Raw genomic sequence first — 111539 nt, forward strand, 5'->3', positions numbered from 1 at the left:
TTAGAATTAATCATTAATAAAAGCAATTTCAATTAAATAATTAAAAAATTTGTCTATCTAAATTAAATAATTAAATTGATTATAATTAAGTGATTCAAATATTTTTATGGATGATTAAATTAAATATGTATTAGATAATTATATTATAATAATTAAATATTAGTATTAAATTAATTATTCATTAAAAATTTTAACTAAAATATTAACAATGAACGTTGATCATTAAAATTTATTGTTCTAGTTAATTCGCTAACTAAACGGAAAAGTCTTCATTATTTAGTCAATAAATAATTATCAAATAAATTTAGTTTAACTATAAATCAACTAATAAATAATTTAGTCAAACAATTACCAAATTAATTGGCTAATTAAACAATTCGATAAAAATGATTAATTAAAAAAAATAAATTGACAAAAAATTGATTTTTTGAAAAAGAAAAATTTACTCACTGACAATAGCACGAGAGGATTGTTGAGTAGCTTCAGCTTCTGCTTTACCATCTTTTGGACCATTAGTATTTGAACTCATGTACTGGGCTTGAGTCTGACCTCGGAAACGTCCACGAAAAGGATTTGTTTGTCGAGTCTTTCGTTTTTTATGGACTAAACGTTGTTTTCCAAATACATTTCTCTTCAAACGATTTTGAAATAATTCAGGATCATCCACATGCTTTTTCTCTTCAAATTCAATATTTTCTTCTTTTATTAAATTTGATCTTCGATCCACTAATAATATTATTGAAGCATCTTGGCAAAAATCTACTATCCGCTTTCCTGCAATTTTCTCAACCTATAAATTTAAAAGAATATTTATTTTTTTACAGACTCTTGTTAATTTTACTAATTAGTAAAATATATATTACCAATTCCCATCAGAAACAATTTTTGACCAATTTTTTACCAATTTTTATCAATAAAGTTGACAACTTTTATGATCAATGATTGAAAGAAAATAGAAAAAATATAATTAAAAAATTAAAAATAATATTTCTGTTTACAAATTTTTCTTTTTATATTTATTAAGAAATTGTGTAAAATATTACTTAACTTAAATATATAGAAAGTTTAAGTAAAAAATCAGTAAGTATTTTCTTAATTCACGGAGTATAAACGTTGTGAATTAATTTCACTTTTCTAAAAAAAAAACCAAAATATTTACCTCCGACTTGTCTAAAATTTGATTTGAAACGAATACAGTTCTCGGTTTACTTTTGTATATGTCTTTGAAGAAATTTTCACCAGGTGAAAAATCCCGCTTTGCTCTTTCGAGATAACACGTGTTTTGTATCTCATCTTTATAGGCAATGAAATTCTGCAATGACAATAAAAGCAAAAATCATTAAATAAAATTTTAAAATTTTGTTCAATTAATTTTTCAAACAAATAAAAAACAAACAATACTCACCGTGTGACGATCCGAGAAACTCAAAGAACTTGAATAATTAACATCGTCTGGCGAAATGTCATTACCATCTAATGATCTGTCAAACCTTGTTTTTTCCTAGAAAAAAAAATTAAATAGTTTTATTAATTAATTTAATTTATTTATCATTAAAAAAATGTTCAATAAAACAAAAACAATTTTTGGAGAATTTTGGCAAAATTCCCCCTGGAGTCGAAGAATAGAGTTAGAAGTAAATAAAAAAATAGAGAACTTTTTTTTCTGAATATTTTTTGGGGTTTTTTTTTTAAATGAGAAACAAAAAACAATTGGAATCTTTAAAAAAATTAGGTAACTTTTCTCTTTTTCTAAACAGACGCAAAAAAGCCGTTTCTTACATAAAACTTGGAAAAAACGGATCTCGCGAAAATGACGAGGACCACGAGAATTAGTCGCATGTCGAGCATCTGGAGGTCTTCGTCGACTGGAGCTTAATTCCCGAAGTTCCTTTTTGCACTCGAGACGAAAACTCCCACTCTTCGCGAAAATGAGATTTCTTCGTTGGATTACCCTCACTCTTTGATTCTACACATCGTTCTAAGGGACCTTTTCTCGTCGGGAGAAAAAAGGGACAATTAATAGAAAACCATTCCGCGAAACTCGAGTCTCATTACACTCGGCAAAAACAGAAATGGGCAAATTACCAAAATAATTTTCGCTAGAAATCAATTTTTAGCTGTGTGAATGCCACCGACAAATAATTAAAATGTCAATGATATTTTCTAATTATTTTCTATTTATTTCTAAAATTAATTTGTAATTTTAAATTGTTTATAAAAATTATTACAATTTTCCTAATTTATTAATTTATATTTACTCTCTATAAAATTCATTCATAATCAAATTAACTAATTACTTTCATTAAAAATAAAAATAAATTATTAATTCAAAATTTTATTAATTTATTAATTTAATAATCTTTAATTTAATTTACAATTAAATACGAAAACTGATTTTGGAAATTAATAAATAAAATAAAGTAAAAAAATTAATTCTTTTGCTTATAAGAAAGTTTCAATATTATAATGTGAAAATTAAAAATAATTTCCGAGTTTAAAATCATTACGACCGAAAAATGAGAATTAAATTCGCGATATTAATTTGTAAAATTAATCAGCGATTATATTATTCTATCTACATCCCTGATTTGAGAGATGCATCTCTAAGCTCTCACGCGAATTTTCTTACTTCTGTTTTTACTGTAGCTTGTCTCGCCTTGTGTAATATCCGTCTCGAGATCTAGTTACTAAAATGATTAGGCGAATTAAGCATTATACGAATGCACGTGAGGGAGAGAAATGCTATAATTATAAATTAATCTAATAATAACACCGATGAAATGTACACGAAACTTATTGTACAATCATTTAAAGAAATGTAAATGAAAACTAAAGTCTAAATAAGAGGACAAAAATTATATTAATTATAAATAATTTAAACAATGTGTAAACAATCTTTATGAAGATAATTATAGTTTACAACGATTATAAACTAATTGCAAATTTTATTAGCACTTATTATCAAAATTTATTAATTTTTTTTTATTTATTAATTAATAATTCTGTTACGAATTGATGACACCTGATAAAATCTACTATGTATCAGTTTTAATATTGATGTCATCAATTCTTTCAATGACACGGTTTCGTTAATCATAAGGCGCACGTCCCCCTTTAGATGCTCTAATTATGCATTCCAAATCATTTATAGAAAACAAGTCAGCTCTTCTCTTTGACTCGTAGTTATCAAATATTCCTCTTATTAACATTTATCAATTAAATAATTTCCTTATACTGCCTAATGTCACGCATCAGTTCAAGATCACACGTCTTGTGATCGAGAGAATATTATTGAAGGGCTCTTTCATTATTTACTTCTTTTTTTTTATTTTCAAAACATTTTTCGAGTTCCAATACCGATAATATTGTAAAAACTATGTAACATAAAAAAATTAATATTTCACAATTTACATTTAAATAAAATTTTCTAATAATACAAATTTATTACATTTTTTAATATTCTTTACTCTCTATTATTGAACATAAAAATAATTATTTAAATAAATTATTGAATTACATATTAAAAGCAAAATTCTCGTGGATTATTAAAAAAATGATAATAAATTATAATAAATTAGAATAAAATTATTCGAAAGAATTCAATTATTTGTTAAAATCTTAATAAATTTATAAAACAATTCAATTATTTTTATAAATAGTAAAATTCTTCGTAACAATATTAAATTATTTTTATAAGTAAAAAAACTCCTTCAGAAATTCAATTATTTCCAACACAATCTTAATAAAATTCAATAAACAAATTTTTAATTATAATTATTAACAGACACAATTATTTTAAAAAGTTGAAAAAAATTCTTTGTTTAATTCAAATATTTTTAATAATTTCAATTTAAATTATTAAGAAAACTACAATATTTTCAAAATATGTAACTGAAAGAAATTCTTCAAAAAATTTAATTATTTACAAAAATTCAAATAAAATTGCTTAAAAGAATTTAATTTTCTATCAATAATTTTAATAAAATTTAATAGTAAAATTAATACTTACAATTATATTAACAAAATCGATTATATCTAAAAAAATTTTTTAATTTTTTGAAAGAATTCAGTTATTTTGAATATTTTTAAAAATTCCTTGAATGAATTGAATTATTTTAAAAAATTGTAAAATTCTGAGAAGAATTTAATTATGTTCTAAAAATTTTAATAATATTCAATAATGAAACGTTTAATTTCAATTATTAAGAAACATGATTATTTAAAAAACTCGAAAGATATTCTTCATTAAATTCAATTACTTTAAAAATTTTAATTTTAATTTAATAAAAAAAATTCTTCGAAGGAATTTAATTATTTTCAAATTTTCTGATAAAATTTTTTGTAATAATGCAATGATTTTCAATACATTAATTTTAAAATTGAAAGCATTTAAAAAGAAAAATTATTAAATTATCAACATGAAAATTAAAAATTTTTCTAATATGCACTTGTTAGGTAGGTAATTAAAAATTTAAATTCCCGCTACAAGAAGTTATGTTTAAAAATAACAATTTGCACTGCGATATACTGAGTACTACACAACCCTGATAAAGTGATCTGCAGCGGGAAAATCTAAAATTAAACCCTCACTCTTTTCCCTTCGTTTAATTAAATATTTTCTAGTTTTTTAATTAACTTAAACTTCTTTATTTATTTGACTAAAAAAGAGTACTATATAAGCGGTTAAAATTCTATATAAATTTGCATTGAATATACACTCGCAATTTTAAAACATTTTTTTTCTCTTTTACTTTTCAAATGTAAAAAACTTAGATTTTTGTTGTTATAGACAGAAATTAATTTAAAAAAAAAATTCTAATCAAAAAGTTTTAGAAAAAAAGGTTTTTCCTTTGGAAATTTTTCTCTAAATTATATAAACTTGTTAAAATGCAATTTGTACAATTTTTCGAATAAAAGTTCTCTTAAACGACAAATATGTAAAAGGTTATTGACGCGTTTATCTTTTCTCTCTCTCTATATATATATAAAAGCTGCATAACATTAACCTTTCGCTGAGAGAAAAAAAGATTCACCTGTACAGGTACCGAGAGATTAATCTTTCATTTTACATGAAGTCTTCATATTATAGAATTTTCGACATAATATATATTTGATATTCCACTACAAAGAAAACTAATTTTTTCTACAAGAAAATTTTTTTTCAATTTAAAAATTATTAAATTATTATTCTTATTAATTATTATTCAATTATTATTATTAAACTAACAAATGATACGCGCGAAACTCTATTCCATTTATTAATATTTTATAAACTCAAAAATGTTATATTTTCAAGAATTTTAATATAAATTCAATTATTTTAAACAATTTTGAAGAAATTCTTTTAAAAAAATCATTATTTTCAAAATTTTTATTAAAATTCCTTCAAAAAAGTCAATTATTTTCAAAAATTCAGATAAAATTCTTCGAAACAATTCAATTATTTTTATAAATAAGAAAATTCTTCGCAAGAATTAAAATATTTTTATAAATAATAAAATCCTTCAAAGGAATTCAATTATTTTCATAAATAATAAAATGTTTCAGAGGATTTCAATTCTTTTCAATACAATTTTAATAAAATTTCTGGAATGAATACAATTATTTTTAAATAATATTATTTAAATTAAATTATTTTCAACAATTCTGATAAAAAATTCTTTGAAACAATTCAATTAAATTATAAATTGTAAAATTCTTGGCAAGAATTAAATTATTTTCAATTAGATACAATTTTAATTACATTTTCTCGAAAGAATTCAATTATTTGAAAAAATGTTGATAAAATTCTTGAAATGAATTCAATTATTATATTCAAATTTTTTTTATAAATACTTCACAAGAATTCAATGATTTTCAGAACAATCAAAATTTAATTATTTCTGAAAATAATTGAATTCTTGAATAGAATTTTATTAAAAATTTTTTAAATAATTGAATCCCTGCCAAAAAAATTTATTATTTCTCCAAGTAATTGATTTTGTGTAAAATTTTAAAAAATAAGTGAATTTTATGAAAATTGTATTTAAAATAATTGAATGCCTGATGGGAAAAATTGACTATTTATTGATATAATTGAAATTTTCGAAGGAATCATTTAAAAATGGAATTGAAAATAAGTGAAATTCTGATAAGAATTTTATTATTTATATAAAAATAATTGAATTTTTTACGAAAATTTTTACCTATTATTTATAAATTGACTTTTTGCTAAGAATTTTATTACAATTATTGAAAATAATTGAAGTCTTCATAAAATTCAATTACTTAAAAAATTTTCAGTAAAAATTATTAAAAAAAACTCCACTGTTTTCAAAAATATTGAAATAATTTCTTAAAAACAATTAAATTATTTTTAATAGGTACAATTTTAAATATATTTTTTTATTAAAGAATTCAATTATAGAAAAAAATGTTGATAAAATTCTTGAAATGAATTCAATGTTTAAATTTTTTTATAAATTCTTTACAAGAATTCAATAATTTTCAGTACATTAATTTTAAAATTTTAAACATTTAAAAAGAAAAAATATTTTTAAAAATTAGGAAACAAAAAGGCAAACAACAACTAACTTCAAACTGCAAACAGATTACCGGAATACAACGATTATTTAATATAAATTATTAATGAGTACTATAATTATGATGTATTACATATTTTTTCTTTTAAATAATTTTCTTTTCTTTTTCCATAAAAAAAATGTATTATTTTTTGATTAATCACAAAAATTAGGAAAAGTAATTAATGTAACTTCTATTGCCCTCGTGGGTTTTCTCAATATTTTGAGGCCTTGGGTGAACCTTTTTGAAGGAGGTGAAAGGGGATTCAAAGTTTGCTTGACGTCATTCAATAAATATAGAGAGGAAAAGAGTGAGAGCACGGAAGAACTAAAATCGGATTTATCAAGAGTGTGCACAAGAGAAGGATAAAAATAAGAAAGGTAAATCTGGTACACATATAATATATATGTGCGGCGAGATATGAGTCTGACAAAGAGAGTACGTGCATACTGTTCATAGTGGAGGCGCGCGATATCTTTTTCTCCTCATCGGTTCATGGAGTATTTTAACGGTAAAATTCACTCACAAGTCTACTTTAACTCACAAATTATCTACTTTATCTACTCTATCATTTTTTTTCGCAGTGATTACACTTTTTCCTAAAAAGGAACCAAATGTTATACTTCCCAATTTTCAACAGAAATCACACTGAGAATTGTTATTTATGTAATTACTAAGTTAATGAAATACTAAGCTATATAAATACTAAGCTATATAAATACTAAGCTATATAAATACTAAGTTAAATTAAATTACTAATCCCAAATAATTTCATAATTATATAAATAAATAATCATTATAGTTTAGAAATTGAAAAACATCGAATAATTAAATTTTTCCGAAAAATTAATTGAACAAATTATTTGTTATTAAATTATAACAAATTATTTTTAAAAGACAAAATCAATTAAAAAATTATTTTAAAAAACACTCACGTAATCCAAAATTTGATTATTACATCCTGATATAAAAACACACTCTGATGAAAAATGTTCCGATAAAAACTTCGTAATTAAATCTACAAAAATTTTAGCCAATTATTTACTAATTGTACAATTTTAAATTATGTATAATAAATTGGTTTAAAAAACCAAAAACAGTAAATGTTTCATTAAAAATTATTTTAGAAAACACTTACGTAATTAAAAATTATTTGATTGATATAATACATCCTGAAGTTACCACTCTGATGAAAAATTTTCCAATCAAAACTTCGTAGCTGAATCTAAAAAATTTCAAATAATTATTTACAAATTAAGATTTCATAGAAATAAAAAAATTATAAAGATTTTCCATTAAATTACACTATCATTTTTAATTATTATTATTATTATAAAAAAACTCACTCTTATTCTGAAGTAGCAATAATATCAGAATTTTCAGAAATAAATAGCCATTTTTAGCACGTGGCTCTGAAGAAAAACGAATTGAATTTCCGCTTCTTTTACCACAACATTTAACTGCTAAGTCAATATTGCGAAAAAGTAATGATAATTACTGTCATAATGAAACTCTAGATAGCTGTGGGAGTTCAAAATTGTTGCTATTGCTATTGGTAAAAGAAGAAAAAAAAATTGTTCCGTAAAGCCATTGTACTTCAATTGTGGCAAAGATACAGTGACTTTATCGCATCTTATGAAATTGACTCTGAAATGAGTTTAACGGAGTCTTAAATCCTCTTTTATTGAAATCGTGCTTCTCGATTTATCATTAAAAACGCGTTTTATTAATCAAAATATATTTTAAATCTCCATGGTAATGTTAAATCATAAAAAAATCAATTATATTTCTCAGTAATCATATATATATATTATGTAGGTGTATAATTTTACCTTCATTCAAAAGATTTAATATCGACAAATTAAAAAAAAAATTCAATTCATATATAAACGGATAGATTTTAAAACTAACAAAATTGAACAGATTACAAAATTAAAATAATAACGAATAAAGAAAATTATATTCGATAAATCAAATATTACAAAATTATAAAACAAAATTTAATGCAGGCTGTGCACTCGATAATTAATTTTAAAAAAGTATCAAACTAAAAAACTAAAAAAAATGAGTAAAAAAGTACCTGTCGAAATATTAAATTTGACGACCATTAACACAACTCGCCTCACTTGATTCACAAAAATCACAAAAACTTGATTAATGGAAAATAATTTTATTTGACAAAAATGAATAATTTTTGTTAAATAAATTTTTAAATATTCATTCTAATTTACTTTTCCCCAGGAATTAAAATTTGTAATTAATTTCAATGTAAAACAATTTTGAAATTTAATTATTTCGAAAAATTACAATTGTAATTCTTCCAAAATTTAATTTTTTTCAATTCCGTAATAAAATTATTCAATACATTAATAATATTTTTAAAAAATAATACAAATTAATAAATTTTCAAAATATTTTTAAATATTATTAGGTTTACAACAATTAAAATTTTCTAAGATTTTAATTTAAAAATCTTTTGAAATTTAATTATTTCTATATAAAAATCCATGCTTCTAATATTCAATTATTAACAAAAATTTCAATTAAAATTCATTTTTAAATCAATTCTTATTAGAAAGTTCTACAAGATTTCAATTGTTTAAATACAAAAATTTAATTAAAAAAGAAAAAAAATGCTTCTAATATTGAATTATTATCAAAAATCTCAATTAAAATTCATTTTTAAATCAATTCTTATTAGAAAGTTCAACGAGAATTCAACTGTTTAAATAAATAAGTAATTGATAGAATAATTGAATTCTAATAAAGAACTTTATCAAAATTTGTAAAAATAATTGAGGGGACGGCTTCTAAAAGGGGATACGCGTGGATTCTCACGTATAAGTATTGACCAATAGTGTAATTTTAAAACAGTTTCAATTTACAAATTAAATGACACAAATTTATACACAATGAAAATGCGCATCTTTTTTCTTTAAGAAATAAATTTATATCTTTTTTAGTTTATAAAATAATGAGCAAAAACTAAATTTTTGAAAACCCAAAAATTTAATTGTTTTACGCCTTTAACTCGTGCTGGCGTTTTTGATTTTTCATATTTTGTAATCAAACAAAAACGAAATTACAGATTAAGAATTCCTGAAACCAACTATATTTTTAAAACTTCAAAATCTTAATTAATAAAAAGTTTATTAATTTTTTCGAAAGAAATTGCAAAAAAAACATTTTTTCAACTTTCAACGCTCCGTTTATCGAGGAAATTTCAAGGTACAAAAAACTTCCAGTGAGAAAGTTTTTTATTACGATACGGACAAGTTTTTTCTAAAATTTTATTAAAATGATTTGGATATTTACAAAGTTATTAATGTTTAAAGCGTTTGGAGCGTCAGATTTCTCGCGCCTGGAACGCATTGAGTCCTGGATTGTTCGTTTTGCAACGCGTTAAAGATGTGTTTGTCAATATAAATATTCACAGTGAATAAAATTTAACGAAATTTATTTTGAACATATTTATTTTATTTTGTTAAATATACAATAGTCAACTACAATAATATTTCTTATTAACTTTCTTATTTCATTTATTTCAAGGTTTCCACTCTTCGTCAAAATGATCTCGTTTACTACATTTCATGTTTTTAAAATAATCATTAAAAAACTCCTGTCCGTTTGGAGAAAGATATCGAACTAAACTTTTTACATCATTCATTTTTGCCTTTGAAATGCCGACTTTTGGTGCGTGTAAGCTTCGCAAATTTTCCAGATTCATTTTTGATTCAATTTTGAAAGCGGAAGGATTTTGTAATCTATAGTTTTCAAAAGTATTTATACTTGAATCTGGTAAATACTGAATTGCGTAGCTTTCACTGATTTTAACATTTTTTGGGATTATTACTTCTTTCTGACATAATTTCTCAAAATTATAAACAATATCATTAGCAGATTCCACCATTGTAAATTGAGAATCGCGAGAATTTTTAATCAAATTGACATATTCTTGAGCCGTCTCTATTGTTTCTAATTTCTTTTTTTTCTTTGAATATAAACCAAAATTTCTGTCACATTGACAGTAAGAGTGACCACGTATAGGGAATATATGCCAAATATCAACGCCAAGTTTAGAGGACAATGTTGATAAAAACGCAAATACCGCATAATTTTTATTTTGACCAGGACATGAATCAGAAAAAAGAATAATCTTTTTATGAACAGTTTTTTGAAACACTTTTTCTATAGCATAGAGGAGAAAACTACATACGGTATTTGCACCTTTCTTAACAGTTCCTTCTAAAAATGAGAACATAAAACTAATATTCGATTTAAAAATATGCACGTTGAACAAATACAACCATAATAACCGTTTATAAAATTGATCAGACACAGGGATTTTTGGCAATTGTAGATTCTGAGCGTAATCAAATTCACAGCAAAGATTATTATTATCTGATAAAAGATGTTTTTTCAAATCATAATATTCTTGCACTTCTGTTTTGTGAAGAATGATATTTTCAGAATCTATTGGATGTGATTCGTTTTCAAAACATGTATTGCATACATCTGTTCGCGGCAATTTAAAACTGTAGTTTAAATTATAAGTAATAAATTTTCTGTACGTACTTTCATTAAAAGGAATTTTTACATCTTGCGTTACAGCGGAATAAAAGTTTAGAAATTCTGCATATAACGTAGAGAAATTAAGTTCGGAATTTAAAAAATAATTTAGTGTTGTTGATTCCCTTGAATAATGTGATTTCTGATGCGGTATGGATTGAAGGTGTATTTTAATTAGTTGTTTCATGTCTTCCGTCAGTTTTAAATTGTGAGATCCATATTTACCCCTCAAATCATGAAAATTATCATTTTCTAGTTTCTTCTTTTGCACGATTTCCAATCTTCTCTTGCCAATATTGAAAAGTTTACAAATAAAGGTTTTGCAAACAGGTACATTTACATTATAAAGAGGAAAAAAATAAACCCACTTTATTAATCGAAGTCGCCTTGTTCCTTTTCTTTTTTGAGTTTCTCTGCACTTCATTATAGTGCTTAAAAACACTGTTTGCCCACTATAATCTTTTAAATTCCAAAATGTTTTAAATAATTTTTTTTGTTCTTCTAGTAAGCACAACTCAAAGCACTTTTCTTTACAGCACAAACTTATTTCTTGAAAACATTTTTTGGGAATCATCACATTTTTTAATGTTACGTACTCTTCCCCCTGAAATACAAGATATCCCAATTATTTTTATCATAGAAATACACATTTATGGTTTCCTAAATTTATTTATATTTCTATATCAGCAAGTAGCAAAAATGTTTTACCTTGCTTTTATTAGTTTTACGAACGTTTTTTTCCCCACAAATGCTCATTTCTTTGACGTTTTCTACCTCTTGTAGGTTCCACTAATTTTTCCATAATTAAAACACTTTCCAGGCACAAAAACACTTAGAAATTAAGAAGGTAGCTTTGAAAAATCACTAGTTTTATAAACTACCGAAATTTGCAAGATTCGTCTTAAGGAGACAAACTCCTACTGACATCCGGTTCTTGACCAAGATGTCCAAAACATTTCCTCAATTGTGATAAAAAAATCTCAAAATCCTGGGAAAATTGTATTGGGTTTCACCGAACCCTTTTTTTTGCAGTCAATGGTCGCGGCAGCCGCGATCCATATGGACACCATATTTTTCCGAAAATAAATCACAACTTTGAGAAAAATAGCATATAAAAAAAGGGTTATTTCCTTGAAAAGTGCACATGATAGCAAAAAAAAAAATCTATTGTATGAAAATATCTGTCAAAATACAGATATAAATAAAATAAAAATTTGTTTTAACGTCAAGTATTCAATACAATATATTACAATATAATACAATTTATTTTTCGAATAATTCTGCAATATTTTTTTAAAAAATGTTTCTCATGTTTTTTACTTACAATACATGTTAAAATAAATAAACTAATGCTACTGTTATATAAAGCTAAACGAATCGTCATAATCCATAGTTAGATATTATTTAAAAATAATTACTTTAATAGCAAAAATTCAGTCAAAAATTAAAATAATAATATTTTTACTATTCTTAATAAACATTTATTAGTTAAATTAACATTAAATTTATGTCAAAATAACTATGAACTAATTATTTGTATGTCAGTAACTTTCAACTATTTTTAGCCGATTTTGGCTACTTATTAATGGGTACTTTTTAACAATAATTAATCGCTTTTAACTAAATTGCTATTGCAAATATTTATCAGTAACTTTACTAAAAATGGTATTTCTTTTAAGTAAACAAATGAATAAAGTAAAATAGTCTTAATCTGTTCCAAGCGAACAACTTGGGAATCAATGTATTTGAGGCGCTAGAAATCTGACGCTCCAAATGCTTTAAACATTAATAACTTTGTAAATATCCATATCATTTTAATAAAATTTTAGAGAAAACTTGTCCGTATCGTAATAAAAAACTTTCTCACTGGAAGTTTTTTGTACCTTGAAATTTCCTCGATAAACGGAGCGTTGAAAGTTGAAAAAATTTTTTTTTTGCAATTTCTTTCGAAAAAATTAATAAATTTTTTATTAATTAAGATTTTGAAGTTTTAAAAATATAGTTGGTTTCAGGAATTCTTAATCTGTAATTTCGTTTTTGTTTGATTACAAAATATGAAAAATCAAAAACGCCAGCACGAGTTAAAGGCGTAAAACAATTAAATTTTTGGGTTTTCAAAAATTTAGTTTTTGCTCAATATTTCATAAACTAAAAAAGATATAAATTTATTTCTCAAAGAAAAAAGATGCGCATTTCCATTCTCCACAAACTTCAGTAATTCAAATTGCAATTTGTAATATTTTCAAAAATTGACCTAGTGGACAAAACTTAAACGCCAGAATCCACGCGTATCCCCTTTTAGAAGCCGTCCCCTCAATTGAATTGTTGCGAAAAATTTTATTATAATTTTTGAAAATAATTAAATTTCTCTGAAGAATTATATTAAAATTTGTTGTATTGTAAAAATTTTATCAAGATTTTTTAGGCTAATTTTTTTATTTCAACTATTAGAGGATTTAAAGTATAGTGCAAATTAAAAAAAAATAGAAAAAAGTAGCTTTTAGTGTCACAAATCTAAAAAAAAAGTATCCAAATAGTAGCAAATCGTAAAAAAAGTAGTAAATAGTATTTTTAAATTAAAAAAACTGATAGTAATTATAAAAAATTATAAAAAAATAACATAAACAAAATCGAAAAATTAAAAAACTTGTACCTGGACGTAACTTCTTCTACAAATTTCAAGATTGATGTGCATTACACAAAGAAAGGTAAAAATAAATGCGACTAACTCCCCTCAAGACAAAAAGACAAGGACGAACGACTCATGCAGATGTTACTCCTGTACCGAGCAAGAGTTGATCCTCTACAGGTCCCCAGCAATAGTTGATCGTCATCCACTGAGTGTTACAATTATTACCATGTGTTTCTGAAAATAAAGAAAGTATTTTGAAAATGAAATAAATAATAATAAAACTAAATAAAAAATTATCAGAGGGGGTAAATTTTAGTCTATTAGTTGATGACTATAGCTTTTATTTTAAACCTTTTTAGCAGTAACAACAAAAAAGAAAAAGGTGCAAAAACAGGGCTCGAACGAGTGAAAGTATTTAAAAATGCGAACTTTACGGACCAAAAATGAAAAATTACGGACCATTTACGGACCAATTACTGACAAAAATATAACCAGTCCGAGTCAAATAAAAGAACTTTTACTTAAAACTATAAATTCATTTTTAAATCAATTTTTATTAGAAAATTCTACTGGAACTCAATTATTTAAATTCAAAAATAAATAATTAATTGAATAATTCAATGTTTCTTAAAATTGAATTCTCATGAAAGAATTTTATCAACAAATTTTTAAATAATTTAATTCTTTTGATAAATTTTAATAAAATTTTTAAAAATAATAAAATTTTTCGAGGAATTTGATTGAAATTGTTTTAAAAATAATTTAAATTCTGCAATAAGTTTTATTATTTATAAAAATAATTGAATTCTTAAAAAGAATTTCATTATTTTTGAACTAATTAAATTTCTGCAAACGATTTTATTACTCTTGAAAGCAATTGAATTTCTGCAATAATTTGTAACTTCTCCAAAATAAAAATATTTTTTAGTGTTTTCAACTAAAATTTTTCTATGAATCCATTGTTTTTAATAATTTTATGAAAAACTGCTTTAAGAATTTTCAAATTCATTTGTTTTTAACTGAAATTCTTTTTTAAATCAATTTTTATTAGATAATTCTACTAGAATTCAATTATTTAAAAACAAAAATAAATAGTTTATTGAATAATTCAATGTTTCTTAAAATACAATTCTCATAAAGAATTTTATCAACAAAATTTTTAAATAATTAAATTCTTATTACGATTTTTAAAAAAAATTTAAAGAATAATTACATTTTTCGAGGAATTTGATTAAAAATAATTGAAATTCTGCGGTGACTTTTATTATTTATAAAAAAAATTGAATTCCTAGAAAGAATTTTATTATATACGAAAATAATTGAATCCCTGTAAAAATTTTATTATTTATGAAAATAATTGAATTATTGCGAAGAAATTTTTAAAAAAATTTGTAAATAATTGAATTCCTTGTGAAATTTTTATTATTTTATGAAAATAATTATGTAAATGTTTCCGTAGAATTTTATTAAACATTTTTTTAAATAATTGAATTATTTCGGAAAATGTTATTAAAATAGTAGATATTGAAAATCATTGAATTGTGGAAAATTTTTGAAAATAATTGAAATTTTGACAAGAATTTTATTAAAATTGTTGGAAATAATTGAAATTTTTTGGCAAAATTTTATTACTTTTAAAAATAAATGAATTTCTGCAATGATTTGTAATTTCTCTAAAATTCTCCAAATTATATCGTACAATTTACGAACTTTTCGTCTTTTCTTAATAAAATTACGGACTTTACGGACCTTTTTTCAAAAAACTGACTTTTACGGATTTGAAGCAAATTTACGGACCTTTACGAGATTTACGGACCTAGTTCGAACCTTGTAAAAAAGACGGAGCAGTCCTCACTCTTTTTGCACACCTTTCCAACCAATTAATTTCAATAAACAATAGAAGCGACAAGAATACGTTATCTAGCTTAGTGAAAAATGAAATTTCATTATTATTTCTCCCTAAGCTGTGTATTACTTTTTTCTTTCTTTTCACTTACACGTATACGTGTAATATATCCGTGATTATTTCACACGTTTTGTTATATATGCTTTCCTTTGAGAAGACAGTTGAATTTACTTTTGAGAGTAAGTTGAAATTTTATCAGTGCTTCTTAATCTGTTTATAGCTCGTGGAACATACTGTAACTTAATGTTCTATACGATAACTCTGTTTTTTTTATTCCAAGAGAAGTTGCTATCATTTTTGTCGCGTGGGAGCAAGACTTTCTTAACAAAATAATACATAACTATTTTATTTTACAAATCAAATGTTATTTAATTTCTCTAATTATTATTTACCATGTTTCATTATTCTACTCTTTCACTGTGATTTTGCGGTAATTTTACTTATGCTCTTAAAAGGGCGTGAAATTTACTTTTTTGTTCGACTTTTATTTGATATGTGCATTTTAAAGTCCATGGAATAGAATTTAATTTAAATTAAAAAATTTAATTTAAATTTAATTAATTATATTAAATTTTATTTAAATAAATTTATTTAATGATTTTTTCCTTTAGATGTAGTTTACAAAAAAGTAAAGTAATAACATTTACAAGCTTCACACTGGGTAATTAATTTAAAAAAATTAGCAAAATGTTAAATTCTAAATATTTCTAAAATTCAATTATCCAAATTTTCAGTAAAAATTCTTTAAAAATACGATTATTAATTATTACATAATAATTTTTAAAAAGTGAAAAAATTAAATTCTTCAAAATATAAGATTTATTTCAATGAAATTAGACAAAATTCATAATTGCTTCAATTTTCTACAACTATTTTCAAAAAATTTTACTTACAATTTTCCTAAAACCAAATTTTCTCAGTTTATAAATTAAATTATTAGAGACTTCAATAGTTTTTGTTAAATAAATATTTAAATTCTTATTGAGATTTATTTTCCCACAGGAATTAAAATTTTAAATACATAATTTTAATGAAATACCTTTTGAAATTTAATTATTTCTAAAAATTACAACTGCGATTTTTTCAAAGTTCAATTTGTTTTTAGAATTTTTCATATGAAATTATTCAAAACTCCAATAATTTTTTAAGATGAATATTTAAATATTATTATACTTTCACAGTAATTAAAATTTTCAAAGATTTGTCTGACAAAGATTTGAATTTAAAAACCTTTTGAAATTTAATTATTTTTAAAATTATAACTGCGATTTTTCCAAACTTCAATAATATTTTTAGAATTTTCAAAATAAAATGATTCAAAACTCCAATAATTTTTTTAGAAAAATAATAATTTTTTCAATAAATATTTAAATATTATGCTTTTACAGCAATTAAAATTTTCAAAGATTTGGCTGCCTAAAATCTGAATATAAAAACCTTTTGAAATTTAATTATTTTCTAAAATTTTTAAATTCTCTTTAAATCAATTCCTGTCATAAAGTTCTACAAGAATAAAATTATTTAAATACAAAAGTAAATAAAATTGACAAAGTAACTAATTATTTTTCAAAATTGCAACTGTTCCTCTATTCGTTGTATTTTTAAAATGTTTAAAGTGAAAAATAAAATAAATATTAATTTTTTTATTTAAACTATTAGCGTGTTTAAAATAGTGGAAATTCTCAAAAAAAAGTAGCTTTTAGTGTCACAAATCTAAAAAAAAATATCCAAACAGTAGCAGATCGTAAAAAAATTAGTAAATACTTTAGTAGATGAGTGCAAAGCCTAAATTTAATACCTATTTATATAGAACTTCTTGAATAGAAAAATAATGTATGGAAAAAATATATGAATAAATTTTCGAACCCATGACCCCATTGAAGAAATTTATAGAAATACTTTAGTTATATTCTCACAAGAAGAGAGAAAAATTCAATTGATTACATTCGCATTTCCATATTATGCACTTAATGAAGTATATTTATAATCTTATTATACTTATTTTTCTCGTTCTAGAAATACAAATATATATTTATTTGTTCAATTTTATCATTTTATTAAATAAAAACAATGACTTACCCAAGCTTCTCCATGGGTGCGAGAAAGCGGAATTTTATAATTGCACTTTTGCAGCTCGATCAATTCGCATTATTATTTAATTGCTCCTTAGATCACATTGATCATATCATATAAAACATAACTGGACCAAGAGTCTGCAATCTGTAACAAAAATATCATAAACATAATCATGGGAAAATTGTTTTTCTAATACAAACTATAATAGACAGTAAATAATATTCTAAAAATCTTTCAGCCATTAATATTATATTACATCCACATTTATTTATTCAAATATATTTCAAGATTCGCACCATAAAATTACAATGATATATATTTAATTTTAAAAAATCCAATTCAATTCGATTTTGAATTATTAATTATATTTTAATTATTTTCAATTATTTAAATATATACAATATAAAGTTGGGGTTGCCATTTATATTTTGCCACAAGATGCTTGTACAGGTGAATGATTTATTAGCCCTATAAAGTTTATATTTAAAAAAATGAGAATAAAAGAGAGTTGCAAGTTAAGAACAAGGCTTATTATTATGCTAAAAGTGGATTTTTTTCAACTTTTATGGCAATTTGTACTACTTTTAAAAATGAATTGACCTTTTTCTTTATTTTATTGTTTGCTACTTTCTATTTTCTTTATTTAACAACAGTGCCTTCTTTCTCTTATATAAAATGTTATGTAGATGATATACTTTCTGCCTAAAAAATTTTCCGCATTTCCTTATCGGTTTGTAGTATAAAAAAATGAACGTTTTAAAATTTGCTATAAATAATATTATTCCACGAGCTCTTAATAATACGCGACTCTTATTTTTAAAGCATACAAAAGCTATCTTAACCAATTTAAAACCTGCGATGAATAAAAATATCAAGTTGACAGAAAGTGAAATTTTGTGAGAAAAAAAATGGTTCCTTGTAAAAATATTATTAATGATGATAAACACGATATAATTACGAAACAATTTATAGTTTTAGAAAAAAATTTTTACAAAAGATCCTTCTCTCTATTATGTTTATAAAAGTTTTTCCCTAACTTCTTCCTGTGTTTATTCAATTACCATAATTGAATTTTAATATTTCAGAGATTTCAGAATATTTTTTTGAAATTTTTCGTTGAGATTTGAAATCTTTAAACACTTCATTCAGAGAAACAGAAAAGTTAGAGAAGAGAGAGAGGAAGAGAAAAAAAAGAGAAATTATTCTAAATGATATTAAAGTGACGTCACAAGAGTACAATAAAAGAAGTTTGAAAATACAATAGAAAGATTGTCAATCACTTCTTATTCTCACGAAAATGACAACAATATTTTCTCACATTTTCATAGAAATTTAAAAAATTTTCTTAAAGATTTATTATCGTAAATAACAGAAATTGTGTAAATAAAGAATATTAATTTGATTTACATTTTTGATAAAATCGAAATAAACAAATAATTAAAAATACATATATTTTTGATGATAATTGAGCTATGAATCAAATTCGCACGAGTCTAATTAGTAAAAAAAAAAGAATTTTTAATGACGTCAGGCTTCGTACTCGATAATTAATTTTAAAAAAGTAGCAAAAAGTAGTTTTAAAACTGGAAAAAGTAGTAAAAAAGCAGCTATCAAAAAATTAAACTTGACAACTCAATTTTTTCATAACTTCTAAATTAAATTACATTCAAAAATAGAATAATTTTTTTAAAATAAATATTTAAATATCTATTTATTTCTCCACAGGAATTAAAATATTTTAAATGATTTTAATGCGTAAAGCCTTTTTGAAATTAAACTATTTCTAAAAATTACATTTGTAATTCTTCTAAAATTAAATCATTTTTGTTGTTGAAATTTTTTAAATAAAATTATTCAAAACTTTAATAATTTTATTTTAAAATAAAAATTTAAATATTATGTATTTCAGTTTTACAAGAATTAAAATTTTCAAAGATTTGAATTCAAAAATTTTTTTGTAATTTAATTATTTTTAAAAATTCACACTACAACGCATCTAATATTCAATTATTACTTAAAATTTTAACTGATGAAATTCAATTTCAAATCAATTCTTATTAAAAAGTTCTACCTATGAGAATTCAAATTACATATTTAAATATAAAAATAAATAATTGTCTTCTTTTACAGAACTTTATCAAATTCTAATAAACAAAATACATCAAATTTTTTTTAAATAATTGAATTCTCACGAAGAATTGTATCATATTTTTTGAAAATAATTCAATCTTTCCAAATTCTTGCGAAGAATTTTATTATTTTTGAAAATATTTGAATTTTTACAACAAATTTTTTTAAATTTGTAAAAAATAATTGAATTCCTGAGAACAATTTTATTATTTGTAAAAATAATTAAATTCTTGCTGAAGCGATACAATCTCATGAGAGATTTACTCCTGGCAGATGTGACCAGTTCAACTTCTGAGCAATTAATAAATTTTGTCTGATTTCCGTGTTCTCTTAAAATTAGGCAGAAGTGGGAGTTTGTGGGTTGAATCGCGGTGTCGATGAAAAGTGCGAATAATAATGTATTAATTGATTTTCGCAATTGGTCGACTACGGATTCAGCTGCGGCTACACTCTCACGTGCCGGCCGAGGACACGGAAAGGTAGTTTTTCTATTTAGTGAAAATATTGGTTTTAATTCATTTTTTTAAATATAATTTATTCTTTTATTTATTGAATTCCTTTTTTTTGTGTTTCATTTTTATAAAGTGTGGCCGTTTATTTTAATCGGATTATGACCATAAAACAAAAATGCTCGTTTGCACAATTTGGATCAATGAGGTTGCTCGGAGGTTGAACCACTCACCTTGCCAGGATCTTCATCGAAAGAATCATAGCGTGAGTTTCCGAGGACAATCTGTAAGTTGTTCCTAAATTATTAGAAAGATATTGTTTATGTTGAAGAATTTTATGTTTATTTTATTATGAAAATTGGTCTTATATTGTCTGATTAATTTTTAAGAGAGTGAATTTAGTCGTGAGACGAATTGTGAATAATTTATTATTTTAAATTGTTTTCGTTTTCTGTTTTCTTAAATGTATTATTGATAATTTTTAATATTGACTTTTATTTTGCAAATTCCGTTATATAATTTACTGTTTGAATGTGTGTATGTTTATAAAATTTATATCGATTATTTGTATAAATTAATTCCTGACGTCAGGTTCGTTTTTATTTAATAAGATTTGACAGAAATATAATCTTTATTTCTTTATATAATTTGTTTGTGTGTTTATTTATATTAATATTTTATATTTTTGAATTTATTTAATTGTTTTCTGAATTTAATTAAAATATTTTGTTGTGTAATTTTTATTATTCTTGTAAATTTATTGTCGCGGTTTTTATTTATTTTCTGAAATAAGAAAATCGTTACATTGCAAAGAATTTCATAAAAATCTTTTTTAAAAAAATTTATAAAAATTTTATTATTTACGAAAATAATTGAATTTTTAAAACGAATTTTAATAAAATTTATTTGAAAAATTTTATGAAAATTATGTTATTATTTATGAAAATAATTGAATGGTTGCGAATAAATTTCTAAACAAAATTTTAAATAATGAAATCCCTGTGAAATTTTTATTATTTTTAGAAAATAATTAAAAGTTTGCCTAGAATTTTATTAATTTTTCTTAAATAATTGAATGCTTTTGGAAATTTTTATTAAAGTAGTAGATATTAAAAATGATTGAATTGAGGAAAATTTTTGTAAATAATTGAAATTTTGCCAAGAATTTTATTAAAATTTTTTGAAAATAATTGAATTTCAGAGAAGAATTTAATTATTTTTCAAGATAATTGAAATATTGACGAGAATGGTAATATGACTTTATCACTCGTTCGTATTAGTTATTTTAATAATTAAAATTTAACGATCCTTACGAGTCAATAATTGACGAGAATTGTTAAAAATTTTTTATCATAATTGAATTTCTGCGAAGAATTAATACTAATAAGTTTTAAAAATAATTGAATTTCTGCAATCATTTGTAATTTCCCTAAAATTCTCCAAATTATATTGTACAGTTTATTATTTATGAAAATAATTGAATTCGTAAAAAGAATTTTATTATTTATGAAAATAATTGAATTCCCAAAAAGAATTTTATGACTTATAAAAATAATTGAAATTTTGCCAAGAATTTTATTAAAATTTTAGAAAATAATTGAAATTTTGTCAAGAATTTTATTAAAATTTTAGAAAATAATTGAATTTCAGAGAAGAATTTTATTGCTTGTAAAAATAATTGAAATTTTCCCAAGAATTTTATTAAAATTTTAGAAAATAATTGAAATTTTGCCAAGAATTTTATTAAAATTTTTTGAAAATAATTGAATTTCAGAGAAGAATTTTATTGCTTGTATAAAAATAATTGAAATTTTGCCAAGAATTTTATTAAAATTTTAGAAAATAATTGAATTTCCAAAAAAGAATTTTATTAATTACGAAAATAATTGAATCCCCGTAAAAATTTTATAATTTATGAAAATAATTGAATGATTGCAAAGAAATTGATAAAAAATTTGTAAATAATGAAATTCCTGTGAAATTTTTATTATTTTTTGAAAATAATTAAAAGTTTGTGTAGAGTTTTATGAGATTTTTTTTTAAACAATTGAATTCTTTTGGAAAATTTAATGAAAATAGTAGATATTGAAAATCATTGAATTGAGGAAAATTTTTGAAAATAATTGAATTTCGGAGAAGAATTGAATTATTTCTAAAGATAATTGAGATTTTGATGAGAATTTTTAAAAAAATTTGAACATAATTAAATTTCTACGCAAAATTTTATTACTTTTGAAAATTATTGAATTTCTGCAATTATTTTTAATTTCTCTAAAATTATCTAAATTATATCGTACAATTTACGAACTTTTCATCCTTTTTGAATCAAATTACGGACTTTACGTACGTTTTTTCAAAAAAACGGACTTTTACGGACTTTAAGCAAAGTTACGGACTTTTATATTTACGGACCTAGTTCGAGTCCTGCAATTGATGAAACAAATTTATACGATTTTTGAACTAAAGTCTAATTAATAAACAAAGGATTTTTACTGACGTAAAAAGAAATCTATAGAAATTTAAAGACTGAGTTCGAGTGAACCCTTTTCTACACTTCTTCCCTGCTCAACAATAAATCAAAAGAAATTAAAATTGTTAGCTTCCGACTTTTTAAGGGAGAGGAGAATTACGAATTTACAATATGCGTGGTTGCGTTCATCTCAACTGATGCAGATCAGTATGTTGTATTATTATAACAGCAGGTCGTTCAACGAAGTCAAGGAACATCGCTTCACATATATATACACACAGTACAGTCTGCGAGAAAAACGCCTACGTCTTTCCATTGAATCAAAAGAGCAACAAAGAGGTATATAAATAATAAAACGAGATAGACTTAAAAAGAGAGAGGCAAGGGGTTGATAGAGTGAGAGGAAAATAAAACTTCTGGTCAAACACGACACTCCGCGGACGGCCGGTGAAGGGAACAGTTGTCTGTGTTCCATTCTCTCTCGATTTTAAATCGAAACGTTAAATTTGAAAAAAAAATGTTTTCTCCATTTTTATCCTCAGTGAAACTTATTAATATGAAATAAAAAAATCTCTACTTGGAAAATTATTCCAAAACTACCAAAAATTATTCTATAAAAACTGATGTTTAAAAAAATAGAAACTCACACAAATAGAAAAATTTAATAAAACTAATATGATTCCTAATTATCGAAATTAGACGTAAAAGTGCTGTGAAAAGTGCGTGTTCGTGAAGAGGACAAAAGATTTTAAATATGCTTCCACTAAATCTGTCTCTGATTCATCCGAATGAATTTTAATCCGACTTATAATAAAAGTTCGGTGATCTCAATGCTTTGAAAAGTCGCGGAGACTTTAATGCTTCGATTCAAAAGAAAATTATTTCCATTTTCGAGTGAAATTCATAAAATACTCTAAAGGTAAATACAAGAATTTAGTGATTCATAAAAAAAATAGAAAATAGGTGAGAAAACTTTCACAATATAGAAAAATCATAGAACCAAGAAGAAATTAAACCAAATGAAGAAAAAGTCAAAAGACCTTTACAATTAATAATCGAAGTAAAAAAGAAAGTGAATGAAAGTAAAATAGACATAGAAAAATCAAGAAAATTCAAGAAGATCAAATAAAAAGCAAAGAAAAGACATTCAAAGGAAAATTTAAAAAAATAAAGAAAATAAAGAAAGTAAATAAACTCAATAAAAACTCAAATGAAATGAATACAGAAAAGGACAAAAAATAGAAAATAAAATTACACCAAAAAGAACAATTTTTAGAAAAAAAAAACCAGGAAGAGAAGTAAAAGTGCAAAACTCAGTGAAAAATAAAGAAAAAAAATAAGAATAAACGAAAAAAGTGGCAATTTTCGGTCAAGAGTAAATTGTTGTTCGCGAATTACTAGTTTAAAGGCCAAAACATTTCGACACTGAGTTTTCACAATTGGTCAACAATCCAGAAAGTGGCATTTTGTGAAAGTTTTTATTTTGTACCTGTTAATTTGAACTTCTTGCGGTCTCGATGAGCGACTGATTTTTCCTCCGTTTTTTGTGTTATTGTTGTTGTTGTTGTTATTATAGTGATAAAAAAAATTGCGTGCGTGAGCAATATTGAGCCGAAGGGAAACACAATTTTTTTTTTGTCAATGTGACAAAGCCTCAGGCATTTTCGAGGTCGTGGAGAATGATCTTGGTGTACGAGATCCTGCTGCCCCTCGTGGGATTCCTGACCGTTGTCGTCCATGGTATGTGTATTTGAAATTAACATATTGCAAGTCCTGACCTTCTGGCTCCGTTAAGAAAAAAAAAGAAACGGAAACACACACATGAGTTATACTCTCATGAAATGTATCAAACGATCCGTGACATTTCGATTATGCGCCTGCAAAAGAAAAATCCAATATAAGAAAAACCCAATCATTTTATAGGAATTTCGAGTGCAAAAAAAATCTTATAACGTACTGAAAAAAGAATGGTTTCATTTGCGTAATATATTACAGTGTTTTATCGATCAATCACGGGAGAACTTTTTTTTTCCTCTAATTGGACATTTACGCTTTTTTTTGCCATTTGTCAATGATATCAAGAGAAAAAAGTAATGAACGTTTATTAGAAATATAAATTTCTTCTCCAGGGTTGCCACAAAAAATTAATTTTGTTTTTCTCTGACTTTTCCCTGATTTCCAGACTTTTTCCTGACTGGTTTTGACTTTTTCCCTGACCCTAAAGAATATTTTGATTCACTCTGAAAATTATTAGAAACACAAAAAAATTCTATTACATTTACTTACGAATTTCTTTAATAGTAAAATTATTCCCAAACATCAATAACTTCATTTTTAAATAAGAATTTAATTATTATTTTCCCATAGGAATTAAAATTCTTCAAAACATTCAAATTCAAACATTTTTAAAATTCAACAACTTATAAGAATATTATTATAAAACATGAAGATATGAATCAAATATTGTAAATATGATAATTTACAAAAATTATACATAATAAAATTCGTGGCAAGAATTCAATTATTTTCATAAATAATAAAATTCTTCGCAGGATATAAATTATTTTTAATACAATTTTAAATAAATTTCTCCAAAAATGAAAATATCTTTCAAAAATTTTTTGCAAGAATTAAATTTCATTTATTCACAAATGATGAAATTCTTCGCTGAAATTCAAAAATTTTCAAAATTTATTATTTTAATAAAAGTTCTTAAATAATTTAGTTTTTTAAATAAAATCTAATAAAATTCGTTGCAGAAATTCAATTATTTTTACAAGTAATAAAATTTTTCACACGAATTCAATTATTTAAAAAAATTAAATAAAATTCGTTATTTTTAATTTTAATTTTAATTTTTATTTTTAATACAATTTAAAATAAAATCCTAGAAAAATGATATTATTTTCTTAAATTTTTTGCTAGAATTTAATTACATTTTTGACGAATATAATGAAATCCTTCGTTGAAATTTAAATATTTTTAAAATTTACTATTTTAATAAAAGTTTGCAAAAGAATTCAATTATCTAAAAAAATGTAATAAAATTCGTTGCAGGAATTCAATTATTTTCATAAATAATAAGATTCTTTACATTATTTCAATTATTTAAAAAAAAAAATTCATAAAATTTGTTGCAAGAATTTAATTAATTTCATAAATTAATAAATTTCTTCACAGGATTTTAATTATTTTTAATACAATTTTAAGTAAATTCTTCGAAAAATGTAATTATTTTCAAAAATTTTATTAAAATTCTTTGAAAGAATTCAATTATCATTTTTTTTTAAATTCATGCTGTAATGCTTTTAATATATTCATTAATATATATTTTTAAATCAATCTTTATTGCAAAATTCTACAAGAATTTAATTATTTAAAATACAAAAATAAATAATTTACTGAATAAATGAATGTTTCTCTAATTTTATCAACATAATTGAATTTCTTCGAGAAATTTTAATAAAATTTTCAAGAATGATTAAATTTTTCGAGGAATTTGATTAAAATTGTATTAAAAATAATTTAAATTCTATTATGAGTTTTATTATTCATGAAAATAATTGAACTTTTGTAAAAAATGTTACTATTTATAAAAATAACTGAATTATTGCTAAGAAATTTATAAAAAATTTGTAAATAATTGGATTTTTTGTTATATTTTTATTACTTATGAAAATAACTTAATGTTTGCTTAGAATTTTATCAACAATTTTTTTTAAATAATTGAATTCTTTTGAAAAATTTTATTAAAATAGTAGATATTAAAAATTATTGTATTGAGGAAAATTTTTTGAAAAGAATTGAAATTTTGCAAAGAATTTTATTAAAATTTTTATAAATAATTAAAATTCGGAGAAGAATTTTATTATTTATTAATGATAATTGAATTTTGACGAGAAGTTTTTTTAATTTTTGAACATAATTGAATTTCTGTGAAGAATTTTATTACTTTTGAAAAATAATTGAATTTCTGCAATCATTTGTAACTTCTCAAAAATTTCATTTTTTCCAGTACTTTGATAAAAATCCCTGACTTTTCCCTGATTTCCCTGACCAATTTTACTTTCCCTGATTTTTCCCTGACCTATGGCAACCCTGTTCTTTAATCTATATTATATTTACCGATCAAAAATTATTATAATCGAAATAAATAAACTTGTCTGTTCTGACAGTTAGCCAACCTAAAGTAATTTAAGAAAAAGAAAAACTTTTTAAAAATTTAATCCAATTAACTGCTAATGTAATTATTATTCGAACTTTTTTCACTGAATAATAAAATAATAAGATATTATTTACTCGGGTAACTAAATATCATTTATTGATACTGTCATATTAGATATTATTCTTATTCTTATTATTCAAATCCGGTATGAGAATTGAGATGAAAAATAAAAGGAATTTCCCTTCTCCTGAAAGTTGATTGGTGACAAATACTGTAATTAAGTAGAAAAAATAATAAGAACAGTATATTATATATTTTGTTATCGCCCACTCTCGCGATCTACGTCCTCGTAGAATTTCAGAGTGCCTCGAGGTCACCCGGTATATCCTGAGAGAGACATTTATAAGACTCTCACCTTCTCGAATTTACCTGCTTTTGTTATTATTCGCGTTTTATTTTATTCGCTCTACTTTTTTTCCAACATTTGTGACGTAAATTTGTTTTTTTACAGTAGAAAGTAAAATTAAAACAAGAAAAGGCAATTTGATTTTTCTCTTTATAAACAAATAATAAAGATTTTCAAACTAAAATAAGTGAAAAATAATTACAAAAATAATATATTTGCTCTACTTTTTTTAAAATTTGTGACGTAAATTTTATTTTTTGCCGTAGAAAGTGAAATTAAAATAAAAATAAGTAAATTTTTTATTTTTTCTTTATAAACAAGTAGTAAAAATTTTCGAACTAAAATAAGTAACAAAAAATTAATTATAACATTTAATAATTACAAAAATATTATATTTGCTCTACTTTTTTCAACATTTGTGACGTAAATTTGTTTTTTTTATGGTAGAGAAAGTGAAATTAAAATAAGACGTTAATTTTTGATTTTTTTCTTTATAAACAAATAATAAAGATTTTCAAACTAAAATAAATAAAAAATAATAATTATAAAAATTACATATTTTCTCTATTTTTCCCCAACATTTGTGACGTAAATTTTTTCGGTAGAAAGTAAAATTAAAATAAAAAGAAGTAAATTTTTGGTGTTTTTCTTTATAAACATCTTCAAACTTATATTAAATAAGTAAAAAAAATAATAACATTAAATAATTATAAAAAGGACCTATTTGCTCTAATACTTTTTTCAATATTTGTGACGGAAATTTGTTTTTTTACAGTAGAAAGTAAAATTAAAATAAAAGACGTTAATTTTTGATTCTTTTTCTTTATAAATAAACTAGCAAATGTTACGCGCGGAACGAGATATTCAATTTATTATTATGCAAATTATAAAATTTTCAATTTTCATTTATAAATTTTTGAATAATTTCATAATCAAAATTTAAAAAAATTCACTTATTAAGTACAAAATTAATTAGTACTGTTTATATTTTAAGAAATTTAAATATAATTCTTCGCAAGATTTCAATTATTTTTATAAATAATAACATTCTTTGGAAAAATTTATTTATTTTTATAAATAGTAAAATTTTATGCCAAAATTAAATTTTTTTAAAAAAATTTAATAAAGTTTCAATAAAGAATTCAATTATTTTAAAACATTTTAAAAATTCCTTCGAAATAATTCAATTATGTTTTTAAATAGTAAAATCTTTGCAAAAATTCAATTATTTTCTAAAATTTTAATAAATCCTTCGAAACAAATTCAATTTTTTTTATAAATTTTTAATAAAATCCTTGTCAAGAATTCAATTATTTCCATAAATAATAAAATTCTTTGAAAAAATTAAATTATTCGCTCAAATTTTTTGATAAAATTTTTTGCAAAAATTCAATTAATTTCATAAATAATAAAATTGAGGCCTTGGATCCAATAACTCGCCCGACGCTCGGAGACACGCGTTAATGCCAGTCGGGTAGCAGTGAGTGGCCCAGAGGCGCTCACTGCTCACTGACTGGCAGTTGCGCGTTCCTCCGAGCGTCGGGCGAGTTATTGGATCCAAGGCCTCAATTCCTCGAAGAAATCCAATTATTCTTAAATGTTTTGATAAAATGCTTTGCAAGAATTAAAGATTTTCAATATATTAATTTTAAAATTGAAAATATTTAAAAAGAAAAATTATTTAAAAAGTTCGGAAACAAAAAAGCAAACTGCGAACAGATTACCGAAATACAACGATTATTAATATAGAAGAAGATAGAAGATTGGCAATAATTAAGATTTTCAAACTAAAATAAGTAAAAAAATTATCATAACATTTAATAATCATAAAAATAATATAATATAAATAAATTGATATTTTCTTTTATTTTTATTATTTATTTACAAAGTCATTCTATTTATTTACAACCAAACGCCACGAATGTTTGGAAAAAAATTAGAGAGAATATAGAATTCTAATAATTATTAAATATTATAATTACTTTTGACTATAAAAACGTATTTTAAAAGAACGAACAAAAATTTAATTCTCATAGTGAGAAAAGTAAAAAAAAATCAATTATATAAAAAATGATAAATTAACAACTTTTAAAAGGTCTCTCAGCTTTAGAAACTGAGTGAAACCATAAGTCAAACCCCCTTTTCTACTTTCGATTGCTGACCGTTCTTAAAACCGGAAACAGGGGAGGATTGTCCACCTGTTTTCTTTCTTTTTTTTTTTTTTTTGAAATTGAATACAGGTGTAAATATATATTCAAAGAGTATGACCTAAATTTCAATGTACCGAACACTGTCGTTAAAGTGTAAATTTCAACTTTTTCTTTTGAGATTAAAACTAAGAGAAATAGTATCCACATATGACAAACCTGATCTAGAAAAAATCCAGGTAAAAGTGAGTTGGTGTCCCTATAGGCGCATTTTCTCCATAGGCGTCCTTGGTATTTTGCAATATAATGTGAAAATGAAATTTTTTTTCCGCAAAATGAAACGCATCGGTTACTTTCCTATCTCATGTCGTGTTTGAGACTCGACCTAGAAAATTGCAAATTATATTTCAGTCACTTAAAGAAATTACAATGGTCTTACATGTATTCAAAGATCAATATTATTATAATAATTTAAGACAATTATAGAAATTTATTTCAAAATCAAAACTAACTAAAGAAAATGTAAATAAGAAATAAAAAAATAATATAATGTAAATATAAATAAAAACTAAATAACCAAATAATCAACTAAATCAAATTAAACAAAATTATCAAACTTCAAAAAATCTAAATTCAAATTTTCTACATTTTCTAGGTTTGGAAAAAATTCTCTTTCCTTTACTTCTCATTTAAAATCTAACATTATGAAAGTCAACGCCAATTTTTTTTCTAAGTAAACAATTATTCTGGTATTTATTAATAGTAATAAAAATACTACGTCCAGAAAAAAAATACGTGCAATTTTTTCTGCTCTTTATAAAAATTATACACTTTTAGAAAACTTGTTTCGAGTTCAAGGAAATGCGAAACAAAATCTTTCGTACATATAATTATCCGAAACAAAATAACCGACTTTAAAAATAGAAATTTTTTTTCTAGTTTCCAAGAAATTTAAACACAGCTCCAAAAATCGTAAATTTATAAATAATAGTACATTTTTAACTATTTTTATTTTTTCAATAAAATAATATGTAGTTTGGGAGAAATTAAAAAAAAACTGTATATACTTCAAGTATAGACTATTAAAATAAGAACATAAGTATCAGTTGGAAAAATTTTTTTTTAGAAAATAAATTCCAACTTCTCGAGGGAAAAGTATAAGGAAAGAGATATAATATTAAAATATTCTACTTGTGAATTGTTGACCAATTCGTCGCGTTATTTCTGCATCGTTTACGACTAATTCTTATGCAGTTTAATAATCGTATTGCAAAGCAGTCCTGTCACGTTTTATTACGCTTTCTGTTTAGTCGTTCCTATATTTTCGATTGACATTTACTCAATTATCTCGACTCTTCTATATTAAGCTGCAATTTTCCTTTCTGAATTCTAATTCAAATTAATTTCAATAGTGAAATTAGAAATTACGAATAAAATTAATGTTTTTGTCAATATTGCCTCACCAGGTAAAATATTTCATCAAGTTGCTGATTTTAAATAAATATTCTGATACTTTGTTTTATTATTTAATGAAAAAGTAATAGTATTAAGAATTCACTTTAATTATAATTCTGTAAATTGAATTTATAATTAAAGTTTCAAAAAAAAATTACAAAATATAGTTGGCCACAAAAATTTAATTCCTTTTTTTCAGATTTTTCATGCTTTCCAAATAGAATTTTATCTTTTTCCCTGATCCCTATAAAGAAATGAAGAGGCGAACTTCTTTTTATTATTTTCAAAAATGCCCACAATTTTCATCTTTTTCCCAAAAAAGGGCCAAAATTGTGAAATAAGGCTATTTTTGACTGTCAAAAAAGCTGTTTTTGTTAAACTTCAAAGCCAAAGCTAAATTTCAAAATAATATATTAAAGAATTGTGTATTTAGTGATGCAGAATACGAAAAAAATTATTTCAATTTTTGGAAACGGCTACACTTTTGATCAATACAATTTTCATCTTTTTTCAAAAAACTGTCCAAAGCTGTGAAATACACTTTTTTGTGAATTGAAATTTTGTGAAATTGACTTGAAAATAATCAAACTTGTATAAGACTTTCATCAGAGATTTTAAAAATAAATAAATTCTTTCAAGAATTTTAATTTCATAATTGATATAAAATTTGTAATTTTAAGAATTCAATTTTTTATATTTTAAAATTCAATTAAAATTCAATTTTTTATATCTATTTTTAATAAAATTCCTTGATTTTGATGTTCTAACTTTTAAATCTTGAATAAAATTGCTTAACCAATTCAATTATTTTCAATATTCAATTTCACAAAATTTGAAGTTAATTCATAATTTATTAATAAAATATTTTTTTAAAAATTAACTTTCTGTAAAAAAAATAGAATTAAAATTTATCAAAAACCTAATTGAGGGTTCACGTGCAATAAGGGGACGCGCAGGCTATTCGTTGTCCTCTCGCGCAGCCGCAGAATCGCTATACGCGGGGACTTTCACTTCCATGCGTATCCCCTTATTGCACGTGAACCCTCAATTTATTAAAAGCTTTGGATAAAACCGGGTACGAACCACTGAGAGTATTTAAATATATACGGATTTACTTAAAACTATAAATTAAATTTTTTTCCTAACTATAATTATTTTTATCATTTAAATTCAATTATTATTTTCAAAAATTTTTAACTAAAATTCTTTTTTAAATAAATTATTTTTAATAATTCGTTGTAAGAATTCAATTACTTTCATAAATAATAAAATTTTTTACAGGATTTGAATTATTTTTAATACAATTTTAAATGAATTCCTCAAAAAATGTAATATTATTTTCAAAACATTTTTTGCAAGAGTTCAATTACATTTCACAAATAATGAAATTCTTCGCTGAAATTAAAATATTTTCAAAATCTACTATTTTAATAAAATTCTTCACAGGATTTCACTTATTTAACAAAAATTTAATATAATTCGTTGCAAGAATTCAATTATTTTCATAAATAATAAAATATTCTTCACAGGATTTCACTTATTTAAAAAAAATGTAATAAAAATTCGTTGCAAGAATTCAATTATTTTCATAAATAATAATTATATCTACTCATCGCAGAATTTCAATTATTTTTAATACGATTTTAAGTAAATTCCTTGAATAATGTAATTATTTCAAAAATTTTATTAAAATTCTCAGAAAGAATTTTATTAACAAATTTTTAAATAATTGAATTCTTTTGACGAATTTTAATAAAATTTTTAGGAATAATTACATTTTTCGAGGAATTTCATAAAGAATTTTATTAAAAATATTTGAAATTTTGCGATGAGTTTTATTATTTATGAAAATAATTAAATTATTGTGAAGAAATTTATAAAAAATTTGTAAATAATTGAATTCCTGTGAAATTTTGATTATTTATGAAAATAAATTAAATTTTTGCATAGAATTTTATTAAAAATTTTTCACGATCCCCAAGTTTTGAACGTTCAAATGAACGAAATATTTTTTATTAAAGATATTTTAATAATTACTAATCACAAACAAATTTAAAAACTGAAATATTTACGTTCAGAAACTCAGTAATTAATTTTTTGGATAGTAACGCAAAATAATTGCAATAAGAATTTAATTTGTATAAAAGGTATAAATAAATATCGTTCATTTGAACGTTCAGAACTTTAGGATCTTATTTTTTCGAAATAATTGAATTCTTTTATAAAATTTTATTAAGTTAATACATATTGAAATTTATTAAATTGAAGAAAATTTTTCCAAGAATGTTATTCAAATTTTTGAAAATAATTGAATTTCTAAAAATAATTTAAATTTTGACGAGAATTTAAAAAAAATTTGAAAATAATTGAATTTCTACAATCATTTGTAATTTCTCTAAAACTCTCCAAATTATGTCGTACAATTTAGGAACTTTTCGTCCTTTTTCAATCAAATTACGGAATTTACGGACGTTTTTTCAAAAAAACTGACTTTTACGGACTTGAACCAAATTTACGGGATTTACGGATCTAGTTCGAGCCCTGATAAAATTATTCAAATATTTAATAACACTTTAAAGTAAATTTTTAATTATCAATTTCTTTACAGTGAAATTTTCAAAAATTTTAGTTTAAAATCTTCTAAAATTTAGTTATTTCCGAAAATTAATTCTATTAATTATTTAATATTGTAATTACTGAAAATTGTCATTGGAACAAGTTTTTGAATCTAATAAAATAAAAAGCCAAACGTATTAAAAAGAGAATGTTAAAATAATTTTTGTAAATTAATAAAATATAAAAATAAAACAACCTTCTTTAAAAGTATCAGAATTTTCGTATAAAATAGACAATATTAATTATCCTGAAATATAAATAGAATGACCTAGATAAAATTTGGTTTATTGTCTCGAGTCAGTTTCTTTTAAATCCACGTGAGTTCTTAATAATAAAAAGAAACAAACAAAAAAAAAAGAAAAAAACACGTGGTACATGTTCTGCACGTATGGCCAGCAGCAATGGTACCGTATATATCTCCTCACGTCTATTTTACGTTTCAGAGAGCCTAAATGTTACGCCTATCCCACCGTGAGCGCGTTTATCAGTATTTCCTTATGAAGTCGAGAGTTAGCGTTCACTCTTATAAATGTGTCCGTTGATTTCTACAAACTACATTATCACACAAACACGAAGAAATATCTATAAATGGTATATATGTACCTGTAAAGCTCCTTTGCGCGACGTTCTAATTTCATGAAAGCAATATTCTTTGTGTAAAGGTGTTCACCATGTGCACACAGTCCAGTTTGACCGATTCCTTTTGATGTTGCTTTTATAAATTCAAAACCAGATAAACCGACAAAGCGTGCGAAGCTGCGATTTACAGGAGAGGCATTTCCCTTCGTTTACTACTTTAAATGTGTATTTTCGCATAGCGCGAAACTTCAACCTGCATATATGTACACACGTTGTTGAAAGGGAACTTGAAGAAAATAAGAAATCCAGATTTCTTATAGGAACTGCATATATATAAAATGTGTGTCTGGCACTCCTTTGACTCGCTGCGAATATTCGCAATCCGGTCCGGAATATGTAATCATATGGAGAAGTCCTGTAAATGATAAATGCGAACATTAGAAAATGCAAATGATTTCCATTTTTTTTAAAAAAGTGCAACATTTTTCATTTTTATACAGACAATTAATAATTTTTACAGTCTCAATCAATCTAATATTTTGAAAACTAATACAGCACAAAAAATAAAATATTTAGAATTTTTTTTACTTCTTTCATTATCGACTATATAAATCCAAATTTTTTCCATTTCTAAAATTACACTTTATCTGCTCCAAACTGGAAAATATTTTAGCTTTTTTTTTACTAACCAAAAAAAATTATTTAATATTTTTGTTTATTAAAAAAAGAAAAGTAAGAAAAAAGTCTGTTGACCAAAAGAAATTAATTAATAATTTCTTTCTCTGCAAAAGGAAGAAGTGAATTAAGAAAATTGTTAATTGTTGAGAAAAAAAAATTATCTAGTAAGAAAATAGTCTGTGGACCAAAATATATTAATTAATAATTTCTTTTTCTGCAAAAGGAATAATAAAATTAAGAAAATTAAGAAAATAGTTAAAACTGTTGACCAAAAGAAAGAAATTAACTTATTTTGTTGTAAAGGAAGCAGAAACTTAAAATTATTAACTGTTGGCCAAAAAAAATTAATTAATATTTTTTTTTTTTTGTATAAGAAGAAGAAAATTAAGAAAATAGTTGACTGTTGACCAAAAAAAATGATTAATTAATATTTTTTTGTAAAGAAAATAATTATTAGTAAGAAAATAGTTTATTGACCAAAAAAAATTAATTAATATTTTTTTTGTGTAAGAAGAAGAAAATTAACAAAATAGTTGACTGTTGACCAAAAGAAAGTAATTAATTAATTTTTTTGTAAAGGGAGAAGAAAATTATTAACTGTTGACCAAAAAAAAAATGATTAATTAATATTTTTTTGTAAAATAAGAAGAAAATTATCTGTTGACCAGAAAAAATTAATTAATAATTTCTTATTTTGTAAAGGAAAATTTTTAACTGTTGACCAAAGAAGATTATTAATTAATATTTTTGTTTTGTAAAAAAAGAAGAAAAGTAAGAAAATAGTTTGTGGACCAAAAACATCAATTAATATTTTTTCTTTGTAAAAAAAGATGAAAATTAAGAAAATAGTTGACTGTTGACCAAAAGAAAGTTATTAATTAATTTTTTTATAAAGGAAGCAGAAAATTAAGAAATTTATTAACTGTTGACCAAAAAAAAATTATTAATTAATATTTTTGTTTTTTAAAAAATGAAGAAAATTAAGAAATATTGTCTATTTACCAAAAGAAAATAATTAATTTCTTTTTTTGTGAAGGGAAATTGTTAACTATTGACAATAAAATTATTAATTCATAATTTTTTTCTTTTTTTCTAAGCTGACCAAATTTTCTTAAGCTGAAACTTAATAAAATAGTTGACTATTAAACGACTTCAACGTAAAGAGAGAAATAATAGAAAATCCGGTAAAATTATATAAATTGTCATAAATGAAAAAAAAACGTTTCATTACCGAATCCTGTCATAATAAACGAGACCAGTGCTTAGTAACATTATGAATGTTCTTTCTCAAGTTTAATCTCAAGGTTATTTTAAAATAGACACAGGAACTGATGGTGAAATAAATAATGTCTTAAATTCTAATTTCATTTTAATTCATTTGCATCAGAAAGAATCGATCAAATTTTAAATATATCTTTCTGACACGAACAAAAAAATTCCTTCTTAAATTTCGAACGGGAAGAAAATAATTAATTGAAGACGAGTCTTAATGCACTCCGAAATTCTTTTGTTATACATTTTTTCCCCCTCGGAACGTTAATTTTAAAACAATAGGAAAATTAATACCTTTTAAAATGTCGATTAAACTAAAAAAATGGTTTCATTTTATACATTTTATATGATCAGCATCATTTTCCACTTAGTAATTATTTGAAGGAAATTTCACGCTTTAATGACAAGTAATTATTGCTAATGGAAATTTTTCTAGACGCCAAAATTAGTATTCTAAATAAGTAGTTTCATTATTTTAATAATGATTCGTATATAGAGAGTATTCTATCATGATATATAAAGTATAGGGGGAAAAAAATCGATTATACATTTTCTCATGGAATTCCGTTAAAAGCAACTCGAACTAATTTGTTTCAAATGTATATACATATATGTGAGAGATGAGTTTCTTTCTTTTCACAATTTCATGAGAAAACTCTTTTTTTTTTATCTAAAGTGACATTTATACTTTCTACTTGATCATTTAACAATAATTAACAGATATATGGCAATAATTTTATATGAAGAAAAGAAAGTTAGTGGGTCAATAACCCATCGCGAAAGAGACGTTTATTAATTAATGAGAATATAATTAATTACAGTATATTAATTATTAAAAAATTAAAATAAATATTAAGTCTTTAAAGCTAATTATGCAAATTATTATTTATGTATTAAATAAAAATTCTTAAAACTTTTCGTGTTGAATTTCAATTTTACCCGTTTTATCCATTTTTTATTTCAATATTTTAAGGTTATGTTGATCTACTTTTTAATTTAATAAATTTAGTTTTTAACGTTTTTAATTTTCGCTATAGTAAAACTTTCGATATTACGAAAAAAATTAGTAAATATTTATATTTTTGGCTAAAGTAATAATTAACCGATTTAAGCGAAATTATTTCTCAATTGATGGACAAAAGCGACAAGTACAAATAAAATTCACGGGTTGGGTTCACTACGCAATGTGCGAACATAACCTAAAAATTGAAACCCTCTGCATATGAACAAAATTTCATGTTAAATCAACTAATAATTAAAAATTTCTGCTCAATACTTAGAATTAAGCAAAATACGAACATCAGTATTGATGTTAATTGAAGGATTCGATCGATAAATATCAAATATGCATAGGGACGCGTAGTGAAGGCGTCACAACTAGCTCATATTTCTGCTGAAATCTTATAAAAAAAACATGTTTTACTCACTTCTAATATGTAAATCATTTAGATAGGACATTGAAACACTCGATGCTTTACTAATTTGTAGAAAATTTAACTTAATTTACAAGATGTTTGTCGATTTTTGTCATTTTTGTCGATAAAACTGCTGGAGGCTGGACATCCATTCCAAGCAATCGTGATTCTTTGCAACTTTGCAATATGGCGGACGACAATGTGAAACGGCGGAACGCGGATTTGACCTGACAGGTCCGTCCAATCACGTATTGTGGCGGGAGTTTATTCCAAATTTAAAATTTTGATTAAATAAACTAAATTTTTTAAAAAGAAAATAAATAATATTATTTCTACTAAACATAAATGAAATATTTTTTACCATGAAAATAAATTTTTTTTAAATATTATTTACTCATATTATAAAATTTATTAAAATAAATTTCTTCAGTGCGGAAGTCTTGGAAAAATTTTGTGAAAATTTTCGGGACTCAAGTACATTAAACATCCGAACGAACTATATACTTCGCAACTTTACAAAATAGGGAACGAGGAACGACAATAAGAAAAGCGAAAGAGCGAAACTATACAGAACGGAAATGACAATTATTCAATTAATAATTGATTGACAAAAAACAAAAAGTTGACAATAATTGGAAAATTAATATAAATGAAAAATAGAGAAAAATCAAATAAAAAACTTTCTAGGTATACAAAATATTCATTCAAAATGAAGAATTTACAAACTTTCATTTCCACTTACAGTGCTTAAAAAAATTTTTACCGTCTATACAAAATGTTTTTTTTCCACAATTAATTATAGAAGGAAGTACTCAATGTCATCTATTCTTTTAATAAGAGAAAAAAGAAAATCAAATGAGATAAAAGAGATTTCACACACGAAAGTGATTGTGTATGGAAATTGAAATTCCTCAAGTAGTAAATAAATCTTGTCTTTTTATATATTTATAAGTGTTTTTATGCATTTATATTTTATATTGATCTATTGAATGTTGATCTTTCGAACTCGCGGAAACAAAAAGAAAAATGCGATCGATTCGCTCAACTCTCAAGACTTTTCACGCCCACGTAATTCTCTCCCTTTCAACACAAACTCGCCAATCTCGATTCGATTATTTCCGCGCGTAATTTTTCTCCTATCTCATGTTTTTGATTATCTTATTGATTAAATTATACAAGATAACAATAAAACTATAAATAGTCACAAATTTACATACTTTTTGGCTCAAATTTCATTATTTTTTTCCAATTTTTTTTCTATTGTATTTCCAATATTTAATTCGTTTTCTCATTTTTTTTTACTTTTAACAAGTAATAAATTATTTAATTGATATTAAATTTATTTTAATTAACTAATTAATTTCAAAATTAAAAATAATTAATTATCAATTAATTTACTTTCAATTTTTTATTTTATTAATTAAATTACCACAAATAATTAATTTTCTCTATTTTTTACTTTTGACAGGTTTTAAATCAACTAATTATTATCATAATTAGTATCAATCAATTAATTTAAAAACTAAAGAAATAATTCATGGTTGCTACGCAACCTGGAAACCTGGAAAACCTGTAAATGTCAGGGAATTTTTATCAAAATCCTGGAAAATTGTTGTTTTCTAAAGTTTATTCTTGAAATCTAATTTCAAAATTAATTCAATTATATTTTAAAAGAATTGCATTTACAATTTTCATAAATATATGAACTTCAAAATATTTTGATTTAAAATTTTTAAAATTTTCAATTTTAAATGAATTTAATTAAAAATATAAAGAATTTTTTTTAAACTAAAATTCTTCTGAAATTAGTTAAATTTTTTAATATATATTTAATTAATTATTGAAAATAATGACTTTATATAGAATTTTAGTTAAAAATACTAAAACAAATTGAATTTTGTAGCAATTACAAATGATTGCAGAAATTCAATTTTCATAAAATTCTTGACAAAATTTTAATTATTTTCAAAAACTTTTCTCAATTCAATGATTTTTAATATCTACAACTTTAATAAATATTTCTAAAAGAATTCAATTACTTAGAAAGAAATTTAATAAAATTCTACGCAAACATTTAGTTATTTTCATAAATAATGAAAATTTCACAGGAATTCAATTTATTTACAAAGTATTTTCATATCTAATTCAATTATTTTCATAAACAATAACATTTTTTTACAGGGATTCAATTATTTTTATAAATCACAAAACTCGATGATAAATTTCAATTATTTTTAATACAATTTTAATGGAATTCCTCGAAAAAAGTTATTATTCTTAAAAATTTTATTAAAATTTATCAAAGAAATTTAATTATTTTAATAACTTTTGCTACAATTTATTTATTAGAATTTAAGAATTATTTTCAATACATTTTTAATTAAATTTCTTAAAAGAATAAAATTATTTTCAAAAATTGTAATGAAATTCTTTGCGTAACAATTCAATTATTTTTAAAGTAATTTTAATAAAATTCTTCGTAGAAATCCAATTATGTTTAAAAATTTACAAAAATTCTCGTCAAAATTTCAATTATCTTTATAAATAATAAAAGTTTTCTCCGAAATTCAATTATTTTCAAAACTTTTAATAAAATTCTTGGCAGAATTTCAATTATTTTTAATACAATTTTCATCAAATTTCTCGAAAAATGCAATTATTCTTAAAAGTTTAATAAAATTTGTCAAGAGTATTTAATTATTTTAAAATTTGTTGATAAAATTCTTTATGAAAATTCATTTTTAAGAAACATTTAATTGTTTAATAAAATATTTATTTTTATATAGTTAAATAATTGAATTCTCGTAGAATTTTCTAATAAATATTGATTTAAAAATGAATTTCAAATTAAAATCTTTGAAAATTTGAACTTTTCATACTTTTAATTCAGAATTGTATAGAATTAATGTTTCTCAATAAGTTTAATGGAATTTTTTTTATTTATTTGAAGTTTATAATTTCTAATATATTTAATTGAAGAATGTCAGAATAATCAAAATTTCGTAAAATTAAATTGTAAACGAAAGAGTTTGAAAATTTACAAAGAACTTTTTCAAAAATTATTAAAAAAAATTGACTTAAAGAAGAATTTTAGTTGAAAATTCTAGAAATGAATAATCGTAATGATGAAAATAATTTTTGAAGAAGTTACAGTAACAAAGTAACAAGTTTTAATTTTTATAAAACATGAAGAAAGCGATCACTCCGAGTTATTGAATTTCAAATTTTTGAATATCTTAATTTCTATAAAAAAAAATCATTAAATATTTATTTAAAAATGAAGTTATTGATGTTTTCGAATAATTTTCATTTTAAAAATCTGGAAAAATTCTGTTTTTCAACCTGGAAAAGTCAGGGAATTTAAAAAGAGCAAAAGCGTGGCAACCCTGTAATTACAAATTAATTTTCTTTCAATTATTTAAAAAAAAAGAAAATGGCGCTTAAAAGAAAATTAATTTTTTCTGGTATGGAAATTAAAAAAAATTGTCATTGTCTACCATATAGAAGAATATTGCCAAACCATAATTTGGAGAATAGAAAAAAAGAATTGAAAGAAAATATAGAAAAATATTCAGAGGTCAATTCACCGTGACGAATCTGCGGTTGTCCTGCGGCGATGTGCGTTTACGGTTAGACAACAACAACAACAACAACATCAACACACAATTATAATACAACAATTACAACAACAGGTGGCAGATGCGTAAATTACACAAGAGAACCTTATTTTCTCGCGAGGATAAAAACGTGTCGCAATCTGGACAGGGCGGCACTGACTTTATACAAGCGATACGCTGTGTGGCACTTTAAACAATGGATTTTGCAAGCCAAACAATCATAAAAGGTTCCCTGCTACCACTTGTCCAACGTCGATAAAATCCAACAAGTTAACAAACATTATTCAATTAATATGCGCTCGATTTCGTTCAAATATTCCATTCAAACAATTATTTTACGCCTTATTTACTACACAATACAACTAAACTCTCTTTATATTAATTTGAAAAAGTAAATTAAATCGTTCTGGAAAAATTACTTGTTCATTCAATTAATAAAATTATTTCTTCATTCAGTTCATTCAGTTTATTCATCATCGATTTTATTCAACTCTTATTAATAATTAATTAACAAAATCGACTTTCAATTTTTTTTAACTATCTATTTTTATTAAGTAATTAAAAATTATTGCAACTATAACTTTAACTATTAATATTTAATTAATAATGAACGAATAAAATCGATTTTTAATTTTTGCTTAAAAATCTATTTTTATTAACTAATTAACAATTATTATAACTATAATTATATTATTAAAAATTAATTTCTAATTAATTAGTAAATCGATTTTCAATTCTTCCTAAAAATCTATTTTTATTAACTACATAATTAAAAATTGTTTTATAACAATTATTATCAATCAATTTCTAATGAATTAATAATAAATTATTATTACTGGCATAATTTGTTTAGAAATAACGATGATACAAAGTGACTTTGCTAGTAAAATATACAAATAAAATTAATAAAATATATAATAAATATTTAAACAGAATCATCCGAAAGATTTTTATTCCCAAAATTCTGGTGAAATAAAATACTAACCGGTTTTTCGTCTTTTTTTTTAAATGTATACCATAAAGTTCCCTCTCGGTAAATGCCTTTGTGCCTTTACGTGAAAGTTATTGCCTAAAGCCCATTTCGAAAAACGATACTTCTATTTTTATAAAAAAAACGGAACGCCGCATGTAATTTGAATTTTCCTCCACTGACACGAACCCATTAATGCAATTTTTTTTTCTTCTTCTCTTTTTTATATAAAAGGAATTTATTCAATTATCCATTACTGTAAAAATCAATTGCGTTAAATCAATTTCCAAATAACGGTAAAGACCAGACGGTTCGTTATATGCCATTAAATGAATCCGCGATATGGTCAAGGTTAATGTTATCCTTTTACGAAAACTACCATTTTTTATCCGACCTACAAGTCAATTTTAATAGAAAACAAATTCTATTTATATTCAACAAATAAAAAAAAAATACAGCAGAAAATTTAAAATACAAACAGAGAGAAAAATATCTATGAAAGTTGAAGAGAAAATACTTCATTAAAATCAAACGTTTTACCCTATTTCTATAAATATACGTATATAGGAAGATCAACAGTCAAGAACATGGAAAATTTATTTTCAATAAAATTAAATAAATAAATCGAGTAAAAGTGAATATAGCCTACTTTTGGGAATAGAAATCCATTTATAACGGATTTTCTCGATTTAAAGAAGTAAAATAGAAATTTCCCTAAATAAATAATTCATTGATCGAATATTCATTAATGAATAATTATAATAAGAATTCGGAATTGAAAATTCGGACGTTGAAGATTTCTTTCAAATTTAGTGCACAAACGAGAAAGAAAAGAATAGAGAAAAGAACTCAAAAGCGTGTAAAATTTACTTTCTAACATTAATTTAAGTACCAGCCAAATTATCTTTCGTTTTCGAAAAAAATGGATCTAAAGAGAAGAAAAGATAATGAGTCATTATGTTCAGGTATATAGAAAAATAATTCCCTTGAAATGATTATTTACCGAAAGAAATTTTTTCTATATGACCATATGACTATGATGAAACTGACATATTTAAAATGACCATTTTTTTTAGATCATCATTTCTTGAAATAAAATTATATTCATTGAAACCAGTTTTTAAAAAGAGTATAAACGGAAATCTCGATTGACACATAATTACAGTATAATAATATATAATAGAATCATCAGTTAATCAAAACATTTCTACACTAAATTCTCAAGTTCATCAAATTTTTCATTTTTAATAGAATTAATAGAATTTCTATAACGCAATTTTTATTTCCTCTAATTCTATGATTCATTATGATTTCGTCTCAATGATGAATAATAATAATTTTATTGAAACCACTAATTTAAAACTATATACGAGAAAGTTAAAATTAAATTAAAATTACTTTGTTTCGAGATGTCGAATATTTAAATTATTATTATGTATTGTGAAAATTTTAAATATTTTTTGCAACTAATTCCATTGTGACTAGGAAAATTATAAATCATTTTTTAAATGATAATTTTAATACCGAAAAATATTTCAATATTGCTGTTTCTAAATTTCTGAAAATTCAAAAGATAACGAAATTTATTTATTTCTCCTTAAAATTAAATTTTTATTAGAATAATTTTGTGCTACTATTAAAAAAAATTGATTATAAAATTTTTAAATCAAGTTTATCTTTAACAAATTGAATTATTTTTAATAAAATTTCTCCAAATTTCAATTAATTTGATAATTTTTAAATAAATTTCTTTTTAAATTCAAGTATATCTTTAAATTAAATTGAATTAAAATTGACTAAAATTGAATTAATTAATTCAATTAATAGTTAGTTAAAATTAATTAACTTTGAGGAAATTATTTTATAATTAAATTATTGAAAATAAATTTAATTATTCACAAAAATAAAAATTTAAGGCGTTTTAAAATTAATAGCTATTCAAAAGTTTTTAAGATGAAAAAAAAATTCAAGGAGAAATTACATTTTTTTGTTTTTTAAAAATATTTTTAAATACAGAAAAAAACAAGAATTTTTGGATAGTAATTCTAGAATTTTGTTATTTTTTCAGTACATTTGACTAAAATTTAATTAATTAATTTAATTAATAGGTATAGTTAAAATTATTTAACTTTAATAAAATTATTTTAGAATTAAATTAATGAAAATAAATTTAACTAGGTTACAAAAATGTAAATTTAAGGCGTTTTAAAATTATGTAATTTCGATTCAAAAGTTTTTAAGATGAAAAAAAAATTCAAGGAGAAATCAAATTTTTTGTTTTTTAAAAATATTTTTAAACACCGAAAAAAACAAGAATTTTTGTAGTAATTCTAGAATTTTGTTATTTTTGCAATACTTTCGGTAAAATTTCCTGACTTTTCCCTGAATTGTCTATTTTTTTTTTTTTTTTGACTTGTAGCAAGGGATTAATGTAAATTTTTTATTTTCACAGCAATCAATAATTTATAAAAATATTTGTAATAATAAATAATATTTCTAATCATTTGAACGTTCAAAACTGTTGATAGAAACATAAATAATCCATAAATTCTGAACGTTCAAATGAACGATATATGTTGCCATAAATATTTGTGAAAATTACTGACTATTATTATAAAAATAAAAAAAAAAACAAATTTAACATTCAGAATTACTATAATTAATTATTTTAATACTAGACTCAATATTATTGCAATAAAAACCTTGAATTTGAAGAAGAAATAAATAAATTTCGTTCACTTGATTGTTTAAAACTTTAGAGACATGATTATAATTATTGACAATTATTTATAAGAACTGTAATCTAATTATATGAAAGTTTCATCATATTCATTTCACTATAAATTAAACGAAAGTTTTCCATTCTTCAATTTCATATTAGAAATCGAAAACAAACTTTCCAGTATCGATTTCCGGCGGAAAAAATCTCATTTTCTCGATATATCAATTTTCAGCTTTTCGGTTTAAAAAATACCGGATTTTTCTATATTGAATCTCAAAATGAACCCAATCGGCCTAATCGAAATTTTCTAGTCGATTCAATATATTCCTGTGTATGAATAAAATATATTTTTATTTATATAAAATTATAAAATAAATCAGAGTTGCCACGTTTTTGCTCATTTGAAATTCCCTGACTTTTCCAGGTTTTCCAGGATTTTAATTTGAAACCTTTTCAAAATTCAATTATTATTTCTAAAAATTCACGTCATAATGCTTTTAATATTTATTTATTTCTACATTGGTATGCCCGCAATGAAATTCATTTTTAAATCAATTTTTATTTAAAAAATTCTACGAGAATTCAATTATTTAAACAGGTGGAAAAATAAATAATTTATTGAATAATTGAATATTCAGGGTTTATACAAATTTCTCCTTATAAAATTCCGTGCTTTTTCCATTTTTTCCAGGTGATAAATGATAAAATTTCCATGACACATTAAAACAAAATTTTTGTCAGTTAAGTCAGGTAAATATCATGAAAAAAAATTTTTGTCAGGGAAATTAAGAAAACTGAGACTTTTTCGACTTTTCTTTCAAACATTGCAACAAAATACCACAATTTTTAGTAGAAACATGCAACTTATTTTGATTTTTATAATGCGAAAAATAACTATAAACAAATCTTTCAAAAATTGTTTTTGAATAGTTAAAATTTAGAGCTGTGCAAAATAATTCGAACCGAACTGTTCGAATTTTTTCGCCTAGTTCGAATGTCGAAAATTTGACATTCGAGTTACTACAAAATTCGAACCGAACCGAGTTGTGTTCGGTTTTAGTACGCTAAAATGTCGAATTCTAAAATTCGACATTCGACATTTCGGCGCTCCAAAACCGAACAAAACTCGGTTCGGTTCGAATTTTGCACAGCTCTATTAAAATATTGTATAATTTAATTGAAAATAATTTATTCATTTCAAGTATTTTATTACAATTTTTGGAAATCAAAAATTTTAATGAAAAATCTTTAAAGATAAATTTAAAAATGAAAATTAGCTTCGAATTTTTTAAAATTCAATATTTTCAATATTTTCAATTACATATTTCCAAAAATAATAACATTTTGGAATTATTTTTAACATTTTGGAGAAAACAATAATGTTAAACATTTTTAATTAAAATCCATCAAAAAAATCATTAGTGTTTTTAACATTACACAAAAATTCTTTAAAGAAATACAATAAATTATTTTAAAAAAATTACATTAATAAAATATTTTTAAAAACTAATTATTAAAATTATTTTGTAATAATTTTTTAAAATTCAAAATTTACTTTTTGGACTTATTAAAATTTTTGAGAAGTCATGGTTCTGTTTATAATTAAAATTCTTCAAAAATTTGATCATTTTTATTTATATTTTTTAAAAATTCAATTTTACTTTTAAAAGATTTTACCAAATTGTAATTGTTTGAAAATTTTTCAAAATTGAAAAACTATTATCGTTCAAAAATTATTTTAAAATATTTAAAAAAAATTAATTGTAAGAATTTCTTTATTATAATTTTTTGAAAATTTTATTCTTTAATAACTTAAGAATGAAAAAAACATGGAGAGTCACAATTATTACAAAAAATTGAGTTTATGTATTTAAATAATTGAATTCTAGAAGAACTTTTGGAAAATTATTTAAATTAATTGATTCAGAGATGAAGTTTAGTTGGAAATTGTATTAAAAATAATTGAAATTCTGCCAAAATAATTAAATAATTGCGAAGCAATTTATAAAAAATTTGTAAATAATTGAATTTCTGGAAAATTTTTATTATTTATGAAAGTAATTAAATGTTTGTGTAGAATATTATCAAAAATTTTTTTTCTAATTGAATTCTTTTGGAAAATTATTGAAAATAATTGAAATTTTGCCAAGAATTGATAGAATTTTATTAAAATTTTTGGAAATAATTGAATTTCGGGGAGTATTTTTATTATTTATAAAGATAATTGAAATTATGAAGAGAATTTTTTTTAAATTTTGAACATAATCTAAAATTTAAACTGAAATAAATTTTTAAATAAATTTTTCTTAGAAAATTCTACGAGAATTTAATTATTTGAATTCAAAAATGAATAATTTGTTGAATAATTAAATGTTTCTTAAAATTGAATTCTGATTTCGATAAAAATTCCCTGACTTTTCCATGTTTTTTCAAGGTTTATAAAATTCCCTGACATTTCCAGGTCTTTCAGTTCTCCAGGTTGCGTGGCAACTCTATAAATATATAAACATCCATCCTATAGATTTCTCAGACGTATTTTCCAAAGTGATCCTATTAGATGAATTCCTGCCTCGCAATAATTTCCTATTTGTTCCTCATCGTTCGTATTATAAATCCTGGGATATATAAGGCATAAAATCAACTTGGCAGAACGCCCTCCACCTCCACCTCCTCCTCCTCCTGCTTTATAGTATATCCGACGATATCGAGTATCCTCGACAGTGTATCGACCTCGATCATACGATATATAACAGCCACACCTACTTTCTACCTTCCTGGACAATCGCTTCTCCGCACACGAATACAAAAACCTAACAAAAATACATCTGCATACACCTGAAGGAAGAAGAAAAAAAATTGTAAATATGTATTCAGAGTATATTTACAGTATTAAATGTACAGTTATTGTATATGAACTAGTAAATAGAATGTTTCACGTGTATTGTATATAGAAAATAATACAATCAAGGTGGAATCGTGAATCGCAGGTCACTGGATATGTACTTTAAAGTATATATACACTCAATTTTCCTTCGTGGAGATTATTGTTGCATAAAACTGGCGAAAGTAGTGAATGTTTCTTAAATGCATTTAGCACCGCGGTGTTTAAAACTTCGAAATAGACCATTTTTATTCTTCTATCATTTAATCGCAAAAGAGACTTTTGCGCTTTAGCACTTTTGATTTCATTTTTTTCCACGTGAAACTGATAATACTCTTTTTTCTCCAACTGTTCAGGAGAAAATTAATTAAGAGAAATTCGATATCTATTGTGATTCTCGTTTTGTTACTATTTCTTGGATCATAAATCAGCTATGAGGATAATTTTCCCCTAACTATCTTTTCACTTCTTTTGAATTTTCAATCATCTTTATTGTTTTTAAACAAATTTTTAAAAAATACAAAGAAAAAATATATTATTGTATTATTTATTATTATAAATAAAATATTATTAAAACAAAAAATATCTCTTTTTATAATTTCGAAAAATATTTTCAATAAATTCAAGTAACATCGATTGATAAAGCTATAATAATAAAAATAATAATGAAAGTAAAAAAATTATAAATATAAATAGTAAATAATAAATATGTCCTTTTTGTTAAAACCGTTTTTTAAATTATATTGTAATAATAATATAATTTTAATAATTGTGCTGAAGAGAAAAAATTGTATTTAACAGAGAAAAGTTTTTAATTAAAAAAAATTACTTTAAATCTAAGAAATTTTGTCAGTGATTAATAAGTCAGTGATTAATAATTTTAGATGAAAATTTGGAAAGTAATTAAATTCTATAAATAATTTTTTTCAAGTTATTTTAAAATTAACGTGATTTTTAATAATTGTAATTAAACATTTGATTCATGAATTTTATTAAAATTTTTTGGAAATAATTGAATTCTTCACAGAATTTTATTACAATTTTTTTAACTAATTGATTTCTTTCAAGAAATTTTAAAAAAAAAGGACTGATATTAATTAAATTCTTCTAAAGAAATGTATTATTTACAAAAATAATTAAATTTTTATAAAGCATCTTATCAAAACTTTTGAGAATAATTGAATTCTCTAGAAAAAATATTGTAATATAATTTTTAAAAATAATTAAATCCTTTCGAAAAATTTTATGAAAATTGTATTGAAAATAATTTAATTCCTGTGAAGAGTTGTATTAATTTTAAAAGTAATTGAATTCTTCGGAAGAATTTTATTATTTATGAAAATAATTGAATTTTTGCAAAAAATTATATTATTTATGAAAATAATTGAATCCTTATGAAGAATTTTATTTTTTATATTTTTAAGAAAAATTGAATTAATAACGATTAACAAAATCATTGGAATATTTGGGAAAAAATTAATGAAATTTAAATTCATTGAAAGGAACTAAAACCAACAAAAAGTGGAAAAGAGTCGAAAACAACAGAAAGTGAAATACTATCAATGAATTGAAAAAACCTAAAATTATTCCAAGAAATTAAATTTAATTAAATTGAAAAGAAACGAAAGCAACAAATATAATGGAACAGAAATTTCGTCAATGAATTGAAAATGCCTAAAACTATTCCAAGAAGCAAAATTCAAATAAATTGAGAAGAAAGGAGCAAACAATTGAAAAGAAATTTCGTCAATGAATTAAAAAAGCCTAAAACTACTCCAAGAAGCAAAATTCAAATAAATTGAGAAGAAAGGAAACAGACAATTGAAAAGAAATTTCGTCAATGAATTAAAAAAGCCTAAAATTACTCCAAGAAGTAAAATTCAAATAAATTGAAAAGAAAAGAAAAGAAAAATCTCTTCTTATTCTCATTTTTGACAAATAATTTCTATTGCTCGAAGATTGTATTTATCACTGAATTACCCGCTATTAGAATTTCTAAGCACGTTTCAAATAAATTCAAAGGAAAACAAAAAAAGATTTCGACTTATTCTCATTTCAGACAAATAATTTCTATTGTAAAGATTGTGTTTATCACTGAATTACCCGTTATTGGAATTTCAAAGCACGTTTGAAAAGACGAATGTGTAAAAACTGGTCGCCGACTTGTTTGCGCGCGTAACCCTTTGAGACTTTGGCATTCGTTCTTCGTCCCGCGGACATATACGAGTCTGGGTCACTCGGCTACAAAACGTCAAAGTCGAAATAACGGTGCTTCAAGAAAAGACGGTGTCTCGAATCAAGAGTACCGGTATATACAAGATGTATACTTTATATATATAGTGAATATCTTTGCTAGGACAAAATGTCCGCAAAAGAGCAAAAGTCTCCTGCTTTTTGCTTTTTTTTCCACGTGTTGCAACAAGAAAACGGGATCGATTTGTCCCCCTATTTTTTAGGTTACAAATCAGGACACTAAGTAAATTTACTACACGCTTATTACTCATTACATGTGTCACTTGAAAGCATAATGAGACCCACTTTTATGCATGTAATCGCACCTTTCAATAACTCGTCATTATTCTCCCAGCGTACAAGTTGTCATTTTCTACTGTAACAATTTATTACTTTAGTCATTATTAATATTCAAGCCTGCATTCATGAAAATCTCATTTTTTATACTTGTAAAATAAAATATTATAAATTTAAACAATCCAAAAAACATTTACATCTATTATAATAAAGTATTATTATTATCTACACCCAGGAAAAAGTTTAATCTAAATTATTATTTTATTAAATTATTATTAAGCAGCAAATGTTACGCGCGGAACGTAGTATTCGATTTATTATTATTATTATGCAAATTACACAATTTATTTTCAAATATGAATTTTTTAATACGTTCAAATTCAAACATTAAAAAAATTCAATTATTAACTAAGTTACTAATTAATTATTCTTGTTTATTAATTTCAAAGTTTTTAATAAAATTCTTCGTAAGAATTAAATTATTTTCATAAATAATGACATTCTTCGTAAGAATTTAATTATTTTTAAAAATAGTAAAATATTTTGTAAAAATTCAATTATTTTGAAACAAAATTTTAATAACATTTTACGAACGAATACAATTATTTTCTAAAATTTTAATAATCCTTCGAAACAATTCAATTATTCTTTAAATAGTAAAATCTTTGCAAAAATTCAATTATTTTCAAAAAATTAATTTCAAAAGAATTTAATTATTTTCTAAAATTTTTATAAATCCTGCAAAACATTCAATTTTATTTATAAATAGTAAAATTCTTTGCAAAAATTCAATTACTTTTTATACAATTTTAATAACATTTCATGAAAGAATTCATTGTGTTTTTTTTTAAGAATATTTTTCGAAATAATTCAATTATTTTCTAAAATTTTTATAAATTCTGTGAAAAAATTCAATTACATTTATAAATAGTAAAATTCTTTGCAAAAAATTAAATATTTTTCTAGAAATTTGACGAAAGAATTCAACTTTTTTTTAATTCGTTATAAAATTGTTCAAAATTCAATAATTAAATAATTTAAAATTCAATAATTAAATGTTCAATTTCAATTATTAACAAACACGATTATTTTAAAAACTTGAAAGAAATTGTTCATAAAATTCAAGAATTTAAAAAATTTTTGATTAAAATTATTAAATAAACTCCATTATTAAAAAAAAAAAATTAAAATAAATTCTTCAAAAAGAATTTAATTCGAATCTTCATAAATTTTAACAAAATTCTACACGAGAATTCAATTATTTTCCTGAATAATAAAATTCTTCGAAGGAATTCTATTATTCCTATCAAATTTTTTGGATAAAATTTATTATCTTATTTATTAGTTTTAAAATTGAATATATTTAAAAAGAAAATTTATTAAATAAGTTAAGAAATAAAAGTATATTTGTCTCGGAGTTTATTAATTATTTATTTGTTTTAAATAAAAGTTTCTTTCGACGCAAATAAAATGTTTGATTGAACCAAATAATATTTTTAATATAACTAAATAATATTTTTAATAGAACCAAATAATAATTTTAATAGAGCCAAATATTTATTTGAAACAAATAAAAGGTTTATTTGTCACTGAATCAAATATGCCTTTTTTCTGGGTGAAAAATTAATTATCCTAAAGTTCCGAACGATCAAATGAACGGAATTTATTTATTTCTTCTTAATTAAATTGTTATCCCAATAATTTTGCGTCCCTATAAAAAAAATTCATCAAAGTTTCTAAAAGTAAAATTAAAGTTTTTTTATTTTGATTGCAATCAGTAATTCATAAAAATAATTGTAATAAAAAATATTTCGTTCAGTTGAAAAGTTCAAAATATATGGATCATTATAATTAAATATTTAAAGTATCTCTAATATAAATATATTTAAATTAAATATGTAAATATTTGAAATATTTAATTATAATGATTTAAAAAAAGTAATTTATTAAAATTAAATACTAAGAACACTTTTAAAAATGAACAAACAATTTAACCAGAACGAAAAAACTAATTAAAAAATCAGAAAAAACAATCTGTCAAAAGATGTGGATGAGTTTTAAAAATGTCAAAGAAAAGATTTGTTATAACGGACAAAAGATAAAAGAATGGAATTTATCACGTCATGACAATTCATCAGGGAGAAGAAATTCTTTTCTTATCGAGCATCAAGAAAATGTAAATGTTGCGCTAAGAAAGTGGCTGAAGAAAGTTTTTTGATCGTTTAATTAATAAAAAAATAAATAAAGCCACGACACGAGGTGTGTTTGTATGTATACGAGAGAGAAAAAGAGAGAGAATTCATCGTGAGACTTTAATGTTAATTATGATCCGAGCTGAAAGTTCATCAACAGTAAACATTGTACTTATTTGATAACTTTTGTTTACCTGGTGTGTGTCCATTAATTAGCAGATTCACGTGAATAACAAAATGTACTTTTTCATCCTCTATATTTACAATGTACCATGTGAACTGAAACTTTACTTTCACTTTAAAGAATTCTAATTAATGTCTTGTGGAAATTTTATATTCCTAAACTTTTCTTCTTCTGAATATTAAATTTTTCTATATATTTATTTCTAAATTTAATAATTTATTTATATTCAGTATTGTAACAAAGTAATTTTTCTTGGAAAAAATTTGAAAAATTCACGAAATTGAAGAAAGTGAAAAATGAAAAAAAGTTAATTGAATCAAACGATATTTAAAAAAAACTAATTTCTCTTTTAGTTGAAAATTTCAGTAAATTGGGAAATTTACATTTAGTTTTAATTTTTTCTTTCAATATTCTTTCTGTTCGAAAAGACGGAAGGCAGAAAAATATAATTTCGGAAATATATAGTTGATTTTTTCTTCCGTTATTGAATTTTGTTGATATTCCGTAATTCCGATAATCGATTAAAAGAATATCAACATAATTTTGGAAAATTTGCATTCTTTATGATTTTTTTTCTAGCAAATCGACTTTTTTGAAGTCTTCGAATTGAGAGATTCGTTTCAAAGGTTCGATTTTATTTGCCTTAATAAGAAAGAAAAGAGCAAATATTGTGGTACTTACTCGAAAAAAAGACGACCACACCCCTTAAATGATATCCAAGGTAATCTACCTTCGTTCGTCCTTGACTGCAAGACCGGAAGACCATCCAGAAAGCGAAGCTTAAGTCTCGCGTCCTCGTTTAAGATAATCGTCGAGATCGCATCTCTATTCGCGATTCACATTCTAGAAGCAAAGTCGTAATTCTCTCTGTTAAATGCAAAGCGAGCGTCGAGTCTTCGTCTAAAGAAAGCTTCTTCATCTATTCGATCTACACGAGTCGGTCCTGCAAAAGAAAATCACTATTTTACTGTCAAGAGCTCTTTCGATTTAAAGTTTGTAACTTTCCATTACATTTAAAAAAACGTTCATCAAATATAAATACAAAAAAAAAACAAATAATAAATATAAATCAATGGTATAAAATAAATGGAATATTGAAACGCTTGATCCCAATTTATATTGTCGAAACAAATATTCGACATTTAGAAAAATGACATTAGAAAATTACCATTAATTATCATTTATTTTACATATTTAAATAACAGGGCACGAACCAGTGAAGTTATTTAAAAATACGGATTTTACGGACCAAAAATAAAAAATTACGGATTAATTACTGACAAAAATATAACCAGTCCGAGTCAAATAAAAGAACATTTTACTTAAAACTATAAATTAAATTTTTTTATAACTAAATACAATTTAAAAGTAAATAATTCATTGAATAATTGAACGTTTCTTAAATTTCAATTCTCATAAAAAATTTTATCAAGAAATTTTTAAATAATTCAATTCTTTCGATAAATTTTAATTAAATTTTCGAGAATAATTACATTTTTCGAGAAATTTGATTAAAATTTGTATTAAAAATAATTGAAATTCTGCGATAAGTTTTATTATTTGTAAAAATAATAAATTGAATCCCTCAGAAGAATTTAAAAATTTTTGAACAGAATTGAATTTTTGAGAAGAATTTTATTACTTTTGAAAATAATTGAATTTCTGCAATAATTTGTAACTTCTCCAAAATTCAATTTTTTTTATTGTTTTAACTAAAATTCTTTTATAAATCCATTATTTTTAATAATTTTCGAAAAAGTTCTTTGACAATTTTCAAATCTATTAATTTGTACAATATTCAATTTTACGAAATTTCAATTATTCGTAAATTCTTCAATTAAATATATATATTAGAAAATAGAGGTGTGCAAAAAGCTCGAATAGCCGAGCCGAGCCGAGGCGAGCCGAGCTCGATGTATCGGGTACCCGAAATTTTCGAGTACTCGATTTAATTCGAGCTTTTAAATTAAAAAAAAATTATTTAAAAAAAAAAATTTAATTAAAAATTAATGTAGAAAATTTTGGATTTTCTCAAGGGCTCGAATCAAATCGAGTACCCGAAAGTTTTGAGTACCCGAAAAATTCGAAGACCCGAAATTATTCGAGCTTTTTATAAAGCTCGGCCCGAGCTCGAACTGAATAGGCTAGGCTCGGCTCGAAAAATGAAAAGCTCGAAAATACCCGCTCGAGCTTCGAGCTTTTTGCACACCTCTATTAGAAAATAAAAACTAAATTATTTCTAAAAAAAATCACACTATAATGCTTTTAATATTCAATTATAATCGAAAATTCTAATTGACATTCATTTTTAAATCAATTTTTATTAGAAAATTCTACGAGAGTTCAATTATTTCAATACAAAAATATATTATTTGATGAATAATTAATTGTTTCTTAAAATTTAATTCTTATAAAGAATCGAATTTTATTAACAAATTTTTAAATAATTAAATTCCTGTGGAATTTTTTATTATTTATGAAATTAATTCAATGTTTGAGTACAATTTTATTAAAAATTTTTTTAAATAATTGATTTCTTTTGAGTAGATTTATTAAAATAGTAGAGATATTAATAATTATTGAAATGAGAAAAATTTTTGAAAATAATTGAAATTTTGATAACAATTTTATTAAAAATTTTGAAAATAATTGAATTTTGAAAAAGAATTTTACTATTTATTTAAAGATAATTGGGATTTTCACGAGATTCTTTTTCAATTTTGAACATAATTGAATTTTGTGATAAGAATTTTATTACCTTTGAATGTAATTGAAAATTGAATTTCTGCAATCATTTGTAACTTCTTCAAAATTCAATTTTTTATTGTTTTTAACTAAAATTCTTTCATAAATACAGTAATTTTTAATAATTTTTGAAAAAATTCAATTAATTTTGACAATTTTCAAATTCATTTGTTTATAATTCTGTGGAAGAAAGGCATAACAGCATAACTGCATTTGTCATGATTTTGAGATAAATTAATTTTAATGTTCTCTCACTTCTGTCAATTCAGAAAATCAACAGATTTGTTCGGTCTTTTGCATTTAGTATTATTATTTAATATATTTTCAAAATTCTTTTATAAAATTTAATAAAACACACGATTTGATATAAATTTTGATAATTTTTCATCGGAATCATGAGTTTTATTGCACTTATGCGGTTATGCAAGTTCAGATTGTATATGAGTCCAACTTCAGACACTTTTAATGTCACAATTTATTTTGGTTTGATTTGTCATAATTAAAAAAATTTTTCATACAAAGACAAATTAAACTATTAATTCGTTAGAAAAAATTATAAGAGTTTATTCAGTTATAAAATTTATTTTTTTATAAAATGTTTTTAATTTATTGAAACGAGAAAAAAATTTACTTTACTGTTCAACTTGAAGAATTTTTCAATTTATTTTTTTAAATACTTTCCAAAATTTTTTAGAATAGAAATACCCTTAAAAATAAGTACATAATTAAATGCACAATTTATGCTATAAAAAATTTGTTCCAGTTTTATTAAAATAAATATATTTAATCTAAAGTACGAAAAATGTATTTTACTAAAAACATTTTATTGCAAAATTCTTATTGTTTTTATTCATAAAGGTTATTTTCATTTTTAATTATGTCAATTGTTTTTTAAGCTGAATGCAGTTATGTTATTATGCTGGTCTCCTTTTGTCAAAAACGCAATTATGCGATTATGTTTTCCATTATTTTCTACATTAATAACCATTTTAATGATTTTTCAGCTATTAAACTTTGAAGAGCAATATTAAATATATACAAATCTGATGTTATCTCAAATTTGATAAAAATGTCAGTTATGCTGTTATGCCTTTCTTCCACAGAATTCAATTTTACAAAATTTCAAGTATTCTGAAATTCTTCAATTAAATATATATTATTAGAAAATAAAAACTAAATTATTTCTAAAAAATCACGCTATAATGCTTTTAATATTCAATAAAATCTAAAATTTTAATTAAAATTAATTTTTAAATCAATTTTTAATAGAAAACTCTACAAGAATTCAATTATTTTAGTACAAAATTAAATAATTTATTGAATAATTGAATGTTTCTTAAAATTAAATTCTCATTAAGAATTTTATCAATAAATTTTTAAATAATTGAATTCTTTTGACGAATTTTAATAGAATTGGTTAAAAATAATAACATTTTTCGAGGAATTCGATTAAAATTGTATTAAAAATAATTGAAATTCTGCAATGAGTATTTTGTTATTTATGAAAATAATTGAATTCATAAAAAGAATTTTATTATTTACAAGAATAATTGAATCTTGTAAAAATTTTATTATTTATGAAAATAATTGAATTATTGCGAAGAAATTTATAAAAAAACTTTGTAAATAGTTGAATTCCTATGAATTTTATTAAAATTTTTTTAACTAATTGAATTCTTTTGGAAAATTTCATTAAAAAAGTAGTAGATATTGAAAATGATTGAATTGAGGAAAATTTTTGAAAATAATTGAAATTTTGCCAAGAATTGTATTAAAATTTTTGAAAATAATTGAATTTCGGTAAAATATTTTCCATTCCCCGAAAGTTGCATAATTTTTAATCTTTATGTTTTAATTTCATTATTTATTAATTATTAATTTTTAATTTCATATTTTATCTATTTTGAATGTATTTAATTAAATTGAATTAAATGAAACAGTATTTTTAATTGAATTTAATTGAAAGAACAGTGTATTTTTAATTAACTAAAACTGTATTTTCAATTAATTACCTTCCTTAATGAATTATTTTTTTAAAACAAAGAATGTTCTCCTATATTGAACAATGTAACCTTTACTGATTCAATAAATAATTTTACCGCAATATCAGACCGTAAATTGCACCTCAATTTTACTGGCACGAAAGAGAGAAATTTTCATGTATAAGGAAAACATCTTCCTGAGTTTAATGTGATATTTTATCTCGGATATATCTCCTCGTCTGGTGCAGTATATCTTGTACAGTAACAATGTAGTTGTAAATAAATCCCTCTTTTCTTCACGTCGTGAGCGTAATACTTAGATTGCAACGAGAGGCGCGTGCCTCGATTTCCATCATCCTCCTCTGCAACTTGGTTTGACTTTCCTTTAAGTGAAAAAAGAAAAAAAAATTGACTTTACCACAAATGGCTGGCCACGATATTACATTTTAAACTCAAACAATCAACTTTTGCACACACGCACCTTTTCATATATACAAGTTTAGTTCAAGTCTCTCGTGTAAAATGTAAATTAGAAAAATAAGTGGGACGATTCATCAACTTCCGCATAAGTGCAATTGAAACTCACAAAAACGTATTTTTAGAATAAATCCAATAAATATCTATTGATTGAATTTATTTTCCGTAATTAATCTATTTTTTATTGATTAAAACATTATTTTGTTCTTTTTTTACTACCTTCACCTTTTTACCTTTTGAATTAAAATATTTTGCTTTCTTTGCCGATTTGACGACAAACTTTTTGAGGTTAGGATTTCACTATTTATAATTGTTCTGATTCTTCTTCGCTCTATATTAACATTTTTATCCCACACTGTAAAAAAAATTTTCTGTAGATTTACAGTTTTGTTTAGAATTTTATAGAAACTTGTAAAATAACTTCTTTAAAAGTAGTGAATTTAAAATCCCTTCTGTAAAATTAATACTTTTAATGTGTCAATTTTACAATTTTCTGTAAATTTACTACTCTGAATGTACTGTAATAAAAAGACAAAAATATTACCTACTTCAGAGTAGTAAATTTACAGAAAATTGTAAAATTGACACATTAAAAGTATTAATTTTACAGAAGGGATTTTAAATTCACTACTTTTAAAGAAGTTATTTTACAAGTTTCTATAAAATTCTAAACAAAACTGTAAATCTACAGAAAATTTTTTTTACAGTGCACAACTAAAATTCAATTCAAGAATTGACAACGACCTTGTTTTTATCAGAAAAACTAATTTAAATAATATAAAATAATTTACGCGCACAATTTCTTCATATTAGCAAGAAACGCAAGAAAGAACAAAGAAGATCTTTTTCGTTTTCCGCGCTTTTTTAACCGACTTTTTCTGAGGATAAGAAACAACTTCGTGGAATGTGGAAACAACAAAACGAAAATTGTCGATAATACCCGAAGTTAGAGTTCGATTACCTTCGTCAATTTTCGTCTCGTAGAATCCAGGAATACCAATTGCAAATACCCTGCTCTCATTGGTTGATTATTTTCCCTTAGTTTGTCTACCCTGATGTTTACATTTCGAACCGAACATAACCTATATAAATTGATCATAAATCTATTTCGTCTGTGAACCGTTTGAACTTTTGTATATACGTTCTGTAATAAATTTAATTTATATCGAAAGTTGTGTTCCCCAAAGTATTTACCATGGAAGATGATTAGAATGTGAAAATTTTCATTCAATTTAGAAGTTTTCGTCGAAAAAGTGTTTGAAAGGTGCGACAACCATAAAATTGCGTCTCAAAATGCACTGTAAAAAATTTTTCTTGTAACTTTACAACTTTCAACGTGGGTCCGAATATTACCTACTGCGGAAGAGACACAAGTACGACAAAATTTGTATATGACAATCGAAGAGGTTTTTAGAAAAACAACACGATACGAAAATGGTAAAGTAACAGGTACTACTTCATGGTAACAGGGTTGCCACAGGTCAGGGTGGGTCAGGGAAGTCAGGGATTTTTATTAAAGTACTGGGAAAAATTAAATTTTTAGAATTAATAAGAAAATTCTGAATTTTTGTGTCTTTTTTTAAAAAACTTTAATTTCAATTTTGTTGAAATTAGTTTCAATTTAAAAAATTTTAACGCAATTATTTAAAAGAATTCAATTATCTTAATAAATATTCAACTTCTTTCCTGAAATTCAATTATATTCAAAATTGTTTAAAAAATTCTCGTCAACATTTTAATTATCTTTATAAATAGCAAAATTCATTGTAAAATTCAATTATTTTCATAAATAACAATACCTATTCATCACAAGAATTCAATTATTTTCAAAATTAATAAAATTCTTCGACAAAATTCAATTGTTTTCAGGAATTTTGATAAAATTCATTGCAAAATTCAATTACTTTCATAAATAATAGTATTCGTCACAAGAATTCAATTATTTTCAAAAGTAATAAAATTCAATTATTCTGAAAATTTTTAATAAAATTCATGGCAAAAGATATCAATTATTTAAAAAAAATTTCATTCATTCAATGATTTTTCAATATTCTACTATTCTAATAAAGTTCCCCAAAAGAATTGAATTTTTAAACAAAAATGTTGACAATATTTAACACGTACATGCAATTATTTTTGAAGCAAATAAATAAAAATTTCACAGGAATTGAATTATTAAAAATAGAATTTGCATACATTATTTAAAAAAAAAAATAATTGTTTGAAACCTTTTTTTATAAAATTCTTCGCAATAATTTAATTATTTTCATAAATAATAAAATTCATTGGAGAATTTTAATGATTTTTAATAAAATTTCAATCGAATTCCTTAAAAACTGTAATTATTTTTAAAATGTTATTAAAATTCGTCGAAAAATTGAATTATTTAAAAATTTGTTGATAGAATTATGTATAAGAATTCAATTTTAAGAAACATTTAATTATTCAATAAATTATTTATTTTTGCATTTAAATAATTGAATTCTGGTAAAATTTTTTAATAAAAATTGATTCAAAAATGACTTTTAGTTCAGATTTTACATAATAATTGAATATTAAGAGACATTTAAACCTAAATTTTTAGAAATAATTAAATTTTGAAAAGCTTTTATTTTCAAAATTGGAAAAATTTTAATTTTTTTCAAAAATGTTCTCCAGTTCAATGATTTTCAATATCTACTATTTTAATAAAATTTTCTAAAAAAATGCAATTATTTACAATAAATTTTAATAAAATAAATTCAATTATATTCATAAATAATAAAAATTTCATAGGAATTCAATTATTATTTAGAATTTTTTTAAAAATTTCTTAGCAATAATTTAATTATTTTCATAAATAATACAATTTTTACAAGGATTCAATTATTATCTTAAATAAGAAAATTCTTTTTAGGAATTGAATTATTTTCATAAATAATAAAGCTCATTTCAGAATTTTAATTATTTTTAATAAAATTTCAATGAAATTCCTTGAAAACAGTAATTATTCTTAAAAATGTTATTAAAATTCGTCGAAAGAATTCAATTATTTAAAAATTTGTTGATAGAATTATGTATAAGAATTCAATTTGTAAGAAACATTTAATTATGCACTAAATTATCTATGTTTGTTTTTAAATAATTGAATTCTCATAGAATTTTCTAATAATAATTGATTTATAAATGAATTTCAGTTAGTTTTAGATAATAATTGAATTTTGGAGGAGTTAAAATAAATAAAAATAAATAATTGCAATTTTTAGAAATAATTGAATTTTGATCATGTTTTAAATTAAAATCTTTGAAAATTTGAATTTTTCATACTTTTAATAAAAAATTCTATGGAACTAATTTTATTTTCAAAAAGCTTAATTGCAAGTTTTTAAAATTATTTAATGTATTTATTTTTTAATGTATATTTAAAAAATTATTAAAACTTGATTTAAAGTAGAATTTTATTTTAAATTTTTAGAAAATAATAATTGAATTGAACATTTTTATACCTATTATTATATAAAACAATTCTTTCAAGGTATTGAATTTCAAAATGTTTGAATTTGAAAGTTGAATTTGAAGTTATTGATATTTTCGAATAATTTTACAATTAAAGAAATTCTTAAATAAATGTACCTAATAGAACTTTTTTTTTTGAGCATTTAATCATTTTTAGAGTGAATCAGAATATTCTTTAGGGTCAGGGAAAAAGACAAAATTTTGTCTGGAAATCAGGGAAAAGTCAGGGAAAAATACAATAAAATTTTTGTAGCAACCCTGAGTAACTGAAAATTCTATAATTAGTAATTGGTAATTAGTGGTAATTATTATTCCCATATAATTATTCCCAAGTTAATAAAAAACAATTTCCTTTTTTCAAAAACAGGGAACAATAAACTTTTCCGTCCTCGAATATCGTTTTAGGATCACACTTATAAGAAAGTAAAGTATTCTTCACGCAACGTGCAATCATAAAATAATGATATACACAATTATGGCAAACAGATAAGTAACGTTACCTGTTACATAATTACATACAGATGTTTATACGAGTGCATTTACATTTTCGTATAATAATAAATTTCAAAGGTGGTATAAACTTCATCGCATCCAGTTTATTATATACGAATGAAGAATAATGTGCACACGAGAAAGAACAATTCGAAAACGAGTGTCGCCAAGATAAGACAAATAAGCGACAAATATTCAGAGGGCAATTTTGGTGATGACTTTATTTGCGAACAACAATCGACTTTTCATCAAGAAAATAGATGTGTCCCATGGGAATAATGGAATTCGAATAATGCCATTCGCGCGTGGGATCTCGACCAAGGCTGAACGCCTTAGGTGTGCGATTGTATATTTATTATTACGAGAGTAAACGCGAATGTCGAGATTGGAGATTCCTTTCGGATATATGCATATATGTATAAGCAGTGAAAATGATAGATATGCCAACTTGGCAGAACGTCTATAATGATCGTCATAGAAATCTGTGACTAAATAGGCGATAGACAGAAAAAATTGCAGTCTATTTCCTTTGTGAAGAACTAAAAGGCAGAATCAATGCAAAATTTCTATTTAATGGGAATTTTATCCAAAAGAATTTCTACTTTTGTGGAAATTTTATTGAATAGAATTTCTACTTTGTGCAATTTTTATCCAACTGAATTTCTACTTCGTGAAATTTTTATTTAACCGAATTTCTACTTTTTTTCAATTATTTTCAAAAATTTTCCTCAATTCAATTATTTTCAATATCTACTAATTTAATAAAATTTCCCAAAAGAATTCAATTATTTAAAACTAATTTAATAAAATTCTACGCAAACCTTTATTTATTTTCATAAAATAATAAAAATTTCACAGGAATTCAATTGTTTACAAATTTTTTATAAATTTCTTCGCAATCATTCAATTATTTCCATAAATAACAAAATTTTTACAAGGATTCAATTATTTTCGTAAATAAAATTATTTTTTGGGAATTTAATTATTTTCAAATATAATAAAACTCATTGCAGAATTTCAATTTTTTTAAATACAATTGTAATCAAACTCCTCGCGAAAATATTCTTAAAAATTTTATTAAAATTCGTTGATAGAATTCAATTATTTTAAAATTTGTTGATAACAATTCTTTATGAGAATTCAATTTTAAGAAACATGAAATTATTCAATAAATTGGTTTTTTTGTATTTAAATAATTGAATTCTAGTAGAATTGTTTAATAAAAAATTCATTTAAAAATGAATTTCAGTTAAAATTTTAGATTTTAAATGAATTTTAAAAGCATTAGAGCGAGAATTTTTAGAAATAATTAAATTTTGAAAAGGTTTCAAATTAAATTCTTTGAAAAACTGAATTTTTCATATTTTTAACTAACAATTCTGTGGAATCAATTTTTTTTGAGAAATTAATGTAAGAATTTACGAATAATTGAAATTTTGTAAAATTGAATATTGTAAACATATGAACTTGAAAATTCTTAAAGATAAATATTATTAAATTCTTATTAAAATTTTTAAAAATATTTCACCTTAATATCTTTAAAAAGAAAATTGGACAGTTTCAATTCTTATAGAAACTTGAATTTTTGTATTGAAATAATTGAATTCTCGAAGAACTTTCGGAAAGTTATTAAAAATTAATATTGATAATAATTGATTTAGAGTTGAAGTTTAGTTCAAAATTGTAGGAAATAATTGAATTTTGGAAGGGTTATAGTTGTAATGTTTAGAAATTAATAAATTTCAAAAGTTGAAATTTTTTAAATTTTATTTCTCGTGTAAAGAGAAATAAGAAGTAAATAAATATTTATTTAGCAAATTATTCGAGTTTTGATTAATCGAATTTAGAAAGCAGTGAAGAATCAGGAAAATACAAAATAAATTTTTTTATGACAACACTGAATTAAATAAATGACTTTTTCGACTTTTTTCTATTTTTAATCGACTAAAGCGACTTTTTTGGCTCGTTAAAGTTGATCCGAGGCCTGAATTTTTATCCAAAAGAATTTCTGCTTTGTGGAGTTTTTATTCAACAGAATTTTTATAATACATTATGGAATTTTCATGCAATAGATTTTCTACTTTGTGGAATTGTTTAGTGACGATTTTTATTTTAATAAATTTTCGTCGGGAATTTTTATTTTATGGAAGTTTTAAAGAGAAAAAGTTTTATTTTTCCTATTTCTATTTCTTCGAATTTTAAACAAACTGTTCACTTGGAAAACTTATTAATTTGACGAAAATTTTACAGTGTTGACATTTTTTAAAAATCGAATTTTTATTTAAAAAATTATTCCTTTATTTTTTTCTATTCAGTTTAGAAAAAATTCTGTTAAATAAAAATTATGTCAAAATTTTTATTTAAGAAATTTTATTTAAAAACTAAAATTCCATTATTAATAAAAATTCATTAAATATAAAGTAAACATTTTAATATATCCTAATTATTCTAATTATTATTTGAAAGAAAATAAATAATTTCCTATTAAAGGAAATTATTTTATGTGTAAACAAATTTCTATAAAAAAGATAAAATCGAAATGATAAAATCGAACAGATAAAATCTAAAATATAAAAACCAGAATATAAAATCTCAAAGAAGAAAAGACTCTTAATAAATAGGAAGATTCTTTAATAAAATCATTTAATTATGAAATATATAATTTTATTCATTATTTCCGATGAAAAATGGAAATAAAAAGTTTGATTTGAAAGAGATTAGAGTTCATTGACTATATTTTCAAATGCAATAAAATTTCCACGGATGATTAATCATGACAATCGATTCATGATCATCAACTTCTCGAATCAGATAAAATCATTCATGCCGAACTATTCGCGAAAAAAAACTATTGAGGAATCGCTGATTTTATCTGATTATCGAATGTTTAACTTCTAATAAGCAAACATCCGGCTTAACTTGATTCCTTAATGTCAATGTTACCGATCTAATGAAATATTTTGCGAAACGATTTCAACAATAATTTAGACCTTGATTTAACAAAAAAATATTTTAAAATTAAAAAATAAAATTACTAAAAAGTATTAATTCTATTAAAAATTTATTTTTTCCAATCAAAATAATTTTCTAACTCTCAAAATAATTTTCTCTTCTAATTGGAAGCGAATTTTTCCTAATTTCGTCAATTTTCTTTTTGTGAAAGTAAATGAGAATTATTTAAGAAGAAAAAAATGAAACGAAAGGCTAGGAAGAAGCGTTTTTAGGAATGATAATGAGAATATCTCCTTATTAAACGAGGAGAATGATTAATGATTGAATAGAGTGATAAAAAGACAACTCCTTAATTTAATTAATGATAATCGCCAGGAAAACAAGGAACAATATAATATCAGGGGTATTGTCTTTAAACACTAACGACCGTAAATGTGTTTTCAAAGAAGTTACTATGAGATTGTCTGCAGTGACAAATATAAATATTTTCAAAAGCCCAAAGGCCGCACTTTCTTTTTTTTTTTCTTATTTAGAACTGGTTTATTCCTTCTATTGTTCTCAGTCGAGCGAGGTGTAATTTTCTCACTTTTAAAATTAAATCTTTAACCATTGCCACTGTCCAAAAGAAATATATTATACACTTATCAAGATGAGTTTTTAAATCCAAGAAAATATTTTATGCATTTCGTTCTTTACGCATTTTTGTTCAAAAAGTGAAAATAAGTACGGCTGAAGAAAAATTTTTTACGTATTTTTAAATTCCATAAAGAGTGTAAAATAATTTAAATAATAAATAACTTAAATAATTTAAATAACTTAAATAACTTGAATAATTTTAATAATTTAAAAAAATTCTAAATATAAATTTCAATTAATTGAAAAAATTGAATTTAATTCATAAAGGGCGTATTACTTTTTTTCTAATTTTCCAGGGGGATAATAAAAAATTAATTTTCTTTAATTACGATTCGAGGTCTTCGAATATTCAAATTAACATATAACGTTAACTGTTCCATATTTCCAGTAATATTTTTACACTTCACTAAACAGTAACTACCGTTTTCCTAACCGTCCTAATTTTTTTTCCTTTTTTCATTATAGGAACGAAATGCGGTCAGCCAGCAGTGCCGATGAACGCCAAGGTTTCTCTATCAGATGACACCTTAAAAGTAGGCACCCTCGCCACCTACACCTGCGATGCTGGTTACGAAATTTTCGGGTAAGCCAATTAAAAAATATCCGTTTTTTTTGTAACGAAAGCGTTAAACATAAAAAGGCACAGTTTTTATTTAAAGAAGTGAAATCAATTAATTTTTTCGAGAAATTTAATGTTTTGTTTTTTTTTTTTCATTAAATTTAACGTTTCGTTTAATTTAACGAATTTATTTTCATTTCCTTAAATTTAAATGAATGGGTACAAATAAAAAAGAAAAGAAATTGAGGAAAAATTAATCTACGACATAACTTCTGTAATAAGAAAATTAGATCACTTATCATATATTTTTCTCTACTTTTTCTTTTTCTTTTTTGTTTCGAAATCAATAACGATTTACTCGAAAAGCAAAATTCTTTCCAGGAAAGTTGCACTATATTGGCAATATAATCAGAAGAAATATAAAAAGGAGAAAAAAATCCAAAACTAGTTTCTACACCGGGAATTTCAATCTGGATATTAATCTAGAGCATCCAAGATTTTCTCGATTTTATACACGTTTTAGAGAAATTATTTGATAGAAAATACTCGAAAAAAGAAATTAAAATTTTTTGATAATTTATCGACGGTACAATAATTAATAATAAATAATAAAAAAAAAAATAAAAAAAATACAATAAAGTAAAAAAAAGAAATTATAATAAAACAAATAAAAATAAAATAATTATAATTATAAAATAATAAATAATAATAAGTAGAAAAGTAGAAAAGTAATAATCGTAAATAAAAAAATTATAACAAAAAAATAATTATTATAATTATAATTATTTATTATTTTACTATTTTCTTATTTACTATTATTATCTATTATTTTATTTTTTTTTTGTTATTTTATATTGTAAATATTGAAATTCAAATAAAATTTATGTTTTAATCAATTCTCTGCTTTTAGCATTTTAAAATGAAAAATTGAGATTTTAAATAATTTAAAATTCATCAAGTTCTAGAAAATGTGTAGGAGACATGTTAATGCGGTTTCTTGGCATTTAATTATAAAATTAAATTTACCTGTATTAATATGAAAACAAAACCACAACGACAAAACCTCTTTTGTAAATGAAAAAAAATTCTAAACTTTCTCTACCCTAAACGAACTTCCTTTATATTTTGCCTACCGCAAAAAAAAAGTTGCCTTTTATGCAATTTTGTTTTCACTTCTAAAACAATCATACCAAGATGATAATAATAACTATTTATTTCTAAAAAAAAAATTAGGAATTTTAAATCCTTTCAATTTAACTAACTGGATGTATAAATGTTACATTCTTTTATATTTTTCATATTTTTGCATTTTATTAATAAGATTTTCTATTTTACGATTTTTTTCAGTAAACTTTGAATTTTCAACTTATGTACTTTTGATATTTTTTAAATAATTTTTCCACATTCGTAATTTTTATTTTAGTATTTTTTTGTTTTTCATTAAATTTATTCTAATAAAATTTTATTTCAAATGTTTTTTCTATTTAACGATTTTATTTGAGTAAAATTTTTAATTTTTTAATTTTCTGCTTTTCTGTATATTTTTATAATTTTCCAACACTGTATTTTTTATTAATTTTTTTATTAACGGGACAAGTTTTGATAATATTTTACTGTTTTTTGTTTGTCATTAAATGTATTTTACTATATAAACGATTTTATTTCAAATATTCTTTCGATTCAGGTAAAAAGTAATTTTTACGTTTAGTCAAAAATTGTGTGAAGAGAGAAAGTAAATTAAATAATATTAAAAGTCGCTTTAAGAAAAAATTATTAGCAATTTACCGGAATTTTCAAAACGTTAATAAATTTTTTTCTTTTTGGTTTTATAATTTCAGAACAGGATCGCTAGTCTGTAATAATAAGGGGAAATGGCAGGGAGAACTTCCATTCTGTGGTAAGTGACTCAAGAGTATTTTTAATTAAAACAAAGACTATTATTAAGTTCATTAAACAGACAACCGTTAGAAAAAACAACTATATAAGAAATTGATACACGTCTGCCTTTAACTGCTTTTTAGTATTAAATATTCTTTTCCAAATTCCAATATATTTCATAAGTGACGAAAAATTATTTTTAAATTAAAGAAAAACTAATTAAATTATTAAATTAACTATATTAATCTCCGTAGTCTTTCATTCATTCTGTTTGTTATATTCTTTTTTCTATATATAACAAATTTCGTTTGACTGATCTAAATTATTATGCAAATTATTCTTCTTTTTATTTATAAAAAATACTAGAAAATTGTTAATTGTTAAACAATTTTGATTAAGAAGTAGGAAATATACCCACTTTATGCATAATTTTTATTTCTCAATAACAATATTCTTTAAAAACTCATTTTTTTCTTTTGTGAAGAAAAACATTAGGTATTCCAGTTTCTTAATATTTTTGTAGAAAATTCTCTATTTTCATAAAGAAATAATTTGCATCAACTCTATTTCTTAATTTCAATTAATTTAATAAAATTCAAAGTATTTTTAAAAATAAAGGAACAAAATGTTTATAAATTATATTTGTCAATTGGAAAATTTAATTGAAAATGAAACGGAAAATTTTTTAATTTTTAGAAAATAAAGGAAAAAATGTTATTGAAAAAAATGTTTTGTTAAATTTATTTACGAATATCTTCAATTGTAAAATTATTCGAAAACAATAATTTCTTTTTTAAATATTTTAAATATTTAATTATTATTATTATTAATTAAACTTCATTCAATTATTTAAATACAAAAGTAAATTATTTATTGAATAATTAAATGTTTCTTAGAATTTTATTAACAAATTTTTAAATAATTGAATTCTTTTGACGAATTTTAATAAAATTTTTTTAAAAAGTTACATTTTGCAAGGAATTTGATTAAAATTCTATTAAAAATAATTGAAATTCTGCGATGAGTTTTATTATTCATGAAAATAATTGAATTATTGAGAAGAAGCTTATATACAAAATTTGTAAATATTTGAATTCCTGTGGAATTTTTATTTTTTATGAAAATAATTAAATGTTTGCCTATACAATTTTATTAAAAGTGTTTTTAAATAATTGGATTCTTTTGGGTAATTTTATTAAAATAGTAGATATTGATAATCATTGAAATAAGGAAAATTTTTGAAAATACATAATTGAAATTAAGGGTAAGGAAAACCTGGAAATACAATAGAATTTAAAAAAATTTCTAGAATTTCGCCTGTTTTTAAAGATTTTTATCAAAATTTTAATTTAAAATTGAAAAAATTTTGTATGTCATCGCCATATAAAAATCTCTACATAAGAAAAAATGTTTGGCTCGTAATTATTATTAAGTTTCTGGTATTTGGAAATTTAAAAAAAACTTTTAAGAACCAAAACTATGTTATCAGGCCAGCAAATTTTTTAAATTTTTGACTAGAATTTCATAAGTGTTGACCTGGAAAAAGCCTGGAATTTCACTTTTATTATTTTGTGGCAACCATTATTATTTACAAATTATTTTCATAAATTATTATTCGATGATTTTCATAAATAATAACATTTTTTACAGGGATTCAATTATTTTCATAAATACATAATAAAACTCATCGCAGACTTTCAATTATTTTTAATTTTTAATACAATTTTAATGGAATTCCTCGAAAAATGTAATTATTCTTAAAAATTTTATTAAAATTCAGCAAAGAAATTCAATTATTTAAAAAACTTTTGCTACAATTTAAGTATTATTTTCAATACAATTTTTAATTAAATTTCTTCAAAAAATTGAATTACTTTCATAAATAATGAAATTCTTTGTAACAATAAAATTTTTTTCAAAATAATTTTCATAAAATTCTTTGTAGAAATTTAATTAATTTCAAAAATTTGTCAAAATTCAATTATTTTCAATGTCTACTATTTCAATAAAATTTCACAAAAGAATTAGAATTCAATTATTTAAAAAGAAATTTTTATAAGATTCGTCTCAAGAATTCAATTATTTTCAAAAGTATTATGGAAAAAAAGTTGTATGGAATTTTTTTTAATTATTTGAAGTTTTTAATTTTTAATATATTTAATTGAAGAATGTCAGAATAATCGAAATTTCGTAAAATTAAATTGCAAACAAAAGAATTTTCAAATTCACATAGAACTTTTTCAAAAATTATTTTAAAAAAATTGACCTAAAGAAGAATTCTTCTTTAGTTGAAAATTCTAAAAATGAATAATCGTAATGATGAAAATAATTTTTGAAGAAGTTACAGTAACAAAGTAGCAAGTTTTAATTATTATAAATATTATTGAATTTCAAATTTTTGAAAATTTTAATTTCTATATGAAAAAAAAATAATGATTAAATATTTATTTAAAAATGAAGTTATTGATATTTTCAAATAATTTTCGTATTTTGAATTAATTTTGAAATATTTAAGTAAAATTATTCATTAAATAATTTATTTATTTTATGATAGTTGTTCCAGATTTAAGTTATTTAAAAAGAAATTTTTGTCAGAAAATTGGAAAAAGTGAAGGTTTTGTATTAGAAATCGTGTCAATTTTATAGTTTATGAGTCAAACAAAAAAAGGCACAAAAATTCCGAATTTTCTTATGAATTCTAAAAATTTAATTTTTTTCAGTACTTTTAATAAAAATTCCTGACTTTTTCCTGAATTCCCTATCTCAGAATATATGATTATTATAATTATAATAATATTAAAACTATATGTTCCAATTCACATATTTTATTTTTATAAAAAGAAAATTTGAATTAAAAATTTTTACGTTCAATTTTTTTTAAACTGCTAATTTATTTTATTTTAAAAAAAGTGAGCGAAAAGTCAGCCGCACGCGAATTGTTGCTAGTTTATTATTAAATTTCCGAATTAAATTGTTTTTATTTTCAATGTTTCGTTTTTGTTTGTTTCCTTTTGTTAAAAAATTAAAAATGTCAATTTTTTATTCATCTGAAAAGACTAACGATTTAAACGTCAATTTATTGAGAGTTAATGGAGAACTGCGTGTATAAAAGTAAATTAAAAAAAATCCCTCCCCATTCCTGACGAACGTTATATTTACAATCAATTAACAACGTCACTTAAATCACGATTCAAAACCGCACGGAATTAAATGTATATGTATAACCGATACAAGTGCAAGGAGCTTGTAATTTTCTGAGTCGTGAGACTCCATTAGGAATATTGTATCACGAAGTAAACTACCGATGGGAAATCCTTTCTCCGTATATCCAGTTCTTTTATAAGAATCGTAGAAAACTCGCCATGGGAATTCGCTATTGCTACTGACTTTAAAAATAAATAAAAAAAAAAAATTAATCCAGATCGCGAGTAAAGGCGCCGTTGTTCTCTAATTAGAAAAGGTACGAAACGATTTAATGTTCGGAAATAAAATTGATTGAAGAACAAATCATTCAGAGGAAAAAAAACGAGAAAGAAAGGGAAAAAGAGTTTGAGAAACAAATACACATTGACCCGATAACTTTAGAGAAATTATCGATGTCAATCGATAAAATACGAACATTTGAAGAAAAGGGTGCGGAGAATAGAATTTCTTTCCAGTAAACAAAGCGCGCTCGCAATTATTTCATTAGTCTTGAATTAACAATCAATTGTTTATATCGGAATTATCTTGGCAAATAATTATTTTTAAAAAATATTCTCTCCATTCTATTCTGTTAATTTACAGAAATTCGAAATAATAATTTTTCGAATTAAATTTAAGAGAATAACAATTTTTAATTTTTTTTTTTTTTTAATTTTTCTAATTTCTAAATAAACTCAAAATGGAAAATATTCTTTTTCCATTATAGAAATTGTAAAATATTGACATTTTTTACGTCAGGATTTAAAACTCACCTCAACTATTTTCTATTTGTGAAGGAACAAACGTTGGTTTTCGAAAACCGGCAAATCAATCAACGACTGTGAGAGGAGGCGATGCAAATCATGGAAACGATGGAGATTTCGGTACAGAGCACGATGGAAAACGATGTACAGAAACTCAAAGTGAGCCTAGTCCATGGTGGAGAGTAGATCTTCTAAAGACATACGCTGTCAAGGTCGTAAGGGTGACGACCAGAGGCTGTTGCGGTAAGAAATAAATTACAAAAGAAAATAAATTATTGTTTTCGAATAATTTTACAATTAAAGATATTCGTAAATAAATTTAACAAAACCTTTTTTTCAATAACATTTTTTCCTTTATTATTTTTTATAAAATTTCAATGTTGACTGAATTTAATTAGAAATTTTAATGAAATTAGATTTTTGAAAAATTTTAATAATTCAAAATCTTCTAAAATTAGTTAAATTTGTCAATATATATTTAATTATTTATTAAAAATAATGGATTTATAGAAAAATTTTAGTTAAAAAAACTAAAAAAAATTTAATTTTCAAGAAGTTACAAATGATTGCAGAAATTCAATTACTTTCAAAAATAATAAAATTCTTATCACAAAATTCAATTACGTTCAAAATTTACAAGAAAATCTCGACAAAATCCCAATTATTATTTATTTATTTATTTACTCAATACACGGATTTATCTTTATAAATAAAAAAATTCTTCAAAATTCACTTATTTTCAAAACTTTTAATAAAATTCTTGTTAAAATTTCAATTATTTTCAAAAATTTTCCTTATTTCAATGATTTTTAATATCTACTATTTTAATAAAATTACCCAAAATAATTCAATTACTTAAAAACAATTTTAATAAAATTGTACGCAAACATTTAATTATTTTCATAAATAATAAATATTTCACAAGAATTCAAATATTTACAAATTTTGTATATAAGCTTCTTCTCAATAATTCAATTATTTTCATGAATAATAAAACTCATCGCAGAATTTCAATTATTTTTAATAGAATTTTAATCAAATTCCTTGCAAAATGTAACTTTTCTAAAAATTTTTATTAAAATTCGTCAAAAGAATTCAATTATTTAAAAATTTGTTAATAAAATTCTAAAAAAACATTCAATATTATTCAATAAATAATTTACTTTTGTATTTAAATAATTAAATTGAAAAAATTTAATTAATTTAATAAAACATGAAGAAATCGATGACTCCGAGTCTTTGACTCGGAGTGATCGATTTCTTCATGTTTTATAACAATTTTTTTAAAGTTTATTAATTTCAAAAAGGTTTGAATTTGAAATTTTTGAAAATCTTAATTCCTATGGAAAAATAATAATAATTAAATATTTAAAATATTTAAAAAAGAAATTATTGTTTTCGAATAATTTCATACAAATTAAAGGTATTCGTAAATATTTTTTTCAATAAAATATTTCCTTTATGTTCTAAAAGTTCAAAAATTCTCAGTTTCATTTTCAATTAAATTTTCTAATTGACAAATATAATTTATAAACATTTTTTCCTTTATTTTAAAAAAAAAACTTTGAATTTGATTAAAACAATTGAAATTAAGAAATAGAATTGAATTTTTCCAAAAATAAATAAACAAATAAATAAAATAATTAACAACGCAGTAAAATAATCTATATTAACAATCGTTGTATTTTTTGTTTCCTAACTTTTTAAATAATTTTTCTTTTTAAATGTTTAAAATTTTAAAATAATGTACTGAAAATCATTGAATTGCTGTAAAGTAGATATTTTTGTAAAAAAATTTGAAAATAATTGAATTCATTTTAAGAATTGTATCAACATTTTTTTCAATAATTGAATTCTTTCGAGAAAATGTAATTAAAATTGTATTGAAAATAATTTAAATCTTGAAAAAATTTTTATTAAACTTCTTTAAAATAATTGAATTGTTTTTAAGAATTTATTTCAATACTCTTGAAAATAGTGGAGTTTTTTTAAAATAATTTTTACTGAAAATTTAAAAAAAAATTTGAATTTTATGAAGAATTCAATTATTTTTTTCAATAATTGTAATAAAATTCTTTGCAAAAAGTCAATTTATAAATAATAAAAATCTTCTTAAAAAATTCTATTATTTTTATATAAATAATACAATAATTATCAGGATTTCACTTTTTTTCAATACCATTTTAATTGATTTTTCGAAAATTTCAATTATTTTTAAAAATCTTGTAATACTTCTCCGAGAAAATTCAATAATTTAAAAAAAAATTGAATTTTTCACAAACGATAAATTATTTAAACAACTTTTAATAAAATTCAATTCAAGAATTCAATTATTTTCATAAAAAATGAAATTTTTGCTGGAATTCAATTATTTTAAATGCAATTTTAATTGCATTCCAGGGAAAATTAAATTATTTTTAAACAATTTTTTTAAATTCTTCAAAAGAATTTAATAATATTAATAAATAGTAAATTTTTCAAAGGAATTAAATTATTTTAAATACAATTTTAATAGAATTCTTCTCAAAAATTCACTTATTTGTAGAAATATTAAATTTGTTTGCAGGGATTCAATTATTTTAAAAAGTTTTAATAAAATTCTATTCAAGAATTCAATTATTTTCAAAAATAATAAAATTGTCGATGTAGGTACTGAAAATCATTAAATTCTTGTAAAATATTTATAAAAAAAATTGGAAATAATTGAATTCATTTCAAGAATTTTATCAACATTTTTTTCAATAATTGAATTAATGATTGAATAATTGAATTAATGAATGAAAATAATTTAATTCTTGAAAAGATTTTTATTAAACTTCTTTAAAATAATTGAATTGTTTTAAAGAATTTATTTCAATTTCCTTGAAAATAATGGATTTTTTTAAAAAATAATTTTTACTTAAAATTTTGAAAGTAATTGAATTTTATCTACATTTTCTATTAAGTTTTTAAAAACAATCGTGTTTATTATTATGAATTTTAATTACCAATTTTCCTATATTATTAAATTATATTAAAATTATTTATAGCAAATTACATTCTTTTAAACAATTTTATTGAAGTTTTTGTAAATAATTACATTTTTTTTTGTGAAGAATTTCATTAAATAAATATCATAAATAAAAAATAGCAAATTTGAATTTTCTTTAAAGAAGCTGAAATTAAAGATGAAAATGAAAGACAAGGAGAAAAATTCCTCTCATTGTTAATAAATGGAATAAAAATTCGTTTTTTAAATTGCATTTACAAATTTACCTTTGTTGAGATAAATTTGGATAAAAAATTGTAACAAAATTGTCAATGTTATTTGTTTGGAAAGATTTCCATTTTTGTTACAAATTGAATTACCTCAAGAGGTCTTTAAATCAAGTCTCACGAAATTCCAGGTCACCAGCCACTTCAGGATATTGAGATTCGTGTTGGTAACAGTAGCGCTGAATTACAACGAAATCCACTTTGTGCCTGGTTTCCGGGTACAATTGGTAAGTGATGATGATTATTATTATTATAATCACAAGTACAACAATAGTGTTAAGAAAAATTTACTCCATCGGTATCTTCTCAAGTTTAAAGACCTTATTATGCGGAATGTATATTTTAGAGCCACTTATTTTTCCATTTTTCTTCATTTATTTTTTCTTCGCTTATTATTCCTTTTTTCTTCATTTATTTTTCCTTTTTTTTCTCTTATTTTGTACTTTTCCTTCCAAAAGAGTGTCTCTTTTGTCTTAAGAGAAAATTTTTTTCCAAATAACGATGTTACTTCAAATTACCTGTGGAAAATCAGAAATTATTGCTGCACTGTCATAACAATATTATTATTATTTCAGTTAATTTGTCTAAAGTGATTCTCTTTTCTAAATTGGACTTCGACAAAGTTTATTGTCGCTAATTACGAAAACCGTTTAGTTTACCGTTTTTACATACACACGCAGCATCATTTACTTTTTCAGAACGAAGATTAAAAAGTCCTTTTAGAAAATTTAACCCATTTTCTGAGTTATTTTTTAAAAATATAACTTATATACAAAACTAGCAAAAATTCTCTTTTCAATTTAGTCTCGCAATTGTCAATTTATCTAAGAAAATTTTATCTAAGAAAATAAATAAATAAATAAAAAGTACATTTTTTTCTAAAGAAAATTAATTTTATTTTCTGTTTTTTTTTTATTTATTTTTCTGACCGATCTTCTGATTTAATAACAATAAATTGATAATTTAAGAGAATAAACTGAAAAAAGTGTAATTTATTCCCTTTTTAATAATGAATAAAAAATTTAGAAATTTAGAAAAAAATTGTTCTTTCCTAGAGGGAAGGAAATAATTTGCAAATTGATGAAAAATGTGAAAAATTCTTATAATTAATAGAAAAAAAAATTTGTTACTTGCAGAAGAGGGGATCACGAAAACTTTCGTGTGTGCGAGGGCCTTGATTGGACAATACGTCTTTCTTCAATTGGTTGGAGTTGAAGGCAGTTTGAGTCTCTGTGAAGTCGAGGTCTTTGCTACCGATGGTGAGATAAATCTGTAAAACAAAGAAATTTAAGATATATGCACAAGATTAATTTAATTACGTTTTTTTGCCAAGCTCTAACATTTTGTATCATCAGTTAAATAATTTTTTTCAAGTATTCAAGTATTTTACTTTATTTATTTTTAATTATTTGACTTATTTATTTTTACTATTTTCATTTATTTTTCATGTTTTAATTTATTTTTTCTCTTTTTATTTATTATTCCTTTTTAAATTTATTTTGCCTTTTTAATTTAATTTTCCTTTTCTAATTCATATTTTTTCTCTTTTTATTTATTTCTCATTTTTTATTTATTTTTCCTATTTAATTTATTTTTCCTTCTTTATTTATTTTTCTCCATTTATTTATTTATTTTACTTGACTAATTTTATTATTTTACTCATTTTTTTCTATTTTTCTAAAATTTAAGAAATTGTACTCATTTTTTCCATTTTAGTTAAATTTAAGAATAGTTATTTCATTTGTTCTCTTTTTTTTGACAGAATTCTCGGTCGACAGATGCGCCCACGCAGGAACGCCAGCTGATGCCGATTTAGCGGCATTTAATTCAACTTGTTATGAATTTATTGTTAATAAAGGTGGCTCTTTCCACGAAGCAAGATCGCACTGTAAATCAAGGGGAGGCGATTTGATTCACGGATTTACCGTAAGAATATTGTGAAAAAACTAATTACAGGGTTGCCACAGGTCAGGGAATTCAGGGAAAAGTCAGGGATTTTTATTAAAAGTACTGGAAAAATTGAATTTTTAAAATTCATAAGAAAATTCTGAATTTTGGTGTCTTTTTTGTTTTTCAAAAAGGTTTTAATTTTAAATTTTATAAAATTTCAAACTTTGAATGAATTTAATTCAAAATTTTAAAGAACTTAGATTTTTGAAAAATTTTAATAATTCTAATTCTTCTGAAATTAGTTACATTTCTTAACAAATATTTAATTAATTATTAAAAATAATGGATTTATGGAAGAATTTTAGTTAAAAACACTAAAAAAATTGAATTTTGAAGAAGTTACAAATGATTGCAGAAATTCAATTATTTTCAAAAGTAATAAAATTCTTCGCAGAAATTCAATTATGTTCAAAAATTTTTTTAAATTCTCGCCAAAATTTTAAATATCTTTATAAATAGTAAAATTCTTGGAAAAATTTCAATTATTTTCAAAACTTTTTCTCAATTCAATGATTTTCAATATCTACTATTTTAATACAATTTTTCAAAACAATTCAATTATTTAAAACATTCACTTTGAATTGAATTTCTCGAAAGAATTTAATTATTTTCATAAATTGCAAAATTCTTTACAGGAATTCAATTATTTTCAATTCAATTTTATTTAAATATAATTTCTAGAAAAAATTTATTTATTTTTAAAAATTTCAATAAAATTATTTTAATAAATTCATATATTTTCGCAAATATTAATAAAATTCCTTGAAAGAATTCAATATTTTTATAAATAATAAATTTCTTTGCAGAAATTTCATTATTTTCAAATGAAATTTTAATATACTTTCTTGGCAGAATTGAATTATTTCTAGAATTTTTAATAAAATTCTTTAAAAGTATTTAATTATTTTCAAAAATGGTAATAACATTTTTTAAAATAATTCACTTACTTTTAATATAGTTTTAATTGTGAATTGAATTAATTACTTGAAAAATGGTTAAAAAAAAGGTGTTTCTTGCTTTTCAATTTTAGCAAATTTTACAAATAAATAGTAATTTCTACTAATTTATTAGTAAAAATTTGCTTTTGAATTAGTCAATTTGACTAATAAATTAGTGAAAATTACAAATTCAAAAGCAAAAAATTCCTCCAAAAATAGAATTTTCTAATAAAAATTGATTTAAAAATGAATTTCAGTTAAAATTTTAGATAATAATTGAATATAAAAAGCATGAACTTTTAGGAGTAGGTACCTGAATTTTAAAAAAGTTTCATATTAAAATCTTTGAAAATCTGAGTTTTTCAGACATTTAACTAACAATTCTGTAGAAATAATTTTTTTTGAAAAAATTTAATTTAATTTCTTTTTAAATTATTTAAAGTTTTTATTATCTAATATATATTTAATTGAAGAATTTCCGAATAATCGAAATTTCGTAAAATTGAATTGTAAACAAATGGATTTGAAAATTCTCAAAGAACTGTTTTAAAAATTATTAAAAATAATTGATTTAAGGAAGAATTTTAGATAAAAATTCTAGAAAATAGTATAATTGGATTAAAATAATAATAATAATTTTGAAGGGTCAAAAAAAAATTTTTTTAGTATCTAATATTTTTTAGAGTGAATCGAAATATTTTTTAGTGTCAGGGAAAAAGTCTAAATTTTGTCTGGAAATCAGGGAAAATTTAGGGAAGAAGAAAATTAATTTTTTATGGCAACCCTGAATTAAATTCTAATTATAAATCATATTTTTTGTTCGTTTACGAAATTTCAATTTTTTCTTCTACGAAAAGAAATTTATGAAATTGACAAAAAATAATTGAAAACTGAAACTAAGAAAATACTGAAAAAATATGTTTATTTCAGGGAATATCGTCCAGTTTCATTTTAAATAATCTCGAGAGGAGGAAGGACAAATTAAAAACGCAATTAGTTTGGATTGGTGCCCAAAAAGAGCCGCTGATAACAGCAAGAACATGGCGATGGGTTGACGGTAAGAAAAATGATGATAATTTTTTCCTGAATATAGCACACAATTTTTTTCTCTCTCTTATATTATCTGATACATCTTGCATGTTTCCTTTTTCTAGTATGTATTTCCAATTTAATTTAACTTCCGTCCAATGTGATTTTTCCTCTCACGATTCATGAATACCATTCCAGTACTGTACAATTTGTAATCGTGGATTGTGAGAATCAGGTTAAAAAACTCGGTTACGTAATTTTTCTTTCAAAGATTCATCGGACTTATAGGAACCTCGAACCAATCAATTTGCGCCTAATAATTAAATGGCAAATAATTACCATACGTCTTTTGCCTGTTTGCTCTCGTTTTGAAAAAAAACATTCATAGTTTTTCTTTAAATACATTAATTTACTTATCTATAATACTGAGGGGGAAAAATAACGAATAATTTTTTCAATCGAGTAAAGAGAAAGTCCACAGAACTTGGAATCGTTTAGGAATTATTTCTCTCTGCAAACCCTAAATATTTCCAATTTAAATCCAAACGTTAAAAAATAATAAATAATACGTTATTAAAATTATTATTAAATTAAATTAAATTAATTAAATTATTATTTAAAACAATTTAAAACTTCAAAAAAATATTTAAGACAATAAGAAAAATACAAATGATACAATACAGAAAGTAAAATAATTTAATTGAATGAATTATTAAATAATTTAATTTTAATAATAATTATATAGAAACATAGAAAGGATTGAAAGTAGATTTTTTTTTAAAATAAAGATCTAATTTGAGTAATTTATAATTTATGTTAAAGTGAAAGATAAAAAACAAATGATTCATCGACAATTTTTTTTCTTTCCTCTTTTTTTTGTCGCAAGAAATACGAAACCTGCACAATAGGAAATGTGATTATAATCTGCTTTATTTCCAGTAATAAACAGTCTTTTGCAATAACTCGAGACCAATTTAGGTCAATATTAGAAAAAGCGCTAATTAACTAATTGTGATAATTGAAAATTATCTCATTAAATATGATGGAAAGATTACAAATTGAATTATTTAAATACCGACAGATTGTTTTGAATTCAAAATTACTATAGTAACAGACCAGGATTTATTTATAAATATTTATTTATTATAACAAAAAGTTTTTTCAAAATTCGAGAAAACTTTTCGACAAAATTATGGTTGAAAAGGAAAAATTCAATCGTTTGTGACATAACTTTATATTTTTAAAGAAGAGAAATCCAACCGAGGGAGAAATTGGTCTCGAGGTGAAACGAATTTCTTTTGCAAATTGTCAGCTGGACAAACAATTTAAAATGCTCTTCCTTATCGGCGATTAAAGTGATGCAACGAATTTAGGGAGCAATCTATTGTGCATTATAACGAATGGAACGTGAAAGTTAGAAGCCGTGTCGAAAATGACGGGAAGTGTTACGTCTCAAAGAGTTCGATTTAACGTAACTAATATATAATGCTAATTATTGAAATTAAAACTCTTGTAAATTTTTTGACTTGACGAGGCAGAAAATAGGCGCGCACTTGATTTATGCAAAAATGCGACACAAAAATTTTTCCATAAATTTCTTTTTCTTTTTATAGCTTCATAGAATTTTCAAGATTATATTGGCATCTTTATCTAAATATTAATGTTTCTTTCTTCTTGGAGGCGAACTGAATTTAACCATTTTCACGAGAATTAATAAATATTAAAACTGTTGAGAATGTTTTTCGAGAAGGAAATTAACCAACTGTGAAATTTGTTTTTTTTTATCAGGTGAAGTTATTCAAAAGCCATCGTGGGGTAAGGATCAACCTAATAATTACAATGGCGAGCAAAATTGTGTCGTTTTGGATGGAGGACGTGGATGGCTTTGGAATGACGTCGGATGTAATTTGGATTATCTCCACTGGATTTGTCAAAGCAGTGAGTTTTTTCGTCTAATTTTTAATTAAAGAAATCTAATTCGACTAATTTTTAATTTAAAAAAATCTAACTCATCTAATTTTTAATTTAAAAAAATCTAATTCGTCTAATTTTTATTTTAAAAAATCTAATTCGTTTAATTAATTAATTTTGATTATATAAATTAGAAAAATCGAATTCGTCTAATTTTTAATTATTCAATTTTCCGCTTAATCAGGGTTGCTACAAAAATTTAATTTTCTTTTTCCCTGACTTTTCCCTGATTTCCAGACAAAATTTTGTCTTTTTCCCTGACCGTAAAGAATATTCTGATTCACTGTAAAAATGATTAAATACTCAAAAAAAATATTCTATTAGGTACATTTATTTAAGAATTTCTTTAATTGTAAAATTATTCGAAAATATCAATAACTTCAAATTCAACTTTCAAATTCAAACCTTTTGAAATTCAATACCTTGAAAGAATTGTTTTATATAATAATAGGTATAAAAATGTTCAATTCAATTATTATTTTCTAAAAATTTTAAATAAAATTCTACTTTAATTCAAGTTTTAATAATTTTTGAAATATACATTAAAAAATAAAAACATGAAGTAATTTTAAAAAATTGCAATTAAGCTATTTGAAAATAAAATTAGTTCCATACAATTTTTAATTAAATGTCTGAAAAATTCAGATTTTCAAAGATTTTAATATGAAACTTTTTTAAAATTCAGGTACCTACTCCTAAAAATTCATGCTTTTTATATTCAATTATTATCTAAAACTAACTGAAATTCATTTATAAATCAATTATTATTAGAAAATTCTATGAGAATTCAATTATTTAAAAACAAACCTAGATAATTTAGTGCATAATTAAATATTTCTTAAAATTGAATTCTTATACATAATTCTATCAATAAATTTTTAAATAATTGAATTCTTTCGACGAATTTTAATAACATTTTTAAGAATAATTACTGTTTTCAAGGAATTTCATTGAAATTTTATTAAAAATAATTAAAATTCTGCAATGAGCTTTATTATTTATGAAAATAATTCAATTCCTAAAAAGAATTTTCTTATTTAAGACAATAATTGAATCCTTGTAAAAATTGTATTATTTATGAAAACAATTAAATTATTGCGAAGAAATTTTTAAAAAAATTCTAAATAATAATTGAATTCCTATTAAATTTTTATTATTTATGAAGATAATTGAATTTATTTTATTAAAATTTATTGTAAATAATTGTATTTTTTTAGACAATTGTATTAAAATAGTAGATATTGAAAATCATTGAATTGGAGAACATTTTTGAAAAAAATTAAAATTTTTCCAATTTTGAAAATAAAACCTTTTCAAAATTCAATTATTTCTAAAAATTCAGGTTTAAATGTCTCTTAATATTCAATTATTATGTAAAATCTGAACTAAAAATCATTTTTGAATCAATTTTTATTAAAAAATTTTACCAGAATTCAATTATTTAAATGCAAAAATAAATAATTTATTGAATAATTAAATGTTTCTTAAATTTGAATTCTTATACATAATTCTATCAACAAATTTTTAAATAATTCAATTCTTTCGACGAATTTTAATAACATTTTAAAAATAATTACAGTTTTTAAGGAATTTGATTGAAATTTTATTAAAAATCATTAAAATTCTCGAATGAATTTTATTATTTATGAAAATAATTAAATTATTGCGAAGAATTTTATAAAAAAAGTTTCAAAAAGTTAGTTTTTTTCAAAATAATGTAAGCAAATTCTATTTTTAGGTAATAATTCAATTCCTGTGAAATTTTTATTTATTTGCTTCAAAAATAATTGCATGTTCGTGTTAAATATTGTCAAAATTTTTGTTTAAAAATTCAATTCTTTTGGGGAACTTTATTAAAATAGTAGAATATTGAAAAATCATTGAATGAATGAAAATTTTTTTAAATAATTGATATATTTTGCCATGAAGTTTATTAAAATTTTTCAGAATAATTGAATTTTATTACTTTTAAAAATAATTGAATTCTTGTGACGAATACTATTATTCATGAAAGTAATTGAATTTTGCAATGAATTTTATCAAAATTCCTGAAAACAATTGAATTTTGTCGAAGAATTTTATTAATTTTAAAAATAATTGAATTCTTGTGATGAATATTGTTATTTATGAAAATAATTGAATTTTACAATGAATTTTGCTATTTATAAAGATAATTAAAATGTTGACGAGAATTTTTTAAACATTTTTGAATATAATTGAATTTCGGGAAAGAAGTTTAATATTTATTAAGATAATTGAATTCTTTTAAATAATTGCGTTAAAATTTTTAAAATTGAAACTAATTTTAACAAAATTGAAATTAAAGTTTTTTAAAGAAGTTACAAAAATTCAGAATTTTTTTATTAATTCTAAAAATTTAATTTTTTCCAGTACTTTAATAAAAATCCTTGCTTTTCCTTGATTTCCCTGACCTGTGGCAACCCTGTAATTAAAAAATCTAGTCTAATTTCTCTAATTCTTTGAAATAAAAATTACTTTTTCAAATAAAAATTGTCACCTGTTTTTTCAGAACCATCGATGTGCGGCAGTCCAGACAGATCGGAAAATACGAGCATTGTTGGATCCAAAAGAACAATTGGGGCAATTATCGAATACACTTGTCCTGATGGATACATGCTCGTGGGATCGAAGAATAGAATTTGCGAGCCCACTGGATTTTGGAGCGAAAATCCGCCAAACTGTAAATGTAAGAAAAAAATCAATAATTTCGTTCAAATATTGAAAAAAATAGCTTTCAAGTATTAAAGAAAATATTTCGAATGTTTAACGATTTTTTTTCAAAATTAAATATTCGCTAATTTTTAATTAAAAATTCATTTCAATAAATCGCTAATTTTGTGTGCTATTTGTATTTAGTTGTTGACTGTGGGCAATTGCCGGATTTTGAAAATGGAATTATAAAACTTTCCGACGATAGAACAACCCACGGAGCCCTCGCCGATTATTCCTGTAAAGAAAATTACACTCTCGTTGGAGATTCAACGCGAAGGTGCGGAGACGGAGGAATTTGGAGTGGACATCAACCTCAATGCTTATGTAATCTTTTTGACATTTCCACTTTATCAACTTTTAATTATAATAATTTTAGAAAAATTATCAACCGCAATGCTATAATGTCATCTTTTTGACATTTTCACTTAATCAACTTTTGATCTTTCCATTAAATTTGAAAAACCATAAAATTTTAAAAATCAATAAACTATTAAGAAATCGAAATAAATATAGAAAATAAATACGAAAATTTATTTTCAGTTAACTGGTGTCCTGAACCACCGGAAATAAATGGTGGTGTTTTCGAAATTACCGGAAGACGTGTTGGTTCAATTGCGACCTATTCTTGTCAAAATGGCTTTATTCTTTTTGGAGATAATGTGAGTATTAAAAGAATACCAGAATTATAAAACAAAAGTATGGATGAAGATAAAAAAGAAAAGATAATTAAAATGAATTAGAGATGTAGAAAATTAAATTCATCGTAAACTTGATACGTGAGGAATCATTTCGAAATTTAATGAAATATTGATAACTTAGAGAATTATGATTAAAACGGGAATTTTCTCTTTTATATAATATTTTCCTTGCGAATAGGAATTAAATATTTTCTTTTTATGTAAGAAAAAATCCTTGACAATTATTAATACTTCAAGAACGTGACTTCGAATTTTATCTTTTATTGTTTTCGAATACAATAAAAAGTAATTGTTATTCTTTCTCCATTCTCGAACATATTTCTTTCATTTTTTTATTTTCTATTCATAATTTTCATTCCAATTTAAAAAATCAATCAATTCAATAAAAAAAAACTTTAAAATTCAAATATCTAAGAGAATTAATTTTTCTCTAAATAATTACTTAATTGTTAAAATGTTTAAAAATTTAGAAATTGTTTTTGTTTAAAACCGTTTCTTTTTCGTTATTTTTAAATAACTACTGTTTCTGGACTGCAAAGAAACGGGAGAATTTAATGCTACAAAAAAACTGAGTGTATTTACAAATGTCAAGTTTACGCAATAGATATTAAAGGTTTTTGTTATAAATAATAACTCGGTATACAAAACAGGTGAAAGGAACTTCATTTTAAAATCTTATGTGTGTGTGTTGAAGGTCCTGACGTGCGATATCGGGGGCCAATGGTCGGGTAAAAGTCCACAGTGCCGATTTGTGGATTGTGGAGCCCCGGCCCAAATTGAATTTGGGACTGTGACCTTAATAAATACGACCACAACTGTTAGCAGCTTAATTATGTATAACTGTCAGGATGATTATTGGCTTGTCGGCGACGCTAAACAAGAATGCACCAGAGAGGGAAAATGGAGTCGCGATACTCCTTCTTGTGAATGTTAGTATATTTTTTCTTTTTAACCTTAAAAATTCTTCTGATTGACTAATGCAGGGCTCGAACCGTAAAATTAAGTTTTTTTTGAAAAAAAAGTCCGTAATTTTATTGAGAAAAGACGAAAAGTTCGTAAATTGTACAATATAGTAATTTGGAGAATTTTAGAGAAATTACAAATGATTGCAGAAATTCAATTATTTTCAAAACTAATAAAATTCTTCGCAGAAATTCAATTATGATCAAAAATTTTTAAAAATTCTTGTCAAAATTTAAATTATCTTGAGAAATAGTTAAATTCTTCTCTGAAATTCATCTATTTTCAAAAATTTTAATAAAATTCTTGGCAAAATTTCAATTATTTACAAAAATTTTCCTCAATTCAATCATTTAAAAATTGAAAAAAATTGCAGACCTCGAAAAAAATCTCTATTTAAAATTCACGTCCAAGTAAAATAATTTTTTCACCCATTTTTCTTTTATAGCGAATATTTATCTACTATTTTAATAAAATTTTCCAAAAGAATTCAATTATTTAAAAAGAATATTAATATCATTCTGCGCAAACTTTTAATTATTTTCAATAAATAATAAAAATTTCACAGGAATTTCATTATTTAAAATTTTTTTTATTTTCCTCGTAATCATTCAATTATTTTTATGAATAATAAAATTCTTTTTTGGAATTCAATTATTTTCGTAAATAATAAAACTCATTGCAAATTTTTCATTATTTTTAATACAATTTTAATCGAATTCCTTAAAAAAATTCTTAAAAATTTTATTAAAATTCGTCAAAAGAATTCAGTTTCTATTTAAAAATTTATAAATAAAATTCTTTATAAGAATTTGATTTTAAGAAACATTCAATTATTTAATAAGTTATTTATTTTTGTATTTAAATAATTGAATTCTAGTAGAATTTTCTCATAAACATTTATTTAAAAATGGATTTCAGTTAAAATTGTAGATTACAATTAAATTTTAAATGCATTAGAGCGTACATTTTTAGAAATAATTGAATTTTGAAAAGGTTTCAGATTAAAATCTTTGAAAATTTGAATTTTTCATATTTTTAACTAACAATTCTGTGGAATTAATTTTTTTTGAAAAACTTTAATTGAGGATTTTTTTAAAATTATTTAAAGTTTCTTTTTCTTATATATATTTAAATAAAGAATTTACGAATAATTGAAATTTTTAAAATTGAATTGTAAACAAATGAAGTTGAAAATTCTTAAAGAACTTTTTCAAAAATTATTAAAAATAATGGATTTATAGAAGATGTTTAGTTAAAAACACGAAAAAAAAATTCAATTCTGTAAAAGTTACAAATTATTACAAAAATTAAATTAAATATTAAATATTGCAAAAATTAAATATTGTTCAAAAGTAATAAAATTCTGTTTAGGGATTGAATTATTTTCGTAAATAATAAAACTCATCGCAGAATTTCAATTATTTTTAATACAATTTTAATCGAACTCCTCGAAAAATGTAATTATTCTTAAAAATTTTATTAAAATTCGTTGATAGAATTCAATTATTTGAAAATTTGCTGATAAAGATTCTTCATGGGTATTGAATTTTAAAAAACATTCAATTATTCAATAAATTACTTATTTTTGTATTTAAATAATTGAATTCTAGTGGAATTTTCTAATAAAAATTGAATTAAAAATGGATTTCAGTTAAAATTTTAGATTATTATTTGCATAAGTATTAAAAGCATTAGAGCGAGAATTTTTTGAAATAATTGAATTTTGAAAAGATTACAAATTAAAATCTTTGAAAATCTAAATTTTTCATATTTTTAACTAACAATTTCTCAAAGAACTTTTTCAAAAATTATTAAAAATAACGCTTTTATATAAGAATTATAGTTACAAACACGAAAAAAAATTTAATTTTGGAAAAGTTACAAATTATTTCAGAAATTCAATTATTTTTATGAATAATAATATTCTTCGCAAAAATTAAATATTGTTCAAAAATAATAAAATTCTTCTTAGGGATTCAATTTATAATTTTTACAAATAATAAAACTCATCGCAGAATTTTAATTAATTTTAATACAATATTGTAATCAAATTTCTCGAAAAATGTAATTATTCTTAAAAATTTTATTAAAATTCGTCAAAAGATTTCAATTATTTAAAAATTTTTTGTTGATATAATTCTTAATGAAAATTCAATTTTAAAAAACATTTAATTATTGAATAAATTATTTATTTTTGTATTTAAATAATTGAATTTTAGTTGAATTTTTTTATAAAAATTAATTTTAAAATTAATTTTAGCTAAAATTTTAGATAATAATTGAATATTAAAAGCAATATAGCGTGAATTTTTATAAATAATTAAATTTTGAAATGAATTTTTTTGAAAAAGATTAATTGAATTTTTTCTTAATATTATTTGAATTTTTTATTTTCTAATTATATATTTAATTGAAGAATTTACGAATAATTGAAAATCCTTCAATGATTTATAATTAAAAAATTACCTTATCAATATCGCTTGGAATTTTGAATTCTTCTCTAATGTGCAGTCTTTCCGTAAACTTCGACCAGTCTGTAATTTATAATCATTAATTAGTGGAGTAAAATTTATTCCAAACTAACGATTTTGATTTAAAATGTTTTATAAATATTTTTATAAAGAAATAATAATATTATGGTTTACTATTTAATTTATAGTACAATTTATTTAATTATATGCTAATACTTATAATATTAATAACAATAATTTTTACTAATAATATTAAAGTGGTAATGAAATGAAAAATACCGAAAGATTTGTCGAATTCTAATTTTTGTCTTCTTGTTCTTCTTAAAGTGATTATTTGCGAGGAACCGGAAGTGCCAGCCGGAAGTTACGTCGTTGGATATGATTTCAATGTACACAGCTCGATTACGTATCACTGTGAGGCTGGATATTTGCTGCATGGTGAAGCAAGACACACCTGTGGCAAAACTGGAGAATGGACTGGCGATGTTCCATCTTGCGAATGTAAGTTATTTTCAACTGAAAAAAAATAAAATAGTTAATTAAAATTGCATAATATAAATTTAATTATAATACATCCCATAGAGTAATTCTACGATTGATAATATAGAATCAAAAATAGTAAAAGCTTCTTATGAAATATATTTAATCTAATGAATAAATTTCGATTTAATTATAAATTTTGATTTATCTATAAATTTCGATTTAATTACAAATCTAGATTCAGTTATAAATTTAGACTTAATTTAATTAAATCTGCAAGTATAATATAATTAAATTAAAATCCACTTTTATTAATTAAGTCTCTTTCTTTTCGATTGTTTTTTGTTACAAAATTTTTCGAAACCCGCAAATAGAAAATGATGTAAGGGGAAAAAATGAGAATATTTTCCAAAGTTATTATAATGTAATATTATAAGATTTTATCGAAAATTTATTGCATTTTGTATAGATATCGACTGTGGGAAGGTCCTACCAGTTTTAAATGGAGCAGTCGATTATATAAACGGAACGACACACTTGGGAAGTGAAATTTCATATTCTTGCACAAGAAATTACAGATTGAATGGAGTTACAAAAAGATATTGTCTAGACAATGGTCAATGGAGTGATGCTACACCAAAATGCGAAGGTAAAAAAGAAGAATTAAATAATTTTCGAAATTAATTAATAATTATTAATAATTATTATTATTATTATTAATCTCGTCATGTTAAAATATTCGTGAAAAATAGAAATAAAAAAGTTTACTGAAAATTTGTTCTTTGGAGAACTAGCTCTTTGGAATTTAATAAATTTACTAGATAAATAAAATAAAAGAAGAAATAAATTTAATTAAATTAAAAAATTAAATACATAGAAAATTAAATTAGAAAATTAAAAAATTAAATTAGAAAAATTTAAAAATTAAGAAAAAATTGTGAATAAAAAATTTAATTTTGAAAATTTTGTTTAACAATTATTACCTACAGAAATGAATTTTATTTAAAAAAAATAGTTTTTTTAATTATCAAAATTATTTTAATTCTAAAATCCATTTAATTATTAAAACGTTTAATTTTAAAAATTAATTAAGTTCTTTCAATTTTAAAATTAATTTAATTATTAAAATCATTGTTTATAATTCCCTCCTTTATTTTACCAGGGGATCATTTTCCTTTTATAATGAAGAAATCAATTTCACTTTTCGAATTTTATTATTAAAAAAATCGTTTTTAAATTATCAAAATTATTTTAATTCTAAAATTAAATTATAAAGATTAATTATATAATTATAAAGATATAATTATAAAGATTTTAATCTTTAATTTTAAAATTCAATTAATTATTGAAACCCTTAATTTTAAAATTCGATTAATTCTCAAAATCTTTAATTTTTAATATTAGACAAATTCTCAGAACTTCTAATTTTTAAATTAAATTAAAATAATAAAATTATTGTTTATTATTAATGTTTTAAATTAAATTAATAAAATTATTCCGTTCTTTATTTTAATGGGGGAAATTTTTTCTTTTGTAATTCTAAAGAAATGAATTTTATTTTTTAAAAACGTATACGTTTAAAAAACGATTTTCAATTGTTTTGAAAAATTATCCAATCATAATGTCCTGGGTTTTAATTTCATAGACACGTTTATTTGTTTAAAAAAGAAATTTCAAATTCGCTCACTAGGGTCGCATGTTATTTACTCATTCTCAATAGTGCTGAAAAAATCCATCAGTTAATATATAAGGACGATAAAAAGAAGAATTTATCGAAGTGGTTTACATGACACTTCTCGGGAATTTGTTTTCGAACTCTTTGAGCTTTCACAAGGTTTTAAGAGAAATCGTAACAATCTTCTTAAATATTTGATGTAATTAATTTAATTAATGTAATTTAATAATTTAATGTATTTGATTTAATTGATTGAATTAATAATTTGATTTAAATGACTGAATTAATATAAAGTGATTAAAAACGTATGAAGTGAAATAAAAAATGACAATTGAAAAATAATGGCAATGAATATATAAATGACAAATAAAATAATGGCAATGAATATATAATGGCAAATAATGACAAATATACAATGGCAATAATGATGATAAAATAATGGCAATAAATAATGACAAATATATAATGACAATAATTGATGATGAAATACTGGCAAAAATATGATAATGATATATGCATGATGATTAAAATGGTGATGGTATGTGATAAAAGTGGCATGATGATAATAAAATAATTAGTTAAAAATTAAAAATAATAAAAATGACAATGATACGAATCCCAAATGAAATAGAAAGACTTGTGGATTTCTGTAACTTTGTGAAGCTCTTCGGGTTCGAAACAAACTAAGGGTGTTCTTAGACATGTCGAACTTCCTCAAAGGTCGATTACCGTAGAAGTAACTAGTAAACCACATTTTTTTTAAATTCTTAATTCTAATAATTAAACCAAATTCTTTTAAAACAATTTTTCTAATTTTTTTGAAAATAAATTTTGGTAAATTAATTTAAAATATGTATTTTGATCCTAGTTAATTTTAAAATTTGTTTTTTAATATTTAAAATACACACTTGTTTTTCTTTGTAGAAATTCGCTGTTCGGAACCAGTATTAGCGATTCATGGAATTCTATCCGTGACCGGAAATGACAGAATGTACGGAAGAACATTGATAAGAACTGGAACGGCCGAAAATTCGAATACAGGAGCAACGTCCTATAAAATTGGCGCACTTGCCAAGTACAGATGCGAGAGAGGATATAAAGTCGTTGGAGAACCATTGTCCACGTGTGAAGACACTGGAAAATGGAGTGGAGAAGTACCTCAATGTGTCTGTTAGTAAAATTAAAATATGAATAAACTTTTATGTTTTTTACAGGGCTCGAATTAGGTCCGTAAATTTGCTTCAAGTTCGTAAATGTCAGTTTTTTTGAAAAAATGGCCGTAAAGTCCGTAATTTCATTGAAAAAGGACGAAAAAGTTCGTAAATTGTACGATATAATTTGGTGAACTTTAGAGAAATTACAAATGATTGCAAAAATTCAATTATTTTTAAAAGTAATAAAATTCTTCGCAGAAATTTAATTATATTCAAACGTTTCTTTAAATTCTCATCAAAATTTAAATTATCTTTAAAAATAATAAAATTCTTCTCCGAATTTCAACTATTTTCAAAAATTTTCCTCAATTCAATGATTTTCAATATCTACTATTTTAATAAAATTTTCCAAAAGAATTCAAATATTTTAAAAAATTTTTAATAAAATTCAACGCAAACATTTAATTATTTTCATAAAATAATAAAAATTCCACAGGAATTCAATTATTTACAAATTTTTTATAAATTTCTTCGCAATAATTTAATTATTTTCATAAATAATAAAATTTTTACAGGGATTCAATTACTTTCGTAAATAATAAAATTCTATTTAGGAATTCAATTTTTTTCATAAATAATAAAACTCATTTCAGATTTTAATCAAATTTCTCGAAAAATGTAGGTAATAATTTTTAAAAATTTTATTAAAATTCGTCAAAAGAATTAAATTATTTAAAAATTTGTTGATAAAATTATTTTATGAGAATTCAATTTTAAGAAACGTTGAATTACTCAATAAATTATTTATTTTTGAATTTAAATAATTGAATTCCATTAGAATTTTCTAATAAAAATTGATTTAAAAATGAATTTCAGTTAAAAACAAATAAATTTCAAAATTCTAAAAAATATTTTTTCAAAAAAATTATTAAAAACAAAGGATTTATAGAAAAATATTAGTTAAAAACACAAAAAAAATTTTAATTTTGGAGAAGTTACAAATTATTGGAGAAATTCAATTGTTTTCAAGAGTAATAAAATCCTTAATTATATGTTAAAAAATAATAAAATTCGATTCTTAAAAATTCAATTATTTTCATAAATCATAAAAACTCATTTCAGAATTTCAATTATTTTAAAAATAATTTTAATCAAATTCCTCGAAAAATGTAATTATTTTTAAAAATTTTATTAAAATTCGTCAAAAGAATTAAATTATTTAAAAATTTGTTGATAGAATTCTTTATGAAAATTCAATTTTAAGAAACATTCAATTATTCAATAAATTATTTATTTTCGTATTTAAATAATTGTATTCTAGTTGAATTTTCTAATAAAAATTGATTTAAAATTTAATTTCAGTTAAAATTTTAGATAATAATTGAATATTAAAAGCAATATAGCGTAAATTTTTATAATAATAATTAAATTTTGAAATAAATTTTTTTGAAAAAGATTAATTGAATTTTTTTTAAATATTATTTGAAGTTTTTATTTTCCAATTTATATATTTAATTGAAGAATTTACGAATAATTAAAATTCGTAAAATTGAATATTATAAACAAATGGATTTGAAAATTGTCAGAGAACTTCTTTGAAAATTAATTGATTTAAAGAATAATTTTAGTTAAAAATTCTTGAAAATAATAATTGAATTGAAATGATGAAAATAATTTTGAAGAAGTACAATATTCTTATAATATAAAATAATGATTTTATCAATTTTCCATGTTTTATAGTTATGAAAAAATGTAATTTATAGTTTTAAGTAAAATGTTCTTTTATTTGACTTGGACTGGTTATATTTTTGTCAGTAATTAATCCGTAAATGGTTCGTAATTTTTCATTTTTGTTCCGTAAAGTCCGTATTTTTAAATACTTTCACTGGTTCGAGCCCTGTTTTTACAGAAAATGGAAAAGGTCGTCTCTAAAGATTTAATCTTTTTTTTTTGTAAACAGACGTTGACTGTGAAAAACCAGAACAAATTCAACATGGACATTACACTTTAACTTCAAATGCAACTTATTATGGTGCCGCTGCACTTTACGAATGTGACGGAAATTATGAATTGGATGGATATGCACGAAGACTATGTCTTGAAAATGCAACCTGGAGCAGTGACACACCAATTTGTAAAGGTAGAATAAAAGTTTATATTTATACTCATCAAAAATTGGCCACAAAAATATATTTAAGTTCAAATTCTAAATTATACTCAAGTGGAAACAAAAATCTATTTTCCTCACTGAAAATGATGAATCTTTAATCTCAAAAAATATTTTCAGAAATCAGATGCAAAGATCCAGACAAAATGGGAATGATAGCGACGCAAATTTCAACCCATAGCGTTGGAGGAGTTGCTCATTATAATTGTCCACGTGGTTATAACATGGAAGGGAACGAAACAAGAATTTGCTTACAGAATGGATCTTGGAGTGGAACATCGCCCGCCTGTTATCGTAATTATCATTATATTGTTAACTGAGTAGAAATTAAATTTGTCCAATTAAAGAAAAAATTGTAAAATAATTTTCTGTGATTTTGGAAAATTTTGGAAAAAATTGACAAAAATTGAATTTTTACAGCTGTCGATTGTAAAGATCCAGGAATTGTCGAGAATGGAAGAGTAATTGTCGTGAATGGAAGTACAAGTTACGGAGGTGCTTCGGAGTATCATTGTCTGCCGCATTTCGAAAGAGTTGGACCTTTCCTTAGAAAATGTTTAGATACTGGCAGCTGGAGTGGCGATGAACCAAAATGCGTGTGTAAGTAATTAAAAAATAGGATTGCCACAGAGCAGGGAATAAAGAACATTCAGGGAAAGTAAAATCGATCAAGGAAAATCGGGGAAAAGTTGGGGAATTTTGAGAAAAGTACTGGAAAAATATCCAATTTTTAAAATTCAAAGAACTTTTCCAAACATTATTTAAAACAATAAAAATAATTGATTTAGAAAAGAATTTTAGTTATAAATGCTAGAAAATAATTGAATTGAAATGTTGAAAATAATTTTTCAAAGGTTACAGTAGCAATTCCTTTAAATTATCGAAAGAAATTGTTCATAACATTTTTTTTTAAATTTTAATTAAAATTATTAAAGAAACTCCATTATTTAAAAAAAATGCAAAGAAATTCTTCAAAAAGAATTTAATTACAATTTTCAAAAATGTTAATAAATTCTTCGCGAGAATTTAATTATTTTCCTAAATAATAAAATTCTTCAAAGGAATTCTATTATTATTAAATTTTTTGATAAAATTCTTTGCAACAATTCGATGATTTTTAATACATTAACTTTAAAATTGAAAATATTTAAAAGGAAAATTTTTTAAAAAAGTTAGAAGATGTAAAAATAAATTTCTTAATAGAGTAATTAAATAATTAATCAAAAAATTTAAAATTAAATAATTTGTAATTTACCTTTGATTTTTTTTAACTTCCAGTGTCTCTGAACGAAGTAGCAGAAGTCCAAGGAGTCGGTACCAGTGTTGGAATTGGAGCTGGAGTTATAATTTTCATTTTGGTAATCATCGGCCTGGCTTACTTGCGACTGTAAGTGAAAAAATATACATTTTTTGGTCGAAAAATAATAAATTATATTAATTAAATTAATAACATGATAAAAAACTTTTATTATTAAAATAATTAGGAAAATTTTTATTTTCTAAAAGATTTTGCAACAATTTTCAAAGACATAAAAAAAATAATAATAATAATAAATCTTTACATAAAAAAATAGAATAAATAATAAAATAAATAATAAATTGATCAAAATAATAAAATGTTTAGTCTAAAACCTAATAAATTATGTTTTAAATGTAATGTAGCAAAAAGGCCAGTCCAGTAAAAAATACGGAAAATGTCCAAGCTGCTGAGCGGAAAGAAGACCAAAATGCAGCAGTTATGTCGTACGCTACTCTAAATGATGGAATTCCAGGAACAATGTACGAAAATGTTCCTGAAGATGGCCTTTATGATAATCCCTACAGCATCAGCGGGAGTGCTTACGGGTATGTGTTTCAATTTTTTGAAAGTAAAAAAATAAATTTACATTTATTTTTTATTTATTTTTAAATCCAATTTTTTGAAAGTAAAAAGATAGCAAATTTATTTTTTAAAGAAGCAAAATTTTATTGCCTTATTGTTTTTTTAGATACGGAGGACATGGACGAAGAGTTTACAATCGATCTGGTCATTACGAGGCTGAGCCTGTTCATCATAGAAACGGTATCACAATCAATGGAGTTTCCGTTCGATAGTTAATGTAAACGATTGATTGCACACAAAGTAATCAAATATTCTCTTGCCCTACATTTTTTTTTGCGATATTCAATTCTCGCAAAATCATCATGAGTAGGAGAAAATTTTTTGAAAATTATGGTTGTTTCTGAATCCAAAGTCGTGATCGTTTACCTCTCGTTTGACCTATAGGAGCAATTATGAAAAAAAAAATAGTATTCAACGAGGGATTATTATTTATATATATTATAAATATTTAAATATGAAACTATTTAAAAAGTACCATAGTCTGGAGAAATAATTAATTATTAGCGACCGTGGAATGTCGCTTGTTAAGAATTTTTTTTATATCACGCGTCGAATGTAGCAAAACTGTAAATAGTTCACAAAGAATTTTTTTTTTCTGTTTATATTGTGAGTTGAAATGGAACGAAATAGGCCAAAGGTGCCAATTGTATGTATGATTTTGTATATATATTTTATTTACTTAGTGACTATTATAGGATTGAAAATAAAATAAAAGAGTATGTATTGTAAAATTCGTAAATTAAACGTGCAAGACTTTTTTAAAAAAAGTCCTGTGAATATAAAAATACGAAATTAGTTTCATTTCTGATCCTTTGAAAATAAACGAATTTGTGTCTTTTTAAGTTCAATTTAGTAGATTTACGCTTTTTAAATAATAATAAAGTTTATTTTTTAAACTAGAAAATGTTATTTTTATAATCAAAAGTAAAAAAATTCAGTTCTTAAGTACAGAATTAATTACTATTGTTTATATTTTCAAAAATTTTACTATAATTCTTCGCAAGAATTCAATTATTTTTATATAAATAAAAACACTCTTCGGAAGAATACCATTATTTTTATAAATATTAAATTTTTTTTGCAAAAACTCAATTATTTTTAACATAATTTTAAAAAAATTTCACAAAAGAATTCAAATATTTTCTAAAATTTTAATAAATCTTTGCAAAAATTCAATTATATTCAATAAAACTTAGCGAAAGGAATTAAATATTTTTCATAATTCGTTATAAAATTTTTCAAAAGAATTCAATTATTTTTTAAAATTTCAATAAATCATTCGCAGGAATTCAATTATTTTAAAAATAATTTTAATTGAATTCCTCAGAAGAATTCAATTTAAAAAAAAAATGTTAATACATTTCAAATAAATTTAATTATTTTCTAAAATCTTTAAGAAATCCATCAAAACAATTGAATTATTTTTATAAATAGTACAATTCTTTGCAAAAAATCAATTATTTTTATAAATAGTAAAATTCTTTGCATAAATTCAATTCTTTTCAAAACAATTTTAATAGAATTCCTCTAAAGAATTTAATTGTTATCAAATATTTACATGAAATTCAATTATTTCCTAAATTTTTAATAAATTCTTCGCAAGAATTAAATTATTTTTATAAACCTAGTAAAATTCTTCACAACCATTAAATTATTTTTATAAATAATAAAATTCTTCTCAGGAATTCAAATTATTTTCAATACAAATTTAATAAAATTCTTCTTCATAAAATTCAATTGCTTTCAAAATTTTTGATTAAAATTATTAAAGAAACTTTATTATTTTTAGAAAATTCAAAGAAATTCTTCAAAAGAATTTAATTAGGATTTTTTTTAATTTTAATAAAAGTCCTCGCAAAAATTTAATTATTTTCATAAATAAAAAAATTTTTCGAAGAAATTAAATTATTCTCTTCAAATTTGTTGATAAGATTATTAGCAAGAATTCAATAATAATTTTCAAAACATTAATTTTAAAATTACATATAAAACTATTTAAAAAGAAAAATTTTTTAAAAAGTTAGAAAACAAAAAAAGTTAATTTAATTAAATTAATTTACAATTATATTTCTTATAGTATTAGATGTTAAGGTTTTATTTATTTAATTTATAATAGGTAATTTCAATAAATTAAATAAATTTTAATTTCAAACTATAATTTTACAAATATAATTAAAATGTTTAATTACGAAAAATTGTTTTTAATGTTTTTTCTAATTTCTATTTTAAACTTTTTTAAATTTTTGTCTTAAATACAATTTTAGTTTGTTTTTTAATGTGGCAAAAATTAATAATTATTATTATTGTACAAATTATTAAAAAAAAAAATTTGAAAACTCCCGCCACAGTTCGTGTCAAATGCACAAAGAGACGTAACTAAAATTGTAAAAATGGGGCATTATACTTTCCCTTGTTATCTTAATCAGATTTGATTAATTTTCCGTAATTTGACATTTATTTATAAATAGTTGACTTTTTGTTATTTACAATTAAAATTTCTGCAATATTTTTATAGCAGAAGGGAAAAATATAAAATTATATTATGTCCCGGGGATTTTTGTCACTAGATACGGTACTTGATTTTGAAAGTTTTACAATTTCCTCACTAGGCGCGTATGTATTTAATGCTTTCTCACAAGCGCTATAAAATTCCTTCGTTTAGTATATAAGAACAAAAAAAAATATGTCTTTCGTGGTGGTTTACTGATACTTCTCGGGAATGCATCGTGTCCGGTTGAGCTTTCAATAGTTTAACAGGAAACGAGCAAAAACTCCTCTACAGATTTCGGAAGCCAGTGAAACAAAAAAAGTGTGTGTCTAAAAAAAAGCCAAGTTATGATAATTAAAAAAAGGAAGCTGAAAAAAAGAGTTGACAAAAATATGTTTGAACGCAAATGACGAATGTTGAAAAACATTTACTTTGAACGCAAATGACAAATGTTAAAAAACATTTACTTGAACGCAAATACTTTGAACGCAAATAACAAATGTTGTAAAACATTTACTTTGAACGCAAATGACCGAATGTTGAGAAACATTTAAGCTTCAATGAATTTTGAAGAGAAGAGAAGAAGAGAAAAGACGACGATCGACGAGAGCAGAATATTAAAGTTGCCATTGTGAAAAAGTCTTCAAGTTCCGTTTACAGAAAAATTAAAGTTGCATTGAAAAGAGAGAAATCGAGAATAAAGAGAGAGAGAGAGGAGGGGGATTTGTGAGTTTCTGAACCAAACTTTGAAGCTTAACTACGGTTATCGAAGCAAATTACTAAGCAAGTTGACGCTTAGAAACATCCGGATTACTATAACAACGGTTACCGTAGAAGTGACTTGTAAACCACATTTTTTGCAATTTTAATTACTCTAATTTCACATTGAAAAATTATTAACTTTTTTATAAAACAAGTAATTTTGCCTCTTGTTAAAAGATTAATAAATAGTAATTGTAAATAATAGCGAGAAATACTTTTAATTCCTGTTGTATGAAAAAGTCAAAGTAAATACCTATCAAAAGTAAGCATTTAACAAAATTACCGAAATATATCCGGAGGGACGTAATGTTTTTAGTTGAGATACAACCATATAAGGAATCGAACTCTCATGGTCAAACATTTTCTATACATGGATCATTACGTTCACTTATATACCAACCAACGCTAAAGGATCCATCAATATTATTTAAAAATTTTTTTAAATTATTTGCTTTAACAAATATTTTTTTAATAAAAAAAATACAGACGTCAATTTCTTTTTTTTTAAATCAAAGTAATAAATTAAAATTCAATTCAGTTAAAAATTCAGAAAATTACCAACATTTGCCAAAAATACAAAAAAGTAAATTATTTTTAAAAATTTTACAGAATAAATTTTGTTTCGAAATATTCAAAATACTGACAAAATAAAATTTTCGAAAATTTTGTATTTTTTATAAAAAAAAATCTTTTTGCATGTCAATCTTATAGAAGTTTCATTTTCACTTTTTACCCTGACCTTATTTTACGATAATATTACTGACTCATAATCTTTAAACTAAATACGGTCACAACTTTTCGAAATCAAAAAAAGGAGAGAAACGCTGGAGAAGAAGGCGAACAGCAAATTTAAATTCTACCGCCAGAGTGAGACACTTATCCGGGTGTGGTGTGAATGGCTGAAAATTTCCAGTCTCCATTTGTTCATTGTTTGATTCACTCCAGTGTGAAAGTTTAATTTACCTAATTTTCTATCCATTTATAGGTAAAAAAAACTTATTAAGTGGTGAGTGTTGTTTTTCAAATTACCTTAAAAGTGTCCTTCATTTAAATCACGTGAATTTTTTTCCCCAGTAGTTGTTGAATTGTAGTATATACGTGAAAGATAATTTGTCAGTTTGACAACAGATTTTTTTCCTGACATTTAGGACGACAACGACGGCCATTACTGTATTCTTCGAGAAACAATCTGTAATTTTATTTGTAAAATTCTTCTTCTTTATCTATTTTGGCACATTTTTTGTTGGCCTTAACGGAGGAGTAAAAAGTGATCTGTCAAAAAAAAAGAAAGATTTTTAGGTTAGGTTAGAATAATTGAAATAATTATGACATTTTTGAAAAGTAAACAATGTGCTTTCATTGATGAATCATTATCATGAGATCCAGGAAACTTTCTTTTCTTTGTTTTATGGAATTCGATTTTATAACGAAAATAAGTGCCGAGCAATAAATGCTAAAATGACGTGTCATGGTCAATGATCTCATTTTGCTGATCTTTGCAATTTGCCTCGCATTTTGCTGCCACTTCTCGACTCAAATAGTATTTTACCGAATTTATTAATTTTATTTACGGAGAAGGAAATTAATTTTTTATTTACTTCCAAGTACCTAAACAAACTTTACTTTTTTACTAATTTAATATTTTTCTTTCATTGCAAAAATTTATATTGTAATTTTTAAACAATTGTGATTCATCTCTGTAATATTTTTACCTTGTTTTCTCTAACGTCAGAATTTCCTGACTTAATTATCCTAAAATAAACAGAAGCTCCAATAAACTCCTGGCGTCTATCGCCTATTAATAACGCAAGTTTGCATCAATTTTTAAATCTCATTTTTCCCCTATATTATTTATATAATTATTATATTGCAATGTATTGTAAATCAGGGTGGCCACATGTCAGGGAAATGTCAGGACAAAGATTTTTTGTCAGGGAAATTAAGAAAATTGCGACTTTTTCGACTTTTTTCCAAACATTGCAATAAAATACCACAATCTTTAGTAAAAAAAGTACAAATTATTTTGATTTTTATAATGCAAAAAATAACTATAAACAAATCTTTCAAAAATTGTTTTTGTATCATTTTTTAATATAATTAAATTTTTCAAATATCTATATATCCATAATAGAAATCTTTTTGAATACCTGAAATTTTGTAAAATTTAATTGAAAATAATTTATTTATTTCAAGTATTTTGTTACAATTTTTAAAAATCAACTTTCGAAGAATATTTTATTGCAAATTTTGAAAATAATTGAATTGGCAAGAAATTTTTATGATAAAACTTTAAAAAGTTGAATTTAAAAATGAAAATTAGCTTCTAATTTTTTTAAATTCAATATTTTCAGTATTTTCAATTACATATTTCCAAAAATTCAAATATATACAAAAGAAATAACATTTTAGAATTATTTTTAACATTTTGGCGAAAATAATCATGTTCAAAATTTTTAATTAAAATTCATCAAAATTAATTAGTTTTCTTAAATTATATAAAAATTCTTTTAAGAAATTCAATTATTTTCGAAAAAATTACATTAAAATACATATTTTTAAAAACTAATTATTAGAATTGTTTTATAATAATTTTTTAAGATTCAATTATCTTCGAACAATGTAAATAAAAATTTATGAAAATTTATTTTTTGGACTTATTAGAATTTTTGAGATATCATGGTCCTGTTTATAATTAAAATTCTTCAAAAATGTGATCATTTTTATTTATATTTTTCAAAAATTTAATTATTTATTTATTTTATTTATTATTATATTAACAATTATTAATTAATTAATTAATTATTATTAATTAATATTTTTAAAAGATTTTACCAAATTTTAATTGTTTGGTAATTTTCAAAATTAAAAAACTATTATCTTTCAAAAATTATTTTAAAATATTTTTAAAAAATTAATTGTAAGAATTTCTTTATTATTTTGAAAATATTATACCTTAATAACTTAAAAAAACGTGGACAGTTACATTTATTATAAAAAAATGTAGTTTTTTTATTTAAATAGTTGAATTTTAGAAGAACTTTCGGAAAATTATTTAAATTAATTGATTTAGAGCTGAAGTTTAGTTGAAAATTGTAAAAAATAATTGAATTCAGGAAGGATTTTAATTGTAATTTTTAGAAATTATTAAATTTCATAAATTTTACTCATTTTCCGTAAATTTTCATATTTTCCTGTAAAAACAATTTTGTCAGGAAAATAAATTTTAATGTCTGTAAATTGATAAACTGAAACTTGTGACTACCCTGTAAATGTGGAAAATAATGAAGAAGGATTGAAAAAGGAAATTTAAAATATGCAAAAATGGAAATAACAGAAATAATTTTCTTTACAGACAAAGATGTCGGCACGTAAAACAGCAGGTCGTCGTGCCACCACGAAAAAGCGTGCACAAAGAGCAACATCAAATGTTTTCGCAATGTTCGATCAAGCACAAATTGCCGAATTCAAGGAAGCTTTCAATATGATTGATCAAAATCATGACGGTTTCATTGATAAGGAAGACCTTCACGATATGCTGGCATCATTAGGTTTGATTACTTGAAAAATATTCAATTATTACTATAGACAAAAACGAATTACTATTTTTATTATAACGAATCGTTTTTTAAATTAATTAGTGTAATTTTTTATTTATAATGAATTTATTATTCACGTAAATTGAAATAATTTTAAGTAAATTAAAACAATATGTCGAAGGAACATATTGACACTAAATTAAAAATTTAACTATAATAAATTTGAAATTATAAGTCTTTTTTCTTAGGTAAAAATCCAACTGACGAGTACTTGGAGCAAATGATAAACGAGGGCCAGGGTTCGATAAATTTCACCATGTTTTTGACACTCTTCGGCGAGAGACTTCAGGGAACTGATCCCGAGGATGTAATTAAAAATGCTTTCGGATGTTTCGACGAAGAAAATAATGGACACATAAACGAGGAACGTCTTCGTGAACTTTTGACAACAATGGGTGATCGGTAATTTAATTATTAATTTCTAATTGGAACTTTTGTATTTTATTTCTCGAAATGCGTCAAACAAACACGATTTTTATAGAGTAGTAATAATCATAATGAAATACATTTTTTACTACAATAACTAATACATAAAGTAATAACTAATTCATTTATTTGTGTTTAAAAAAAATTAACCTCTATTCAATGAATTAAATGAAAATAATAAGGAAACAAAAAAAGAAACTGGTACTTTGAAAACGATAGTTTTTGTCGATGCAAGCAGAGAATTTTTTCTTTAAGACCAAGAAGTAAATAATTTCAGAATAAAAGAACTTTATTATTCTTTCCATCCGGAAAAAAATTTTCGATCCAATTGACAGTTAAATAAAAATTTACTCTTATTTAATTTCGTCAGACGTAAACATTGGTAACTTCATAACAAAAAGTTTAATAACAAAAACTAAATAATAAATAATTAATAATACAATAACAAAATAAATATGAAGTTTCCTCCAAGAGGAAGCAAAAACAATAGCAAGAATAAAAAAGTAAACGAATAGTATTTCCGTCAATGTTTCGATTTTTTTTCGAGAAATAAAATCTTGACCTTGTGCTTGAAATTGATTTGAATTTATTTTATGCACTAAAAATGTATTTTTAGATTCACTGACGACGAAGTAGATGAAATGTATCGAGAGGCGCCAATAAAAGGATCAATGTTCGATTACATCGAATTCACACGAATTCTCAAGCACGGAGCAAAGGACAAGGACGAACAGTGAGAAAAAGCGTGAAAAGAAAAAAAAAAATGTTCGTAGATGATTCCTTTGTTCACTTTTTTTTCTATTATTCTTTCTACAAGGATCGAATTGAAAATGTTTTCTTTTTTTCGAGACCTTATAATACTTAATCAGATTAAGCATTTCATTTAATCACTGAGTGATTGCAAATCTCCGCATAAAATATTTACTACGGTTTCCTTTAATTTATCACAAATCGCTGCCTATTGCAGTTTTTGTTTTTTCTCTTTTGCAATCCGTCCCCCTTTCATCATTCCTTTTTTTTCTTTTCGGGGATATGGAAACAATTGTCTCTTTAAAAGAAGATTTTTTGAAATTAAGGGATTTATTGCACATTGTTTCTAGAAGAGTTGGTAATTTTATATGCATTTTTAAATTATTTCGAGAAAAACAAATTCTATTATTATTTATCGATAGCGTTTTTTTTGTATAAAAGCGAACGCATTGTAAAGTATTTTTCACTTATACATTTATAGATATTTAGAGTCATATTTACCAATGAATTGGCGTTTGTATTTTAATATTTACATTATAACAATTACAGTTGATTTGAATATTTTTTTATTTGTATCCTTTTTTCCTGGGATTTTTTTTTAGTTGGCCTAATTCACTACTGCGATGATGGGTCAATTAATCGCTAATGGGAAATCGAATTAAAAAAAAAAATTGAGTCACGGTTCGATGAGCTTTTAACACACTTTTTTTATAAGCTTTTTTTATAATACGTCGATTGGATTTTTACTCACGTGTAGATAATTTTTAAAAATTCGTTTTTTAAACAAAAAAAAATTTTAATTTCTGATATTTGAACTTTGTGTCTGAAATTTTTTTTTCTAGTCTAGAAGATATTCATATTGTTTGAATAATGAGAAATTAATAATAATGTTTTAACAATTATTTTCTTTTCGCTAATATTTATACGATTTTCTTTTTAATTACAATTTCTTTTTTAAATGTTTCAGTAATGAAGAAATTAAATTTCTTTTCTTTTCGAAAAAAATATTGACCTAGAGAAAATGTATATAATTCAGAAATTATGGTCTATAAATACTATAAACCAACTTGAATTCACGATAGGAAGTCGAGCGTGCAATTAAAAAGTTTCACAAGGTTTTACGGCTAGCTATCGGCAATACTTTGGCTTATCTTTAATGTCAATTTCACGCTTCCACGTCCTATAACACTACCGGTAACAACAACAAAAGTCAAAAAGACTTCACATTGTTTTACAATCATAATTTTAGATTATCGTTTTTCTTTTATTTCTTTCTTTCAAATGTACATAATATAATACTAGCCAAATTATATGGAATGTTGTGTTCCACTTTTTTTTTGTAAACAATTTCAAGTCATTTTAATTTAAGTAATTTTTAAAGAAATACTTATTATGACACATAACTGAAAAACTAATTAGAATTAAATTTTCAAATTATATTATATTTTTAAACTTTAAAGTATATTAAAAAACTTTAACAAATTTTGATAATAATTTCAAATTTTACATCAGATTATCAAAATTGAAAATAATTCAACTTTCTTGTACGAGGAAAATTGAATTTCGCAAAAATTGTTATTTGATACCTAAATTAAAAATAATCTTCATTACGAAAATTTTTATTATTCTGAAGAATAGAGAAGGTGAAAAAATTATTATATATTCAACTTTCTGAACAAAGAATACAAATAACATTTTTTTTAGAGAATTTCCACTACTTTTAATTCGCTAATTTTCAAAAAAAATTTAGAAAAAATCAATTATTTAACAAAATTTTATGCAATTTATTTCTTACAATAATTCAATTACTTTCACTAATAATAAAATTTTACATGAAAATTCAATTATTTAAAAAAATTTTTGTTTAAATTCTAAGCATGAATTTAATTATTTTCATAAATAATAAAATCATCGAAGAATTTCAATTATTTTTAATACTATTTTAAATTAATAATCGAATAATTCAGTTATTTTCACAAATAAAGTTTTCCACAAGAATTCAATTATTTAAACAAATAAAATTTTCATAATATTTATTATATTTCGAAAAAATTAATTATTTAAAACAATGTTCATAAAATTCTTATAAAGAATTCAATTACTTTTAAAAATAATAAAATTTTTCACAGAAATTCAATTCTTTTTAAACATTTTAATAAACTTTTCCGCAATAATTCAATTATTTTCAAAAATAATAAAATTCTTCTCTGTAATTTAATTATTTTTGAGAATTATAATAAAATTCCTAGAAACTATTCAATTATTTTCATAAATAATAAAATTCGTAGCAGGATTTCAATTATTTTTAATACAATTTTACAGGAATTGCTCAAGAAATGTAATTATTCTTAAAAACTTAATTTCAATTCCTCGAAAAAATCAATTATTTAAAAACATGTTTTTTTAATATTTTTTGGAAGGATTGAATAATTACTTTCAAAAATTTAATAAAATTGTTCGAAAGAAATTAATTGGTTTAAATACAATTTAAATTAAATTTTTTTGAAATAATATAATTTTTTTTTAAATTTTAATAAAATTTTTTCTAAGAATTCAATTATTTACACAAATAATTTTTCGAAAGAATTCAATTATGTCGATAAATAAGAAAATTACTCCAGAAAATTTAATTATTTTGAGGTATTTTAATAAAATTCTTTTCAACATTCAATTATTTTCATAAATAATAACAATATTTATCACAATAATTCAATTATTTTTAAAAGTAATAAATTTCTTCTTAGAAATTCCATTATTTTAAAGAATTCTAATAAATCGTTCTCAAAAATTCAATTATTTTCATAAATAATAAAATAATTTTTAGGAATTCAATTATTTTCAAAAAAATTGAATAAAATTTCCCACAGACATTAAATTACACCAAATTTTTTAATAGAATTCTTTGTAAAATTGAACTATCTTTAAAAACTTTTCGCAATTAAATGATTTTCATTATCTACTATTTTCATAAAATTTCTAAACAGAATTTCAATTATTTAAAAAATGGTTTGCAACAATTTTCGTAAGAATTCAATTCTTTTCATCAATTCAATTATTTAAATTAGAATTTGCATAAAATTATTCGAAAGAAATGAATTATTTAAAATTTTTTATAAAATTCTTCGCAAGAATTAAATTATTTTTTATAAATAGGTATATTTTAAATTCTTTCATGAATAATAAAATTCGTTGCAGGAATTCAATTTATTAGCAGAAGAAATAAGTAAATATTTTTCATGAAAATTAGGAAAAAGGAAATAGGATTGAATAATTATTTTCAAAAATTTGATAAAATTGTTCGATTGAAATTAATTGTTTTAAATACAATAAATAAATTAAATAATTATAAAAATTTTTTTGAAAAAATTCAAATATTTTTTTAAATTTTAATAAAATTTTTTCTTTGAATTCAATTATTTACACAAATAATTTTTCGAAAGAATTCAATTATATCGATAAATAAGAAAATTACTCCAGAAAATTCAATTATTTTGAGGTATTTTAATAAAATTATTTCCATAAATAACAATATTCATCACAATAATTCAATTATTTTAAAAAGTAATAAATTTCTTCTTGGAAATTCCATTATTTTAAAAAATTCTAATAAATCGTTCGCAAGAATTCAATTATTTTCATACCTAAATAATAAAATGCTTTTTAGGAATTCAATTATTTTCAAAAAAATTACCTTTAAAAACTTTTCGCAATTCAATGATTTTCAATATCTACTATTTTCATAAAATTTCCAAAGAGAATTCAATTATTTAAAAAATGGTTTGTAAAAATTTTCATCAATTCAATTATTTAAATTAGAATTTGTTTAAAAATTTAAAAATATTCGAAAGAAATGAATTATTTAAAAAATTTTATTAAATTCTTCGCAAGAATTAAATTATTTTTTATAAATATTTTTTAAATTCTTTCATGAATAATAAAATTCGTTGCAGGAATTAAATTTATTAGCAGGATAACAAAAAAGTAAATATTTTTTATGAAAATTAATTTTCAAAACAAACAAATAAATGCAGAGGATTTGCTAACGGAAAGGAAACTTCTTACGATTATTACAAAGTAGTATAGTATATTGTACATATATGAAAACTAGTTTTGAACTGTGTGAAAAATTTTAGAAAAATAATTCTTATACAGAGAAGTTAATTTTCTTTTTTGCTATAATGTGCATTTAAAGTTGATTTAATGAGAGTTGTAAAGTGCGCAGATTTATCTTTTGAGGTTTTAGTTTGTTGTTTGCTGTCAGCATTTAAGGCATGTCTATTTCTTAATCTTGTCTGACTGATTATCTTTAGAGAAGTAAATTATGTGAAAATTTTCAAATAAAATATACGTAAAAATATTTTACATTTTCTAATGATAGTGTAAAAAAATAAATTAAACTCATTTAATGGTAGTGGAGGCAAAAAAGGATTCATTTATCACAAATAATTTCTTAGACATAAATTAGAAAATGGGAATTAAATTGTGATATTAAAAAATGAAGGAAAATTGCAAGAATGCTGAATTTAATTTTCTTTTATAATCCAATTCTCTATAATTGAATAATCTTGTACTAAATGTCAGCAAATCTATTTTAGAATACATTAGTTAGTCGCAAAGATGCACTCGTAATATTTAGGGCAACGTCGCGATAAATTCGGCACCCACTAACTTTTCGTTATACCTCAATCAAAATTTGGGTCACTTATTAATAATTACCTAATTCGCTTTGCAGAAAAAATACAATTTCATTTTTTAAATTAAATTAACTTTGAATTAATTAATTCATTCATTAACTTTGAATTAATAAAATAACTTTGAATTCACAAATTAACTTTGAATTCACAAATTAACTTTGTATTAATTAATTAACTTTGAATTATTTAATCAATTAATTAACTTTGAAATAATAAAGTAACGTTGAATTAACAAATTAACTTTGAATAAATTAATTAAATTTTAATTTAATTTATTTCATTTTTTTCAATTAATTTAATTTTTTTTAATTATTTAATTTTATTTTTGTAATTTCAATCAAGACAGAAAATTTATTTCATCACTTAAAACTACTAGATTTTTATCTTGTCAATTTTCATAAACGAAAATGCAGGTTTTTTCTAGTAAGCGAAATAAAAAATTATTTTCTGAAACGCAATAAAAAAAAAGTTTAATTTGATTATAATTCGAGTGAAATCATTATATAAATATCAAACTACGCCTCGAAGTGTATACATATAATTTGTTTATACTTTTCCAGTGTTTTTTCCTCATTTTTATTGCAGAAAATCGATAAAAGAAAAACGGCTCGAAACAAAATGAACGTTCACGAATAAAGTTCAAAGTCGCAGAGCAAATAAACAATTTTATGAAAAAAAACAATATGAATAGATAATTAATTTGTAATTAACTGTTTTGATATTATTTAATTCTAACTTAATTTTTTTTAAGTTGTAAATTTTTAAATATTAATTAATTATTACTGTATAATATTTCGTGATTATTATACAAAAAATATTCATAAAAAAATCAATTTTTTGTAAACCGTTGAAAATCTATAATTTTATACGCATCTCATTATGTCAAGATTTCGAGATTATTACAAGGAATTAAATAGGGAATCATTTGGATTAAAAATTTAATCCCGTACTTAAAAAATTAATACTTATATTAAATTTAAATATTTATTTTCATTTTTTCTTTAATGAAAAATTTGTTATTACATTTTTTAAGGTTAAGAATTCCAATTTATTCTAAATGTTCGTTATTTTCATAATAATAATGGCTATTTTCAATTTTAAATGAGATTTTTAATCGTGTCAGGAATTTATCTAATCTTGCGATTTGAATTATGAATTTTAATGATTAAATGTGGAAAATAAAAAATAACAATGGGAGAATTTGATGACAAGTACATTTTTCAAATCATGAACTATGCAATAAACAGTTTTTTTATTTACACCTCCTCTAAACGGTCCGATATTATCGCTGTTTGTTAATTTTTTTTTTAGTTTAATTAAAAAATACACAGTAAATCACTCGAAAAAAGTATCGCAACAATGTTTTTCTCCGTACGATTTAATCGTTATTGTGGTTATTGTATAAAGTTTGCAACAGTTATTTTATTGTTGCAACAAATTCTACTTGAAGTTGGTAACAATTTGAAATTCGGACAAAATACGATTTTAAACATTTTTGATAAAAGAATTAAGAATTTGACTGAAAATATCGATAAATAATAAATTTCGCAATTCTCTATCACTTGTTGTTAAATATAAATCAGAAATATTTCAAACAAATTCTTTTATTTGTTTATCACACACTTTGAAAAAATCGATTACCAAAATTTGTGATATCGATTATTGCTAATTGTTATCAACTTCACACTGAACGCAATATACAGACAGTTGCAGAAAACGTTGGAAAACTAACAGCTCAATAACGTCTGGCGAGTGTTTTTTTCTTGTTTTTAAGCCGATTTTACTGAATATCCCCAACAAAATGGATTCGAGACTTAAAGACAGCCCAATGGTAAGTTTTATTCATAATTAGTCTGCAATAATTCCGGATATCAATAATATTCCGAAGTAAAAAGTAATGAAGAAAAATTGTTTGATCACGTGACCGCCATTTTTTGTAACCTCAAAAAATTGTTTAATTTTCTCAAAAATCAATTGCGGTGAATGTTTTAATTGTTCAAATACGGTGATAATGTTTAATAACTAATATAATGAATGTCATTAATAATAATTTGCGGAATATTTTTCGAATAGACAACTTTACGATTTCACGTGGTACCCGGCGTGGTACCAAAATGTCGCATAAGCCGGCGGAATTTTTTTTCCTGTGTAAAAAATTGTCAGCTCTTCTCCAGGTAGGTGGTAAAAAAGCAAAAAAAAAAAATACTTAGAAATGCAGGCTTCGCACTTATCTAGATAGAAATAGAAATCTAAAAACTTCTCAAAAATTATAATCAAATTCTTTAAAACGATTCAATTATTTTTAAAAAATATTCGACATTTAATTATTTTCAATATCGAGTATTTTCATAAAATTTCGTAAAACAATCCAATTATTTAAAAAAACAAATTGATAAAACTCATCCAAAATTCATTTATTTTCATAAATAATAAAATTTCCACAAAAATTAAATTAATTTTGATAAGCATTTTCAACAAAATTTCGAAAAAATCAAATATATTTGACAAAATTTTCATACAATTCTTTTCAATAATTCAATTACTTTTACTAATAATAACATTTTTCATGGAAATTCAATTTTGAAAAAAAATTTTTGATAAAATTCTAAGTAAGAATTCAATTATTTTCATTAATAATAAAAATCATCAAAGAATTTCAATTATTTTTTATACTGTTTAAAACAATGTTCATAAAATTCTTATGAAGAATTCAATTCCTTTTAAAAATAATAAAATTTTTCACAGAAATTCAATTCTTTTTAAACATTTTAATAAAATTTTTCGCAATTTAATTATTTTCATAAATAATAAAATTCTTCTCATGAATTCAATTATTTTTGAAAATTTTAATAAAAGTCCTAGCAACTATTCAATTGTTTTCATAAATAATAAAATTCATCGCAGAATTTCAATTATTTTTAACACAATTTTACAGGAATTGCTCGAAAAAATGTAATTATTCTTAAAAATTTAATTTCAATTCCTCGAAAAAATCAGTTATTTAAAAAAAGGTTTTTTTTAAATTCTTTGGAAGAATTCAATTATTTACGAAAATATTAGAATTTTTCACTGGAATTCAATTATTTTCAAATATTTTAATAAAATTGTTTGAAAAAAATTAACTATTTTAAATACAATTTTAATAAATTTTTTTTTAAATAATTCAAATATTCTTTTAGATTTTAATAAAAATTTTCCCAAGAATTCTATTATTTACATAAATAATTCTTCGAAAGAATTCAATTATGTCGAAAAATAACAAAATTTTTCACGAAAATTCATTTATTTTGAGGCATTTTAATAAAATTCTTTGCAAAATTCAATTATTTTCATAAATAACAATATTTATCACAAGAATTCAATTATTTTTAGAAGTACTCAATTTCTTCTTGGAAATTCAATTATTTAAAAAAATTCTAATAAATCGTTCTCAAGAATTCAATTATTTTCATAAATATAATAAAATGATTTTTAGGAATTCAATTATTTAGAAAAAAGTTTAATAGAATGCTACATAGAAATTCATTTTTTCTTCAAAATTTTAATAGAATTCTTTGTAAAATTTAATTATTTTTAAAGCTTTTCGCAATTCAATGATTTTCAATTTCTATTATTTTCATTAAACTTCCAAACAGAATTCAATTATTTTCATAAATAATAAAAAATTTTCAAG

The 111539-nt window shown here is 22.5% G+C and overlaps 4 protein-coding genes and 2 long non-coding RNA genes across 21 annotated transcripts in view; 2 read left to right on the forward strand and 4 right to left on the reverse strand.

Annotated features, from left to right (window-relative positions):
* Nucleotides 1-1881, reverse strand: part of LOC122497929 (collagen alpha-1(I) chain-like) — an 8908-nt gene extending 7027 nt beyond the window's left edge. For both annotated transcript variants that reach the window (XM_043605357.1, XM_043605356.1), the window contains exons 1-4: nucleotides 1780-1881; nucleotides 1406-1501; nucleotides 1160-1312; nucleotides 451-790 (exon numbers count right to left, since the gene is read on the reverse strand). In XM_043605357.1, the coding sequence (XP_043461292.1) occupies nucleotides 451-790; nucleotides 1160-1312; nucleotides 1406-1501; nucleotides 1780-1848 (658 nt within the window). In that variant the 5' untranslated portion in view covers nucleotides 1849-1881. The remainder of the gene's footprint in view (nucleotides 1-450; nucleotides 791-1159; nucleotides 1313-1405; nucleotides 1502-1779) is intronic.
* An 11889-nt stretch (nucleotides 1882-13770) lies between these two features.
* Nucleotides 13771-24418, reverse strand: LOC122497885. Its single transcript, XR_006301179.1, has 3 exons — nucleotides 24283-24418; nucleotides 17748-17888; nucleotides 13771-13996 (listed from the first exon to the last, which is right to left on the reverse strand). It is a non-coding gene; the product is annotated as an uncharacterized LOC122497885 (long non-coding RNA).
* On the forward strand, nucleotides 23971-95937 carry LOC122497882 (sushi, von Willebrand factor type A, EGF and pentraxin domain-containing protein 1). Of its 4 annotated transcripts, none has more exons than XM_043605253.1 (22): nucleotides 23971-24533; nucleotides 65866-65983; nucleotides 67798-67856; nucleotides 71818-72027; nucleotides 75171-75266; nucleotides 76176-76298; nucleotides 76802-76965; nucleotides 78858-78984; nucleotides 80745-80894; nucleotides 83458-83634; nucleotides 83805-83984; nucleotides 84201-84319; nucleotides 85053-85287; nucleotides 88120-88293; nucleotides 88742-88921; nucleotides 90872-91117; nucleotides 93062-93241; nucleotides 93389-93562; nucleotides 93689-93868; nucleotides 94547-94655; nucleotides 94931-95113; nucleotides 95257-95937. In XM_043605253.1, the coding sequence occupies exons 1-22, from the start codon at nucleotides 24473-24475 to the stop codon at nucleotides 95360-95362; spliced, it is 3351 nt and encodes a 1116-aa protein (XP_043461188.1). In that variant the 5' UTR covers nucleotides 23971-24472; the 3' UTR covers nucleotides 95363-95937. The 4 variants fall into 4 exon arrangements, with proteins under 4 accessions (XP_043461188.1, XP_043461189.1, XP_043461190.1 ...); XM_043605254.1 differs by lacking the exon at nucleotides 23971-24533 and adding an exon at nucleotides 58898-59274; XM_043605255.1 differs by lacking the exon at nucleotides 23971-24533 and adding an exon at nucleotides 58898-59262.
* Nucleotides 24537-37678, reverse strand: LOC122497886. The gene is made up of 4 exons (XR_006301180.1): nucleotides 37539-37678; nucleotides 34186-34576; nucleotides 29731-29896; nucleotides 24537-24670 (listed from the first exon to the last, which is right to left on the reverse strand). It is a non-coding gene; the product is annotated as an uncharacterized LOC122497886 (long non-coding RNA).
* Nucleotides 47241-58716, reverse strand: LOC122497883. 12 transcript variants are annotated; one of them, XM_043605261.1, is made up of 5 exons: nucleotides 58623-58716; nucleotides 58059-58180; nucleotides 57466-57731; nucleotides 53303-53564; nucleotides 47241-47670 (listed from the first exon to the last, which is right to left on the reverse strand). In XM_043605261.1, exons 4-5 carry the CDS (start codon nucleotides 53385-53387, stop codon nucleotides 47351-47353), a joined length of 405 nt encoding a protein of 134 aa, XP_043461196.1. In that variant the 5' UTR covers nucleotides 53388-53564; nucleotides 57466-57731; nucleotides 58059-58180; nucleotides 58623-58716; the 3' UTR covers nucleotides 47241-47350. The 12 variants fall into 12 exon arrangements, with proteins under 12 accessions (XP_043461196.1, XP_043461201.1, XP_043461194.1 ...); XM_043605266.1 differs by having other exon boundaries at nucleotides 58059-58156; nucleotides 58617-58716; XM_043605259.1 differs by having other exon boundaries at nucleotides 58617-58712.
* A 3311-nt stretch (nucleotides 95938-99248) lies between the features above and the next one.
* On the forward strand, nucleotides 99249-103725 carry LOC122497915 (myosin regulatory light chain sqh). The gene is made up of 4 exons (XM_043605335.1): nucleotides 99249-99406; nucleotides 101753-101948; nucleotides 102185-102398; nucleotides 103039-103725. The coding sequence occupies exons 2-4, from the start codon at nucleotides 101759-101761 to the stop codon at nucleotides 103157-103159; spliced, it is 525 nt and encodes a 174-aa protein (XP_043461270.1). The 5' UTR covers nucleotides 99249-99406; nucleotides 101753-101758; the 3' UTR covers nucleotides 103160-103725.
* The last annotated feature ends 7814 nt before the right edge of the window (nucleotides 103726-111539 follow it).

The sequence above is a fragment of the Leptopilina heterotoma genome, unplaced genomic scaffold (assembly GCF_015476425.1).
Source record: "Leptopilina heterotoma isolate Lh14 unplaced genomic scaffold, ASM1547642v1 Lhet_14, whole genome shotgun sequence".
NCBI classification, from domain to species: Eukaryota; Metazoa; Arthropoda; class Insecta; order Hymenoptera; family Figitidae; genus Leptopilina; species Leptopilina heterotoma.

Bases quoted from the DNA above. Each gene is read 5' to 3' on its own strand.
- LOC122497882 (XM_043605253.1), top strand. From the start codon at position 24,473: ATGATCTTGGTGTACGAGATCCTGCTGCCCCTCGTGGGATTCCTGACC. The intron at 65,984-67,797 runs GTAAGCCAATTA...TTATAATTTCAG, and splicing joins GCTGGTTACGAAATTTTCGG to AACAGGATCGCTAGTCTGTA. The intron at 72,028-75,170 runs GTAAGAAATAAA...ACGAAATTCCAG, and splicing joins GACGACCAGAGGCTGTTGCG to GTCACCAGCCACTTCAGGAT.
- LOC122497883 (XM_043605261.1), bottom strand. From the start codon at position 53,387: ATGGTCTTCCGGTCTTGCAGTCAAGGACGAACGAAGGTAGATTACCTT. The intron at 47,671-53,302 runs GTAAGTACCACA...TTCTTCCTTCAG, and splicing joins TGTGGTCGTCTTTTTTTCGA to GTGTATGCAGATGTATTTTT.
- LOC122497915 (XM_043605335.1), top strand. From the start codon at position 101,759: ATGTCGGCACGTAAAACAGCAGGTCGTCGTGCCACCACGAAAAAGCGT. The intron at 101,949-102,184 runs GTTTGATTACTT...CTTTTTTCTTAG, and splicing joins CGATATGCTGGCATCATTAG to GTAAAAATCCAACTGACGAG. The intron at 102,399-103,038 runs GTAATTTAATTA...ATGTATTTTTAG, and splicing joins TTGACAACAATGGGTGATCG to ATTCACTGACGACGAAGTAG.